The 105,222-nt window shown below is 41.8% G+C and overlaps 1 protein-coding gene across 2 annotated transcripts; it reads left to right on the forward strand.

Annotated features, from left to right (window-relative positions):
- Window positions 1-2,364: 2,364 nt before the first annotated feature.
- On the forward strand, window positions 2,365-98,597 carry MBP (myelin basic protein). Of its 2 annotated transcripts, XM_033154775.1 has the most exons (9): window positions 2,365-2,525; window positions 26,437-26,509; window positions 44,273-44,366; window positions 74,997-75,424; window positions 88,616-88,723; window positions 91,665-91,700; window positions 92,132-92,164; window positions 94,347-94,469; window positions 96,827-98,597. In XM_033154775.1, the coding sequence occupies exons 2-9, from the start codon at window positions 26,462-26,464 to the stop codon at window positions 96,881-96,883; spliced, it is 927 nt and encodes a 308-aa protein (XP_033010666.1). In that variant the 5' UTR covers window positions 2,365-2,525; window positions 26,437-26,461; the 3' UTR covers window positions 96,884-98,597. The 2 variants fall into 2 exon arrangements, with proteins under 2 accessions (XP_033010666.1, XP_033010665.1); XM_033154774.1 differs by lacking the exons at window positions 2,365-2,525; window positions 92,132-92,164 and having other exon boundaries at window positions 26,447-26,509.
- The last annotated feature ends 6,625 nt before the right edge of the window (window positions 98,598-105,222 follow it).

Raw genomic sequence — 105,222 nt, forward strand, 5'->3', positions numbered from 1 at the left:
CCTTTCCCGTGCAGTTTTGCTTTGTTTTGAAAGTGCAAAAGCAAAAGGAGAAGGGGAACTATTCCTGTGTGTTCAGTCTTTTGGATCAAGATATATACTAGTGAAGAACAGGGCACAGATGGCATTTTTGAGTCATTAAAATAGCAACATGCAGTTTTGCAAGCAACAGGAAGGATGCAGAGGAAATGACACTGGTGTGTGCGCCAGATGCATTGAGCAGAGATAGCTTCTGAGCCTCCTTCTTTGAAGAATTGCTAACACCAGCACAACAGACATTCTGCAATATACAGTGTTTGAGTATTAGGAAGAAATTCTGCATTCTGTATGTGCATGGATGAAATGGGGGGAAGAAAGTGGGGGAAGAGCACTGGAATAGGGGGCTTGGGGATATTGTAGAATCCATGGGTTGTGGTCAATAAAATTAAACTCTTGAGTAGACCCAATGAAATTAATAGATTTAAGTTAGTCATGTCCATCAATCTCAATAGGTCTACTTTGATCAGAATTTAGTTCGCTACAACCTAATGTGTCTTTTGGAGCAGGATTGGCCAATCGTTTGGGTGGAGTCTTTTAAGTCAGGAATGTGGAACCTGTGGCCATCCAGATGTTGGAGGACTACAACCTCCTCCACTCCTGCTTGCTGAGTCTGATGTGAACTGGATTCCATCAACCTCTGGAGGACCATAAATTCCATCAACCTCTGGAGGAGCATAAATTGCCCATCCCTGATTTCCCTCAGACCAGGAAGGAAGCCCAAGGAGCCCATGGATGGTTTGTCAGGGTCATTTTGAGTCCTGTGGACAAGGCTGCAAATGGAAAGGAAGGCAAAATGGGTCAGCAGTACAGTAGTAGTTCTAACTCCAGTTCTGCTATACTTCCTGGATACAACCATTTTCTGTCTGAAGATACAGGTTTGTTCCTCTGGTATCTTGCCAACCTTTTTTGCAGACCTTAACTGAACTGATTCACAAACTACAGGCTCAAACCCACGACCCTGAGATTAAGAGTCTCACGCTCTACCCACTGAGCAGGTCTTAGGTGAGGGCAGGTGAGCAAACAAGCAGAGGCAACTCTGTTTCTCAGTCCTTGCTACAGAGAGAAGAGACACCCACTGCCTCCTCTTGTTTCCCCCTTCATGTAGCACTATGGGAAGGGTTGGATTCCTTGGCTGAAATCTCTACCAAAATACAATCCAGGAGAAGCAGTTCAGCAGCAGAGATGTGTTTTGCATGCTAGTCTGATCCCCAGTGTCTCCAGGTAAGGCTGGGAGAAACCCTTGCCCCAAATCCTGGAAAGCCACTGTAGACAATAGGGAGAGGGAGAGGGGCTGCTCCTTCCATGACCGCCCTTCTCCCCTTGCAGATAGAGAGAGGTGAGAGAGTGGAGAGACAGCTGCTCACAACATAGAACCATAGAATTGTCGAGTTGGAAGGGATCCCGAGGGTTCTAGTCCAACCCCATGCACTCCCCCATGGGTCCAATCCTCTATACCACGGTGCCCAGAAAGGATCTTGAAGTAGGACCAGGCACTCCCTTGCTTCGCCTGCCCAACTTTTCCGCTCCAAACACCGGAAGCGGCAGAACTCAGCAGGAGGCACCATGGGGTGGGGTTGCAGGGACTTCCTGTGGGGAGGGGGTTCTCTCCACCCACCCACCCCCCAATCCTTCCCAGCCCCTGCTGCAGCGCAGGGGGAGGATTCAGCTTTGTTCCTTCTGTTCACCCGCTGCTTTCCCTTCCAAATAAACGTGTCAGTGTAACGTGTAGCTCGACTCCAAAGGGGGCGGGCGGGGGGAGTGCCCAACCTTTCCTCTGCCCCCGGGAAGGTCCGATCCAGCGCAGAGGGTGCCTTCTCCTCCTCCCACCCCCGCGCCCCTCCCCGCCGTGTTGACATTCGCGCGCCTCTCTCCGTCCTTCCTGGTTCGGGAGGCGGGCGCGAGAGCCCCACCCCTCGGCGCGCGTCCTTGCCTGGGCGAAGGTGCTTCTTGGACGGGAGGCTGCGGCGATCAAAGACCCCGGCGGCTGGCAGGAGGTGGAGGAGGAGTGGGAGGTTGACCCCGAACTCGTGGGAGTAGGCGAGACTGAAAAAGCGGTTGGGCAGCCACCCCAATCCGGCGCACGCGGGCGCCCCTTTGGAGCTGCCCACCTGAGCGCACGGGACAGGAGCGGAGATTTGATTCGCGCCAGGCCACGCTTGCTGCGGAGGGAGGAGAGCGGCGCCTTCCAGCCTTGTTTCGCTTCGTGACAGCGTCGACCGAGCTCGGGAGGGAGCAGATCCGAGGGGGATCTCCCCCACCCAGCCACCCCCTCGCCGCCCGCCCTCCTCCTGTCGTGGCAGCTGACGAGCCGACTCGCCCTGACCTGCGGGGTACCCCACGCCGCCACTCCAAGTCGCCTTCATCGCGTGGGTAGAGGAAGGGGGTCTCCTCTGTGTCTCCACGCCCGCCCGATCCCCCTATCCGGGGGGTGGATGCTGCAGACCCCCGGGAGCCTGCGAGGCCAGAGCGCGCGACAGAGGACACCTGGGGTGCGTTACTGGGGCGCGAGCTGCGCCTTCTTTTGTACTCTTCTGTGCGTTTGTGTGTGTCGCTGCGTGTGTGTGGGTTTGTGTGTGAGTGAGAGAGAAAAAGGGTGGCGCGGATGCTGCTTGACGATAGCCACAATCTGTCTCACGTCTGTCTGGCGGCGCTGCGCCCAAGACGCGGCGCGGATCAGCCCTATCGTGTTGTATGTGTGTGTTCGTTTGTGTGTCTCTGTGTTGTGATCGCCGGGGGCTGTAGTGGAATTGCTGGCTGGATCCCAGGCAGGGGAGTAGGCGGACTTGTTGTCCCTATCGATGTTGTGGCCTGAGAAATAAATAAATTCAGGTTGCCACCAGCCTTAAGGGGCGCAAGCTGGTGCCACAAGCCCAGCCCTTCCCTAATATTTCTCTCCACTAAGGTAGTCGACCAAAGCTTCCACAGCGGTAGCCGCCAGAGTCGGGGAGGGGACGACGCATTGTGCGCGCCCTTTGTGACACATCTGGCGTTATGGCATGCATTTCCCGCTCACCTGAGAAGAAGTGAGGAGGCCTCCCGCAACGGGCCTGGACTGTGGCTGATGAAATGGGAGAGTAAACCTGCATGTATTGCTCCACACTGCCTTGCCATGTTGCATAAGTGGGCGGGTTGTAGATATTTTTATGAATAAAAATTAATAAATAGTGCAACATGCCAGGGCATGAGCTGGAGAGGAAGTGTTGCAGGAAGGCTTTCAATCTAGATCTGTTCTAGACTTGATACACATTTCAAATCCCTCCCCTGGATTAGGTTCCGGGCACCTATGCCCCAAGTGAATGAAGGAGGAAGTGGTGACTGTGATCTTGTAATGATCCCACCCACAATGTCATTGGGCAGGTGTGGATACACAACCCATGTCTCAGATCACCTACAGAGGTTTTCAAAAGGACACACTGAGGGGTACTGCAGAATCATACTTATCAAAAAGCGCTTTTGGGGGCATGAAAAAGGTAAGGACTCTGCCTCTATTGATCCTAGAACAAAATGTTGTGTGTACACAGCCTAATATTACAGAGGGGATATAGACGAATGGTTGCAAGAGAAAGTGGGGTGAGCTGGAAGGCCCTGATCTCTTGTTGTTGCTGGTTATGCTGCTTTGAGAGTGTTGTATACTTAAGTGAGATGAAAATTTTCTAGCCAGTCTGTGTGATACTCTTCCCAAAACAATATAATAATTGTCGGAGAATAACAATTAGAAGAGACTGTGTTGCTTCAGGGACTACTCATAGGATAATGAACATGAAACTCTTGCCCTGAGGAGGTTCAGAAGAATTCAGAGTGTGCATACTCCTCAGTCAAGCTAAGTTGGTCCAATAGGAGAAGATAATCAACTGTGACATATAATCAAATGACAGAGGAGTGAGTTCACCTCATTTGGCAGTGGACCTTCTAGTTTATAAACTCCTTTGGAGTTTGTCCTGGTCATTGACTGAATGGGAGACATCTGGGAATCCTGTTGTAGGCTGCCTGGAATTCCAGGATGGAAGATGCCAAGCAGAGGCCTGCTGGATCAGACTAGAGGCCTGCCTATGCCATCATCGTGTTTCCCACAGTCACCTGCACAGGTGGGAAGTGCACAAGCAGGAGATAAACAATAGGCCTCTCCTGCTGCTGTTTCAGGACAATTTGTGGTATTCAGAGGTATGTTGCCTCAGATCCGTAAGGTAAAGTAAAGGTAAAGGGACCCCTGACCGTTAGGTCCAGTCACAAACGACTATGGAGTTGCAACGCTCATCTCGCTTTATTGGCCGAGGGAGCCGGCATACAGCTTCCAGGTCATGTGGCCAGCATGATTAAGCCACTTCTGGTGAACCAGAGCAGCACACGGAAACACTGTTTACCTTCCTGCCGGAGTGGTATCTATTTATCTACTTGCACTTTGACGTGCTTTTGAACGGCTAGGTTGGCAGGAGCAGGGATGGAGCAACGGGAGCTCACCCCGTCGTGGGGATTCGAACCACCGACCTTCTGATCAATAAGCCCTAGGCTCTGTGGTTTAACAGTTTGTGGTATTCAGAGGTATGTTGCCTCAGATCCTTAAGGTACTATACAAGTATATAGCCATCACGATTGGTAGACACGGGTAGGTTATGAATTTGTCTAATCCCTTTTAAAAACAGCACAAATTTGTGGCCTATACCACTTCTTGAGGTACCAAACTCCATAGTTCAATTATGTGCTGTGTAATTCCTTTTTTCTGGCCTGAACCTTCTATAGCAAAGTACTTTTATCTGTCTTGAATCTTCTACATCCAAGCTTCATTGGATGACATTGAGTTCAGGTGCTATGAGACTTATTCCACTGCTCCTGATCATTTCTACAACTTTTCCAGCTATATAGTATCTTTATTGAGATGTGGTAACCAAAACTGTACAACATATTCAGAGTGTAGTTTCATACTGATATGAAAACTTTGTGATATTGGTAGTTTTATTCCTGACCACTTTTCTAATGATCAGGGCTGTCAACCTTCCTTTTTTTTTGCATTGGGAAACGGCGCTGGAATAAGGGAATTTCCCACAAAAAAGGGAAAGTTGACAGCTATGCTAATGATACCTAACATAGGTAGGTGAACATTATTTCACAGTTGCCACACACTAGATCAATGTTTTAATTGAGCTTTCTGCTGTGATCCTGATATCTTTTTCCTGGTTCAGACCCAATCAGTGTGCATGTAAGGTTGGGATTGTAGACCCCCCCCCCCAAGTGAATTACTTTACACTTGCTTATATTAAACCACATTTGCCATTTTAATTCCCCTTCAGCCAGTCTGGAGAGATTCCTTTGGAGAGCATCACAATCAGTTTTTTGTTTCTCCCCACCCTGAACAATTAGGTGGCATCAGCTTTGCTAGCTCACAATTCACTCATAACTCTGGGTATCATAAAATCCTCCAGATTGTAACAATGTAGTAAATCAATGAACACCTGACTTCAAATCTGAACCCTTCCACCTCCAAAACACACTCACACACACACACACACACTTTTTAAGATAGTTGCAGTTGGAGCTGTGAGGTGATGGCTATGAGCTGCCCCTGAAGGACTTGCCATATCTTGGATATTTGTGTCATATGCTGTTGAAATATCCTTGCAGGTTATTCATTTGAACTTTTCAGGATATTCTTATCTCACACTTGAACTTGGTAACAATGCTATGATTGTTGCGTGTCCTTGTTGATCGTAGTTGTTAGAGAACATATCAGCCATACAAGCTTATTTTTGACACCGTGCTCCATACAGACAAGCTCATGTCTATGCAAAACATTTCATAACTTATTTGCTTGGCTTCCTCCCCCCCCCCACCCCTGACAATTGAGTGCTTGGAGGATATTCTTTAAAAGGTCCACAAACTGTCATTTTGTACTAAACATAGTATCTGATATGGTAACTGTAAGTTAAGTTGAAAAGAATGTGGCAACATTAAATACACAATTGTTAGCCTACTCATGATTTGAAAGCCTTCTGCATCATTTTTACCCCTCTTGCACTTACATATACAGAGAGATCATGTTAGCAATTGAAAATGACTTTATTCCAAGGCTGGAAACAGCTCTACTTTAAAACAAGTGCATTTCAGTTGTTTAATAGGTTTTTTTGGGGGGGGGGGTTGCTTTTTATAAGCTGCTTCAAGCACAGGGAGTAGCAGGATTTTGAGAGCATCTCATATTGGTCTGTTGTTGCAACCAGTGGCGAAGCTGCATGCCATGCTACCGGGGGTGGAGAGCAGCGGGAGTGTGACGCACGCCCGGGGGGGGGGGGACATGCCACCCACAGGGGGTGGTGCACATCCTGGGGGTGTGGCATGCCGTCCACGAGGGTGTGGCGCACATTCTGGGGGTGTGGCACGTCACCAGTGGGGGCATGGGGCCTGGCACGTGCGGGGATGCGCGGCGCATGTCCAGGGGGGCCACCGCGATGGCACCCTACCAGAATAGTGGTGCTGGGGATGGTCCGCTCCCTCCGCACTCCCGTTCCTCTGCCAGTGGTTGCAACAATGTAGTTTGAAAAGTTTTCAAAAACCAAAACACATATTGAAAAACATGAAAGTGCTCCAGTCACTTTGGTGTACGCTAAAGGTATGTGTTGTTGTTGTTGTTGTTGTTGTTGTTGTTGTTGTTTTAAAAATACCATAATATGCTACCTGGAAGACTTAACACAGTACCCTTATACAGTATTTCTGAAATTGAAATGCTGGTTCAAATTGCTGGTTGCTTGCTTGAAAATATTGCTTGCTATTTTACAACAAGATCCTTTAAAGCACCATTACCTCTGTATGATAGATTAAAGAAGACCTCACACACAATTATAGGTCAGACCTCAGCAAATGTTTGAAATTCATTATGGCCAAGCTGATAATTCCAGGTTTAACTCTTGTTTCACCAAGGGCACTATTCAGAAGAGAAAACTGGATTGCTTTTCAAAATCATAATGTAAGCAGACCAAAGGTTGTGACAGCCTTACCTAATTTGGAGCCACCCAGCTGTTTTAGATTACAGCTTCCATCATCTCTTACCATTGTCCTGGGAGGGCCAGTCTGGAAGATGAGGAAGGCTGGGGGTTTGAATAATCACACAGCTGAATAATCTGTACGGAGAATGCTAACATTGAATCATTGTAGCCTTGAAGGGTTGAGACATGTTTTGTATGTAGCTTCAATCCCTAGCATCTCCAGGTAAGGGTGGAAAACATCTCTCTGCCTGAAACCTTGGACATTTGTTGCCAATCCGTTTAAACCATATGAAGGCAACCAGCGTTAGAAACTCAGATATATAAGCTAACCACCTAATGCCACCTTAAACCAAGGTTACAATCACCACAACAGAATGTCTAGACGTCCTTTTTTGCAATGGGTTTATTATTATTATTATTATTATTGATATTAATTTCATTTCCATACCACTTTATATTTTAAAGAAAAAACCCTCACAGTGGTTTGCAACACATTAAAACATCAAATAAAACAATCCAAGATAAAACAAATGCAAGCTTAAAGGAAAATATTTCAGATCCTTCTCTAAGTGACATTTTGCCTTCCCCATATTTATTTATCTACTTAATTTATATAGCTGCTCCATAGCAGAGATACTTCAAGAAGCCAGTGTTGGACTAGGACCTGGTAGATGATGATTCAAATCCCCACTAAGTCATGAAACTCACTGGGTGGCCTTGGGCCAGTCACACCCTCTTAACCTACCTCACAGGGTTGTTGTAAGGATTAACTGAGGAGGAGGGTGAACCATGTGCTCCTTGGAGAAAAAAGTGGGATATAAGTAAGCCCTTCTGCTTACCTGCTTAAGAAAGCTGGAGAAGCCAGCCAGATGGCGATGTCGGTCACCAACCTGGTATCCAGAGATCTCAATGTCTTCGCAATTGGACCCATGACAGTGACAAAACACGCCTGGCGCCTGGCTAATTTCCATTGCCAATTCCGCTGCTATCAGGGCTGCCGGATTTTGTGGTACAGTTATGATGGGTGCCATCCTGCCCATGTAAATCACGTTCCTCCTCCAGCACACCAAACAGCTGTTTGGTGCACTGGGTGATTGCGGTTGTAAGGGGCAGAATTGCGCACATGGAGGCATAAGCTCCAGCTGCTGAATGTGGCCTTCGGGGACAAAAAGGTAACTTCTCCCTGGATTGTTCATATAATACTCCGCTACCTAGACCAACGGTCTGGCTCTATATAATGTGGCTTCCTTCCTGGTTTAAACATGCAGCATAACTCTTGAGCTAAAGCAGTCTTTTGTGTGGTTTGTGGTGATGTGGCTTGACACTAGAAGCAGATTTCATGAGGATTCAATTTCAAGCACTCTCCATGCTATTGGGTGTTCATTTAAAGCAGGTCTCAGGAATAACATATTCTAAAGTACTTCAGGCTGAAGTCTCTGGGGCCCAGCTGCACACTTTGTTCCTGCTCTCAGCTAGAGTGCAGGAAACTTTTGCTGAAATTACAATTTTGGCTGAGGTGAACCCCTTTGCTTCGCAATTTAAAACTCCAGATGGCGTATCTAGCAGTGGAAGAGGAATCCTTAAGTGGCTACAGGGATTCAGCTAGAAGAATAGTGTGACCTGCACCCCCCCTTACAAAGTCAGGGGGGGTTCGTAAGTGTGTATCATTGGCCCGCTTGATACTGTATCTGGCAGGAAGCCTTGGAGAAGTGCTGTGACTCACAGAACGTAATGGACTCATAAAGCATACTTGCCTCGACTGTAGGATGCCATACCCTCCAACATTCCTCATGAAAATAGTGACATTCCATTCTAAAAGCATGTTGACTGTCATTGCCAAGGTCACTTAGAAGGTGACTGCTCAAGTCCGAATAGAAAGCTAAAATGGCTTCGGGGTGGTGAATCATGATGACTGGCAGCAGTGCATGGTTTTGTTACTGGAGCCATGGCTTCTATGTTCTCAGTTTTAAAAAGAACATTTCTGCTGGCTGTCTTTAAAAGCACTTGGATGACACTTAGCTAAGTGGTGGAGACATCCCAGAAGAAAATGAGCAGCTATGGCCAGGTATAAGCTTCTTAATCACTGCTCTCTATACTACCCTCCTTGAGGCCACCCTTTCCTTGCACATTACCAAGTGCTGCTGAGGGTGACTGACAGCACTGCTACTTTGTCTGGTTTGGCAGCTTAAAGAGTGTTACACTTTGCTCTGTACGTGCGCATTCATATAATAATTGTATTTACAATGGAAAGGCACTGAGGTTATTTTTTAAAAAGAAATATTGTTTATTTATTTCCAAACATACAAATGTTGTGTGTGTGTGTGTGTGTGTGTGTGTGTGTGTGTAGCACATGAACCTTTCATGTTAAAAGATAAGGATGTGCCCTGCCCAACTGTTTATGCTCCATGATTTGATCACGCCATTAATCATGTGGGCGCAGAACACTTGAATGCCTGAGTACAGGTACATGCATATGTCACGGCTTGCAGTATAATTGCCTGAAGGGATGTTCCTGCATGCTTTATTCCTGTGATCACTTGTTGACTTGCACTGGTCCCCTGTCTTGCTTGGGTAGGGGGAAATAGTTCATTGTGCATACAGTCATAATTTTTTGAGAAACGTTTCTGACAAAGCCTGGCAAAATGTATTATTTTATATCCTGTGATACTATGGTGGACAGAGTGTGCTTTTGAGCATACCATTCCAGCACTATGCTGCCTTAATTTGTTTTCAGTCTTGTAATAAGCACAGTATTATAGATTAAGGTTTTTACAAAAATCAGTAAAGTTAAAGCTTTAGTAAAATGCGCGTGACTTTTGAGTTTGGGCACTTCCTTTCTTTGTGCTTGTTTTTATTTACTTGTTTAGAATTGAGGGGGGGAATGAATGAGGAAATGGTATTGGTGCACTAAAATGGTATGTTTGAGGTTTGAAGGAGTCCAGATGATGGCGATTGTAGGGGTTTTCAAATTACGCTCTCCCATGCATACCTTGGATTGCACCCACTAGTCCAGAACAAGTTTGGGATGGGGGTGATGGGGGAGAAGTGGGAAAGTGGCATGTGCCACTTAGCAGTATGTTAAATTCCGCCCACTATTCCCCACAGAATATTTCCTTTCAGAGAAAATATACCTCATAATTTATTTTGCTTTGGTTCCTTTGCTTTAGTATGCAAATGAATTTGTGAACCCTTAAGCTGCAAGGTTTCATCAAGTCTTGCACATGAAATGGTGAAAGAGAATAAATTCTGCTATACAGGTGTTGGCTATTGAGGTGCTAATATTCAAGTTCTTCTCAGTGGTAAGCTTCTTTCTTTGTGGGATAATATCCCGGGCCTTATTGCTTCAGAAGAAAACAATGCCTCAAGAGGAATTTAGAACCTGCTGGAGATGGTTAGTGAACATCTTAGTTCTTAATTTTTCTTTCTTTCTATACAAAGTAGTTGCTATTAGCTTGTCAAGGAGCCTGTTAATCCACCTTTGGGAATCCTGGCTAAGAGAATGGAGATAATGTCATGCTTTTATCCCATATTGATTTTTTGACATGAGAATGTGGCAAGGAAAATATCTTTGTGTCAGTCAGGACACGAGCCAACCTGTAACCTTGATTTCATGGTACAAAACGCTTTTCTTGTGTTGTGGAAGCAATTGTTTTTCAAACTCCTGGTTGAGTTAGAATTTTAGCATATGCCTTCTATCAATAGGAACTTTTTATTTATTAAATTTCTATGCCACCCTTCAGCCAAAGATCACAGGGCAATTTATAATATAAAAACACAAAAATAACAGTTTTAAAAGGCTGTAAATGGGCAGCTATGCAAACAGAATTGTCCCTTGTGTAAAATACCAGGTCGCATCACTTTGTAGGCAGTCTGTGGTGCACAGCAAGAAGGGAAAACATTTAAGGGTTAGAAGGAGTAACTAGAAAGCTGCATATGAAGATCCCAGGGTGGTTAGCAGTATAAAAAGACAAAATATTTATAGCTATAGTGTAGAGATTGGTAAAACGTGTCCTTTAACTTTACAGCATACATCCACCCATCCTCTAAACCCCTTTCTAGGATACTTATTCTGGGCAGCCAAATTCCTTCCCTCCTCCATTTTGTCCCTCTCAACCAACACCTCAAGATTTCATACTGCCTGTGAGCTCACGAGTGCTTGTTTGAGTTTTTAATCTATAAAAGTTTACACTCGCTTTAACCTTTATTTTTTGATACCTAGGAAGACACCTGATTATGCAGAAAACATGCCTTTCTTTTGTGTGGCCTTCTTTTGGTTCCTGACTGGTAGACACTCCAACATCCAAGTTTGCTGTGAGAGGGAATGATGTAGAAATGTCTTACTGTGCTTTTCTAAGAGACGCAGGGCGGCAGATTATTGCAAATTTTATTTATCCATCTAATGGCGAGATTCACGAAGAACCATGGCAGGGGTGCTCTGAAGCTCACAGATCTTCCTCTGGGCAACATGTGCATATCACACATTTAAGCAGATGTTGCGAAAGAAGACATGGAAGTCATTCACATCTTCCCCTTTCCCTTTATGATACTCCGTCTCTTGTGGATAATGCATTCTGAAGGAAAACCTGCACCATCTCAAATGCTCAAAGAGGGTTTCTTTCATCCTGTTGTGGAAAAGGTCTTTTGCTGATTATACTTCAAGTGACAACTTCAAGATTCAAGTGACAACATAATTGACTATTCCTAGCAGTATGTTTCCATGACAAATCAGTCAGTAGCTTCAAGTGACAGCAAACAAAACAAGCGTATAGAACAAAGACAGATAAAAAAGGAAGACAGGGCATCTCCCATCCTAGAAGAAGAAAACTACTCAGGCCAACTGCTTTAGAAGATGTATTGACTGTCAGGCCTCAAACAGCTTTCTAGTTCTAAAAGGGAGAACTGACAACTGGGATAATATTGAGGTTTATAAAAGATTAATCTGTTACCTCTCTCTGCATGTGCTTCCAAAGAAATGCAGTTGAAAACAAATAAGGAGCCGAGAGTTCAAAGCTGTATTTTAGTATCATAATGCAAAAGTGTAATGTTACTTGTTGCAAATTGTCTTCAAGCCTTTTGTCACTTCGTAGATTGTGGTGACTTATGATTATTGCAGATTTGTTCTAGAAGCACTATATACGATGCCTAGCAACTTCCACTGTGTGTGTGTTTTATAATAAGGTAGAATAGGATGTGATGCCCCAGTTTCTCAGTAAGTAGTCTGTTCTGCAGGCAGTATAAATTGTGACCAAGACTTTTTAAAAAAAAGCAAAAAAAAGCTGAAATGCTGCTCTCTCCTGACATTCATTACAGTTATTATTTGGGTCAGGTTCAACCCCTTCGTCGATCTCTTTGTTCTGCAGAGATGCGTTTCAGTGAAAAGGTCAGGCTATATTTAATAAAGATGACATGAAACAGTAGCAGGCGTAGTACAGATGTGAGGCTATTGGCAGAATGTACAATAGGCTCCAGTAGTTTTGCGATGTATTTTGCTCAACATAAGGATTGCATCTACTAGCTCTGTCTTTCCACAGCACCCGGTTCTTTTTTTCCCCCTTGTCCTTTTACATTGATCCATTTTCTGAGATGCCTTGTGCCGCACCATGCATAATATTTGCAGAGCTATGGAGTTTTCCACAGCAGTAGCATTTCTTTCTTTCATTCTTTCCTTCAAAAAAGCCAACTTCTGCATTCAGGATAAATTATGCTAATGTTACAGGGTGACATGGATTTCTTTATTTCCACAATTCTGCCGTCTTGGAGTTTCAAAGGATTTGCAATGTTTCCAAAAGGCCTGGTTTGTCTTGAGCAGGGGCAGGGGCAGTGGTGTAGCTAGCTGCTTGGGCACCCGGGGCAGCGCAGATGCCGTGCACCTGGGGGCAAAGCAAGCCAGGGCAGAGCACACTGCGCGGAACCTCCACAGAGTCCACAAGCCCCACGCTGCCATTTCAGGCAGCGTGGAGCATGCAGGTGCCCGAGCCAACATCACTTACCAAGAGAGACGTGTGGCTCGGGCACACTGCAGGCCAGGCCCGCGGTCACCCCTCTCAGAGATGACACCCAGGGCGGCCAGCACCCACCATACCCCCCTTCCTATGCCACTGGTCGGGGCTGCATTACACCGAGAGCAACCTTTGGGGGGCCATATGTCAGGGATGGGCAGCACCAGAGGCAAAAGTACTGGGGCAGTGGTTGTGACTCTTACTTTTCTATAGTAACCTGCATTCCAGACATGCATAAGTCAAAGCTATCTACACACACATCTATCCACTACCCAGACAAGCAAGGGGTGTTATCCCAGTTGGAAGACTGATCCCAGCCAAGCAAAGGCACTCGAAGGTGTAGAACAGGGCTTCCGTGCATGTTGGCAGTGTGATGTAAGAAGCCCCAAATCAAGTGAAAGGAGCCTGTGCTGTGGACCCTCCCAACACCAGCACCAACTCTTGGGAAACTAGATAAATAGTGATGTGAGGAGAAGTCACCATTTGGTTCTTCCAGGATGGTTCAGGTTTCTTATGTTTCATAGCAACGTGGGCAGGAGAAACTTTGCTGTGGCTCCACGAAGGATGAGACTTTCAGTGGCTGCTTGTCATGATGGCTCTGCTTACCTTCACTGTTGTAGGCAATATGCCTCTGAATAGCAGTTACTGGGATTCACAAGTGGGGAGAATGGTGCTGAATTTGCATAGACATCTGGTTGGGAACAGGATGCTTGATTAGTTGGGCCCTTGGCTTGACCCAGCAGGATTGTCTTATGTTCTTGTGATCTAGTAGGGTTCTTCTTATGTTCACATCAGCAGAAGAATGTAAGGACCTAGCCTAAGGGAATGTCATTAGAAGAAGAATTTCAGTGAGAATTCACTGTTTGTTTCTGTCATTTGATATAGTCCCATTTGGATTGTTGGTGTTTGTGCTATATTGTCTGACACAATGCTTTCTAGGATGCATTTGACTTTTGCAAACATATGTTCCTTTAGATCTCTGTCCCTCCTTCCCTTGTCAGGCTGGGAATTTTTACCATTTTGCAGCACAATCCTATACATGTATGTCCATTTGATCATAAATCCAGTTCAATAGGGATAATGTCCAGGTGAGTGGGAACAGAATTGCTGTATTCATTGATATACTTGGGCACAGAGCATGGGGTGAAGGCACATGGTGCAGTTGTTGTTGTTGTTCAGTCGTGTCCAACTCTTCGTGACCCCATGGACCAGAGCACGCCTATCCTTCACTGCCTCCCGCAGTTTGGCCAAACTCATGTTAGTAGCTTCGAGAACACTGTCCAACCATCTCATCCTCTGTCGTCCCCTTCTCCTTGTGCCCTCCATCTTTCCCAACATCAGGGTCTTTTCTAGGGAGTCTTCTCTTCTCATGGTGCAGTGGAACTTACTAAATCTAAGCTGGCCTCGATTTGGTCTGTGTCTTGATGGAAGACATGGAAATTCCACATATGCTACCTTGTGCTTAACAGGAGAAGGGTAGGATAGAAATGAAATAAATTCATGAGCCTAATTTCAGTTTGTGATTGTGGTGTGCTTGAGCTCCCTCCTCATAAGATTGAGTTACAGTGTAGGTGTTTAATTTAGTCTTTCCATTATAGGCTGGGTTTTGAAATCCATGAATGTGGTGAATGCAGTTTATCATCCTATCAACACTGCGAAGAGAACATGACCTGAATAGTGCATGTGATTTTATTTTCTCCAAGGTGTTGCCAGTGCAAAATTCCTCTCTGAGATAGGATAGAGTTGTTTGTAAATGTCTGTTGCGTTACTACAAACCATATTCTCTCTCTCTCTCTGTGTGTGTGTGTGTGTGTGTGTGTTTTCAGAGATATATTTTTCAGTGATGAAGTTGGGAGTATTATGTTATTTGGTTTTAATACACACATACGCAAGGATAGGGAACCTGTGGCCTTTCAGATATTGTTATATTCCTTCCGCCATCAGTTCCAACCAGCATTTCCAATAATCAGGGAAAATGGGACTTGTAGTCCAACAATATCTGAGGTGACCAAAGTTTCCCCATCTCTGATTTATGAAATGTTAATCATGTGAGTAGATAAAGGCCATATCAAGGTACAAAGTCTGAGCAGCATTTATCTTTTAATTTGAAAACAGAGCAGAGCATGGGTGTATTTGATATACCTGCGTAGTCTGAGAGGTGTTAATATAGTGACTTGTCTAAATTCCAAGCTGATAATTATGTTCTGCCTACTTAAAATGCTTCCTAAAAGAATCAGACGAAAATAATGTATTCATTTCCTGCTCAAGATGAGTAGTGAATCCCAGCGGATCCAAAGGGGCTGTATGATATTAATTGCTAAAAATATCTCTCTAATTGTTTGGGATCTTCAAGTAGGTATGCACAAATTTGGAGCAGAAAAATTGTAAGGCTTGGTTCCTTAGTATCCTGACCCTGATCTGTGGCCTGGGCAGGCTACAGTTCTGTGCTCACTCACCTGAGTTCAAATCCTACAGGCTTCAGAATGTCAGAGGAGCTCTGCTGGATCTGTCCAAAAGCCCATCTAGTCCAATACCCTTTTCCCACATAGTCAACCAGATGCCTATGGGATTTGCTTCTGTCCTGAGTAAACACGCTGAGGGTTGCCATGATGGTCAACAAAACTGAGAGAATGGTATAGTACAGTCTCTGGCCTTGAATAATGCCTTCATCGTTTAAAGTGATGGCGTTGTATTGGAGGAACTTAATATTCCCCAAATGCTTGAGGTCCAGTCCTGGGATATGCTGAACAAGGACTCCTTCATGGAAGAAAGAACTGGCAACTCAGGACCTCTGATAATCCATTTTACCAATGCCTGACCCCCACACCTTAACCTAGAATAAAGGTCGACCCCCTGAAGAGACAACAGAAAGTTGAAGAAGCACTGGGCTTCAGGGCAAACCGCCACACCTTTAAGAAATCCCCTCCTTATTGAGGATGGCGCGTCTTCAGAGTTTTTGTCCTGCTATGTCACACTCAGTATTGCCCCAGAAGTCACTGGAAGATGTTTGTTTCTTGGGAGCTGTCCACAGTTCTGCAGGCCCTTTGTGTTTTTATTCCCTGTCTTTGTGACCTTTCTTTCTTTCTTTCTTTCTTTCTTTCTTTCTTTCTTTCTTTCTGGAAAGCCGCTGCTAGCTTTTACTAAGGACTCTCTTGGGCTAGATAATTTTGTTCTCTTCAGGCCCCATCTGTATGATACATTTAAAGCAGTATCATACTATTCCATACAGCCATGGCTTCCTTCTCAGAACTACTATTCCCAGAGTTCACTGGGAAAAGGGATTGACTGTTAAAACACTCTGAGCAGTTCTGGGCAGGGAAATAGGGGTCTGGGCAGGGAAATAGGGGACGACAGAGGATGAGATGGTTGGACAGTGTTCTCGAAGCTACTAACATGAGTTTGGCCAAACTGTGGGAGGCAGTGAAGGATAGGCGTGCCTGGCGTGCTCTGGTCCATGGGGTCACGAAGAGTCGGACACGACTGAACGACTGAACAACAACAACAATATCTCTCATCATCATTAACAAACTACAGCTCCCAGGATTCGTTAGGGGAAGCAACAACTGTTTAAAGTGGTATGATACTACTTTAAATGAATAGTGAAAATGGGGCCTGAGTTTCTGTGTGGCTTCAGCTGTTTCTTGAAGGAATTGTCTATTTCCCCCATGGGAATTATCCAGCCCAAACTACATGCTACACCATTTTATCCTGGGACAGAGACATGTAGAAATATAAGCATCTCATTTTATTTTGTTTTGTTTTTTGCCTGCAGCAAACTGGGCTTGGCTCACTTGCTTGAGGCAGCTGCAGCTCTTTGCTCAGAAAACTCATTTTGTGGTGTATTTGTGGCACATTGTTGTGAGCTTTGTGTAGGTTGATTGAGCAAGCATGATAGGATTGCCTCTTGCTCACGTTCCTCTCTTATGATTCTAGGGCTTAGATTTCAGTAAGGGGAAAAGAAGATATTTCTAGGAAAGAAGAACGTACTTCTTCACACAGTTCACAGGTCAACTATGGAAGCTGTTCCTACAAGAGCTAGTGGTGGCCAGTGACTTGGGTGGCTTTAAAAGAAAATTGGACTAATTCATGGAGAAGAGGGCTATCAAAGCCTACAAGCCACAAAGGGTGCATTCTAACTACAGTGGTATCTCTGGTTAAGTACTTAATTTGTTCTCGAGGTCTGTTCTTAACCTGAAGCACCACTTTAGCTAATGGGGCCTCCCGCTGCCGCTGCGCTGCCACAGCACGATTTCTGTTCTTATCCTGAAGCAAAGTTCTTGACCTGAAGCGTTATTTCTGGGTTAGCGGAGTTCTTAACCTGAAGCGTCTGTAACCCGAGGTACCATTTGCTGGAGAGAGTGCTGTTGCACTCATGTCCTGCTTCCATGCTTCCCATAGTCACCTGGTTGGCCACTGGGGAAACAGGATGCTGGACTAGATGAGACATTGGCTTGCTCCAGCAGGCCTTGCAATTGGTCAATTGATTTCAACGTGCCTACATCTCTTTTTTTCAGGATCTTATGGACGTTCCTTTTGTCCTCTCAACAGCCCTGTGAGGTGGGTTACGCTGATGAAAAAGTGACCGAGAAACCTGTTTTTAATTAAAAATCGTATTCACAAAACCGAGCCCAGCTCACCCTGAAAAGATAAACAAATCTGCTTCTGAGGAGACAGCCCTTAATCCCACTCACTGTTCCTGAAATAGTCAGGACGAAAGCTGCACCAGCCTTCATAAATTACAGAAAGTGGCAAATGGACAGCAGGAGAGGCTGTGGCAGGAAATTGCAGGATCCAGATGGAGAACAATGTGGACTAGTTGTGCCAGCTGGCATACACGGAGTGATCCTCAAGAGCTCTGGCTTAACGTCAGCCTTGACATGTTGTGTTTAAAAAAACAACAACCCAGAATGCATAATCTTCACATGGCTGCTTTTTGTATTCTAGTTACAGATTGCATAAGGTCACACACTCCACTGAGCACATGTTTTTGTGTCAACACATGCCGTTTGGGTGAGGTGCAGATCTGCTGTCCTCGGGTACAGCAGTATTAGGCATCTTAAAGGCATGTTCCTCAGAATCATGGGGATAATAATGACCTATTTTCTTCAGCTCAATTGCTTGCTTAATTTGTTTTACTCATTTGCAGACTCCCTGCTGCTGGGAATCAAATATTTATCATTTGGTGCCCAGGAGCTGTTTTTAAGAAAACAAGCTTGGGTATAGGCCAATGGACTGTTTTGAAATATATATATATATATTCATTTTAAAGTTACTTTTTCTCTCTGCTGTTGCCAGTTCAGAGTAATATCCTGGTCCTAAATGTTTATGACGCCCTGTCTGCCTTTATTGTTTGAAAATAAACCCTTGCAGCTGGTACCACATTTTGCAGTATTTCCCAGTGTAAATTAGTAAATTTGTTGGAATAAATTAATATTTCCCTCCCCTCAAGTAAACTTGAAATTAAATAACAGAATTACAGCAGTCATGCTGAGAAAACACTTCAGCTCACTCAGAATCCCAGTAATCTTAACTATTCCCATGCATGCCGTCTTGAGAGTCAGGGTGAAACTTCATATTATTCTAAATGCAACCCCCAAAATAGTTCCCCTTCCATATTGGAAAACCCTGTTTCCTGATGCCACGGTGCAGAAATCTTCTGTGAAGGCAAACTGATTTTCAAAGGAGAAACTCAAATGGAAAATGAGCCCTAATGCATGTCTGAAGGAGCTGTCTTAGACTCCAACCAGCTATTTTTTAAAGCAAAAATATAAACTTGCAAAGAAGAGTGTGCAAAAGAAACATTACAACGACAATTTCTGTCTACAGCTATCACTGATACCTGGATCCCTGCTGTTCTTGCGAAAGTATTTAATAGAGATAACGTCTTAAAATTATGTACTCTTTCCAAATTATGTGCCCTTTCTCACTTTTCTAAAAATAACTGTGTACAGAACAGTTTGCAGAGCAGTTTTGTTCAAAATGAGGATGTGGCAATAGTTTTGTGGAATATTTCCCATTCCTTTTTCAAAATCAGTATTCATTCAAATGTGCACTGGAAGAATTGCATCCATTTTATTGTTCATAATATTCCCTGTCACTACAAACCTAACAAGAAATCAAGATCACACACAGAGAGAGAGGAAAGGAAAGGAAAGGACCTGAAGGCTATTTAATTGATTTTGGTTTCCCAGTCTTGTAGCTGCTCCCTGAATCAGGAGATTCATTGATGCTTTATAACAGCAGTAACAGCAGCTGGAAAAGTGATCTTGCACAGGCCAGTTCTAGATTAAAAAATGATCCAATCTCTTACTCTGTATGTGTCCTTGCATTACAATTCCTTGCAGGTGTAAAAGCTCTGCTGTCTACATGGATCTTCTCTGCTACAGAGAAGAGCTTTTTAAAATTATGGAGCTGTAAGCTTGACTGGAATAAATGAGGAAGCTCTCTTAAGAGGCAGCTCCAAGCATATGTGCCTAAGCTGCTGTTTCACCATGAACTTCAATATACTTAACCCATAATCTGCATCCTTCTCAAAGCACATATGGAGCTCTACACTGGGGTTATAATGGTTACTTAATATTTTGGAGACTGCATCCTTCCATGCTTCCAGATGCAACCTGTGTGCCAAGCCCTGACACCTGTTCCCACTGACTGTCCTTCAAAATAGAACTCTTCCCCATTCTCACATGCCTTTTATCAGGGATGTTATAGAGGCAGATTTCCTGCAATGGATTGGGGTTCAGCTCGATAACTATTGAAGCCCCTTCCAGCTGCAGCCTTCTGTCTTTCAGCAGCATTTAAGGCCTCTTTCTTCAGACGGGCTCTCTAGAGCCAAAACTAAATCCATTAAGTGTCAGCGGGCTTTATATATTAGACACCTATTTTATCTTTTGTCATTTGATCATTACCAGACTTCAGTCCTTTTGACAGCACTGGCTAAAAATTCGCAGCTACATAACAACAACAAAATATGTTTTCAGCTTCGCTTAATTAATACAGGAGACTCTTCACACTTTTCCTCAGAGGCTTTATATATTCACAGGTTAAATGCACATTTGAGAAAGATCTACATTTTGTATTTCAGAGGCTTCCATCAAAACATCTTGTTCCACATGATTTTAGCATCAGGCAGATGGAATGAAGTGGTTTGTCTGAATCACACTGTGAAAAAGGAAGTGCAACAAGGAGGTGTGACTTTGCATAGACACCAAGCAATTAAATGTTTTCATGCAATGCGGCAAACAGGAACTCGTGTGGTTAGTTCTACCGACACTTCTTTTCTTTTTTTTCTTTTTTGTAAAAGCCAATTAAAAATACCATTCCGTGTAATTATTATTCCATGAGAAATATCATATGCTGCCATGTAATAGCACTATGAGAAAACAACTTTTAAAAAAAACATTTTAATTGCCTACCAGCTCATAGATGAGTAACTAACAAAGATAGACTTGGCTAATTGATGAATGGACAGTGTTTATAACAAGTAATTAAAGACTAGATATTTTCCAAGACAAGATTGGAAAAAATTCAATAATGAAAGTGCATATTTGCATCCCCAAATATGGGGGTGGTTCTAGGCCAAATATGGTTCTAAGCTGGAATTGCATTATACCGTGCTAGCCCTATACTTGTCTGCTGAGACTTTGAGTTCCATTGAATCCAGTGAGACTTACTTCCAGCTAAGGGTGCACTGAATTGCAGCCTCAGTCATAAAGAGTAAACTAAGCACTTGAGAAGAGTTCTTCTGGATCAAACACACACAGGGCTGTCTTAAGCATTTGCGGCGCTGGGGTGCAAAGATCCTCCCCTCCACCCAGGTTGCCCTGTCCCAGGCGCGTGGGAGGGCAGAGCCTGCTGGCCGCCTCAGCATCTCACTGGCTCGGTCACCCCCAAACTCGTGGCACAGAGCCGCCCGCAGCAGAAGAACCCGCCGTGGCGCTCTGACCAATGGGCGGGCTCTTCCCCAGACTCAGCTATTGGGCCCCGGACTCCTGGCCTGGTGCCCCTGAGAGCCCGGCGCCCGGGTGCCCCACACCCCTAGCACCTATGGGTAAGACGGCCCTGCACACACACAAAACATTTATTTATTTATTATTGAATTTGTTAGTCATTTTATCATGCCTAGGGCAACCCAAAGCAATTTGCAACAAGCAGATTAAAAACAACAATAACCTCACATAGAAACATTTAAACCAAGAGGAAATGCATTAAAAATGCCCCACCCACTTATAATCTCTGAACCTGAATGTAGCCTATAGCCATCATGACTAGCAGCCATCAATGGTCTTATCATTCACATTCCCCCCCCCCCAACAACCATTTAAGATTAGATGGCCGTGGCCACACCCTACGGCAGCATGCTGTTAAATTCTGTTAACTACGCACTGCACGAAGAAGGACTTCCTTTTGTACATCAAAAATCTCAATGAATTTCAAGTTTCATAGTTCTTCCGAACAACAAAAATAATTGGATACAGTGAGAAGAGTAACTATATCAGTTCTTCAGATTAACGTTAGTATTGTGAAGGATGGCTTCAGAAATACTTCTTTTAATTACCCGGTAGTGCCGTGTTAAATTTGCAAGTACTTGGTGACAGTTAGGCCCAAATTGGGTTACTGCAGTTCAGTCTTGGTGGGATTTTACATCTGGTGTAAAAGCTCCAGAGCCTGCTTTGTGGAGCGTATTGCTCCAGTTTTGGGTAATCTGCGCTGGCTTCCAGTTCATTTCTGGATGGCCTATAAATCACTAAGGTTTCCTCTGCCTTTGCACTGCAACTTACCAGTAGTTAAATCTCTCCATTAAAAAAATATATATATTGTGAAGGTTTCTGTATCATAATTTTGTTCTGTTTACAGTGGGTGGGCATCACTGGGCTAATTAGTGTTTTCTTTGAAAGTACAGTATCCTTTAATTTTTATAAATTTAGTGCTATTTATTAAATAATTGTGTTTATACCTGGGCTTTCCTTCGAAGTGGCATACATGGGGTTGTCCTGTCAATCCTTGCAATAATTCTGCAATATAAGAATAGACTGGAGGGACCCGTCTAAGTCTATTCCATTTGCTTCATGGCTGAATGGGGCTTTGAAATCAAATCTTCCTTGTTGAAATCTGGCTCTCTTACAAACTCTGACTCCCAAATCCTAAGAGCTGAAGGGTGACAATTTATGTAGCAATCCTATGCATGTTTACTTAGAGGTAAGTTCCACTGAGTTCAGTTGGGCTTCTTCCCAGGTAAGCAGAGTACATTCCAGTCATACGTCATGTTGCGTCCACTTCAGGTTACGTGTTTCCGTGTTGCGTCCCACAGCAACCCAGAAGTACTGGAATGGGTTACTTTTGGCTTTTGCCACTTGCGCATGCACAGAAGTGCTAAATTGTGCCATGCACATGCGCAGATGCGGCACTTTGGTTTGCATCAGTTCCGTGTTATAGAAGGGCCTCCGGAATGGATCCCGTCCATAACACGAGGTTCCACTGTATTGGCTTCCTAACAACCCTGGGTGCAGCCATCACTTTTTAACAAGCCAGTACGGTAGCTTAGACTGAAGGACTGTGACTTTCCAGTTAGCTAAAGGAAAGAATGGTCATGCTGTAATAGGAATATTTAACTTTCTCAGTTTTGCTCTGTAATTTGTTCTGTAGATATCTTCAAAACTGTCTGGGAAACATGAGAGATGCTTCTCTAAAAGTATCGTGCAATCATACGAATTATTTGTGGTTTGGAAAGTGTTAGTAAAGACATCCATTTGAAGTGATGGCTGGAACATCTGCAAAGTGTGTGGAGAACACTTTGTTGGATTAACAATAACAAAAAAAACCTTAAATGCTAATGATATATGTTCACTAATTCAGTGCTGCATGCTCATGGAGACCCAGCCAGATGGGCGGGGTACAAATAATAAATTATTATTATTATTATTATTATTATTATTATTATTATTCATGCTGCAATGAAATAGTAAGTACATTTCATTTGTTCTTAATTGATTTCAGCATGGGCCTGCTTCAAAGGGCACACTGGAATAATTTGAGTTTTAGAGCTTCATAAAACTCTTTTCTCTGGTTGAAAGGTGTATATTTATCACATGGTGGCTACAACACCAAGTGGTGCCTTGCATGTCCATGTGTGAGTGGGCATTCAAGATCAAAAACCATTGATCATACTTTTGTATCGACTCATGTCACCTCAAACGCACTCCTTTTCAATGGAGTCATCTCACAGTCAGCTATGAGGCCTCAAAAGTGGCAAATTCATCTGATGTGAGGAGCATGCAGCTGTTTGAACCAACCTTTAGAGTTGTTGTCATCTGCAACAGAGTAACTCAGCTACTTCTTAGGAATATAAAATATATTGCGTACTTAAGCTAATGCTGCTTGTTATTATCTATGTGGTGGGTGCATTGTTTTTTGTTTTGTTTTTCATAAATGTTATGTTAGATGACATATTGATGTATTATAAGACACATATACCTTTTCCCCTTCCCTTATGGTGTTCCGGAAGTCCATTCCAAAACCAAGGTGCACTTTCCCATAGAAAGTAATGCAAAGCAGATTAACCAGTTCCAGACAAAAACACAAAATAAATAGCAAAAACAGACACTCAAAATGGAAGTGTGGCACTCAGATTGAAAGCAGTCAAAATGGAGCATGTTTGGCTTCCAATAAAAGTTCACAAACCGTAACACTTACTTCCGGGTTTGCAGTGTTTCAGTTCCAAGTTGTTTGAGTACCAAGGCGTTTGAGAACCAAGGTACCATTGTATATCACACACACACAAACACACACACAAACACATACACATATGGTGACATATTGTCAGGTGACAAGCGATTAATAATTTTAATAAATACTTTGGGGGAAAGATGTTTATTTCATGCTAGCTTCATGGTAGGGTCTGCCACCATTCCTGTGGCTACGGCTGTCTTGTGCAATGAATTGAGCACATCCAGGCTGGTCAAACTGGTTTCAAACAGGCCAAGCGAGAACATACTTCAGAAATATTTTCCTTGTCTCTTCTGTTTATACCTGTGTACAGCAACACTCATTCTTCTTCTGTAAACTGTCGGGAAAAACAGGCATATGTTGTTGTTGTTTAGTCGATTAGTCGTGTCCGACTCTTTGTGACCCCATGGACCAGAGCATGCCTGTACAGCAGGGCAAATGAGTGACACCACTAAAAAAAAAAATTCTTTCCTTTGGCGTCACACCAGGCCCCCTCAATTATTTGGAGAAGTGAGCACCTCTGCAGTTAATGTCATAAAGTGGAATATATTTATTGGGAATAGCCAGCCACAATGGCCGACCAATGTTCAGAAATGATGAGTGTTTGCAGTCCTACAGCATCTAAAGTGCACTATGTCAGCTACCTCTGATTTACATGATCTCAGTAACCATTAATACAGAGGCAGTATTAAGGAAGGCCAATATAATTATTCTCATATAAATCGATGTGCGTTTATATTATTTTTAATTGCATTTACATCCTACTTTTTTCTCCAAGGAGCTCAAGGTGGTTCTCCCCTTCCTCATTTAATCCCTACAGCAACCCTATGAGGTGGGTTAGGCTGAGAGGCAATGACTGGCCCATGGTCACCCAGTAAGATTCATGACTGAGTGGGGAATTGGACCCCGGTCTCCCAGGTCCTGGTCTGACACCACACTGGTTAAGGTAGTTTAGCTTGTTGAAGGCCAGTTGGTTACCTGAGATGTGAACCAGGGTCTCCCGGGCTCACACAGTTAACCACTAAGCTGTAGCAAAGCCTAAATGCTGTGGCTCATTAATATACGTAACTTACCCATAAATTGGTGGTGGTGGGAAAATCTCTTCTAGAAGTTGGCAAACAATATGAAATAAGGATCAATAAATAACAGTTAACTCCCACTCTTATAGCATAAAGGTAAAGGGACCCCTGACCATTAGGTCCAGTCGTGTCCGACTCTGGGGTTGCGGCGCTCATCTCGATTTACTGGCCGAGGGAGCCGGCATACAGCTTCCGAGCCAGCATGACTAAGCTGCTTCTGGAGAACCAGAGCATCACACGGAAACGTCGTTTACCTTCCCGCCAGAGCGGTACCCATTTATGTACTTGCACTTTGACGTTCTTTCAAACTGCTAGGTGGGCAGGAACTGGAACCGAGCAACGGGAGCTCACCCCGCTGCAGGGATTCAAACTGCTGACTTTCTGATCAGCAAGCCCTAGGCTCTGTGGTTTAACCCACAGCGCCACCCATGTTCCTCTCTTATAATATACAGAAGTGCTATTAAAATATCACTAATCTGAAAGAAGTTGTCTGTACAAGAATCACGTCCATTTTACTCATGTGATTTCAATGGATTCTCCCACTGGAAGAACAAAACATTGGGCTCTGCTTGCATTGTGTTTGCAGCCTGTTTTGTTCTCCCTGTCTTTCCAAGTGACATACCTTTCTATCCCTGCTTTCCTCTCACCCACTCTGAAAGACATGCCAACTGACTTTTTTTCTCTGGATTCTCTCTGGTTTCTGTTACACTTCAGAGAATCAGCATTCTTTTTTGGTCACTGTGGGGAGCAGAGCCTTTAAAAAATCTTACTGGAAGTAGTTAAATGTCAGCACAGCTGGCACGATTCTTCGTGCACGGCCAATTTGCTTTCAAGGTATTGATGTTTTAATAGTGCTTCTGTATACTATAAAGAATGGGAGTTAACTGCTATTGGTTGATCTTTATTTCTTCTTGCCTGCCAACTCCCAGAAGTGGTTTGTGGCTTATTACTGGGTAAATTATATTAATCAACCACACTTGCATTTAGCAGGCGGATTTTGAGGATCAATTGGATTTGGAGACCTCACTAATGCTTCTGGGTAATTTGTAGCTTGATAGCATGCACAGACTTAATATTTGATGTAAAACAATTCACTCCTACAGCTGTTTAGGATCAGGCTTCCGAGTGAGTCAGTGTGCCAACAGCTTAAAACAATCAAGAACTTTCTATGCATTGGGCTAAACCTGCCACACAGTGAACCTTGTAGTCCAGATATTGCCCCTACCATGCCTGATCATTGGTCATACTGGCTGAGGTTGGAATCATGGGAGTATGATTCTAACAACATTCTGCAGAATCACAGGTTGCATCACCATAAAAAGGAAGAAATGGATATCCACAAAATTGGCATAAACAAATTGTGGGCCCCACACAGGATTAGATACAGGGTTGCAGCCCCTCTGGTCAGTAGTGCAGAGTGCTCTACATATATTGTTGGACTACAATTCCCATCATCCCTGACTTGGCCATGCTGGTTCAGACTGATGGGAATTGGAGTTCAGCAACATCTGGAGGACACCACATTGTGTACCCCTTCCTTAGCGTACGTAGAGTTGAAGACACTATAGTTGACTGGCTGATTTTGGAATAACTTAACTTTTTTTTTTTTACTGTTTTTGTTTGTAGTTCTGGAATAAATTTGAGGAGCACCATGGGGAACCATGTTGGAAAACGGGAACAGAGTACTGAGAAGGCAAAGGTAAGAGAGAGTCTGATTTCAAGCATAGTGCTAACTGGATAACAAATCGAAATAATTTAGAGATAATTTCATTACATTTTCTGGAAGTTTTTATTGGTACTCAAGTGCATGGTTGATGAAAATTTTGGTAGGTACAGTTTTGTCCCCATCATTTCAGGGCAGCAACAGGATTTGGCTGTGTCTCATATAACAGCTATAAACTCAGAGTGTTCTTTGGATCAACATTTAGGAACGTTGCTCAGTATAAAGTATGTTTTTGTTTTTTTAATTTGACCTCTAAGCTGCATGATTTTATTTCTCATATATAAGAAGATCTCCCCAAATGGTTCATCCACTGAGGATTCAAAACTGAGCTTTTAATTTTTGTTTTTGTCTTTGCTCTTTTCCCAATAGAAGTCAACACACACACACACACACACACACACACACCTCAAAGCACATATATTCTTTTGGGAAACTTGGAAGGGTCTCCTATTTATCCATGCTAAGGAAAACAGCAAAAGGCGTGGAGGGAAGAATTCATGGCATATTTGATTTGGAGCTTTAAAAAAGTCCTTGGATAATTTTGCTGCTGAAGAAGGGTAGGTTCTGTGTGGTGATTAGATGCTGTTGGCTGTACCATTGATATTTAGGTTTGCAAATAAAAGTGATTCAGATATGCTGGTTTCATTTCTCTCTTGCCATTTCCTTTGAAAGATGAGCCAGTGTCTGGATTTGCTAGTGTTTCAACATATCCTAAAACACATCTTAACCAGCATGTATTGGTTTTTGTGTTTTTTTCAGAGTCAATTTTCAGAACCAAGTAATTACTTTATTGGGAAGGAAATACACAGAGCAGAGTGCTGAACATGTAGATGGAAACACAGAATTAATTCCTTCTAACATATAACGTGATTTTATTCAATTAACTTTACCATTCTGCAAACCTTTTCCTGGCTGTGCTTTTGAAGCATACCTACTATGCTTTTTTACTATGTTTTTATATGTACTGTAAGCTGCCCAGAGTGGTTGGGGAAACCCAGCCAGATAGGTGGGGTAATAATAATAATAATAATAATAATAATAATAATAATAATAATAATACTTTGACATAGGATTTCTCCTTCTTTTTAGCTGCATGTGGCAGTCAGGACAGCTTTCCAGTGAGATTTCACAAACAACCCCATCTATCTTAGCTGCAGCCTGCAGAGATCTGTCTGTCCGACTATCTGTCTTTCGCTCTGTGTTTTTAGTTACTATCTGTTGTCTTTGGTGCAATCACATTGTCACATCACTCGAAAGGGTTCTGACAGGTTCTTAGCAACAAGTGCTGAGCATCCACCTTCAGCCACCATATGTGAGAAAGAAGTAAAATCATCCTGAGCTGCAAGGGGGGGGAGGGGAGTTGGTTATGAAATTGTTGCAGCTGTATAATTTGAAATACTCCTATTATTACTTGGGGAGGTGGTTTAGTGAAGTTAAGGTGCATTGGGTTGTCTTCAGTCCAAAGACCCTTAAACTAATTGCATATGGCCTGCAGCATTTTCCAGCTCTCTGGACAATGTGGGCCCACTCCTGCTCTATGGACCACCCCTCGGGGAATTGCTTCCTCTTCCATTTTGTGGGGGGGGATGGGGTGGCACAGAAAGAGAAAGAGCTATGCAATTTCACAACCACGCAGCCTCAGCCAACTGTCAGTTGTGCATGCTCCCTTTCAACTTTACCTGTAGGTCAACAGCTGCTCGCAGGAAAATAATTCCCTTATACTGTACAGCATAGCCAGTGTTGATGTTTTGAATAAAACCTATGCGCTGAACACCTTCCCTCAATAAGCCAGCTCTGCCAATGAAAGAAGCAATGGACAAACTGAACTGTAAAAGGTAAAGGTAAAGGGACCCCTGACTGTTAGGTCCAGTCGCGGACAACTCTGGGGTTGCGGCGCTCATCTCACGTTACTGGCTGAGGGCCAGCATGACTAAGCCGCTTCTGGTGAACCAGAGCAGCACACAGAAATGCTGTTTACCTTCCTGCCGGAGCAGTACCTATTTCTCTACTTGCACTTTGACATGCTTTCAAACTGCTAGGTGGGCAGGAGCAGGGACCAAGCAATGGGAGCTCACCCCGTCGCGGGGATTTGAACCACCGACCTTCTGATCAGCAAGCCCTAGGCTCTGTGGTTTAACCCACAGCGCCACCCGCGAGAAACTGAACTGTAGCTTCCTTTAAAATAACCCAGTTGCATTTATGATTCCCTTCTTGTGTCATCAGCCTGCTTCTTTTCAGCCTTTCTTTACATTAATGCTTGAAACAGCTTAGAAAGTCTATTAAAACCATGAAGAGCAGGGGTACAATTACCTTAAAGAGGGGGAATGTTGACAAATAACTCCCCCCCCCTTTCTCTTTGCTTTTTGCAAAGCGCTCTTCAAATTGTCTTGTTTCTGAAGTACAAATGTTTAAGATACAGTGTGTTTTGCTGTTGGTAACTTTGTATCAGGCAGCATTCGATCATTGTACTTAGAATAATTAAGGCAGGAGCTGAAAGAGATGTTTTTGCAAGACAGGAAGTGGCAATGTTCTTGTGGCTTTGGTCTTCAGGGTGGAAGAGTAATGGGGAGAGCGGAAGCTTCATTTTCCCACATTCAGCAGACTTCAGTTTGTATCCAGGCTGATTATAAATTTAAAAACTGGCATGAACTGCCCTGCAGAAACCAAAGCATGGCTTATTGATAACCTTATTTTTCTTCAAATTATATTCCTCGCCCCACCATTTCTATCTGAAGGTAATTACACCCACTATATGCTTTTAAGCTTGTGCATAAAAAGACGGAGAGTTAGGGGTGGGTCAGGAGGTGAGCAGGTTTTCTGGTGATACTGAGTTGTTAAGGGTCATTTAAAAAAAAAAAAGGATTGTGAAGAACTCCAAGAGGACCATTCACTGAGTGAATGAGCGGTAAAATGGCAAATGCGATTCAATGTGAAATAAAATGGCTGATATCCTAATGCCATGACACAAATCTACGGTGCAACTGCATATTTATTTATTTTTTAATCATGTGAAGCACCCTGAGACTTGTGGGTATAGGGCAGTATACAAATAATAATAATAATAATAATAATAATAATAATAATAATAATAATAATAAGTACGTTTCTGGTTATCCCACATAAAAAGGGGATATTATGGAGTTGGGAAAGGTTCAAAAAAGGACAACCAAACTGATCAAGGGGATGGAGCAACTCCCTTATGAGGAAAGTTGTTTTATTTGGCACTTTTTAGATTAGAGAAAAGTAAGAGGTGGTATTATAGAGGTTTATAAAATGATGACTGGCATGGAGACAGTGGATAAAGACAAGTCGTCATCCCCCCTCTCTCATAACACTAGAACTTACGGACTTTCAATGAAGCTGAATGTTGGAGGATTTGCAAGGACTTTTTCGTGCAGCACATAGCTAACTGATGGGTTGTGCTCACAAAGGAGACGGTGGTGGCCACCAACCTGAATGGCTTCAAAAGAAGATTAGACAAATTTGTAAAGATAAAGGCTACCAGTGGCTACCAGACATGATGCCTATGTTCCACTGCCAGAGGCAGTATGCCTCTGAATGCCAGTTGCTGGGAAAGGCAGATGGGCAGGGTGCTGTTTCTCTTAGGTCCTGGCTTGGAGGGTTCCCATAGGCATCTGGTTTGCAACTGTGAGAAAAGGATGCTGGACAAGATGGGCCATTGGTGTGATCCAGCAGGACCTTCCTATGCCCCCATGTTTGTAAAGAATTTTTTTTTTAAAAAAAAATCTCCATTGATTCTGTTGCTGTGCCATAGCAGGGAAGATTATGATTGGCTTATTAACAACAGTTCACATATGATTCTCTTGAACAATGAGAATTTCAGTTATGAACATATTCATGCCCTCCCCAGAGAAGCAGCCACATGCTTAAGACCAAGGAAGTCCAGAAGAAGAGTTGGCATCAGCAGAAGGAGAAATTTAATTGTGTCCCCCTCCCCAAAGATTATTGAGCCTGGATAGGAGAGGGAGGAAAGAAGCAACATCGCTGATGAAAATAGGAGGAAAGTGAGAAGCAAGGGTTGTGGGGAGGGAGTCAAGATGTGTTCACTGAGTCTGAGATGGCATCAGTTATGGATTTTCATCCTTTTAAGTCTGTGGTGTATGGCCTTTTAGGCTGAAGAAGGTTGGCCATTCAGCTGGGTCTCAGTGGGTCTGCAATTTCGTATGACCCATTTCTAATGGCAATATTTCTTAGACCAAGAGAGTCTGTGTCTGCTTCTAATGCACCTATCCATTCCTGCAGAGACATCGGTTTAATACAAGTCAAATAGCATTTCTGCTTGTTTTATAGCAGCAAGTCATTCATCAAAGGAAGATTAAAGTACCTCTTGGGAGGAACATATCTGGAATAACCACTTCCCTGGAGAGCCTTAGTTACATGGAGGTACTCCACGTATTATTTTGATGATAAATAGACCTGACAAAAGATCTCTTAAGAATCTGTTCACAGATTTCTGGGTTGATAAAGCAATTTCAACTGGAAGCAGAATTCAGCTCATTAGTTATTAAGACTGACATGTTGTGATCATATTCCAGTAACACATGCAGAATCAGGATCTAGAAAGAACTGGAGAAAAGACCAAAGAGAAGAGCAATAGAAGCTAGTGGAGTCTAAAGCAAGGAGGGCGAGTCTGGGGTCTTCCAGATGCTGTTGAATTTCAACAGCCTGAGCCAACATGAACAATGGTCAGGGGTGATGGGAGATGATGGGGGGCCCCCACTAGGGCTATTCCTACTTTGTAGAGTCCCCATTCCAATTCTAATCTGACAATAGAGACCTGCTGACCTGCTTGGGAGTCCAGCCCTGACATCATGTGCTTGCTTGCTGGTGTCCATGTGCGATGGAAATGAAAAGCTGCTCCTCAGTCACCCAGCTGCTACATGTCAGGCTGCGAGATATAGGCTGGGAGCCAAGGGCACCGGTTTTCTATTTCCACCTGGCCTGGAGGAGAAAACAGGCTTAGCTGTGAGGTGTAATTGGGAAATATTCCACTTGTAAATTTGCTTAATTCCCGTGAAACAGATTTTCTATAAGTTCTTCTCATTCTTATTGTGTAATGACAAGACGCTGAGTATTAAACAGATCACTGACACTTTTATGTGTTTTCTTTGCCGTCCCATTGGCCAGAAGATCTAATGAGCCAAATCTGATGGATTATATTTGAGGAGGTAGGAAAGAAGTAAGTTGGGAAACTGCAAGCCAGGATTCCTGAGTAATGAAGTATAATACGGCTGAGTTTTCCACTGGCTTTGAAAGAATGAGCAAACTGAAATGAAACCATTGATTGAAGCAAAAGGTCTTTTTGCAGGTGAGCAAATTCCCTGTTCTGCTCTCCTCTTCACTTATGTGCACACCTATATATTTATTTTTATTTTTGTTGTGGGCATGCTATCCAGATAGCCTTCTCTGCTGCATCTACTTTTTTTTTATTGAGCTGGAGTGACCAGAATTCCTCTGAGTCTTCCTGATCAGAAACAGAGTATGCTCATGAGCTTCCCAAATACTTTTGGGTTGTCCATAGCTGAAAGCAGAGTCACATCTGGAAAGTGAATCTTAGGCGCCTCGTGGAATAGAAGGTCATCGGTAGGTGTAATTAGCCGAAGACAATTGCTATTTTGATAAGCCATGTCCACATTCTCTCATTTGATAAACATTGTATCTCACCAGTGGCAGAGATGTGATACAGATCCATTCTATCTGAAAATAAAATAATCAGGATAACTTAAATGGAGAGAGAACTCATAATTCACAGCAAATTCATTAATATAAGTCTCTCTCTCTCTCTCTCTCTCTCTCTGTGTGTGTGTGTGTGTGAGAGAGAGAGAGAGAGAGAGAGAGAGAGAATCACTTTTCATATATTTTCTTTTGCATATTTTCTGTGTTTCTGCCCCACAATAAATTGTGTAGGGTATCCTCAGTTATAATGTTCCAGATATTATTGCAAATTTACAACAATCCAAAAATATCACCCCTTCATTTTCAGCAAATTTATTCCCGCTTTTTCCAGTTACTTAAATCAGAGCTCTTATTAATTGTAGCAATTGATCGATCTCCTTCCTTCCTTCCTTCCTTCCTTCCTTCCTTTTTAAAAAAACAGTAACTGATGATCAAAATGCAATTTTTTTGCTAGCTAATCCCAAGAGGGTTATATGTCTAGCCAGATACATTTCCACAGTATATTTCCAACTTATTTCCTTTGCTCAATTAGAGATGGTGTCCTTATTTCCATAATTCTTTCCACTGTTGCGGTTTCACCTCTGTTGATTCCCCTCTTTGCCTGCCTTGTTAGAAGGAGAACTTAATATTGATGGTGCAGTTGTGTTTACTGTGCTGTCATCCACCATTTTACTTCAAGACAGCTTACTCCATAGGTTCTGTCACCAAATAATGCTCAGCTGAAAAAGGATTGAAATGTTTCTTATCCGTAGGGTATGTTCTGGAAATAAACTTGGGCTTCTCTCTGGTATTGCTGTTCTCATGTCAGTACATGTGCTTGTTACTGCTATCTGGAATTTGTTGTTTTCAAATATAATTTGAGTTTACTAGAAATAGCACATTAATATCCTAGAATGCTATAACACTAGAAATAGCACAATATCCTGGAATGCTATAACGGCCTTAAAAACGTGGCCTCCGTGATTGATGGATCATTTGTACGTCTACTACATTATGAGAGAAAGGGTAACTAGAACTGCAGGCTGTTTTTGGCATGTCTAGTTGCAGTTAAAATTGATACCTTCCTTTAACCACAAGATGTCATTAAACATCCCCTTTCATTTCCCAGGATAGTTTCTGGAGTTGCATTTCACCAAATGAGACATGTGAGATAAGTTTCTTTAAGTTTCAAACTGTAGTCTAGCTGTACAAAAGAACTTTTTTGGAAAAAACAACAACAACTGTATAGATATGACACACCATGTTTGGGTGAAAAATAATGGATTGTTTCTAGCAGAACAGGACTTTCTATTTGTAGATGAATCAGCTGTCACCTGGGAGTGAAAGGCAACAAGCCACTCCCTGCTATGGTATTTGGGTGAATCATTTCCTTGCAATTTCCACATCTTCGCTAGAAATCATAGATATTTATCTGAAGCTGCTCCAGAAATTTCATGTGATATGAAGCTCTCTTCTTGCTAGACTTTCTGAGGTCAGCCAAATATTGTGCAAATGCCACTGTTGTTGTAAATAAATAAAACCAAACACTAAAATGCAGCAGTTAATGTTTTTGATTTAGTATTTAGCTAGCCATATCTACCTGGTTTTAGTTTTTTCTTAAATCTAAGGGAAACCTATATAAACCATTAGCATTGTTGCATATGTCTATGATTTGCACGTCATGGCTTGTATCTAAGGAAATGCTGAGTAAACGTCCTGTCAGCACAAGGATTCCTGCTTGTGCAACACAGCTTCCCCTCTCTCCTCTCCCCATTTCCCCCTCAGTCTGTTCGGGGGGCTCCCCCCCCTACCCTCCAGAGCAGATTTGTGGCAAACTTGTAGGGGCACTACCAGGAGTCTTTGCATTGATGCAACACTTACTTAGTGCAGTATTGGATACAAGCCCATAAGCTTCTGTAATGTAACACACTTGCTGATCAGTTACTTGGATTTGATTACCGGTATAGTATTTTAAGGAAGATATTTACATTGTAAAGCAAGAATGAAGAAAGTGTAGCCATTCAGATAGTGCTGGATTCTCATCAGTCCTGGCCACCATGACCAATAGTCAGGAATTATGCTGTTTAATATCTGTTGGAAGCCATTGGGAGTAATCATTTGGAGATTTGGGGTGTGGTAGAAGAGTTTGGATTTGATATCCTGCTTTATCACTACCCGAAGGAATCTCAAAGTGGCTCACATTCTCCTTTCCCTTCCTCCCCCACAACAAACACTCTGTGAGGTGAGTGGGGCTGAGAGACTTCAGAGAAGTGTGACTAGCCCAAGGTCACCCAGCAACTGCATGTGGAGGAGTGGAGACGCGAACCCGGTTCCCCAGATTACGAGTCTACCGCTCTTAACCACTACACTCACATATCAGTATGCTGATAACATGTGGCTTTAATTCTCCGTTACACCAGCAGAGGCTCTGCCTGTACTCAACTGGGGCCTGGATGCAATGGTGGTCTGGATAAGGGCCATTAAACTGAAATTGAATAAGACAGACTGAGTGAAAAGCGGTTCCCAGAATTTACCTGTTCTGCATGGATTTGCACACCCTGTGCAAGAACAGCTGTATAGTTTAGAGGTGTTACTAGAGTCATCATTGTCTCTAGAGACAATGTTGTAAGGAGCACCTGTTACAAACTCCAGTTGGTACACCAACTATGCTTTTTCCTGGCCTGGCATAACTTGGCCACTGTGACTGACACATAGGTAATCTAATAGTTGGATTAATTTAATGAACTCCATTTGGGATTTCTCTTGAGATTGAACCAGAAACTAGTGGCCGGGGAGCGGGGACCTGGTTCTGCATATCTAACACCTGTGTGGAGGTTCCTGCACTGGTAGCTTCTGTCCCCGTTCAAGGTCTTGTTGTTAACATATAAACCCGTAAGAACTTTCCAGACCTGCTGCAAAGATCATTGGGGGAAATTTTATTAGTGGCATTACAACCTGCAGATTATTCCGTAGCAGTGACCTGGAAAGGGGCATTTTCGACTGCTGTGCCTATTCTTTGGGATATCTTCCCCGTTGCTGATAGGAGGTGGTATGGTGGGGTGGAGACAAGTGAATTGTTGCTGCTTACTGGGAGGGAGGGGGGAAAGGTGGCGGCGAGGTCAGCAAAGTGCAAATGTACCAAGCAGAGCCAATCTGTTCCCCTGCTATAGCTTCTGCACTGTGCTGCCCTCCCTGCCACCTCACCTCTCTAAACCTTGGTAAGTAACAGCAACTCACCTGCTGGGAGGTCAGGAAAAAGCCTCTGCCCCACCTTGCCATCCACTACTGCCCCCTGCTGTACAGGAAGCACCATCTGTTTACACATCATCTAAATACTTATATTTTTGCTCCGGCTTTCCCCAGTTATTTGTGTTGAAGCTTTGTATTTTCTGAAGCTGGTTTTAGTGTTACGGGTTTTATGTTGGTGGTTTTATATTGTATATTTTATAATAATGTTGTGCACTGCTTGGAGATTATTTAAATGATCAGTGGTTTTGAAATAATGTTAAATAGGATAATGGGTAGTGTCGTTCAGCAACAGCTGGTGAGCCACAGGTTCCCCATCCCTGCTGCAAAGAGAAAAGGATAGCATCAGGAAATTATGTTCATGTTGAGCAAACATTTCACTTCAGGGTGCATGCTGCTATTGCAATAGGAAAATATATTTTTTAATGTTAGGAAATCTTTCATCCATTATATAGCAATTGCAGTAATTTTGAAAAAAATATATTAGAAATTTCATTGACATGCTAACGTCTTCGTACTTGGAATAAGAAAGGTAGAGACACCGATCGCTTTTTTTCTTTGTTAGCACGGCAAAGAAGGGAAGCCTTCTTGTTTTCTTTTTTTTATTCTGAGATGATTGCGGAAAATAATGAGCTTATGACAGGGATGGAACTGACCTGTGGATAAAAGCTTAGTCCAAAATTGAGGTAAAGGGTTTGCTTTAGAATACCACCAGGCATGTGGTGGCGAGGTAGGATGATGATGAATTGCAGCATTATAAATGAGTTAACAGCCTAAAAAGAATTATATAGTGGCTTCAAGAAATAAATGTCCCCAGCGTTGTGAAATAATTTCCTTTAGGATATAATTGTAGATTAATTTGACAGAATCATCCCCCTTTTACCTGCCGGGTCACTCAAGGCGTGGTGATTACTAACATCCAGGTCTCAAATCCCTTATGTGAGTGCCTTGAAGTTGACCCTTGTGCCAGTGAAGCACCATAGCTCACCTGCAGCAGGTGAGATGGAGCAGGTGGGCGGTCCAGTGAAGAAAGGCAAACGCCTTCCTACTATGGAAGTTTTTCATTGAACCAGGAGCCATCCCCTAGAATTAGTCCAGCTTTGTCTCACACTACATTCACTGAAGGCCTTTGCTGGTTCCCCTAGTTCCCCCCCTTAAAGAAACTTAGCAGTCCATATGGTATTTGTAGTTCTATTAGTGCTGGTAGCTGAATGTTCCTCTTCAACCAGGCCTTGGGCTGATTAACACCCAATGCCCATGATTAACACACACCTGTTGTGGGGGGGGGGGGTTATTGGTTTGTTGTTAATTTTACTATGTATTTTGTGGTTTGTATATTGTAATTTTATGTTGTGAACCTCCCTGAGATCTGCCGAGTTTGCATAATATAATAAATAATAGTAGTAATAATAATTTCCTCTGGACAATCAAAAGCGCTTTACACCATTAGACAACTGCTGAAAAACACGTGTGTGTGTGTGTGTGTGTGTGTGTGTGTGCTTCTCAGTGTCTCCAGTTGCTAGCCTACCTTTCCTGCTTCCTTATTATTATTATTATTATTATTATTATTTGTGTTTGTTTGCTCTCTTATAGTACAGATACCTCATCAGCGCTCCATTGCATTAACTGTAGTGTACTTGTAATAGATGGCTTTAGGAGCTCACATTATAAATCTCTCCAGCTTCTGTTTCTCCCCAGGTACTTTTAACACAGAGTTTTTGCAGTGTCCGAGATATAATGTCCATTTCACATAACTTTCAGGTAGTTTATATCCTGTAGGCTTTTATGAGGCTGCCTATGTTGTTCTTCAGCGAGTTCCAAAAGAACATTGTGATTGCAATATTCACATTTGTGGCCTAGACTCCTTTGAGAGCCCAACAAAGACATACTCAGCCTAGTGTCAGTTGCCACTGTCATATTCATAGTGCATTCAGCACATTTCCAGAAAGTTTAGCTTGGCTGAAAGACTGGAGTATGGACAGAAGAAGACACCTCCCCAGCAATCTCAATCATTTTCAGACATTTCACTGCCATGCATGGCTGTGGTTAAGTGAAGAAGGGGACCTCAAGGCATCTCCATAGCCTGCCTCTCTGCCTGTTGGTCAAGTTGATGAACAGATGGCTACTAAATATTACTGGGCACATTTAAGCACAGGGATGAGCATCCTTTCCTGTCGTGATTTACAACAAGGGGGAATTTTTGAGAGTCAAAATCTTAAGTTTGTTCCTACTTTTATTCATTCTGGTTTTATATAGTGTTATTCCAATTTGTTTAATCCCATTCTATTTTAACATCTGTTAAATATACAGACACATTTCTAAAGGAGAATGTTGTGATCTCCCTGCAAAATTCAGAATTTCAGGTTTATGCAGTTGCAAATAATTTTATTTTGGTCTGAGTTAATTTCTACTGATGTTACCTGGTTCTGATTTCATATGGATACAAACTTTCCATCGTTAAATTCTTGTGGTTGCCAGATTACCAGATACAAACAAATCTCAATCTACTGTATCACAGTTGTACAATATCTGCAATCTCACCTGAATACAGAATTTATCAGTAAAGCTAAATGAATTGAAGAAGATGGGAATGTTATGTGCAGTGTTCAAAACTTCCATTGTTCTAGGCACATTTTGCGACAGGGAATTTCACTAGGGCGAGCAGTTTCTGAGCTCTGGGTGCAGTACTGCACCTAAGATTTCATATTAAAATTGCAGAGTGGAAGGAAAGGAGGAGGTTTTTCTGCCTCCACGCTTCCAGCTACTCTCTGAAGACTGGAAAAGAGACCCTTTTGAGAATATTAGGGGGAGGTGGGCAGGGGAAGGACTAGACCATGTGAAAAATGATCGTAATGTTTCAGCTGCAGTTATTCATTTTCAGCTTTGTATTCTTGCTATTAAAAAGTGTGCCTAGACATTCCATTGTTGTGCCCATAACCTATGTTTAAGGTGCCATTTAGCTCCTGGCTTTCATATCTCAGTTTCTAACACTGGTTACATGGCTGGTTGGTTTATTAGCATTGTTTAATTTCAAATCATTAATGCTTCCATGTCGTCCCGGAAACACTCTTCAATACCATCTGTGAACACAACACAGAGGAGGGTTGTTGTTGTTTTTTTCATTTTCTGCTGCTAAATTCTTAGGATTATAGGTTTTATTGCTCTGCAATCTGCAATAAACCCAGAGCAGATGTTTAGATCTTGCAGCATTTCAAACATTCTTGCTTCTGGAATGTACAGGTTTATAGCTTCAGGGTTATGATAGATAAGGGTTAGGATTAGGCATAAAAATCAGTGCTGAAATAAATCACGGTATGTCTTTCATTCAGGAAAGTGGCTTTTATTTATGACATTCCTGTATTATACATCCGCATCTTGGGATTCTCGGCTGTCTCTGCCTAATTGCTTAATGGCTGTACTAATGTCAAGTCAGAAGTGTGTAAACAGTGTAATGAATGAATTTGTCTCTTTCACTTCTCTTGGAAGCATCAGAGCAGCATATTTGTTCTTTCTCAGTCTCTCACCTAAATCATGGCCTTGTCCTGTTAAGTCTCGGACACCTTGCACCTTCAACTTGCCTGAATTCTGGGTTCGATCCTGACTTACTCATGTAAAAGCCTATGGGCTGTGTATGATAGGCAGAATGATCAAAACATTCATTCCAGTACCAGGTGGTAGTATCCCTCCACTCAGCCCTGCTTGGATCCAGCTGGCACAGCAAAGAGGCTTTTCTTCACCACCTGCCCTAGACAGTGTGAATGGCAGGGCTGTGTATGTGGCAATGGCTAAGATGCTCCATTAACTCTGGAGAGTGATGGTAATCCTGGCCTTGATGGTCTACTCTGTAGAAGGCAGCTTCCTGTAACCTGCTGGTGGCAGGGGCTTCGATTGCCTCCTGAGTTTGGATCCAACCCTCAATTCTACATTAAAACCCGGGAGGTTGGCCGCACTGCTCTTACAGCTATTTCCTATGTTTGGGAAATGAGGTGGAGCCGTTGAAAATCCTCGCGAACTCTTGTGCTACAAAATCAGAGATAACCATGAGGACAAGTGTTCTAAGATGACTTACTTAGAGCTATACAAACGGCAAGCAAGCACATGGAGAAAGCACAGAGACTGGGGTCTGGTTCTGTTTTGACAGGAGAATCATTGAATCGTAGAGTTGGAAGGAACCCCGAGGATCATGTAGTCCAACCTCTTACAATGGAGGAATATGCAACCATCCCATACAGGGACTGAACCTGCAACCTTGGCATTATCAGCACCCGCTCCAACCAGCTGAGCTATAGAAGAACAATTGAAATCTGGGGACCCCTCCCCACCTGATCTTATTCACTTTGTGCAGTTTGTGGCTCCATGTTGTCTTGCAAATCCCCTTTGCCACCTTAAATTTGCATTGCTCTCTCCCCTCTTCACTATTTTCCTCATTTAATTTCGTGTTCACCTCCTGGCATCTTTTTGTACATTTTGTTCATTTCTCTTCTCTTTGAAATAGTTATTTATTGTATATTCCCTTCCCTCTCCTCTACGCTCACATACCTTGCACTCCCCTAAATCTGCTCTGGGGGGTTTGGTGGGGTGCACAGTGTGAGGAGAGGGAAGGGAGGTTCTGCTTTGTGAGCAGAAGGTGTTCTGCGCACAAAATGGCTTCCTTGAATAAAACGCTTTGTAAGTGATAAGAGAAATCTAGCCTTCACAGAAGGTGTTATTATGTAATGCTACAGGTAGGTAGCCATGTTGGTTTTTTTTTATTTTGTTTTGACTATGTAATGTTAGAAAGCATTTTTTATATAAAGAGAGAGGAAGAGCAATAATTTATTTATTTTTGACATTCAAAATTAATCTCCCCCATTCTGCTTTGATAACAAATCATTCCAAAATGTTCCACTTCACAGGCATCTTTGTCCATTATCATCATCATTATTATTATTATTAAATTTGTATACCGCCCGATTCCCGTAGATCTTGGGGCAGTTTACAACGTAGAATTACAATATAAAAAACACAAAAATACATAAGAAAACAAAGACAACCCAATAACCCCACCACCACGACCACACATTTAAAAGGGCATCAGATGTAAATTAGCCCAAGGCCTGAATTTAATAAGATCAAAATCCTGCAGATACTGAAGCAAGCACAAGAGAGCACTAGAACATTTGAGAAGCACTGTGGAAGGCGACAAGTTATTGTCAGAAATTTCCCATAGCACAAGAATGCACAAAGCACCACTGAGACAGAAATAACTCAAAGAAGCTTTGGTTCATTCGGAGAACAATGGCTTATATTCTGGGTATATGTGGAAGAGACTTGACACGTGAACGTAAGTAAGGCTGCCACAAAACGGCCACATCCAGTAATGTTTTAGCCGTCATTTGTGTTTTAAAGCAAATGAGTGCGATACACAACCTAATTCCGTAAAACAGACTATGTTCACACAAACGCCAACTTTAACAAATCCACAACACCTTAGAACATGTGTGTTGTTATTACAGACCCACCCATAGTGACCCTTCCCCAGGGAGCAAGGCCTTACCCAAGAAAGATGACCAAACTGGACAAGGCAGTGTTCTGGGATTAAAAAATTGGCCACAACTTTCTTCGGCCAACTGCGGTCCTGAGGTCAGGTGCAGCTGGCTTTTGTCAGCCAAGGTGGACCGGACTGTAGCCTGCTCCATTCCACCTGTACTCCACCCTTGAAGTAAGCATTACCTGCTTAGTTCATGCAGCAACAAAGCATAGACATAGGCATTGAAGCTGCAATCCAGTGCACATTAATCTGGGTGTAAATTCTGTTCAACTCAATGAGCTTACTTCTGAGAAGTCATTGACAGGACTGCACTCTACATCATAGTTGGTAGCCTTCATAAAATAGTTGATTTAAGAGAGTTTATATATATGTGGATAGGCTCCCGTTTTCATTTGTATTAGAATAAAAGCAATTAATATAAACCTCATAAATATAATATTTGTGTAATTAAAACACACCCAAACAGGTCATGAATCTCTCCAGCCAGCTGAGAGACTATAAAGGGAAGATGCTCTCTCCACTCTTTTCATTAAATTGTGAGCAATGGATTGCAGGACATCTTAGGACACTGGGAAAGAAAAAATAGACAGCTAGATTAGAGTTAGGTTTTTACATCCTAATCTGTAGTAGAAAATTCTCACAACATCTGGTACCCGCTAGCAAACAAGCCAAAGTCAGCATTCTGGTTTTGAGATATAAAGCCCCACAATACTTGCGACCTAAATACTTCATGGCTCTCCTGTTCCCATCTATACTTGTTCAGACGTTATTATCTGTAAGGGGTGCCCTCTGAACTGTGCTTCACCTGCCAGGCCACTTGCCTTTGTATGGTTTGTGAAGATTCTGTATGCTGAATGAGAGCATCCGAACCTGGAGGGGAAATCCCTGTGTAGCTGTGTCCATGAATTCTGTTCATTCTCTATCCAGTACATCTAACCAGCCTAGCAGGGCCTCATTCAGCTTGGTGGGCCATAGGAACATAGGAAGCTGCCTCATGCCAAGTCAGACCATTAGCTCAGTCTTGTCTGCAGCGACTGTTGAGGGTTTCAGATGCCGTGGATTAACCTGAGACCTACATGCAAAGCTGATGCCCTACCGGTGAGCTGCGGCCATTCCCAAAATCAAAATTTGGTGGGTTAGACTGCAGGCATGGCAAGGCCAAGTCAGAATTCCAACTAGGTTCTTGCAGTTTCATGGCCAATGCGCTGCTTCCTATTCTATGCGGGCTCTTGGTGTCCTCCAATGCTCCTGGATAGCTCAGTTGGTTAAAGCATGGTGCCGATAACGCCAAGGTTGTAGGTGCGATCCCCATTTGGGACAGCAACATATTCCTGCATTGTAGAGGGTAGGACTAGATCAGGGGTCTGCAACCTTTAAGACAAAAAGAGCCACCTGGACCTGTTTCCGAAGAAAAAAAAAAACCTGGGAGCCGCAAAACCATTGTGACATTTAAAACAAATATAACACTGCATTTTATTTTTGAAAATCCGATTTAAATTTAAAAAAATCCGATTTAAATAAAAAAAATCTGATTTAAATTTTAAAAAATCCATTTTTTAAAAAAATATCATTCATTTTTATCCACCCTGGGGACCACTACCAGGTCACAGCCTGATCCAAGGTGGGTTGCAACAGCATACAAATATTTGATTTGTTGTTGTTGTTTTTTTTAAAAAAAAATGAGTCCTCAACTGCACACTTGTGTTAAATGTTTGTCCCATGTCTAATTGAAGACTGCTGGCTTTTACAATAATCTTAGTGTCTTTTACCCTTAATATTCCAGACCAGAGGCTATGCTCACCTCTTCCAACCTCCTCTCTTGCTAAATAAAGCACAGAATTGCACCAGAGAAGCCTGTGATGTTTGTGCTGACTTGCATACAGGTGGCTGTAGTAGTTCATAGTGTTCAAACCTTTTTAGGGGAGTTCCCTGCCCCCTTAATGACAATGGCGATAGATTTTGCACATGAACACCGATCCAAGTTAGGACTCCTCTCTTTCACGCCAACAGGTGCTTTGTCAAGGCTCCCCTAACACACACTCAGGACAGAGGAAAAACTGCAACCTTTTGGGGCGTCCCGGCCTTGCTCCGGGGCGGAGAGAGACACGCGCCCGCGAGAGCGCGGTTCTGCAAGCGGAACCAGGAGTGAAGGAGGCAGCGGCAGGGAAACAGGCGCCGCTTCCTCGACCATTTTTAAAAAGAGGGCTTCCCCCCTCGCCCTCGCCCGCCACCCTCCGCCCCTGGCCCAGCCCGCAGCTGCCTACCTCGTCGTCGCCTCGACGCAGCAGCCAGGAGCAGCTCCACGCCAGCAGCAGCAGCCACACCTCCGGAGGGAAACTGCTGCTGTCTGCTGCTGCGCCTGCGCTGGCAGAAACGAGGCACGATGCATGAGCAGAGTAGCACAGCAGCAGCGCCCTCAGCCTCTGGAGGGCGGGCTGCTGGCCAGATGGAGGGTGGCCGCTGCCGCTGGCCAGCTGGAGAAGTGGACGGGCGTATCCGCCCCGGAGCCCCGGAGCCACGGCAAAGGTGTAAAAGAGCCGCATGCAGCTCCGGAGCCACGGGTTGCTGACCCCTGGACTAGATGATCCTCATAGTCCCTTCCAACTCTACAGTTCTAAGATACTTTGCTTCCAAAATCACAGTGTAAGGCCAAGCTTTTTTTTTTTGTAAAATCATATACCTTCAAAGAACCAAGCCCAGTCCTTTCGGCAGCTGATTAATTGCAGCCCATTGCCAAATGCCAGTCCAGGAGCACCTCTTGATTAATGCCAATATTCCAAATTATGGAGGAACCAAGCACAAATCATGGCTCGTCGATGGCATGGACACACTCCCAGGTCGCACCTGATCTGCCATTCAGGTTGGCAGACGCGGGGTTAAACGGCACAGCAGGATGCAGTGCACTCCCCATACACTGCTGGGCAACATTGTCAGAGGGCAGCGAGCAGCGACCACCATTGACTCATGACGAAAGCCGAAAACTGACATCAGTAAATGTCTTTCTGTCAGTTTCATAAAATCAGGGCTTAAAATTGAGCCAGGAGTCAGCCTCTGGACATGTTTTTGGCTCCCCAGCGCATGTGAAGAGTTGTTATAAACAGGGTCTATGCACCTGTACAGAGTCTATTTTGTCACTCCTAGGATTAGAGGTCAGACTTCAAAGCAGCATGAGCCTGGGTCCTGGTGTGTTTCTCTGTAGAAATTAAGAACTGCTTATTTGCTGATGAACAATCATTTCTTACTGCTGCTACTTTGCTGACTCTTGTAATATACATTTTTTTTTCCAGAACCCTGAAGGTAAAGTGGAGGAAGCTGAAAACAAAGCGAGCCCCAAAGCAGACCGGCTCACCCAGCAACCCTCTGAGGACAATGAAGTTTTTGGTATGTGACCTAAGTATTAGCATAGCTGTCAACCCTCCCTGCTGTTTCCCAATGCTATAATAAGGGAATTTCCCGCAAAAAAGGGAAAGGTTGGCAGCTATGAGTATTAGAGCCATTGTTCCCAAACCCTTTTACCCACTTAAAAATTGCTGAGAGTTTTGGTGTATCGCTTAGGGCCCCATCCACCTCCTTTAGCAACTGTAGTGTGTTGCACTAGATTGCTTCTTTTATTCCTGATATTTCGTATTGTAGAAGGTAGCACTAGATGCCGTTTTAAAAGAAGCAAAGTTTCTGTGAAGTTGGCAGGTGTATGTATGTCATCATTTGATCACCAGCACACTGGCTAGGGATGAGGCAAGCGGGACCTTTGCAAAGGAAGAAATGAAAGGGACAGAAGGGGGAGACACTGTTCTAAATGTTCAACATGCTAATTGCGACTTACAATCCATTCTTACGCATGCTTACCCAGGTGGACTACAACATCCATCGCCCCAATTGTTAGCCCTCCTGGAGCCTAACAGTATCTGGAAGGTTTCACAGCTTGATTTTGAGTATTTACATCTTCATAATATCTTATGTTGTGGCAGAAGAAGTTTGCATAGATGACAAGAGCAATTAAATTAGAAGAGGTGGAGATAGCATTTGGAGCAAGGGGTGTGCATTTGTTCTGGCCATGTTAGGAGCAACACTAGGAAATGAAACTTCGAAAGAATTATCCAGTGGTATATAATAATGTACTGTGAAATAAAACATATGCATAAGTACTGGAGAGAAGTGGAGGGAACAATTGCAATGCATGGGAGTTATGCTCAATGGTAAAGGAAGAAGAAGAAGAAGAAGAAGAAGAAGAAGAAGAAGAAGAAGAAGAAGAAGAAGAAGAAGAGTTTGGATTTGATACCCCGCTTTATCACTACCCTAAGGAGTCTCAAAGCAGCTAACAATCTCTTTTCCCTTCCTCCCCCACAACAAACACTCTGTGAGGTGAGTGAGGCTGAGAGACTTCAGAGAGAAGTGTGACTAGCCCAAGGTCACCCAGCAGCTGCATGTGGAGGAGTGGGGAAGTGAACCTGGTTCACCAGATTACAAATCCACTGCTCTTAACCACTACACCACACTGGCTGGGAATAGGAAGTTATGATGCACTTTAACAGCATATTCTTATGTTACAACAGTGGCTACTGTTAAACAGAATTCATCCGTTTAAAAGCTCTGTGGATATGTCATTTAAAAAAAATATGTTGGCACTTGCTTCTAGAATAATAAGGAAAAACTAAAGTTATACCAAACAAGTGCAATAACTGCCTGGGGGGAAAGAGAAAGAGATTGAATATGTAGGAGGAGAAAGCGAAATACTGGAATCGTTAATAGGGCTTAATAACTTACTGCTTCTTATATTTTGCTTCTTAAGAGGTAGGTTTTTGCAGGGAACAGTGGGTTGCATTGAACTAACCTTTATTCAGAGTAAAGTAATCAGAATTAATGGCCATGACTAACTTAGATCCATTTATTTCAGTGGGTCAGCTGAGTAAAAGTTAGTTGAATGCAGCCTCATAACTTATTCTCATAATGAAAACAACCTTTAGAATAACGACTCAGAATAAAATAAAAAAATGCAATAGACATGGCAATGGCAATTATAGCTTATATCTGGGCTGCTTTTTGATGCGGTTCATTTATATAACACATTCATTGCCATTCTCCGGCAGCGGTGAACAAGATAAGGAAAGCAAGCACGAATGGAAGCAAATGGACACACAGCAACTTACCTGATTAATTCTTTCATTGGCCGACGCTGTTTAGCTGCCATACAGTGGGTGAAGGCTGTGAGGTTATTGAAGTTCACAGTGATCTGCTGGGCAGCTCCATCCATCAGCTGTAAGCGCAATTGTTCCTTGAGAACAAGTCTTCGCATTAATGCCAAATGGTGACAAACCAACACAAAGCTCATTCTGGTTAAGAGAGTGCCGAGAGGTTGTTGCAAGGCGGTGTCATGATCACAGCACAATCCTCCCCTGTTTTTATTCATTTTAAGGTGAGGATTTTAGTAGTGCTCTTATTGACTGGCCAACTCCCAGTGCTTAGTGATCATCGTACAGAACCTAAGCAACGCTAATTGACAGGCTCTAACCCTATAAAGAAATATTAATTTCTATAGCATTTGTCAAATGCAAGTGTGATCAAAAGTAATATCTGTTTAGTGAAGTTAATGGATTACTGTCAAATACATATAAAGAGCTTTTTTTCTGACCACATTGTACGTATTCTGAAAAGGAAGTGAAAATAATTTCTGACAGTAATGTTCTAGGTAGGGAGAGAGAGAGACAATCGAAGTCTAATCATTTGTTAAATGCAGCTGGGGGGACTATTGTTATGACGACGATGATTCATTTCCTTTCTAGACCACTTTCTGTTTTTAAGATAAAAATCTCAAAGTGGTTTACAACATACATTAAAACGTCAGATGAAGCAACCCAGAGTGAAACATTACAGAAGAAAGCCAAATATACATTCAAAGCAATGTAATTGTCTAAATTATTAACTAAAATATTTAGTTTATATTTAGTATTAAACTAAATATTATCTTAAAGACTTCAAAATAAAATCCTACTAAGGTGATTGTACATTTAACACAGCAAAGTTAATTTAAAAAATGATCTTAGCATTTCTAAAGGAAGTCAAATATAAAATGCACATTTAAAGCGATACAATTAGCAAGAAAGTAAAATAACCCCAAGCCATGCAATCAATACTTTTTAATATATATTTTATGAATATTTTTCAAATAAAATACTGACCCTTTTAAGTGTTCTGAAAGGGGGGGGGGACGATTTTAAAAACCTGGAAAAATCAAGATGGGAAAGGGGGAATGGGGCACACTGAGGAGGTGTTGGAGGCTGCATAGAATGAGATTGGGAGCAGAATGCAGGTTATCCCCCTGTGCTCTAAAATATGTAACAAAAACAATAGACAATCTCAGCTTTACAGGAACCCCAACCTATCTGGCCTTAAACTCCTTCCATCCTTCTCTCCACCTCTCTTGCACATGCACAACATGTCATCTTTTTTGTTAAGTTCCTTCCAGGTTCGGCCAACTCCACCCAAGCTTTATTTTGATCAAATTAATTCCAACTTGTAAGCATCCGTTCAAGGCATTATTTCTTAACGTAAAGGCAATGAACTCTATGTACCAGCCAACACTTTATTCTTGTTAGCTTCAAGCATAAACATGATACTTCTCATAGATTCGGAGCAATGGCATCTCTCGCGTCAGGCCAGAATTTAACCATCCCAGTTAGGCCTCTAGTATTATTATTATTATTACTACTACTGCTGCTGCTGCTGCTGCTTCTGCTGATGCAATATTACCTGCCCTTCAGCCTAAAGGTTACAGCTATTAAAACACAACATTAATATAAAAAACCAATATTACACAATATCAAAAACAATTGAAAGCAATATTACAAAAATAAGGTGGGTTCTTAAAACACACATCTCAAGTGTCAAAAGGCAGGGTAAGGAGGTGAAGCTAAGTTAGCACCACCACTTCTGTGCTTGTGAGAACAGGTTTATAGTATTACTTTTTATGATCTGATTATTTAGTTCTTTAAAAAAACGCAAATAAAAATAAAAGTTTCTAACAAAGGAGTAGATTTGGGGTGCATTCATTCCCCCCCCCCAGGTGCAGATTGTACTTTTATTTTACTTCAATGCATTATACAGGGGGCTACCTTCGAAGGCAGCTTGGAAACTATATCTAGTGCAGAATTTGGCAGCCTGATTGTTAACTGGAAGTAGGAAATCTGAGCATATAACCCCAATGGCTGACTGCATTGATTGCTGATTAGTTTCCTGGCTCAATTCAAAATGCTGGTCTTGGCCTATAAAGCCTTCTGTGACTCAGGACCCCAATACCTCAGGGAAGGGACTCCCTCTCCCCACGTGAACCTACCTACACCCTGCTTCAATCATTGGGGGGGGGCCTTATTTGTGTGCCCCCTCCGAGGGAGCTTCTGTGAGTGGCAACACAAAAATGGGCCTTTTCAGTGGTGGCTCCCAATTGCGGAATGATCTCTTTGGAGAGATGTGCCTGGTTACATCTTTAACAACTTTAAGGTGCCAATCCTGTTCATCCAGGCATTTGGCCTTTAATTGGAGTCAGGTGATATGATGATACCCTAGCTTATATTGGTGTTCCTCTTTTAGCAGGATGAGGCAGGATTTATCCTTTTTCCTGTTGGTGCAAGAGGGGCACATTTAGTCATTCAAGTTCTTTTATCATTCTGTTGTATTTTACATTTCTCTATTATGTATGTTTTTTATAATTGTAAGCCGCTTTCAGACATTCTTGTAGTAAGCAATGAACGAACGCAATAAAAATAGAAATAATAGTCAGTGCTTGTGTGTGTGTGTGGTGGTACTCACTGCTACAGAGCAGTATCACCTGTTTTTTTCTGCCCATGGCACCCATTGTGTGTTTACACCCACTTTATTAGTAGCAGCTTAGGTCCTGGGTACCTCAGAGATCACCTGAACGCTTATATCCCACTGAAGTCATCTGCCGGAGCGTCATTGGTCATTCCCTGAATTGGTGAGGCTAATTTGACAATGGCAAGAAAATGAGCCTTTGGTGTCACCGGCCCAGTTTTATGGTATAATACTCTGCTAAGACAGTTTTTATGTTAGTTGCTTTCCTCACAAATGTGATCCCAAGTGACTTACAGAAATGTAAGTATATCTACTAAAACTGATTACAGTGGTGCCCCGCTAGATGAAAATAATTCGTCCTGCGAAAATTTTCGTCTAGCGGGTTTATCGTCTAGCGAAGCGGCAATGACAGCCGCGCTTTCGCTAAACGAAAAAAAAAAGACGAACATTTTTCATCTTGCGAAGCAGCCCCATTGACTTTTTGGTCTTGCGGGGCAGCTTCAGCTAGACGAATGCCGTTCGTCTAGCGAGTTTTTCGTCTAGCGAGGCATTCGTCTAGCGGGGCACCACTGTATAACAAACACAACCAATGAAAGCCTAAAAACACATCCTATGCAGATAGAAAAAGAAACAGGTGATATAGGTCCCACCCCACTAAAAGAAGCCAATAATGTAAAGCTTTTTAAGGATTTTTTAAAATCTAGTATAAGAGAACCTGCTTTTGTTTTATTTTATATTCACGTGGAGTGTCTCTTCAAAGACTGACAAGGAGGTCCAGAGCAGAAATTAGTGTCTGGCATTTTGGGGTGGTTTTTTTTTTAAAAAAATTGAAATTGAAACAGGGAAAAGAGAAGTGAAAAGAACTAGTATTTTCCATCTCCATACAGTGACACTCGTGCAGAAACATCCTGGTGGCGACAAGACGGCAGTTCCTTGTGGGTATCGCAGCGGATCCTTGATAATGCTCTCCTTTATTTCAGCAGCATTCAGAGGACGATCGCTCTCTAGTGCCTTCCCTATGCTCCTCTCATCGCTTTTTATGGCTCCAGTGAAACGCCTGATTTATCAGGGTGTTCTGAATGCACAGCTCAGCAGGGGCTTTATAAAGACCCTCTATTGTAGCAGCGCTTAAGAACCGGTCCCCTCCCAAACTGGTTCAGTCTCTGCTACCAGCACGCCGAGCCACTTGGTGCTTTTCTGTGGGCTTGAGCCTCATTCTTCCACTGCACATTACAGCAATGGCAGCCTGTGCATAAAGAAGCCATTTGAAGCACAGATTGCTTTTTAAGATTACAAATCAAGGAAAGGGCAACTCATTCGCTAGCAAGTGTGAATTAAGAAATGTATCGTGACTTGCGGTCCCTCGTCTACTTCGTGAATCAGGGCGATTCACAGGATTAAAATCGCAACATAAAAACATGACATACGAAATCAAAATAAAAACAAACCAAATAAATTCCCCCCAGGCACATTTTAAAAGGGCATCGGGTGTCAATCAGCCAAAGGCCTGGTTAAAGAGGAACATTTTTGCCTGGTTTAAAGGTGTATAATGAAGGCACCAGGTCAACCTCCCTGGAGAGAGCATTCCACAAACGGGGAGCCACTGCAGAAAAGGCCCTTTCTTGTATAATAACTGATCTTATTTCTGAATAAGATTCAGAAACTGCTTAGAATGGGGGCAGCTTACCAAACACAGGAGGATGCAAAAGCAAACCTTGCTCCATCAGTTGAATAATTTGTAACCTTCAGAACCCTGTGACATTGTCCTTCCATGGGCAAAACATTTAGGAGAAGATGAGCTGTAGCTTAGTGCTAGAGCAAATACTTGGCATGCCATAGTTCCCCATTATGATCCCTGCTATCTTTTGGCAGAGCTGGGAAAGACTTCTGCATGAAACCCTGGAACGCCAGTGCAAGTCATTATCAGCAGTAGGTGGTTCAATGGTTTGACTTGGTCTCAGGCAGCTTCCTGTGTTCCTGCGCAAATGTAGAAGTTCTTGTGTGGGGAGCGGGACCTCGGCCCGCACAGGAAGCATGGCATGCCATGTAAGACTGGCCATAGTCAGTCAGGCTTACCAGTAAGGATGCACAAATCCATCTACTTTGACTTCTCTCTCATTTTTCTAGTCTTAAGAAGTAGCAGATTGTGATTAAGAAAAAAAGTTTCCATGAAAATTCATCAGGCACATTTCACCTGGTATACAAATTTCTGCATGCAATCTTGCCTTGTGCCTGTTTTTTCACAAGCAATCCCTAACGTAAAGAATTGTTGTATGTACTTTTCACATTTAGCATACCCTTTCCTCTAAAAAAAATTTGGAGAACAGCATTGCAAAGTTCAAAGAAGTGCAAAGTTCAAAGGATTCTCATTTTCCGAAACAAATATGAGAGCCAAAACTCATGTGATTCATCCAGGATCCCTCCCCCCACTGGGGGAATCAGCTGCATTACTTAGGCCTATGGGGTGTTACAAGCAAAAATCATCTCCAAGAACTTGCCGAGGTGGAACTGGCACCCAGGCTCTCAGCTGCCTCTGTGAACAATATCTTAACAAGCTATAAAAGTAAACTAAATACTTCTGTGTCCTAAGCTGCTAAAAAAGGCAGCTCAACAAATGGTCAGTAATGTAAAATTACACAAGACTCTCTTACTAGCAATTATAGCAATGAAAACAATTACTGCAAAAGAAACACGCTGATTCTGTACAAATGCTCCTTAAGCAATTGAAGGCCAAAGCCTAGCAGTTTTCTCTCTGTGTGTCTTTGAATCCCTTTCTGAGCAAAGGCTCTTTGATTGACAGGCTCATATCCAAGCGCTCCGGGCAGTTTGAGATTCATAATATTTTTGCATTGCTTAGATGATTTTAAAGCAATTATTTTTTTATGAGAGGGCAATAGGTGGCTTGAAGTTGGAACAACAAAATAGTCTGCCTTTAGGGTAAAAGCATACTTATGAGATACTAAGGCAAAGCTAGACATGATGGCAGAATACCTATGGTTTTGTCCTTTGCCACAGCTTTTGTAATTCCAGACCACAGCTGGAAGCATCCACTCCCTCTTTGAAATGAAACCATAGTTTGTCATTGGAGTTTCGCTTTTCTTCCTTCCTGCATTCCCCTCTGTGCTGGATAACTGGTTGGCACATTTCAGTGTATCTAATTTAGCGACTGCATGTGCATAGAGTTGAATCAGGGTCATTTTTCTTCTGTTATTAATGCAGTTATATTTCTGATACTTTTCCGCGCGCACAATCTGTTGATGAAATTCGGAACTTTGAGAAGTGCTGGTGACCACCAGCTTAAATAGTGTTAATAGGGAGGGGGAGACATTCATGGTGGTCAGGTCAGGTAATGTCCATTTGCCATGATTGCTAAATGGGTGCCCCATTTACAGAAACATGCCCTGGACCTTTTGGTATTCCTAGAGCAGTGTGGAAGGGTTAGTGATTCCTACACTGTGCAGTGTGAACTCTCAGTGCGCTCCATGAGCTCCCGCAGTGCAGGAAGTAATGGCAGAGAGTCCCAGAAGTAACACAGACTTCCCTTTGTATTTTTTGTGATGGGGCTGGAGAGGCGCTGCTATTGATCTGTGACAAAATCCTTTTTTCCACTTTCTCTGCCTTCTAGGCAAGCCCCATTCAATGAAGTAACACAGCACTATCTTAATTAGTTCAATTTGTATGCTGCATGTATTCTGCCATTCCTCTGGATCTGATTCAGTACCAGGCAGTCATGAAAAATGCTTTATTGCAAACATGACATTGGAGGCGGCACAGGATGTTAATCAAACGAACACTCATTTCTGACAAGAAAAAAAGAAACGGATAGGTGCATGGTCCTCTTTATTCATTTTTGGCTGTATAGTTTTTATGCCTTGTCTTGCTGCCATGCATAAAAAATTGGAGGTGGAAAGCACCCTCTTAGCATAATAATAGTATATGCATTATGGGATGTGATAAGCAGCATTTTCCAATTTAGGTGACCTTTGCTTCCAAAGAATATGAGAAGTGAGGTGTTCTCCATCTTTCAGCACATTTGAACATTATGAAATTAAATTACATTATATACCGTGATAAAATGAACAGTTCCTTTTGCCCTAGAACCCAAGTGCATATAAGAGGCATCCATAATCATTTGCCTGTATAGTGTATGTGGTCCTTTCAAATACGCATCAGCGGCAATAATGCAGAATGTGAAATTTCTCTACAGCCTTCAGCTTGTAATTTCAGATGGAGCAACAGATCTGAAACAAACCAATCTCTCGTGTCAATTAGCTGTCTTAACTCTTGGTCCAAATCATGAATTCTGTTTCTTGGCTTCTAGCAGATAGCTTCAAAGACCCTCACTGTTTCAGAATCATCCACAGCAATAGCCAAAACCATTTGCCAAGTATGCAAAAAGCCAACCATCGTGTGAGTTGCTGACACTTCAGCGCACACGACAAAATAAGTGCATTGGAAGAAGCAGGCCGGTTTGCACCTTTGCATCTCAGTATAACCTCTGCACTGTGTCATAGTCGTAATGACACAGAATATCCCTTTGACCCAGCTAACACTCTAGCAGTGAACTCAGCCCCATTTGGAAATGGGCAGCAGATCCATATTCCCAAGGGAAAACTCAATTGTCAGCCTTCTGCTAAAGCGTGGCTCACACCTATGTGAACATCCCTTGATTGAATTCTCACTACTTAATGACTTCACAGCTGAAAATGTGCTTTGGCTCCACTGAATAGCATTATGTTTGAAGCCATGTGCAAGATCAGCTTGTGATATTTCATCTATAATTACTCAGCCATACATGCAAGTCACAAAAGAGATGAAACCAGTGCTTGGAATACTACCACCTTCTATCTCACCCTTCTTTAAAGCTTCAGAAATTCAGGATCTATACAATGTACTTTTCTGTGTATAAGACTAGGTTTTTTCCCATTAAAAATAATGCTTAAAAGTGGGGGTCACCTTATACATGTGTAGTGCATAGGGTGGATTGGTTGCTGCCATGGCTGTCAGCGGCTATTGTGTTTGTTATTGGTTGCTACGTCAATGGGTGTTGTTGATTGGCCGATGCTGTGGCAATTGAGTGGGCGGTTTGCAGCTTCTGCCTTTGAGGGGACAGATGAGAGGCTGCTTTTGCAGCATGTGCTCAACAACTGGACAATCCTCCCCCCAAAAGCTCTACAACTTTGTGCCATCTTCCCCAATTTTCTTAAATTTGAGTCCCCAAAAATAGGGGGCATCTTATACATGGGAGCGTGTTATACATGGAAAAGTATAGTATGCTCTTTGGTAGCTTTCTCCTGCCAGAATCTCAGGAATATTGGATAAATCATGACTCAGCACACTCTAAATTTACCAATCCATGTACACTCATTGGGGCAAGGTATTTGTGCATGTACCTTGCACTAAGTAGTATAGGCAACTGTATATCTGATTTCTACCATCTCCGCCACTCCTTTTTTGCATGGAGAATTATTGCATAGATGGAGAGTGTGTATGTAGAGATTAACTAATTTGTTGCAGTGTGAGCTTTCATCAACAAGAGTTCCCTTCAACAGATGCATGAAGTGTTATCCTCAACTAACAACAAAGATACTTGTAGCACTTTGAAGATGAAAAAATAGGTTGCACATAAGATTCCATGAACTTGAGTCCACTTCATCAAGTGTATTAAGTGGAACTGAGAATAACACTTCATACATCTGGAGACGTGGATTCCAGTCAATGAACGTTTATTCCATAATAAATGTGTTAGTCTTTAACTAAGGTGCTACAAGGCTCTTATGACCGGACCAAGGAATGAAGAGGAGAGACCCGAGTGGTCTTATGGGGAACAGTGAGACCTTCACGCCCCATCTCCTTTCTGGGCCCCGCAACTCCTGTCAAGCAAGTCTCAATAACATTCAAAACCCAGGCTAAGGCTCTCATAGACCAGAGCAACTGCCCTTCGGAAATGTCCAAGCTGCTGGGTACAAATTCTGGTCTGGGCAAACTGCTTGAAGATGATGTTTCATTTTGTTTGCAGAAAAGTGTAGTTCTTCCTTTGGGCAGCCCATTACAAGCTGTTGTTAACAGCTCGCAGTTCTGTGCTTTGGTATCACGAGTCCAGATTAGTAATTGGACAGAAAATGGCAAATTACCCTGCTCTCCTACACCACCTGCTCGGTATTATATTCTCACTTCCTATATATTGGCAGCTGTGCTGGCAGACAGCTCCATTTCAGGCTGGATTTGCCCCAAGGGTTGGCATAGGTTGATAGGTTTTATATAAATGCCTGATAATGGCTTGGATTGACAGTAAAACCACTTCCTATTAATTCTTTCTAGCTTCTTCTAGTTTGGGCAGTGCTTAGAAGCTAGAAGATATCATTTCTCTCTTGGAAATAAATCAGTGTCCTCTTAAGAATACAAATGATACATCAGTGTCATGAATGCAGAATTGTTATTTTTCCTATTGTCACTTCTTTGTTTTTTAAAAAATGAAAAACAAGTGCCTATATTGATAAATGTGCCGTGGGTGCCAGCATAAAATGGCTGCCATGGGCAGCAAAAAGAGAGAGGTGCCACTACTTCGCATCAGTGAGTACTGTAAAAAAAAAAACACCATTATTATTATTTGTTGTTGTCCTCAGGTTACTGTAGTATCTGACTGTCCTTTGTTTGAATGTGTGAATTATATGTGCAAAGGCAGGCTTTGGCAGGTAGAGCGGATGAGACCAATAGTGGGTGCAGTGCTCAATAATGTAGTTTCTGCACATGCTTTAGAGGGGAGAGAAGGGCAGATGGGGCTCATCAACCTGGCAAGGGAGGTGCAGAACTCTGATCTGAAACCTCTGCTGCCCTGTGGGATATCTTAGGGAGAAGAAAAGGCTAGGGAGTAAACCCAACACAAATATGGACTGGAGTCCTTAAGACAGTTGGGTGGCACCTTTTGCACCTCCTCCTGGCAACTCCTGCAGCCAAGCTGGTGCCAAACATCTTGCTGTGCTTTCCTTTGAACCACATCAGGAAAGCCGAGAGCTGGACCTTGTCATCTGGGCAGCCCAGGACCTTCCATACACTCTGCCCAGGCTTGTGCCCTGGTGTGGTCATTTAAGTGCTGCTGACGCAGCAGTTTGATGTCGCCCCCAGAGGGACTCCATTGTATCTCAAGGCAGATTGATGCCAACAACATATAGCTGGGAGGAGGAACCTGCCACCCACCTGATGTCATTGGGTTGCAGCTTCCATCATCCTTGACCATTGTTTCATGCCAGCAGGGGCTGATGGGAGTTGGAGTAAAAAGAACATACCTGGAGGGCTATAGGATCCCCATCTTTGTCCTGTACAGAAGTGCCTAGTACCTCAGCTGTGTGCGAACCAAGCAGTCAGTGTGGTTGGCTTTGAAAATGTTGGCCACTGATGGAAACAAGGGAATGGGATCATGCAATCATCAATCCACTTTTTCTTCTCTTACAAAAAAAAAGACATTTGTGAAATATCTAGGAGGTTATGCAGTATTTTCGTTGTGTGTAAAGTCTTTTGAGCAATTTCCTGCATTTTGTGTGGCACTCGGGGCAGAGCTGGTTTGAGCAACTTCTGTTTCATGCCTTTTCTGCTCTCATTGGCCTCCTTGACAGGAGGTCATCCATAGCTCAGACCAAAAGAGTCAGTAAGCACCTGCTGTCCAGTCTCCCAATCTCCCTCGCAGACCAACTTTCAGAATACCAGGTGTTAATGTTCACCAGTACCACCCCCCCCCAAAAGGGCTATAAATAATCAGAACTCCAATATTTTATGGCTAGAGGAACAATGGAATGGAAGACGCGATACCACAGTCACAGAACATTGTATTGGTGTAGATGGGGGAAAGTATAATCACTGTCAGAAAACAAAACAGTGGGAAATCTGTTACAATTTCACTTTTTTTTAAAAAGGAACAAACTGAAACTATAGCACTGTAAAAGACAACAGAAATGGTAGCTAGATAATACAGGAAAGGGGTTTGATCCAATTTTTGTTGAGTGCTTTGTTATGCCAGGAGATGTTGATGTTGATAACGATTTGTTAGATTTTTACCCCACATCTTCTTCCAAGGGAGCCAACAGTGGAGATGGGAAGCCCTGGGTGGTAGATATTAATTGTGTATCTGTAACTGAGTTTGGAGGGTATGGAAGAGACTTTGTTGATACGTAATTCATTAAACGTTTGATGCTCCGTACATAATTAATGTCAGCTCACATATTTGGCATTCTGTGAAATATATGTTATAGTATATGCCAGTAAAGAGGATGAAAATCATTTTATAAGATACCACCATAAATGAAGCTAACATTGTTAATAGTTAAGGTGAGATACCTCCAAAATTTGAAGCATGGGAAGCCACTAAACAAAATTAAAATAATAATTTGGTTGATTTGGAACTTTTCTTTTTTTATTGATAATTGGATAAATAATTTGGAATGTAATTTGGAATGTTTCATGTGATTCTGTTGTATTGGAAACCTTAACAAATATGATTTGGGGGGGGGGGTGTTTTTAACAGATGATGCAGAAGTTTACATTAGCCATTCCAAATCCATTTGCTACTAAAATTGAAATGATGTGTTACGACATAAAAAATGGTTGAGTCTGATGACACTTAACACCAGCCAATAGTATTGCTAACATTTTATAGCTTGCCTTTCTTCTAGGAGCCATAAGATCAGTTTCACAGCACTTTTCTATAGTTGAAATGTTGTCTAGAGTGGGGAGTGTGTTCTTTTCCAACATTACTATTTGAGTTTATGACCTTTAGCTAGCATACCTTTTATTATTACAAATTATGTAAAATTGCCACAAGCAATATTCCAGAGACTTGCAGACTTGCAGATCCCATAAATTAAAGTTTATGGTCTACAGACATGATGCATTGTTTCTACTTGGCTACTTTCTTTGAATTTAATTCAAAGTAGCTTTCGTTTAACACATTAAAACAGTGAGATTTTGATTTTTTTTTTTAAATTACCACAGCAATAAAAAATGTTTATTTTGTAACTGCAGGAACTAAACACCAAGCAAAACAGTGCAAAACAAACACCATAAAGGAAATTAAGGACACTGCATTAGTTGCTCCTAAAGGCCTTTCTGGAAAGCCAGGTTTTAACTTAGCGTCTCATGAACAAAACTTGTGAGATTTTGACAGCCTTCTTGGAGAGGGCATGTCATGATGCTGGTGCCACAGGTGAGAAGACTGTGCTGCTAATAGACACTCACCAAACGTCAGGTGAGCCTCAGGTATTGAGTGGAACGCATGGGTAATTAAACAGTCATTTCGCAGGCCCATGATGGTTTAAAGAACCTGGAAATGAATAGGCCGCTAGTAGAGATTATACAAGATCAGAGTAATATGAACCAATTAGCCAATTTTAGATGACACCCATGCCATACATCTGAAGCTCCATGATACTTCTTTAAACAGTCATGGTTCCCCCAAAAGAATTCTGGGAGCTGTAGTTCATTAAGGGTGCTAAGAGGTATTAGGAGACTCCCAGAGCTACCTTTACAAAAGTGGTTTAACAATCCATCTCTGAGAATTATAGCAAAATGGACATCCTGTCCTTCTTTATACCTGAAGAGGACAAACAAGTGTTCCATATAACTCCCATTGCCCTACATACCTTGGCCTGGAATCTTGACACCTGAGATATCTTACCTGGCAACTAATGAGACTGAACCTGGAGTTTCCTGCAGGCAAAGCATACACTTGACCACTGAGCTAACAGCCCTGCAGTGTGACTGTTACAGGGGATGGAGAGGGCAACCATAGCAGTTCTCTTGGTATCTTGTATTCTTCGTCATCCCTCAGAAGAACCTACCTACCATTGCCAAGTGGTCCAGGTTGGTTCTGAGTCACTTGGAATTATATGAGTGGAAGAAAAACTCACCAGCACTCAGTAGAGTTCAGAAAGTGTTTTCCGAGCCCTGGAACATTGGGAGCTGCCTCTTTATTACCATTCCTATAGCTTTGTTCCTGGAAAACCCACATCTTTCTTTCTGTGTGCCTTTTTTGTACGATGCTATACTGAAGAATACTATACATATTTGAAAAGCTAACTACTTTTTTTTTGCAAAAAGGTTTTGTGTTTTTTTTAATAGCAGTAACTCCCACTAACTGGTACAAAGCTCGGTACTGTGCAAGCAGTTTCTCACTCCAGAATGCTCTGACTGAAAAGCTGATATTGTGTTAAGCTCCATCGATCACTGCTGCTTTTCTATACCGTGAGCCACCATTGTTCTTGGTGCTGCATTGAGTCACATCTAGGGCAAAGAATGCACTTGCAGGGGGAGGGGATGGAGAGAAGAGAAATTGGGGGGGGAATAACTTTCAAACTAAAGATAATTCTATTATTAGTAGTAGTAGTAGTAGTAGTAGTAGCAGCAGCAGCAGTATACTGCCCTTCATCCATAGATCTCAGGGCAGTTCACAGCATACAATTACAATACACAAAACACAAAATACTTAATAAAAATAAGAACAAAAACAAACCAGAAATCCCACAACACATTTAAAAGGGCATCAGATGTCAATCAGCCAAAGGCCTGGTTGAAGACGAACCTTTTCGCCTGACACCTAAAGGTGTATAATGAAGGTGCCAAACAAACCACCCCACAAGTAGAGAGCCACTGCAGAAAAAGGCCCATTCTTGTGTTGCCACCCTCCAGACCTCTCACGGAAGTGGCACATGAAGAAGGGCCTCTGAAGGTGATCTCAGGTTCCAGGCAGGTTCATACCCTCCAACGTTTCTCAAATGAAAATAGGGACGTCCTATTCCATAATGATAATTTTACTATTTATACCCCACACATCTCACTGGGTTGCCCCAGCCACTCTGGGCAGCTTCCAACATATATAAAAACATAATAAAACATTAAACATTAAAAAGAAAACCACTTCCCGATACAGGATTACCTTCAGACGGCTCGGGGGTTGGATAATGCCATACCCTCCAACATTTCTCCAATGGAAATAGAACAGCCTAAGGAAAAGTGGGACATTCTGGGATCAAATCAGAAAATGGGACAACTTCTCTAAATCAGGGACATCCCTGGAAATTAGGGGCACTTGGGGAGTCTGTAGGTTCATGTGGAGAGAGGTGGACCTTGAGGTGTTTCTGACCTGAGTCATTTAAGGCTTTATAGGCCAAAACCAGCTCTTTGAATTGGGCCTGGAAGCTAATTGGCAGCCAGTGCAGTTGGGCCAGGATCAGTGTAATATGATGAGACCATCTTGCTCTGGGGAGCAACCTGGCCACCAGATTCTGCACCAGTTGAAGTTTCCAAATTGTCTTCAGAAGCAGCCCTACATAAAGCATGTTGCAGTAATCTAATCTAGAGGTTACCAGACCATAGACAGCAGTAGTTAGGCTGTCCCTGTCTACAGGTAGATATGGGTGTAGCTGGGCCACAAGCCAAAGCTGATGGAAGTCACTCTGCACCACTGAAGCCACCTGAGCCTCAAGTGATAGCAAAGGATCCAGAAGTACCCTCAAGCTGCATATTGGAAAATCCTATACCAGCTAAGGAATATCTAGAGGTTCAACGAGCTTACCGTAAATGGTATTTATTGTTTATAGAGAGAACTTGAAGGACACTTTATGATGGTGAAATCAATGTGAACTAACTTGACCCAATTGAGTCTGACTCCAACCCACTGTGTTTGGAGCCTGGAGACCTAAGTTCACATTCCAGCTCAGTACACAGTTGGTTCTGAACCTAGAACCATGGGGATGTCAAATTCATAGCCTGGCCCTAAGCAATTGTCCATGAAGATAACTCTCAGAGGGAGCTTAGTGCTTATTATCAGATGCACAGAAAATACAAAGATAGATTTTGCTTAACTGAGCTTCGATTCTGCAGATGAGATTAGGTTTTTGCAAAGCACATTCGCGAAACAACAAAAAAAGCTTTTGGACTTGGGGGAATTAATCAGTACACAATATGATCAAAATATAGGTCAAGTGGCACTGTGGGTGAGCCAGGATCACTGTAGCTCTGTGATAGAGAACATATAGATTCAATCCCTGGCATTTCCAGTTAAGAAAGTCCCCTGTCCCAAACCCAGGACAGCTATTGGCAGTCGGTGAGTAGACAATACTGAAAAAGATGTATCAGCCATTTGACTCTGTATCAGTTAACTTTCTATGTTCATTGGATCGGGTGCTCTGATGTTCAGGAAGGACATGGAAAAGGAGAAACAGGGGGCTTAGGAAATGAAGTGTCTTGGTCCTTACAATGTCGCAAGCAAAAGAAAGCAGAGAGGCCAATGATAGAAGTATTGGATGAGGGATCGCCTAAGATCAGAAAAGGTCAATGGGTGGTTTCTGTGAATGGAAGGAAAACTTGGAAAGGGAATGGGCAGAGAGGAGAGGCTCTTGCAGCCATTAGCCATAAAGATAAGGAAAGCTGAAGATCACGGATACTTGTCTGAAAGTTTAAACTGTGGGAAGGTTTAAATTATCAGCATTGGGATCATTGCATTTTCTAAACGGAGAGGACTGTTAGTAATTTGATCCCTTTTTAAATGTTAACTTTTCTGGCAAAAGCAAACTGTGCCCCCCCCTGCCTGTGTGGGCCTACTTGATTATGCAGTGTGCAAACAAAGGCATTTTGAAAAGCTCGCAGAGGCTCAGTGCAAATCTTCTTGCTCTTCCCCCTACACAATAGTCAATAGGACCCAGAAGGGACTATGCGCTATGGTGCTGTGCTCCTTGCAGTCCTGCCTAAAGGGGTATTTGGGGACATGCTGGAGTGCATAATAGGATCTCTGCAAGGGCCTTCCAGAGCAGATTTCATCCCAGTCAGTTTGATCCTTAGCACAAACTAATTTTACTCAGGCTAGAAGTCACAGTTAAGGAAATTTGCCATAATGCATGTAAGAAGCTTGCTGTTAGAAACAAAAAACCTCTTTCTTCTGATGTGACTTAACGCAGAACACATATTTGCATGCCCTTGTTGAAGAGGAACATTTTCCTTTGAACTCTAGTTTTCTAAATTTCCCCACCACTATCAATCCTCCAGCTATAGATACTATTGGGTGTGCTTTGGAGTAAATGATGTATTTATGGGTTTGGTCCAACACTCTTGACTGGTTTCCCATATGAACTGAGCATGTGCCCAGAAATATACTCCAGAATCTTCTTTGTTTCATGGGGGTTCCATGGAAGATTTTCAGGGTGCATTAAACAGCCAAGTGTTCCTTGAAAGCACAAAGTCTGAAAACAATTAATCTATATAGAAACGACTGGCCTTAAGAAATTCACCTCTCCTTCTACTCTAGTCATCAAAATGATATAGAAAATGAGGTGAAATGTGTTTCTTCAGTGTTCATGTAAAAATGTAAAATGTCTTTAGAATGAAGTTTTACAAAACTGCATTTTGAATCATGGATTATCTATGATTGGTGCATTTGATTATGTAATTTGGTTTCTATCTTATCATTTCCTAATGATTTGGGGCATATCCAATAAGACTAGAATCATCCCATCGCTGTGAAATCCTGGTTGCATGACAGGCTGAACATTTTTTAAATGCACACTTTTCCAGAGACTGTTCATGCTCAACTTTGATGACCCTCTAGGGAAAGAGTGTTCCACAGTTGTGGGCAATCACTAAAAAAGCCAGCCTCTCTGTGTGTTTTGCAGAGTTCCATAAATTATACATAATCTGCAAAAGTTCCCTTTTCCATATTTTTGGGGACCACAGAACTCAAATCCATGGAAATGATTAACACTGTGTGGTTTGCTGAATTGTGAGGTGTTTTGTTAAATGCTCCCTCATATTTAGCCTAATGGAAGCAGTCTCGCATTTGACTTTGCTGTTGCCGGTAGCTATCAGAAAAGGTATGGTCACACGCCACCCAGTCCCTGAGCAGTGTGAGATTCTAAGGGTACCAGCATCTGTGTTTCTTTTTGGGCACAGTGGAGTCTGCGGTGTCTTTATGATATATGGTTTATTTTCACATATATGTAACCTGAACCTATGATGGAGGGGTTCACAGCATTACTCCCCAAGAGGTTTCTGATCCTTTCTGGACTGCAGTCCTGCACCTGCAGCCTAACAGCAAAAAGCCATTTCTCTCTGACCCGTAACTTCCTCCTGTCAGCTTTCATCACATTGTTCCTCCCAAGTTTTCATGGACTCTGCTTTTTCTAACACCAGCCAAAGCCCCACTCCTTTAACATGCTCATGGGTCATTATCCCCAGGCCATTACCTCAAAGGAAAACAGTCTGACTCCATTACTTTTTACACTTGTCTTATACTTGTTGATTCCACAGGATTAGGGATGTATGGCACACAGCTTAGCACACACAGTCTGACTTAATGAGCTTTCTCACATGGTAATTTCAGAGAACTAACAGTCTCTAACACACATCTTAAGACAAATACAGTAGGTCTGACATCCCATTTTAACATACTAAAGGTAAAGGTAAAGGGGCCCCGTGACCATTAGGTCCAGTCGTGTCCAACTCTGGGGTTACGGCGCTCATCTCGTGTTACTGGCCGAGGGAGCCGGCGTACAGCTTCCAGGTCATGTGGCCAGCATGACTAAGCCGCTTCTGGAGAACCAGAGCAGCGCACGGAAATACCGTTTACCTTCCCGCCAGAGCGGAACCTATTTATCTACTGTACTTGTACTTTGGCATGCTTTTGAACTGCTAGGTGGGCAGGAGGAGGGACCAAGCAACGGGAGCTCACCCTGTCATGGGGATTCAAACCGCTGACCTTCTGATCAGCAAGCCCTAGGCTCTGTGGTTTAACCCACAGTAACGATACCGCAGCGCCGTGGAGCCTCGGTTGGCCTCGGATAGCCGGTCCGCCCGCCTCGTGCACGGCGGCCCAGTGCGGAGAGCTGTCCGCCCAGGGAGCGGAGTGCAGCCAGAAGGGAGCCGCCTCTCGCCCTTGGTGCACTGCAAGTTCGTGAGGAACCCGGTGCTAAATCATTTTAAAATACTAGTTCTAATTAAATCCCAACATATACCAAACACAGGCATTTAGCACCCTTTTACAGTATGTTAAAGTGAATGGCTTTTAAACTTTTCATTTGTATTCCTTTAGAACCTATTTTCTGAAACAGTGGCACAGTTCAGATGTCAAATTCTTGGGCTGATAAGTCATGGTTCATTGACCCACAGATGAACCATGTTCCTGCATCTCTGCCTTCTCACTAAGTCCTTTATCTTTTCCCTTAACACACTTTGATTCAGTGCTTCTGTAGGGATGCGGGTGGCGCTGTGGTCTAAACCACTGAGCCTCGTGGGCTTGCCAATCAGAAGGTCAGCAGTTCAAATCCCCATGATGGGGTGAGCTCCCATTGCTCTGTCCCAGCTCCTGCCAACATAGCAGTTCGAAAGCATGCCTGTGCAAGTAGATAAATGGGTACCACTGTGGGGGAAGGTAAACGGCATTTCCATGCGCTCTGGTTTCCATCACGGTGTCCCATTGCACCAGAAGTGGTTTAGTCATGCTGGCCACATGACCCGGAAAACTGTCTTTGGACAAACGCTGGCTCCCTTGGCCTGAAAGTGAGATGAGCGCCGCAACCCCATAGTCGCCTTTGACTGGACTTAACCGTCCAGGGGTCCTTTACCTTTACTTTACCTTTTTAGTGCTTCTGCCTAGGATCAGATCCTGGTTTCATAACCTAGTCTGCAAGCAGTAATTGAACTGCAGTTTTCTGGTCAGGATGTCATAGGAAACTATTATTTAATCTGCTGGGACAGCAGTACCAAAGCTAGGCATATTTCCAAATCAGCCCCACTCTAAAATGTTGCCTCTGTCAGTCTTCACTCCTGCTATACTTCCGGATCAGAGGATAGAATTTGTTGTTGTTGTTCAGTCGTTCAGTCGTGTCCGACTCTTTGTGACCCCATGGACCAGAGCACGCCAGGCACGCCTATCCTTCACTGCCTCCCGCAGTTTGGCCAAACTCATGTTAGTAGCTTCGAGAACACTGTCCAACCATCTCATCCTCTGTCGTCCCCTTCTCCTTGTGCCCTCCATCTTTCCCAACATCAGGGTCTTTTCTAGGGAGTCTTCTCTTCTCATGAGGTGGCCAAAGTACTGGAGCCTCAACTTCAGGATCTGTCCTTCTAGTGAGTACTCAGGGCTGATTTCTTTGAGAATGGATATGTTTGATCTATTGGTTTGATCTGGTCCACGGGGTCACGAAGAGTCGGACACGACTGAACGACTGAACAACAACAACAGGTTTGATCTTCTTGCAGTCCATGGGACTCTCAAGAGTCTCCTCCAGCACCATAATTCAAAAGCATCAATTCTACGGCGATCAGCCTTCTTTATGGTCCAGCTCTCACTTCCGTACATTACTACTGGGAAAACCATAGCTTTAACTATACGGACCTTTGTCGGCAAGGTGATGTCTTTGCTTTTTAAGATGCTGTCTAGGTTTGTCATTGCTTTTCTCCCAAGAAGCAGGCGTCTTCTAATTTCGTGACTGCTGTCACCATCTGCAGTGATAATGGAACCCAAGAAAGTGAAATCTCTCACTGCCTCCATTTCTTCCCCTTCTATTTGCCAGGAGGTGATGGGACCAGTGGCCATGATCTTAGTTTTTTTGATGTTGAGCTTCAGACCATATTTTGCACTCTCTTCTTTCACCCTCATTAAAAGGTTCTTTAATTCTTCCTCACTTTCTGCCATCAAGGTAGTATCATCAGCATATCTGAGGTTGTTGATATTTTTTCCGGCAATCTTAATTCCGGTTGGGGATTCATCCAGTCCAGCCTTTCGCATGATGAATTCTGCATATAAGTTAAATAAGCAGGGAGACAATATACAGCCTTGTCGTACTCCTTTCCCAATTTTGAACCAATCAGTTGTTCCATATCCAGTTCTAACTGTAGCTTCTTGTCCCACATAGAGATTTCTCAGGAGACAAATGAGGTGATCCGGCACTCCCATTTCTTTAAGAACTTGCCATAGTTTGCTGTGGTCGACACAGTCAAATGCTTTTGCATAGTCAATGAAGCAGAAGTAGACGTTTTTCTGGAACTCTCTGGCTTTCTCCATAATCCAGCGCATGTTTGCAATTTGGTCTCTGGTTCCTCTGCCCCTTCGAAATCCAGCTTGCACTTCTGGGAGTTCTCGGTCCAAATACTGCTTAAGCCTGCCTTGTAGAATTTTAAGCATAACCTTGCTAGCGTGTGAAATGAGTGCAATTGTGCGGTAGTTGAAGCATTCTTTGGCACTGCCCTTCTTTGGGATTGGGATGTAGACTGATCTTCTCCAATCCTCTGGCCACTGCTGAGTTTTCCAAACTTGCTGGCATATTGAGTGTAGCACCTTAACAGCATCCTCTTTTAAAATTTTAAATAGTTCAGCTGGAATGTCATCACTTCCACTGGCCTTGTTGTTAGCAAGGCTTTCTAAGGCCCATTTGACTTCACTCTCCAGGATGTCTGGCTCAAGGTCAGCAACCACATTACCTGGGGTGTATGAGACCTCCATATCTTTTTGGTATAATTCCTCTGTGTATTCTTGCCACCTCTTCTTGATGTCTTCTGCTTCTGTTAGGTCCTTTCCACTTTTGTCCTTAATTGTGGTAATCTTTGTACGAAATGTTCCTTTCATATCTCCAATTTTCTTGAACAAATCTCTGGTTTTTCCCATTCTGTTATTTTCCTCTATTTCTTTGCATTGCTCGTTTAGAAAGGCCCTCTTGTCTCTCCTTGCTATTCTTTGGAAATCTGCATTCAATTTCCTGTATCTTTCACGATCTCCCTCGCATTTTGCTTGTCTTCTCTCCCCCGCTATTTGTAAGGCCTCATTGGACAGCCACTTTGCTTTCTTGCATTTCTTTTTCATTGGGATGGTTTTCGTTGCTGTCTCCTGTATAATGTTACGAGCCTCCATCCACAGTTCTTCAGGTACTCTATCCACCAAATCTAAATCCTTGAACCTGTTCTTCACTTCAACTGTGTATTCATAAGGAATTTGATTTAGATTGAATCTTACTGGCCCAGTGGTTTTTCCTACTTTCTTCAGTTTAAGCTGGAATTTTGCTATAAGAAGCTGATGATCTGAGCCATAGTCAGCTCCAGGTCTTGTTTTTGCTGAGTGTATAGAGCTTCTCCATCTTACTTCCTAACATATTTGAAGCATAGAAGGAGAGTGGGAAGAGGAACCTAACAATGTAATGGCCAAAACTTCAATGGCTGCTTTGATCTTGTTGGTAACAACTCCCAGAGTATGAAGACACATTAATATACAGCTAAGGTTAAAAAAGAAAGAAATGTGACACTTTTGATGACAGGAATGGATTTTCTACATGGAAATGTTTTTACATTTCAAAATTAATTAACTGCACCAAACAACTCTCTTCTCCACAGCTTTTTTTTTTTTTTTTTTTTTTTTGCACACAGTGGCTGTTTCAATCTAATATTGAAGAATTGGGGTTTCTTTTAGAGAGCAACAAAACATTTTGAAATAGAATGGAACAAAACAGCCCTTAATCTCAAAAACTCCATCACCATCACCAATATGATCACGGCGGCAATTGTTATTACAATTTTGCCTTTTCTGGAAACCATTCAAAGACAATACTTTTGACAATATGCATTGCCACAATGAAACATATGAAAGCTGCAGTCATAAAAATCCATAAGAACTTTTAATTAAATGTTAAAAGATCCCAGCCGATCTACAGGGAGAAAGTACTTTTGGAGGCAGTGCCAAAAAGTTCCTATCTCTTTTTTACTACAAATGCCTGGGTACTTGAATCAGAGAAAAGATGCACAAAACAATGTGTTTGCCACTCCAGAGCTATGGTTTTCACAGATAAAAACCATAAAACCCATCAAATAAAGCAAATAAAGGTTTGTTTGTTTACTTACATCTAATAATGTATTTAGGTTAGGTATCAACAACTGATCTACTGAATCACAGCTGGAATGTGCCTGCAATAGTAAAACAGCATGGATGCTCTTGCCTATGTTGGGCGAGGTGCTCAGTAGTTGAATTGGTGGTGGCCAAACAAGAGGAAATAAAAGAAGTAAATCCATTGTTGGCTTCACATGTCACATGACCAGGAATGGGGAACCTGTGGCCCACCAGATGTTTTTGGACTACATCTCCCGTCATCCCTGATCATTCGTCAGGCTGGCTAGAAGTGATTAGAGATACGTATGGGAGAACAGCATATGAAAAAAATAAGGTTAGGCCACTTAGAGCCCTGGAATCCATGATCCTCACTTGAGGTCAGCAAATGGGAAAATGTTGTTGTTGTTGTTGTTGTTGTTGTTATTCCCATCTGACTGGGTTGCCAAAACCACCCTGGGCGGCTCCCAAGAAAATATTAAAAACACAGTGAAACATCAATCGTTAAAAACTTCCCTGAACATGTCTTCTAAAAGTCAAATAGACTTGCCACTTGCCATCACTTCAATTAGCATTGAAAATAGCATGACATTTGAGATCTGTTGCTAAGATAAGTCTTTCTTTTCTTTTTCTTTTTTTCTTTAAGCTTATTACAGGAAAATAGCATGCCCACTGCATATCTCAAGCACATAATTTCTCTATAAACTTGCTCGTTATTATACTGTGGACATCCGTCTAAAAGAGGTTGATTTACTCTCTGCAAGCCACTTTTGTTCCACGTAAGGCTGCCAACCCAAAGTTGCATGTCAAGACCCTCAAGCCAACCTCCATTAGAACAACTAAATTCACACAGACACAGATTTTAGTTTAAGGTTATTGAGCAAATTTTGGCCACAACTTTATTGATTACACAAAATGTGAGTGGTATTGGCTTAGGCATTGGCACAGACTATATATGACTCCTGCCTCCTTTGCAGGAAGTCTGTAAGAGCAAACCACCCAAAGGGGAGCTGCTTCGGGGGAATCCACCTGCATCTCCCCCGGTGTTCCCAGTGGCCTGGCATGGCCCTAGCTCCTCAAACGGACTTTGGATGACATCCAGGCCCCGGATTCCTTTAGCGGAATACCCTTGGACAATGGAGGGGCAGGCGATGGCCGACTTCCACTCCCCCATTGAACAATAAGCCAATGCCTAACCACCAAACCTTACAAAGTTGTGACAATTGCTAAGAGGTAGGCGGAAACCAAGTTGCCAGTGCCAATTTTGCCAAATGGAAAAATTCCAACCCGGTCCCCGTCCCAAAACGGGCAACCAACCGAAGTCAAAAGGAAGGCCAGAGTTCACCTAAATTAAAGGGAGGGTGGGTGGGTGTTCGGCAGCGCGAAGCAGGTGCTTGGCTCACGTCGCACTGCCGCTTTTATACTCTCCCCCCCACACACACACACGATTACCCCGCTCAAATTGATTGGGTAATTAGCCCTGGGTAATCGTGGCGCCACCCTGGCATGAGGGTAATGGCTCCACCCACGCCGGGGTGGGGGGACTGGGTTGAGGGCCTGCCCACAACCAGGACCATCTATTAAGATGATCCCATTTATCATAGGTGTTCATTAGTAGATTTATGACATGGAGAACAGCTAAGCATTCTTTCTTGAAGCAACTCTTAACATTCTGTGGAATGAATGCTTATATATCTTCATTTGAACAATTCACTTTCAGTAAAATAGGAGGCAAACTTCCACGGGGGGGGGAGACCCAGGGGGAGGGGGAATATTACATTTTCATCATGCCACATTTTGTACTCTCTGTTGTGTGAGATGCTTATAGCTAAACAAAAACTATGTTCTAGACACACAAAGGATGGTTTCTGCTTGAAATGTGTGGGTGCCTTGACAGAATTTATTTGTTGAGAAAGCTTTGAGGTTTTATTTTATTTCTTGGGTCTCTGCGGGGTTGTCTGGATGTATGCCACATGCTTTTCATAGATTCCAAATTTCTGCCATAGCAAATCCCACTGGCTGCAACCACAGGCTTTTGTTTCCTGCTCCTTCTCCCCCATGACCCTCAGTAATCTGAATCTATGCCAGACGTACTTGGAAAACAAGGAGGATGTGCTGCAAACTAGGCCCACACTACCAAATTCCGCTTGAGAGCCATTGTTCTACTTCATCTTGACAAATCAGCTTGTGCCCCAGTGTGTGAAAATACATAGCGGTCTGAAAGTTACTTCAAGTTTTACTATCAACTCATTTAAAAATATATAATATTTTAAATATAAAATAAATAGGTGTTAAGTTCACAGACTACATTCCAGAAAAAGTGTGTATTATTTAATTACATTTTTATGTTTATTTGGTAAAGGTGCTTATGCATTCCAGGAAGTCACAAAGCATGTCAAAACTTGCTTATGCTGTATTAACATGAAGGTGATTTTATTTAATTTATTTTTCAGTTTATATCCCACCCTTCCTCACAAAGATGCCCAGGGTGGCAAATCTGGACTCTCATTTTTCCAAACTAGTGATGGAGCAAATTCCTTCATTTGGGTTCCAAGTTTGGAAAATCAGTTGGTTTACCAAGCACAATTCCATTTCAAGCCACATCTGACCCTATCTCATCTCCAACTACGAGACCTCATCTTTTCCCCAGAACTTTCCCCATGAGCCTATGAATCCTCACTCAACCAACTACCACCTGCCTCCCTCCAGACCCCTTCCTCACCACTCATCCACTTACCTGCTCTATTTGGGATGGGGAAAGGAGGTAGGGGTTCTCTCTGGCCTGCCCCTTCCTGGTGCCAGGCACAGAAGCTCTGGTAAATAGGAGCTTCCAAGTGCTCCTGGCATCTAGCTATGGCCATAGCAGCATCCCATGAGTCAGAGGAAAAGTGGGACCTTTCTCCATGCCACTGCCGGAGAACCAGGAAAGGCAATTAAGTGGGTGGGTGGGCGTTTGGAAGCTGGTTGGGTGAAAAGTAGGGAGTGACTGACTTTTCCATCTCAGATTAAAAGTTGAGATTGAGGAAATTGGAGATGGTGTTTGAGGTAAACTTCATGAGCCACCAATTCCTGAGCTAAGAGTTTTGGCAACTTCATCGATATTGTGTTCCGTATAGCTAATGCAAACATACACTGACTTCACTTACTTCACAACCATACAAAGGTTGGGTACAGTATCAACCTTGCATTTTTCCATCTGTTGCATCTTCAGCCTGTCTTCATGTGAATTTTCAGGTTTTATTGTCATGGACAGCAGCTCTTACAAGACATTCCCCCCCCCCCCCCCACTTGGCAAGGCCAATCTGCACCGTGTGGTTCTACACCACTTTTAGAACACTCTGGCAAGAGACACTTCACAGGATATTTCAGCACATCTTCAGGTTTCATGAAGTGAAAATTTGTTCTGCATAACCAAAGATACTTTGCATTGTACATAGAAGCCCCTGAAATTCTATGACATTCCACAAGTATTCTCAATGACTTTGAAGTGTTTTGTTTTTTTGGCTTTTAGTACCCGTTGAATAGAATCATACTTCATCTTTGAGCCACAGAGAACAAAGCGTACTGATCTAAAATTCCAAATCCCACAGGTTTCACAGATAAAATTGCATTAACCATTTCTTCAGAGGAATTCATTCAAAGCATGATAAAAATTATCTCGAACTTTTGCACTGAAGTGTATTTAACATAGGAGATTGGAAGAGCCTTAATAACAGAAGGAAAGTAAGAGGTAACAGTTAAGAGCAGCTACTCACAGTGTACCTATGAATCAAACTGTGTGTAATTAACTTGAACAGGGGATATGAACGGAATCGTTTTCTTATTCTGAAATAATGAGTTGGACAAAGCACACTCAGATGCAGTGATCAGGAATACTTCAAAGGCCAAGAATTGGAGACAAAAGCCGTGGCTCATTGCATTTTAATATCTGACAAGTTTAATACATATGGTTTCAGTTCTGAAATTATTCTAGCAATGTTGGATGGAACAGAAAAAAACTTAAACTACATTTAGAAAATGGTGCATCAATCATATTTGTGAGGGTTTTTTAATTATCAAGCATGGCATTAGGATGTCCGAAAATTATGTCCCATGCCCCTTCCAACAGAATAATAGGCAATAAATAAACCTATGGTATCTAATGTATGGACAACAGCAGAAAATACTCATATGTATTTGCATGGGTTAGCGCACACACACACACACACACACACACCTTACTCAGGTATTATACCTTGTTAAATGATTCTTGTATTCTGCATACCAGCAACCTGTGGCCTAAACAGAAGCTGTGTATAGGGACTGCACTTTTATTAAGACATTTGCTTTTAAACATGATGCTGACACAGTAAGTGTTTTTTGGGGTGCCCAGAATCTTACCTAGACTGGAACCAAGTTTGTCCCCATTCTACTACATTATTGTGGTGGCCAAGTATTGGCAGGCCTGAGGCCTTGTGTTGCCAACCTCTCATCAATCAGGCCAGTCAAAATCTATTCCTTTTTAGTTTATCATTTTATCTTTGCTACTCTGCAAGTGCAGGTAAGTACACCTATAGTTGTGCTGTACCTTTTAAAACAGTGACACTCCACTGTAGGGAACAGGAGAATAAAAGCTCTCAATACATATTTTCCTTACTAAAGAAAGGCATAAGATGTTCTAGCTAGTATTGAGAGAAGCTCCTTTTGTGGCACAAACGCTTTCCTTTGTTGGCCAGAAATAAATGCATTCACTGACACAAAGCACAACTGTTGTAAAAATATTAGCATGCAGATGCTCTGGTGTTTTGTTAATGCATTTAATTAAAAACAATAGCTTCATTGTTCTGTCTGTTCCCCACCACCACCCTGGAATGAATGTGTATTATGGCATAGAATCTTGCCAGTGTTGATGAATAAAATTCCTTATACTGTGTTGGTTGCTCACAGGGTCTTTATGCAGGAATTAATATCTGATTTAATTCCAATCTCAAAAAGTCTTGGGATAGCAACATTTTCACAGAATTGCAAGGGATTGACATCTTTACATCTCCACAGTCAGCAACAAAGTTGCTAAAGTCCAGTCAAGCAACAGAAATGTTGCTACTAAACACAGCCCTTTTCCGTTTTTAATTACATTCATTGGTTTCTTTGGAAACTGTTGTCTCTGTCACTGAGGCCAAGCAGGTATGACTGAGCTCAGACCCTGCTGACAGTCCAAGCGAGTTGGGGGGGGGGGGGGACATGCTTTCAAATGCAAAAGTACTCCAATTCCCCCCTCCCTTAAAGAAAATAAAAAGTTGATTGCAATTTTTTTAAAAAAACAAACAAACTGCAGTTTCAGGAAGAGGAACAGCGCATGCATATGTGTCAGTGGCAACAAAATATGAATGCGAGGGTTGCGACAGGGATTACCAGAAGTGATGAGATGCTGTGGGAATCTCTGACAGTCTGCTAGCAGTAAGGCATAATCCCCAACAGAAAACGTGACGGAGAGATCAGAAAGCTGTTCTGTTTGCTTCATCCAGCCCAGCTTTCCTCTCAGTTCCTCCACCTTCTGCCTGTTTCTTCTGCATCAGTTTTAAAACACTGCCTGCCACTGTGGCTCTCTATCTCTGCTCTAGTTCCTCCAGAGCACATGGCCCAGCCTTGGAAAATTCTTCCTGGCACTGAGCACCTGTCACTAACAGTAGCAATGTTCTGAGACTGGCAGAGGACCTTGAAATTCTCTATACTTTTTGGGCTCATAAGAAGAACCTGGCTGGATCCAGACAAAGGCCTGTCTAGTGCAGCATTCAACCAGATGCTTAGGGGAAGTTTTCAAGTAGGACATGAGCGCAACAGCCCTCTCCCACTGCTGTCCTCTGATCCTGGATCCTCTGGTTGTAGTAGTGATTTATTGAATCCCCTTTCAAAATGGTTCAAGTTGGTGGCCATCACTGCATCTTATGGGAACATAAACCATGCACTGCGGGAAGGAGTGTAGTGTACTATTTGTCATGAATCACCCACCATTCATTTTCGTTGGATGACCCTGGGTTCTGGTATTGTGGAATTCCCCTTTTTTTCCCTAAACAAAAAGCCCCAAACTTTTTAACTTCCTCATTGTTATGCTTGCTCTTTTCTGCACATGAGTGGTGATGTGATTGCTTGTGCAAACCGGGTGTCAATTCCAGATAGGTCATATGAGGACTGAGTACCACTTTTTGTACATGTGTGAAGAGTCGTTTCCACACACACACACACACACACACAAAATCTGTGGGTCTCCTGAGCCTGCTGATAACATCTATCATATGTGTGAATAACGTCATGTTGGCTACATAGGTCTGGCACTTGGAAAATTGAGAATCATTGTTAGCATTTACAATGATGGTAGTGAAAATTTATTTTATATTTATGCCAGAGTAGATTTGCTAATAAGACTCACACCCAAATGAAATCTGTCCATGTAATTATTTCGCATCATTGCACCTGGCATCAGCAGAAACAGTAAGTTAGGCTGGATAGTGAAGATACACATTTGCTCATTTAAAATGTCCTTCATCAGAAGACTCTAGGGCCTGTACAAATGTTTGAATAACCAGATATAAATACAATTTTAAAGCAACAGGTAAGTATAATAAATGACAAAAAGCAAAACTAAAAATAAAAAATCTCCTCACCTGGAAAAAAAACTGCAACCTAAAATGCCAGAGCAAATAGCAGACTTGCAGTGTCAGTACCAGTGAGGGTATTCCAAAGTCATGGTGCCACCACAGAAAAGGCCCTGTGTGAACACTTAGCATATCTCTGCTAAAGAGGGTACTTGAAGCAGGATCTCTCAAGAGGATCTTAAGACCTGGGCAGCCTAGTATTTGGATCCATTTGGGACTTTAAAGCACCAGCACCATAAATAGGACTCAGAAATGACTAGTCAGCCAGTGTAGATTTTCCCAGATAGTTTTGTAGGATTATCATGGTCTAGAACCTAACAGAGCTGTTTAGAGGATACATTTACACTTATGCTTGTATAGCCTAAATGTTAGGTTATCAGTCATTACAAATTCGTTCTGATGCTCTCCTGCAAAAACATGCATAGCAAAAGGGTGTCCTGTGTTGTTAACAACTAAAGACCTTTGCCTTTCTTCCAAATACAGGTTTCAGTAAATAAAATAGGCATGCACCAGCCTGACAACACTTCCTTCCCGCTATATTAATTCTGATAAAAATTAATATATCTGTACTGGAGCTGGTAGAACGCAGTTCTCTTGCAACTGCACATAATCTATGGACTTTGTGTGAAGCAGCAAACCCAAGGCAAGGGGAAGAAAGCTGCATTGTTCCGGCTTTCTGTTTTTCACAGGCCTGCATTCATATCTCATCCTTGTTGTTTGCAGGAGAGGCAGATGTGAACCAGAACAATGGGACCTCCTCTAAGAGCACAGCGGTGACAGACTCCAAGGGCGCAGCAGACCCAAAGAATGCCTGGAAGGAGGCCAACCCAGCTGACACGACTGGTCGTCCCCATTTGGTCCGCCTCTTTTCCCGAGATGCCCCAGGGAGAGAAGACAACACCTTCAAAGACCGGCCCTCTGAATCAGATGAGCTACAGACCATTCAGGAGGACAGTGCAGCAGCTTCTGAGAACTCGGATTTGATGGCTTCACAGAAACGCTCCTCTTTCCGGCATGGATCCAAACTTGCAACTGCAAGTACAATAGACCATGCTAGACATGGATCCCCCAGAAGATACAGGGAACCGGGTCTACTTGACTCACTGGGCAGATTCTTTGGAGGTGACAAACATTATCCCCGGAGGGGCAAGGTGAGCTCAGAGGAAAGGAGAACAGAATAGCTGCAATAAAGTCAAGAATTGTAAAAGGATGGGTGGGAGGAAACTCAAGAGAATGCAATAACCTCCATAGAGCAACAGTTGACTTAGCCTTCAGAATTGTGTTTATCCATTTCTAATGTGATAATTGGCTGCTATGACAATTTTAGAAATAATGCATTAGAGAATGTTACTACAAACAATCCCCTTTTAAATTGACCTGAACTTCTAATTACCCCTAATCCTCTACTAATCTAATGCTGGGATTATTTTACATCTGGATGTGATGCTCTGAGGCTCCCTTGGGGAGATTTGTTGTTAATTGGTTGTAAGTAGTACCTTCCGTGTATATGGTGGGAAAAGGCTTGGTGTTCTTTTGAATTTTTTTCCTCCCCATCAGTGATATTTACCTTGCAATGTTTCTCAAAATCTGACTGGAAAGGAGTCACAGAAAGACAATTGTTTACAGCAACTCTGTGATAGCTTTATAGACACTGACTTTAGTTTAACGTCTGTTGGCTTCATGTCTGTTTATGACTCTTGATGGCATTTGTAACCCCAGGCTGTGTTGTGAGACTAACACGAAGCTTTGTGAAACCAGGGGACAGCTCGCAAACCCTAATGCCTTTTGTTTCTTTTCTGATGAGAGAAACAAAACAGAACGCGGGAATTGTGACAAGATCGGACCACATCTGTATTAACTTGTGCTTTTTCATGGGTGAATGTTTGAAGGTTCGCAGTGCAAATCTGTGCATGTCTAGGCAAAATGTATAGAAGTGCTGCCTTAATAAAGGAAAATACTTTTCAGCTAGTTTGGGGGATGTCAGTAGCAAATGCACTGCCAATGCACACATATAATTGTGTACTGTTCAACAGATGAGAATTGGAATGAAGCAGGAGAATGGTACACACATTTGAATCGGGGAAACCAGTTCCTTCACTGCTGTTAATGTATCAATGCAGTGTTTGCTAAACCATTTGGCTACTGGCTGTTATATTTTGTATTTTTATAGGTAACATTTTTGATCTGGCAAATACTTTTGAAGAGTTAAAAACTTCTCTGAGTGTAAGGGGCAGAAGGTCAGTGGTAGAGCTTTGCATTTACCTTTAGAAGGTCTCTGGTTCAATCCTCAGCATCTCTAAGGTATGGCTAGGAAAGACCTCTGCAGAGCTGGTGCCAACCACCTTATGTAGACAGTATTGAGCCAGAGAAACCATTGACCTGACTGGGTATAAGGTAGCTTCAGCTGCTGCAAGAGAGAAGTCATTAAGTGCTGATGTGCTTTTTCTCTTCCATCCACCCTGAGGCAAAGTTCACACTTGATTTTGCTCTGCCTATAATGAAATGTATCTTTTTACATTCTCAAGCACTTGCCCCCTGACTCTAGTTTTTTCCCCCTTTCGTTTCAGAATATTTTAATAAAACTTTTTAAATAAAAAAAACCATTGCAGTGCACCTAGTTCTTAAATGCTTTAGCAGTGATCAGAGACCATGAGACAGATCAAAAAAGTCATGAGCATCTTGGTTGGTAGTAGTCACTGATACTGGTAGTTGGGCTAGTAGTTGGTCCAATAGGTGAGACATTCCATACTCCCTTTTTAAATTAAAGTATTGATTTGCTTCACTCTCCAGTCCTGGGCAAGTCACTTAACATAAAGTTGGCAGCAATTGTAAAAATAGCCAAGCAAGTAGAGTTGGCTTCAGTTCAGTTTAGATCGATTTCTAAGGAAGTTTGCATCATAACAGTATTGCCCTTGCTGACCAACTAGCTCAAATCTGGCTCAAACTGAAATTGAAATGTTGTGATGTCACAAAACTGACAGGTATAGCATGAAGACACTATTTCCCATAGCTAAGGAGATCACTAGGAGATGAACCAGCACCTACAATAAGCAGTCACTACATGTTCTGAAATGTAAGTGATTCAAAAGTATTCATTTCAAGCATTTGGTGATAAGTGATTTACATCTGGTTCAGATTGTGGATATTTCTGTATTTAGTTATCATTGTGAAATCTATTTGTCTGTTAGGAGTGGAGTTGCATATAGATAGACATTCTCATGTGAAAAATCATCTTTTGTACTGTTGATCCTAGCACACTGCTGTAGATTTTCACTGCCACAATTGGTACATTTAAATCTGCATAACTCATAGTCCAGTGCCTATGGAACAAAAATGAAAGGTTATGAATTATTCCAAATACTATTTAGCTGCAACAGAACAACTGCTTTTTAAATGTTGACTTGCATATATCTTGGCCAGTCAGTGAAGAACTGGCTGTGCCATTTTGTGACAACATTGTGCTCTCCGAAATAACAATGCTGGTAATGAACAATATCTCCTGGGAATTCATTCCAGGAGACTTTCAATGCTGGAAGTTAACTCAGCAAGTGCCACAAATATTTGTTAATACTAGCCGTGCCTGTGTGTTTTTAAGGGAAGCATAAAGTTATTAGTGTCATTCAATCGTCTTGAATAGTATGGGTTTCAGATAAGAATTGTTACTTCATTATTATGTCAAAGTTGCTGGAAATGTAGGTACTGTATATGTTTTCCCCCCCTGTATTTAAAAACATAATGATTGCTAATTATTGTGTGTAATAGTAAAACAAACACTGATGCACTTTGAAAGTGTCCAGAGAAGGGGTTTTTTTTAAAAAAAAAAAAAAAGCTGAGGCAGACACAAAAACTAAACCCTGTAAATATATTTCATCACACACTCAAAGGTATCTTTGCCGGAGACAGGAATTATCATCAACTGAATGTAGCTGCAGATAATCCTGCTTTTGAGTGTGCACCAAGCCCAAATGGTAAACATGCAACAGTGTAGAACTTAGTTACATGGAAAGGGTTATAAAGATGCAGGGTAATGAGATAATGGAAGAGGTCTTTTTCCAGACTTAGAGAATATACTCCCTAGGGTAAGGATTCCCAAAGCTCCAACTAATTATGTAATAGGAGCTGGGGTAATGGTCAGGGAGTTGTTCCAGCCTTCTTTCCCCATCCTTTAGTGCTGGTTCGTATATCTGATCTGCCCACACTCGTGTCGGAATGCAGCAAACACAAACATCTTTTTGTCAAGAAAAAGCACTGACATTCAGGCAGAGAGCATGGTGAATTCCTTGTGGAGGCATATTCTTTTCTTATTAACATCCATGGGTGAAGAATACATGCATGAATAACGCTCCCCTTTGTTTAAAGAGAGGAGGAGGAAGGGAAAATAGAAGAATGCCTGTCTTGTTTTCGCCTCCCCTGCCTACCCTCTCAAAAGACAGGTTCTCCATTGCTCTGGTATTTGTGATACATCAGGAAAGGGTGGGAGAAAAATAAAATGTACCAATATGAATGTATGGATATATTGTACCTCCTTTGAGGTAGAAAACATGCCACCTGTGTTCCCATGGTTAGTACCTATGTGCCATCTATCTATCTGTAAGTGCAGTTTGGTGGGTTCATGTGCAATGCACACATACATATGCAGAAATGAATTGTGAAAAGAGCTTTATAAAATTATTCTCATTTAAAATTAGGCAAAACTTGACACTTGACTTCAAGTGAGTCTCTCTGGTGGTACTTCTCTTGGTACAAGCCAAGTAGTTGCAGCATTAAAAACAAACTTGCAGTCACAGCCCTGTTGTATAACCCAATTAGTACAGCCTTTTATGACGTAGCAAATAACTACTGGACAAATTGTGGACTTCTTAAGGGTGTTTTCCAGCACAGTTATATGGAAGCTAATTAAAAGCCTGTCTGTTTTCAAACATAACAATCTGTACTCTGAAATATTACAGTTTTCAGAATTGCAAAACCCAATATATATTAGGGGGGAAATCCATTAGATCTAGTGCCGAAGTAGATTTACCAGCCAGTTAAGTGAGTATTTTCCAGGTTTAGGGTCATAATTAGTACACATTGTGGTAGAACATGCTTAAATACCCACTCAACAGATGCATCAGGCAGTTATGCCTAAGTTGTATCTAGTTTGTTCCAATTCCCTCATCAGACTGAGAATGTTTTTTAATTTGTAATTACATCTTCAAGCTATTGCATATTATTTCCAGCTATAGCGCCTATTCTTCCCTTCACGGTTCCTACTTTCTGATGTTTCCTTACCAAGTATTAACTAGCCATAAATAATTCTTTGATCAGTTTTAACCCTTGATCTAACACAGGTGATGGTCCTAAATATTTCCACTGGTATAGCCAAGGTAGAGATTGTCAGTGTGATGCTTCTGCAACACTGAATCCAGGGAGCCTGATTTGGGGTTGTTGAACTGGCACAGCTGTCAATCTGGTTGTCAATACAGCCCTCTGAAGGACATATTATAATCTACTGCATAAAACCTTGCAATCAAGCTGTAGATAACATTCACCACACTATAAAGCAATGACTTGAGCATACACTTCCTTGGAAAGAATCTCCACTGAAGGCAACCTCCAATGGTGGAGAGATATAAGGCATCAGACACAAGAAAAATGGGCAATAATAAGGTCTACAGAACTGGGAGTGATTCAATTAAAAAAAACCCACAACAAACCACAACACAAGCACTGGTCTGGAGAAACCCTGCTCAAGCTGCAGATTCATTTGTATTTATTTTGCATCAAGTTTCTGAAAGGAATACCTTCAGCACCTTCTATGAACATAGCACCATCTAGGTCAGGATTAGTCAATGAGATGCCTTCAAAATGTTGTTGGACTCCAACTCCCATCAGTTGGCTAATGGCCAGGGGTCATAGGAAATGGAGTTCAACAACATTTAGAGGAACATTTAGAGGGTAGCTCATTGGCTACTCCTGATATAAGCAATATCTTCACAATGACTTTATAGAGCCAGGAGTCACTGATATGCCAGTGTCTAAACAGACAAATATATTTCATCTTCTTTCCCCTGCTGCTCAAAAGCAACCACTAGTAAAGTTAACACCTGGATTACAGGTGTTCTATAACCCAGGAGGGACTTTTTGTTTGTTTTTGTTTGTTTTGTTTAGCTTTGCTTCTAATGCTGCATCCCAGCATATAAAACCAAGAGATGGGTCTCGAGCTTCTGAGACCAGTTGAAATAGTTGATCATTAAAGAAAATGGTGAAATAGTGTAAGGTGTCTGCTTTGTATAAAATTGAGCAGGAATCAAAACAGCAAAAAAGTATGTTTATTTAAAGAATCATAGGTTTCTCCTAATTTGAATGAAAACATGCCTGAATGTTACAGGCATTAATCGATTTCATCTTTCTAAGCTGAAATATGTAGATGCCTTATGTTCAAGAACAGGACCCCACTACAGCAAGCCACTATTAACTAGGAAGTCTCTAATAAACCATAGTTCACCATTTCACCAGAACTGGGAAACTATGGTTACCAATTTTGGAACAATCTAAAATCTTAAATCATGGTTTAATTAAGAGATTTCCAGGCTTTATCATGACTTGCATGGTGATGCAATGGGGTTCCGTGCGTGAGTAAAAGGCTCAAGTTCATACATATCTCAACTTGATAAACTGAGATGTGATAGTCAGAACCACACCATGCTCTTAATATGTACAAAATGTTTTGCATATGAAACCTATGGGGAAAATTAGCCACATCAATAATAACTTGTATTTTTCACACTTAATTAAGAGTATTTCAATGTGTCTATCTAGTAGTCTGAAGGAAATTATGTATTGTGATTTTTTTTTCTTTTTACAAGTCTTTGTTGTGTCTAGGAAAATCATGTCATACCTACTGTTTTGTACAACTGTTGTATAAATTGTAGCATTGTAAAATATATAATTGATGGTACTAGCTTCCTAGAGTCTGTATCACGACATGATTTTGTTTCAATATTTGACCTTTGTCTGCGCTTGAACATTGGTAATGCATTTATTAAATAGCTTTCATACTGTTAAGTGGTGCACTAATTATTTAAGCTTAAACATTAACATCTGAACCTAACCATCTTTACACACTGTATTGTGACTTGAATTGTTTATCAAAGTGCTTGAAGAATACAGAGGTTTAAAGCTGAAGTGAATAAAATATTGGTGGGGCAGGTAAGCCCTGCCCTGCATAATCGGTCAGAAGACAGCACATGCACACCATTTGAATGGCAATGCCTATCAACTGGGGGGGGGGGGCTCAAGTATTTTATTGGGGAAGCCAAAGGGACCTCAGCCACTGGGAGTTGGCTCCTATGCTCTCTAGCAAGAACAATCAGCCCGTCCCTTTGGAAGAGGTAGAAAGCAAGAAAGGATATCAGAAGGAGAGAGAGAAGGGGGCAACAGAAAAGAGAGTAAAGGAGAGGTCCCACTCACTTTTGTCTTTGGTCTTGCTCACTGCTAGCTTATACCCAACACGTATCCAGGGGAATGCCCTTGATAGAAAAAAAATGCACACCCCTGCTCTACGCTAAAGTGAACTCTAACCAAATTTTAGCATCTTTAATTTCATTGGGAGAGTTAAGGATGCCTGCAATTTTCCCACTGCGTGGACCATGGATCAGCACATAGGAAGCATAGGCAAGAGGATTAACTCTTTAGTCTGCAGCTGCCAAAATGTTCTCTGGGAAGCTTTTCTTTGTCTTTGTGCAAGAGAAATAATAAGCTTCCAATAAGCAAGGAGTATTTTTTTTCACAAAGATTCTCTTTTTGAGTTGCCATTTGGGCATTCAAACATTGAATAGCATTCAAATTGATAAAGGAAGAAGATGTAGAACTCACTCCAGGGAACTATTAAGTATATGCACCAAATGGACAGACTGCGCAGAGCAGGATTTTTTTTTACCACTAGATCATACAATTCTGCTTACTCTCTAATAAGGAGAGTTGTTGCTCTGTTGGTTAAAAAAAAGGAAGAAGACAAAGATACATAAGGTCATGTTTTCATTAAGCCATGCTGTTAATTAAGCTATGATGTAAATCAGGCTTCACTTTGTTGTATACAAACACATTTTGAATCAGCTCTCTCAGTTTCTTTGATTTTTATATGTCTATAAACAACCATTGCAACATGCTAAATAAGTGACTAATCGAAGTCCAATACTGCAGACATTTCTCCAGGCCAAAGTGGGATGAAGAAAAACACTGAAAGAAATTTTTTTACTTCCACATTTGGATCACAGTAACCGAGGCTGTGTTGATATATCTGCTAGTTAGAGGGAACATTTCGGCTTAGAAAGTAGCACTAATGATGGTATGGCTGCTGTTAATTATTAAACTCTATGATGGCATGATTTTCTTCTGCTCTGCCCTGAATGCTAATTCCCGACACCTAAACTGAAGCTGTGTTTTAAAAGATTCTAAGGTCAACATCTGAGTAAATTTACCTGGAAGATTGTCAGAATTAATCTTGGCTGTCTAAAACACAGGTTGCTTTTTTTTAGCAATGCATTTAATATTTGTTTGTGCAAACAGAGCTGCTTGGAAGGATGAATTTTAAAACTGAGTTTTGGTCTGCACTGAAAGCTCATAAGCAAATGAGCTGGAAAGCAAACCTTACTTCTTTTAAACCACACATTTTAGACAGAACTTGAAAATAAGTAGAAAACATCAATGCATGTTTTTAAATGTTTTCTGTTGCTGCAAGAGGTGGCGACAGTCAATGACCTACCTTATCTGTAACTTGGCTCCATGCCACACTGGTAACATTTAGATAAAACATTGATATGTGATGGACATATTATGTGGCTGCCAAATCCTGCTTGGCTGACCACTCAAAGTCCCTGTAAATTGCCAATGGTCCATGGGGAGATGTGCTACTAATGTAGCCGTTTCCCACATTTTGAACCCATCCCACATGCATGGCATCATGGCTGGAGTGTTGGACTTGGACCTAGGAGAGCAGGGTTCAATTCCCCACTCAGCCATGAAGCTCATTGGGTGACCTTGGGCCAGTCACCATCTCTTAGCCTAAGCTACCTCACAAGTAGCTGTGAGAATGACATAGGGGAGCTGGGAACCATGGACACCACCTTGAAATCCTTGCAAGATAAAGGTGGTATCTAAATTTAATAAATAAATAAAATTCCTTACTGAACTGGACTCATAAAAAACTTAGCATGATAGGTCGTTTGTTGTTGAGTTTTCAGAACCTTTCACTTAGTATATTTACTTCATGCTGTGTAACAGAAGTACCTGGAAATTTTAAAATCCCAATTCCTATTGTCCTTCTTATTCCCCCCCCCCTTATGCTTACTGCATTTATGTATGTTAATCACAATCACAACACCATTAATAATAGATAGGAAAAGGAAAACACATTGAAATGGCTTCTTCTGCAAGATGTACATTTGTTTAGGATCTTAGGGCTTGCTGAACTACTTAAACAAGTGACTCTAACTGAAGTATTTGGGGTTTCAGCTTCCTGTACCACATTAACAACATTCTGAAGGACTAAAAGCTGTTGTGAAAGTGCTTCTGCTAGGAGTCCACATATGCACATTTGCCATTCAACTACTAATGGGCATAGCTGTCTGCCTGAATATGTAGTGTGTGTGTGTGTGTGTGTGTGTGTGTGTGTGTGTGTGTCTGTGTGTCGGCTACCTGACACCACCTCTAAATAACTATTGTGAAGCCCATACCAAACTTTTTTCTCACAGTACTCAAACAAGTGTGGGAGTACAATTTTCTTGTTTTGCAAGAAATCAAAAACTTCTCTCTTGCCTAGATCATTCTAAATTAGTACTATTTATATAGTTTATAAATGGTGTTTCACAGAGTCAATGGGCTGGATTCCCCCTGCATGCAAGGCCATGTATTTAGCAATATGATATGAATCTAACCTTGTGATTAGAGTCCCATCAAGGAACCACTAGGCAGAAAAGAGATCCTGTCCAATTAACATTGCAATTATTGTTTCAACTACTGAATCTAAAGACTTTTCCAGTTAGTATGCACATCCAATTCATGCCACCCATCTGCAGATTGCCACACGAGATGACTGTATGTTTATGTATGTCAGTCTCAATCGAACACTGTTAATAATAGGTATGGAAATCACCTGCAAAAAGGTGTTGAAATTTCCCCTTCTGTTAGATGTACATTTATTGTAACTAGGAAACGCCATCTGCTGGTTCAAAATCCATCAACAATGCCTTAAAATGAAAGAAGCAAATGCAAATTGTTTCTGTTTCCCATGTTAATTGCCTTTCAGATGCCTATATTAAGTTAAGGGCAGAGGAAGATTTTACATATGTAGGGTCTGATACCCACATAGATGTATAGTATAGAATTGCTATATCATGTTTATATAGCAATTGTCACTGACCAACAGACAAAAAGGTCATAACCCATAACTGATTTCATGTAGGCAAAATTATTGTTCTAGAACAGTGATTTGAAAATATAAAGCAGCAATGAAACAATATACTCATATTGTTTTTGATTTGTTGGGTTTTTTTTACACAGAGCTATTTTTTGCAAGCTTCCTGAAATTGTAGCTTCTCCTATCAGGATGTTGCTGATTTTCCTCATTTTTACTATCAGTAGACTTTATTATTATTATTATTATTATTATTATTATTACTAACAACAACAACAACAACAACTCTGAACTGTGGAGATAACAGTAGCAAAGAAAGTGAGGTATGAGACAGTACACTTTTAGAAGGAAAAGGCAGGGTATGAAAAGCTGCACCCACTGAAATCCCCTCCTCTATACAACCATTACAAGGCTTCCCCACAATCTGTAGGCCTTCCATGTGATGAAAAACATAGTGTTAGATTGTAGCTCCTTCTGAGTTGTAGCAGGAGTGGTAAATGTTGCTATGTATGTGCCAGGGAACAGAATCAAGCCATTGAAATGAAGGCGAGCCATGTTGTGCCTTGTAACATGTCTACCTGACAGAGAAGTTCTGTTTCACATTGGCAGTGGAGAAAATGTTGCAGGTTTCTGGTGTCAGGAGACACTCCACAAGATAGCAGCAGCCTGTTGCTGCATTTCAAGTTCATGCATCAGTTCCCAGAAGAAATTGGCAGGTAGGCCTCTGGCACTGCCAGATGGATGGGGTGAAAGTAAAAAAGGAAAGGATAAAACAATGTGGTATGACACTTGCTTTCTTCCCCAGTCTGGTAGTTCCTTCACTGACATTTTATAAGAGCTCCCAATTGTGGAGTCACCCCACCACTCAATTCCTCTTAAATATTAGCTTTCATTCACCTGTGACAGCCTGGTTGCCTTGGTAATTCTTGTTGCTTAGTAACAAGAACTAGGGCAGGGGATTGCCCTATTGTCTCTCATATATTTCTAAAGAAATTGTTTTCCACTGGATTATTTTTAAAAAAATAATCTTTTTTGTATCATTAAAAATAGAGAGTAGTATTCAATGCTAGACTTACTCAGAGGAGACTCATTAAAGTTAATAAACATAACTGGCTTAGGCTCCCTACTTTCAACATGTCTGCTCTGAGGTCTTAATTGACTACAACCACAGGCACACATTCCACTTGTCATTGGCTTGTGATATTGTAAACATGGTGCATCCTCGACTTGTGAGCAGCCTGTAACCACTGTGTGAAAGGATCCTCGAGTCGATGACCCTTCAGTCTGATTGCGAGGCTCTTCTTCCATTCCTAAGCATGCAGCTAGTTGCCTACTGGGTTTGTTTTGATGTCTGAACCTGATCATAAAACACATTCTGTTTAAAACTTTATGCTAAAAGCTATGATGATATTAAGGGTGATTCAGATTCGGTGTGGTGGCTTAGGAAAAACAACTTCCATACTTAACAGGTCCTTTAGTCTCTCAGCCCACAAGATGAGTGCCATTGAGAACAGAGCATCACTGGCAGGAAATTTCTGTGCTTAATGTGGCTCAGGCAGGAGAGGTGGGGGAAGAGTGGCTGTGGCATCTTCAGTTAACTAAAACAGTGTTTTTCAACCACTGTTCCGCGGCACACTAGTGTGCCGCGAGATGTTGCCTGGTGTGCCGTGGGTTAAGACAGGAAAAGATGTGGAAATTTAACTGATTTCAATGAAATATTAAGTTGTGCTCCTTTTGGCTTTGTGACCTATCCCAAAGCTCCACAGAGAGCAAATTACTAAGCTAAACAGATACAGAAAAATACAAATGTCATGTGGGTTCTCAGACTACTTTGTGAACAGTCTTATAGTGTACAGCCTTGTGAAATATATGTCCTCCTCCTGACTTGTTAGAAATGATTAGCAACAGAAGTGAGAATGAAATATTCAGATACTATACACACCATCTGATTTAGACTACCATGCTGCTGTAAGAAGGTAAGTGCATGCACATTTTGCTATTAGCAGACATAGTGCATAACATTGACATTCCAGAATGTATATCTTTTCATATATAAAATGTAGTGCTTATTGAACCTTATTTTACCTAGTATCTCAGGGCTGCATCTCACGGTACTTTTGAAAGACATGAGAGCACTATCAGGACTTCCGTGGGTGTAGGACGATGGGAGCTCTCAAGTTACACAGAATTCACCATGAGGAGGAATGGAAAGGTAGCTAATTCTAAGATATTTAGAGGGCAAAATTGGTTACAAATGCAAGGAATGCAATCCAAAAAGTGCTAAGCTCACTTTGACAGATTTAACTACCCCTAACTCAACAGCAATAGTTGCTCTTTTTGCATTACAAGGTCTTAATGACACCTGAGATGCATCTGTTTTCTTGCTGAACATTTTTCATGCATCTTGCTTTTTTTAAAAAAAAAAAAATGCTTCCTTGATAAGCTCCTTCAACAAGATTTGTAACCCATTTTCTGTTTATATAAATATATATTTATGTTTATATAAAATTATAATTATGTTTTTTTAAAAAAATATTCAGCATGACTTGGTTAACATCACCTTTAATTTCATATTTTATTTGCTTTGGGTTTTTTTTAAATAAGAACATTAAATACCTAAAGAAGATTTCTGTGTAAGTTGAAAGCTTGCATCCAGATCTGTAGCACTGGCTGATCCAATAAAGTATATTACTTCGTTTGCTCTTTGTTTTTTCTTCTGTTGCTCCAACACTGCTACTAATGGCTGCAATCTTAAATGCACTGATTAGTACACATCATCAAATTTAATGTTACTTGATTCTAATAGTTAGGATTGTGCTGTAAGACTCTTGGTGGATGCAGATGACCATTTACCACACACTGGCAACTTGTCATTAAAGTATGCAGGAAGCTTCTATTATATAGCATCTGGTCATATTGGAGGGTGATTTTTTAAAACTGGACTTAGCACATGCACAGCTGAACACTGCTGACCTGCTAGTCATATGGAGGAATGCACCCTGCATTAAGTTTACATGAGTCACCACATGCTAATTGGTTTTCTGAATCTGTGCTTAGTTCAGAGGGAGAGAATAGCCTAATGATCACGCACAAACATTTCCGTTTCAAAAGCACATGAATTACTGACCAGCTAGGAATTGCAATAACCAAGGACCTTTGTGCAACATCTCCTTTTTATTCAAACACATGCCAAGAGCCCAGTACCATAATTTCATTACAGGCCACATGAGGTATACATGCAGAAAGTTCCAGTTCTCCATGTGTACATGCAGAAAGCACCACTACTAGGACTTTCACCTAAAGGGATCTCTTAAGTAGTAAGTTCTGGAGATCATCTACCCAAAACTCTGAAAGGCCACTGTTGGTCAGAGCAATGTAGACAGACCTGCACTAGATGGAAAAGCTCTGTGACTTAGCTTCACATGTTGATATGAATTAATAGCTGTTACTTCCCATGCATGGCTTTTAAAGGGCTGGGAAGTCAAAGCAGGAGTGAAAATGATAGGATAAATGCTCTTCCACAAGGGATTCGCTGGTCTCTGTAAATGTTTTGTATTTCATTAGGCACCATCATGAAGTGTTCCACTGCTGTGGAATTAAAGAGTAACAACAACCACATGGTATTTTCTTACCTTGAAAAAGAGAGTAGATAAACTCATGGAGGGTAAGGCCTGGATACCTAAATGAATATTCAAGCACAGTTGCTGGGGAACAAGTAGAAAGTTCCAGCTTCCATGTCCTCCTTCAGGGTTCCCTGGAAGTATTCTGCTGGACCCTGTTGGTAGAGTGCTTTTCTCATGTTCTTCTGTACCTAATGTGTGTTTCCATCTTCATCATCTCTCCTTTGAATTCTAAGATTCTTAATGTTTGATCATTCCCCAATGGGCGCTCAAATTCCTTTCAGATTGCTTGCTGGTCTACAAGCATAACCTGTCCTTTGTTTCAGGATTATCACCACGCTGCCAGAATTGGCCATGTAAGTTCCCTGCCTCATCCAAGATCTCATGGCCGGTATGTGGATGAGAACCCAGTAGTCCACTTCTTCAGGAACATTGTAAGTTTCCATTTCACTTTGGTAATTCTTTCACCAAACAAAACTGCTTACTTTACTTTTTAAAACATACACACCAGCTAGCTAGTGTCCCGAAGATAGTTTCTCTGCTAAAAGGGAGTGCAGACAAAATTATATCTAGTGTGCCAGGTAAGGGGATGGACACTGGAAGTCATTCTCCTGATCCACAGCTCTGTATGCATTTCTATGGGCTCACAGATTTCCTTCACCTAGAGCCTGTCAGTATTTTGCTGCCTGAGGCACAGGACAAGGGGGTGGCCCCCCTCCCAATTCTACGAACAGAAGTCAGTCAGATTGGCAACTGAATCAACACCAGAAACAGGACAACATCACTGTAGCATCTGGTGGCAGCAAGCTAGCTTGAAGGACACAGGGCAAGCCATGTGACAGCTCTCTGGCATTTTGACACCACACCCCAGCATATGTCACTTGAGGCAACTGCCTCAGCCTGCCTAATGGTAGAGCCAGCCTTACCGGCCATACTCTGTAGACTCAAGGGAATATGTGGCAGTAGCACCTTCTCCTGAACTAAAGATGAACAGCTGGTCCTTTTTGAAGGGGAGAGACCATTTATGAGAATTGGCTGTTCCTGCAGCAAATCACTGTATTGGAGCAAGTCACATGCCCAAACAAACTGTGTGCAGATCCAGCTTATTACCAGTTTGAGGGCTATTAAAAGGCAAAAGACAGTCTTCCAAGGCAGAGGAGGGTTTTCCTCAGTTTTGACACTGGAATTTTTCCATTCTAACATCGAAATCTTTGGAAAAATCCAATAATCCAGGCTTGCTCCCTTCTTTCAAATAGAAACGAAAATGGATAGAAATATTCTATGTCAGTGCTAATACCAATGCGACAATTTTACTGACATGAATATTTAGAGAAATTACCTCAAACTTGAGTTGTGGCTCACTTCTTGTGGAGCCTTCAGAGCCATGGATCTGGGACACAAATCCTGCATAAACCACTGAGCTATAACAAATATATGGATTTTTACCAGAGACTAATAAACACTGAGGAGCAGTAACTTCCTTGCTTCTCAGGTGGTATTTAATGTATGGTGGTTTTGTTATGAAGAGGTTTCCCCCACCTTTCCCCTTCATGTCTAGAACATTTTCATCTAGTTGCAAATCCCTCAGACTCACTCTTATAAGCCTAGCCCAGGAGCTACATAAGCAGAGGGCTTATCTGAAAGTTTTATTTTAATAATAAGCTAATTCCCACTCTGAGCCTCTGAAAAAGGGGGATAGAAATTCAAATCAAGGAAGAGGTTGTAGGAGCAAACATACATTGCATATTTGAATCCTAACCCCACTTACCTGGGAGCAAGCCACACTGAATTCAATAGGACTTACTTCTGAATAGGATGGCAGGATATGTCAGATTTGGTTCTCTCTCATTTTTTTAATATTAAATTCAATTCTCTGCATTTCTGTAGCAAACTGCAAACTAAAATCATCATGAAACTTCACCAATATTTTAGTGCCAATTTCTCCTAATAAACACAGTTTTTGTGTGCCGTTTTGACTAATGTACACATTTTTGCAAGAATTTTTTTCTAACTCAATGCATTATAAATGAATTTGTGTACACACTTTCCGTTACTATGTGCATCTTTGTAAATGTTGGTTTGTTAGAGAACTATATTGCAAAGTTATGGTAAGTGCAAACTTTATAGGATGGCTGTGTTTGTCGTATTGTTTTGTAAAGTGTGGATTTGATGGATTTGCCTTTAAATGCAAATTATATAGTCTGTGCATGCAATAGTTGAGCAGCACAACTAACAAGTATACACAGAAATTTGTTCAATGTAACATGTGAACAAGCCTCTTCTTTTTAACAACCACATGTTGTGCATACAGGAGGCCCAACATAGGAGCGCCTCATCACAGTAGGGACCCCATGGCATGTCAACACCAACACAACCAAGTCTCTATCCCATTAAGCATGTACACAGGCTTGCACATTGGTGACTCTATGCAGACAGCAATGTTCAACACGTGATTCCTTTTGACAGAGAGAGAGAGAGAGAGAGAGAGAGAGAGAGAGAGAGAGAGAGAGAGACCTTGCTTTGGAGCAGAGCTGAAGGTGTGGCACTTCTCAAGATCGCACTACACACAAGTAACAAATGCATAAAGTGTATTGAAAGTGTCCTACGTGGCTTGTTACACTACACATTACTGAGAGACAGAAAAATGTAAGGCTGTTGCTTTCTGCAGTAGCTACACAGCTCCCAAAATATCCAGTTCCTTCCTAAGAATCTAATAAATCTGGGTGCAAAGCTGAGGTCCACCATGAATTCATTGGTTGGACCAGAATGAGAATAACAGAAACTAGCTTTGCAATGTTGCTGGAATTAAGAATGAGGCTTGTAATTAAAGTGGCAGGTCAAGAGTGTTGTCTAATGAAGGTTGTGCAACTGGTCCTCTTTCTCATTGCTCATTTACATTCCGAGGAATCTTAACAGGGTTTGTGGGTTTGAAGAACAAGAGTCAATTCTTATCAAACAACACAGGAGTCTTTCTCAAATATCTTCACATAATGAGCAGCCAAGAAGCATTTTTAGCACAGCATCAAGCAGACAAGGTGCTAAGAGTGAACTTAACCCATTTGCTGGCAAAAACAGAAAAACCTATGCACAAGAAGGCATCAGTAGGCTTGAGGAGTTGCACTATATATATTTTAAAAATATATATTTAAAAAAATATTTAAAAAATGAGGCAGGAACAGCCCAATGAAAAGTGTGCATGCTCAGAGGTCACAGAATGCTTGCTGACTATTGGTGGTGGGGCAGGGGGAGGCGAGAATGGAAAGCCCAGTAGGAGAGGACCTAAAGTGGAATATCTTGAAGCAGACCTGAAAACTCGATTGTGTAGCATTTTGTTGTAGGCCCTACTTTTCCTCTTACTTTTGTGTTGTTTTTCAGGTGTCACCCAGGTCAACTCCTCCCCTGCATGCAAAGGTATGTGTGAAAAAATGTAACATTGATTCACATTATGGGCCATCAGCTTGTGGCAAGCCAAAGACTAAGAGTCATGTCTCCTGACAGAGTATGACTTACCATATTTTTCTGTGTATAAGACAATGCTTTTTGCTATAAAAAAGGTAAAAATTTGTGTGTTGTCTTATATATGGATAGTGAATGCAGTGGAGATGTGCAATTAATGACAGCAGCAAGCGAGAGATTGGCAGCGGTGATTGGGCGGGGTGATTGGTGGCTGTGGCAAGGCCTGCTGGCAAACCACAACCCAAGTATAGCTTGACCCTCATCCATTTTGATCCTCATTAATAGAGAAACCCTCCTTCACTGATTATACTTCTCTTGTGCACCTTCAGTGTCTTTTTGCCCCATGGTGGTCACCATGTCACTGTTTCTGTTTCTTGTATGCGCAGGGGAGAGGATCATCCTTTTCCAGATTTAGCTGGGTAGGTGATGAACATGCTTTCATGTGCAGCCATTTTGCTTTGCCCAAAAAGTGCAAATAGCATCTGTTTTGTTTTGTTTTTCTGTTTTGGCTTCCTAGCTCCAGCAGAATCTTCATGTTCATGTTTTTTTACTGTGGCTTGTTTGCTTCGCTCCTCCTGGCTCCCAAGCAGTTCCTTTATGCCCATGGTTTCGTTGCTTGCTTTTATCCAGAAGCCTGTCAAGCTTGCAATACAATTTAAATTATTTTTGCCTGAGCACGGAGCCAAACTGCACTGCATGGCAAACCTCTTTCCTTTAAGGCAATTTAAAGGTTCTACGGATCTTTGTGTGTCTGTGGAGTGCCAGTGGGGAGGTAAAAAGAAAAGATAGCTTGAAATAATGAATTGGACACACAACTCCATTTTTGTTTGGGATCATGAATATAGTCAAAAACAGATGCAGGGTATATATTTTGCATCCCATTATTTGATGGGAGTTACATCATTTATTGGCACTTGTAGAATCATAAAGTTGCAATGGACCCAAGGGTTATCTAGTCCAACCCCCTGCAATGCAGGAATCTCAGCTACAGCATCCATGACAGATGGCCATCCAACTTATGTTTTAAAATCTCCAAGGAAGGAGAGTCCACCACCTCTCGTGGGAGTTTGTTCCAGTTCCCCAGCAGTTATATTTTCAAAAAGAAAATGATGAGGAAGACATGATAACGTTCGTTCTTCACTGTAGGCAAAATTATATTCATTACCACTATGCAAAACACCACTAGATTAGATTAACTATTAGACAGAGGAGTGGGAATGCTTTGTATGTTAAGAGTGTGTAGTGTTTGTGTGTTAAGGGTGTGTGATTGCATGCTGGAATGCAACCTCCAACAGTTTTCCAACAATGGTCATGCCGTCCTTGGGCTGAACTGTACCAGCCCTGTAATGCAAAATAGCGTTGCCAAATACCAAAGAGCTTATTCTACTAAAAAGCCTGTTATCCTGAAAAGTGAATGTTCTTTAGCAGGAAGACCTCTTCATATAGTTCTCTCCCCCACCCATCTGTTGTAAACTCATTTTGTTCCTTTAGACACCTGAGTTCAGAACAAAAGGTTTTACTCTTAGAATTCATTAGAAGCCACAATTAGCAAATGCTACTAGAACTAGTTACATTTTTGCTTTAAAATTACAAAATTATGTTATGCCAGGTTGCTTAGAAATGTTTCCATCATCCACTGGACATTTTGCTAGGCCAAAAAAGGTCATTACCAGCTGCTGTAAACTTTTAGTGAAATGTTTGAATGGCCTAAGCTTTTATTAGGAGGCAGCAGGAAAGGTCTGGCCACCTCAGGAAGTGGCCAAGCATGTGGATGCACTGTGTTAGTATTTAAACTGGTTGCTGTGTACAAGACTAATTAGAACAGTTTACCCTTTTCAAAAAAGACATGACGGACTTGACTTGCATTGCAGTGTGTTTGCTGAGACACCTTTCCCAACTTTGGAAGGGATGTTGCATACCAACCCTGGCAGGGGAAGGTTTTTAAATTAAAGTACTGCTTTGCGGTTGCTGAGCAGAATGCTAGTTGAAAATTCCTCCTTGAACTACCAGACAGCTGTGCAATTACTTTAACAACCTTTCCTCATTTTTAACAATGCTTTTCAAAAAAAAATGGACACCAGTGATGTGTAAGTACTTCCTTCACCCTACCCCCACCCCATTAATATTCGGGGAGCAGCTTTTTAAAGGGGCTAAATGCATGAAAGATGAAACACATTTATTTTCATAGTACCTCCTTCCACCTTTACTTGATGGCAGCTGTTATCACTTGACAGCCTGGCTGTGTTAAGCAGTTTACAGCAGTTACCACATTATTAGTCATTAGGGATTATTATCACCTCTGGCAATTCCCAAATAATGTGCGCCAAAGAATGCAGTAAGATTCATTTAAATGGTAGCCAACATGTAAAAGGTATCGGATTTGCCTTTTACTCTCTTCTAAATATCTATTTCATTGCTAGCAATTGAGGTATTTTATTTCATCATTGGTTATTTCAGGGAGAGCCCTATCCTACCTGTCTCTTATCCTTTCATGCACTTGGCTAATGTAATAGCCTTCTGCTCCCAGTCTTCCTAAGCTATTGTAATATATGTCAATGACAAAACAAAGTACTGTATCTGCAAATTTCCTTTTCTTTGCAGGGTGGCGAAACTCACAGGCCTGGATATGGAAGTGGAAGATTCTATGAGCATAAATATGCTCACAAGGGACACAAGGGATACCACTATGATGGCCAGGGCACACTGTCTAGACTCTTTAGACTGGTAAAGTAAAATATAATATATATACATATTTTTAAAAGAGTAGGTGCAAACTGTGAGAGGAAGGGGAAAACTAGGAACAGCTGATTATTGCATTCATTGGATATTTAGTTTCACCATAGATTTATCACAGCAAGTGTCCTGGAAATCAGCAACACTGCTTGTGAAAAAGAAGAATGGTATAACTGGAGAGAGTAGTAGTCCCTGACACTGTAGTCTGGTGTATCTTGATCCAGTTCATCTAGTGTGATGCTTCAAGCTGCATTGTTGCACTGCGAAAGCTTTTCAAGGTTCATTAGCACACAAGACAGTTGGATTTTCACCTGAAACATAGAGCATGCCCTATCAGGACAGAACAGGTTGCTTACCTGTAAATGTAATTCTCTGGTTGAGGCTCTGTGCAACATCAGAGACCCTATGGAGAATTTAAGGTATATTGCATGATAATGAAGCAAAGAGACAAGAAGAGGAAGGATGAACACAATGTTTTATACCTCTAAATGTAAGCAGAAATTATTCTAAGGTTACAAGAAATGAGGGGGAAATGTGTTTGTTGCAAGGAAAGTCATTTAATATTCATTGAGTTAAAGTGAACCAATACCAGTAGTTATAGTAACAAGTTAATGACTTTTTTTCCAATTGACCAGCACATCTGGCTATTTTGTGCATCTGTATTTGTTTTGAATAAAATAATTGTCATGGCCAAAGTTACACTAATTTGGGTGGGTGGGTGGGGTGGGGGGAATGAATACCTACTTAGCATTTCCAGAAATTCAATATTTCAATTTGAGACGTGTCATGTGGAAGTATGTTCCACCAAAATAAACCAATCCCACTTTAAAGTGTGTTGGCAGAACTGCCCATCCTTATTCCTATTTATTACCATCCACTGTCTTATGTCCTTTTCTATGTTTCCAGAATTAGCTATTATTGGTGAAATTTTCTTTTCATGCAACTTCATGTTCTGTGCAGATATATACAGTATTTATAAATCCCAAGTTTTAATTTGTAAGCCATTGGACCTGACAATAAGGTCTATAAGCCATTAGAGTTGACCATTCTCTCCTAATAGACATTGTGATTTCACCCCATGTTTCCATAAGCAGGAATTTTCCCTCATTTTAACCATCTGCAAAAATGGAAGTTTGTTATCCAATATGTAATAATTTGCTGTAAAATGGTCCTCATTATTTATATGTTATCCAATATTTCTTTAAAATGTGGCTTCTTAAAACAGATCTAATTAAAGGCAGATTTCTGTGGGAAGTAATGGATTTAAAATGTCTGCAATAAAACAGAAATAAGTGCTTAATAGGGCATAATTAATTGCCAATTAAATATAATTACAATGCTCCAACTATTTTGATTGATGAAACTAAGCAATGATGTGGCTCAGTTGCAATTACAAACGATCAGGGAAATATTGCTGGCTTTATCATCAAAAAGTAATAATAGAATCACCATTAGAAAGCACTAAAAACCATCTAGCGAAATCCTATGAGGAATGACAAAAATGTGTTGGGAAAACAGTGAGAGGAGGTCTAACAGTAGACCTGGGTTACTCTGAAGAAAGTATCCTTATTACTAGAGATTCTGAAGTCCAACAACCTGGTACCTGGAGGATCCTAAAGAGGTTCATGGAGGTTTTAACTATCTCACTATAAATCCCTGGTCTTCTGCCTTGTGTTTGTTGATTTAGTAGAACCTTCAGAAAAATGAAAGTGGGGTTCTTTGGATCTGCTAACCTTAAATATCCCAGATCAAAACAAAATGAATGGCACAGTCAAATTTGTTTTGCAGGCTTCCTTAGCAAGGATGGAGCCAGGTGGTTCTGTCTGAGGAGAGCATGCCACAAGCTGGAAGGACAGAGCTCAATGAGACTGCCAGGCCGATGTAGCTTTGTTTAGTTTCAGTGGCCTTGGTTTCTCTGACCTATCCAGCAACACTGATAACAACCAATTATTTAGAAATAATTAATATTTAGTGACTAGAGCCCATTGATCGAGGAATTTGTTACAGAAGATAGTATCAAGTTTTGCTACCTGAAATTTAATTAGAATGAACTCATCATACTTTAAAATTTGATTGTAAAAATAGAATTCCCTAAAGGCAAACTATATTTGAAATTGCAACACTTTTAAAGATCAAAGTAGTAAAGAAACATTGAACAAAATCAAATAAGCATATGTACCCTCCATTTCAGCAGCTATGCATGAGAGATTTCCCTGTGTTTGGTGGAACCAATCTGTACTAATTTGTGCCAGAGTCTGGATGGAATTGCATATAGCACTCTTATACTGTAGATCTGAGCAGTCAGTTCATTTTAATCCAATTCTTTGTTGTTGTTTTTCTTTCCAAAGGGAGGATCTGGTTCCCGACCTGGCTCCCGGTCTGGCTCTCCCATTGCTAGGCGCTGAAGCTCTCAGATGTTACCAAAGGGCTACACTCTCTGCTTTATAACATAGATGCCTTGAAGGTTTAATAACAAACTGCAGAATTCCCTAGATAGAAACACAATCTATTTGTTAGTGTCACTGAGTTGTGCATGCAGTAGAAGTACACCAAAAAAATTATTGGCAAATGCTGACCAAGAACAAATGCAAAACGAAACAAACTCCCAAATTTTCAAAGTAGCTTTTACTTGCTGTCAACAGCATTACTTTAGGGAAAGTAACAGTCCCCCCCCCATATTATTCATCCATCTTCAAGGTGTTTCCAAAGAATATAGGGCTTTAATTTTTTAAGCACATACAACATTAAGTCCCTTTCAGATTTCTTTTTCACTAAACTTTAAGTAACAACATACTACACAATTGTCTACTTTAACCCTGCCATTAACGGACTTTTGAGATCTCTGCTGTAAACAAAGAAAACAATAATAAAAATGTGCAGAAGTTGTAAGGACTGTTTATCCAATTATTATTTTTTAATTATTTGGTTTTGATTTATTATGATTTCATTTTTTCAGTACCCCCTTTCTCTCACAGTTTGTATTTGATTTTTTTTCCTAACTGGATTAGGCAGTCACGGAAAGGTATATTCAACTGGGAGTTCAAGGTATGTTGCAATGTGGGAGAAGGCAGTTGTTACTGTTTCAATGAGATTGAGCTATGGCCATAGGGAATGATGCACCTTCTAGTGCATGACCAATTGCTCGTCATCACACCCAACACATTAGAAATTAAGAGTGGCTGGGAGAGAGAAAAGAGGATCTCAAACTTGAATTAGACTAGTTACAACAGAAAATGAGGGATCATTCCAACATTAGGAAAAGGAAAACATAGAGTTTGGACATGTGAATGTCCCTGCAGCTCTACACAGGCACTTGCTGCAACTAAGTCTGTTTGCAGCTACAATAAAAAAAGAGTCTAATTTCTAAATAACAGAAAGCCCTTTGGTGAGGAAGCTTCAGATAGTATCTGCACATCTAAAGTTAGTGTTCCTAGCTGTCGTGTTAGTGCAGCAGAGTTAAACATACAGTGCACCAGAGCAAACTACACTGTTAGATTGTAGGTATTAAAACTAATGAGCTAGAAATAGGTGCTAATTGTTGACAAAAATACTAAGGAATAAACATGTGGGAAATGGGTCTACCCATCTACATGAAGAAAAATGCTCTTCTGAATTGCACTGTTTTATAATATTCAACTTATTCTGTCTCTAAATGACCTTCCTGTACTCATGAAATGTTTTATTTGAGCTTATATGTTGTAGACACTATATTAAAGACTAAGTTGGCACCTGCCTTTAGCTAATGAACATCAGGAGTTACCAACGTTAATGCCAACTGACATATAGTGGATGTTGTTGTTGTTCTTGTTGTTAGCGATAGGTCACTCTAATCTACCATAGGTTTCAAGCAACATTCTTAATATGCAGCAATGAAAGATGAGAGGGTAGAAACACACAGAAACAAACAAAACAGAATACCAAAATTGTTAAGCACACGCAAACACATTGCATCTTCTTTCAAAATGTTGTTGGCTATGTGTATTTTTCTATGTGTAGCCTCATCCAGTTGTGTATTCCACAACATAATAGTGAGTTTCACTTAAGTGTATTGTTCTTAAATGTGTATGAATACAACTCCTGGAAAAAAAACACCAATATTGAAATAAAATACTCAACTTTTAATGAAATTTGGAGGATTTAATTTTTTAAGCGTTTAGGACTTTAAGGTCAATCACACAAGCCAATAAACTAGACAGACGAACTGCTTCAAAGCCACACACAAGCATACACTATGTCTGATTGTGATGCTTGATCTTTTAGAACATTCTGCCAAGTGTCTGAAGGGAAATGAAAGATCCACATTTCACCAAATGATTTTCTTCCTGTCTTTGCTTCCAGTGGATTTTTATTTATTGTTGTTTTGTGTATCTCTTCGAAAGAAAATTTTAAACCCTGCACACAATTCTTTCAAAGTAAAGATATTTTAAATGCAAAGCATGTAGAGTCAAGTAATATGTTTAGGACTGGATTGTACATTCCGTACACTCCGTTAAGTCGAAGCCATCAAAAGAAATATGGTAAACGTTTCTCGGTATATGTCAGTATAAGCCACTTGTATCGTCATTTCCTTCCAGAGTCTGGGGCTTTAAACAAAGTGCTCAAACGCAGACAAAAGAAAAAAGAAAAAGACCCCAAAAAAGTCCTGCCTCCCTCTGAAAAGTCCAGGACTACAATTCAAAAAAATGTCAAGAGGAAATCGGTGATCAGTTCTTGCCTTCTATTCACAAATGATCTCCTACAGCTCCTGAAGCCCACTTCGCCTGCAACATGGTCTAGTTCTCACTTATGTGATAAAACCAGTGTGAATTATAACACTGCAGACTGCAGGTGGAGGCTTACATAATTGAATGCCATTCCGCAGGGAAAAAAACACAATTCATATGGGGGAAAAGAAGTTAGGGAGAATTGCTCTTTTCTTGCCTTCTCCCTGACCTGCTCATTTTTCATTATTCTCACTATTCAGTTAAATAAGCTACCAAGAAACTTTTTTCTTTATTTACCGGTATATCCCACCTTTTTTCCAAGGAGCTCAAGGTGGTCACAAGGTTCTCCCCAACCTATTTTTCATCACAACCATCCACTGAGGTAGAATAGGCTGAGTGACTGAGTGACTGGCCCAAGGTCACCCAGTGAACACTTCATGACTGAGTGGAGATTTGAACACTGGTCTCCAGCGTTCTTACCAATACACCACACAACACTCATAAAATGTATGCCTGAATGAAAACTAGGTGACCAACACATTGGTTTTCACTTGCTTACTCGGTCTCTGATTGGTTTAATCTGATTTTTCTCTTCACAGGTTAATTGTGTACACTCTTGGTCATCTCAACACTTCCTGCTTCTCACAAACTTTCTGTCACACATTCACACAATGAAATTGTGCACAGGGCTGGGGCATGAACCTAGGCCCCTTAACCATGCTTAGAGAGCATACCTGTGCAGAAACTAATACAATGTGAGATGCTTAATGCCTCTCAGAATGTCCTCTCATTGGGCAACAACTTTGAATGCTATCAAGCTGGAATCCATATGGACCAATTGGTATAGGTGCTGTAATCTAAGGAACTTGACACATATACTCCCCATATTATTCTTCATGTCTGCTCACAGTAGTACATTATACTATTTATAGACACTATGTCTTTCTTAAAGGGTATTTAATCCTACAAGCACACATCTTTCCTATGGACTATAAGTGCCATCCTTCTCATGGTGTGAATTCAATTAAAAGGCATTCAAGTGTGGAAACATGATAACAGTGCACAAAGAAATCAAGATAACATCCTTTCTTTCACTGAAGTGGTACAAAATGAGATAAATAGTGGCTAAGATCCTTGGGAGAAGAATTGGGCATGTTGAAGTGAGTGTATAGCCACCAAAAGCAGGCCTTTAATGGGTGTAAAAGATATCAACCAGACATCACTATGTGGTACTGCTGCTCTGGAAATTGGCAGAGTTAACTCCAGAGATGAATAAGGATTTACTGTGAAATGTGTTGAATTCTGCAGCAAAAGAATGTAACAGACCTGTGGGACCAGGGCCAAGGCCCATCTAGTCCATCATCTTGTTCTCACAGATCGATTCTTCTTCAAAATTAACAACAACAAAAAAACTCCTCTTTTTTGGTGTGTGTGTGTGGGGGGGGGGGTGTTTCAATATTATTTAAAGTCCTAGAGGCTCCTACAACTAAAATAAAACTTAGAGTTCACTTGAGCATTAAATTTGTTTCTGAGATGTTCAAAACTACGAGAAGTGTAAATCTATGCCATTCACTGAAGAATGCTTAGGAAGTAGCCTATTTTATTCTGAGGTGGAAGAAAAGCATTGGCGGCCCAAACTCGAACAATTAAACACCAACAAAGCAAAATAATGTATTAAAACAAAACCTGAAACAAAACCAGGATCTGGCATTGTCCTGAACTCAGGTCCCAATCTGTGTCACCAAGCATCATACACCAGTCCTTCTAACCCCACTGAAAATTATCTATGAGTACTATGCCTTTTCTCAAGTGGATGGAAAAATTCTATATTCACAAAATAAGTTATTTTTGTTGTTACATCCCACACTTACTCCTACAAGGATGGCTGGCTGGCTATCATAATAAAAAACAAGAATTAATTTTTTTTTTTAAAAAAAATATCTTGTAACAATTGAAACATGGCGGCAAATTTTAAAAAAACTTCAATTGTATGCCTAGCAAAATGAAGGCATTCTTCATTTATGCTGTAATGTTATGTACATGGGGAACAACCAGATTTCACTAAGGAGGGAGGTTCCATATTTGGGGGGGCTGCCATCAAGAAGGCCCAGCCCTGTGCCTCCGCCCCACATGCCATGTTCTTTGACTGCACCAAAAAAGCTTTCTAGTTGTCAAGAAACCTACCCGAATGGTGCAAGAGGTGGCACAGGAGATTGCAAATTGAGGCTGCCCTTTGTATGAGTGGGAAGGTACTTCCTCTCATGCAAGAAGTCTTTTATATCCCAGGCATCACTGTCCAAATCCAGATCAGAAAAGGGAAAAGATTTCGTGACCTCCCCCCCTTTTTTTTTTTTGAAGAGAATTATCAGGAAGCGGTTTTATTACTTTAAAAGCAAGAGACCACTAGGACACCTCTCTTATTTCTGCCTTGACATTTTTAGAGCTTTGTGGGGGCAGAGGGGAAATATTAAAGTCCTTATAAGACTGACAGAAAAACTCCACAAGCAAACCTCCACAGAGACTTTAAAAGCTGTTTATTGGGGGAGGGGGGTTCATACAAAGAATCTTCAGGGTGGAATATAAAGTTTCTTTACTGACTTAACTGGAGTTTTCCCAGCAGTCTGCATTTTCAGAGAAGACCTTCAGCAGATGAAGTACCATTAGAAGTTTAGGAGCAGATGCTATCCTCTCAAGAGGAAACATGCAGAGGTTACTCAGAGATGAAGAAGAGAGTTAGCTGAAAAACACGCATACTCATAGCTGTAAAATGTTCTTTACTATTTATTGAGCTCAACAGTATGCGAAGAAGCAATTTCAACTGCTCTCTTGGTAGTAATGAAGTTTGGGGCTCAAGTGTGCTTCAAATCATATAACTGAGGAAGGAGCACTGTCGTTTTTCAGCATACTATCCTTATAAAGATTGACAATCCTAGTCATCATAAAACCCAGAGGATTTGTCTTAATCAGGATGGAGTTTGGCATGGAGAACTTCCTGGAAAGAAGCGTAATGTGAAAGCTCCCAAATGAATAAGTTACGGTAAATAGCACCAATGTGGATGTCTCTGTAGTTGTGAACGTTAGTTCTGCCCGCCCAAAACTTGCCTTCTGAAAAAAGCAAGATTATTGCATATTTCTTTCTTTCCTTCCTTCCCCATTTTAATGAACCATTCAACAAATAGCAAGCTATTCTGCACACGACTGGAAGCTTCCTAATGGGAGCCTATGTCCTAAAAGAAAAATGGTGGATGAAGCAGGCTGAAAGCAGTAGAAGCCAGAAAGTGGGGACAACTCTTTCCACCATTCTCTGAGAGTCTGACTCTCTCCCCTGTTGTGTGTGCACCTTTTCGAACTTGTAGGTCTCTCGTTACATACTGCTTTTGTAAGTATGTGTGTGTGTTTTATTGAAACATTTTCATGGATAGCAAAGGCACACTCTGTTTTCAGTTCATAAAGGCCTTTCTACAGGTCTGTTTTGAAATGGTTTCTATAATCCTAACATTTCAAACTGAAATGCTCCTTTAGAATGAAGTGTTTGTAGTAGTCCGTACTCAATGCCTATTGCTTAATTTCTCAGTCTCCTCAAATCTGTTTCCCTTGCACTACCACAAGCTCCAACAGTCACCACTGAGCCTGTACCATCACAAGGACTTTATGCACATTTAGCAGGAACTCTGCAAAACATGTGCATAATAACTTGGCTGTGAGCCCATGGGCCCTGACTGACTTCAGCTACAAATATACCGGTAGTTGTTTTCAACAGCCCACTGAAGAGGGACCTAAACTGATGTATTAATGTAGAGAAGCAAGCTGCTTTTGAGATGTCACTTCTGGCCTCATTTTCATTTAGCAGAAACTCAGATCGGCAAATATGGTATAGCACTGAGGCAGAACACAAGGAATTATGAGTTTGAGCAGACTCATATGCTCATGGACAAAATTGTGTTCGGTGTGACTAAGAAAACTTACCGGTAATTGCTAAGGGGATCTGAACTGAGATTACAAAATGCAATTGCCTTTTGAAGCACTTCCAAGGTTGCACAAATTGAGCTCATGGTTGGGTTATCGGATGCAGGCCCCAACACAGCAGAGGCTGTTCAGCAGCCTCAGCTTTTATATATTCTGTAAGCTTCCCAGAGTGGTTAGGGAAACCCAGCCAGATGGGCAGAATATAAATAATAAACATTTTTATTATTAATTAGGGTTTCTTTCCCTGCTGCGTAGCATCAAAATGGGACAATTGTGTCTCCATCCCACCCCGTTTCTAATCTTTAGGCCTTTATGCAAAGGAAGGGGATGAATGGTATTTGTTTTCCCTGGTTTTCAGCAAGATGGTTGCTTCAAGATGGCAGTATGGATACTTCACAATCCTCTGCAGCGGGTTCACCTGTTAAGCATTCTGAATTTAGAGAGGAGGAACAGAACACAGATATTCCCAGGGTTTAGGAATCTTGTACTCTTCAGCTAAGAGTATTCAAAGTTTGCTGGAATGGTGAGAGAAGAAGCTTCTCTGATCTGGGCAAGACAGGAAAGGAACTAGGGTGGAGCCTGCACTACTGGCCAGTCTTCAAATCTAGGTCACAGGATCCTGCCTTTCCTGGGTAGGAGGTGGACAAAACCCATGTCTGGATCCCTCCCTCCCACTGAGCTGATAAAGTAGTGAACTGTAAATTCTGGTAAGACATAGCTTACTTGGATCCATTCCAAATCTAGTTTCTAGTGTGGCATTGAAATAAAATGGTTTGGTCATCCTGGTAAAGTATTTATCCTAGAGAAAGGACAGGAGATTACTATTCCATCCCATAGCCTTTGGGATGCCTCAGGATGCCATCTTGCGTCACATGTTATTTAGCATTTATGTAAAAACCATTCTGAGAAGTTCCTTTCGGACTAAAGTGCCATCAGTATGTCATTCTTTTGCATATTTTTAATTCCAGCTCCCAACAGCTGTTTGGAACCACTTTGGGGTTGGATGAAGCCAACAAGTTGAAACCTAATCTAGATAATCTACTGTAGGTAGCAAACTCTGCAAATCTGATTGTCAATGCAAGTTTTTGTGGATGGGGTTGCACTTCCCATGAAATACCAAATAGATAGCCTGGGAAGTCTCCTAGGCACAGCACTGTCGATGGAAGCACACATGATCTCAGTGGCTACAAATGCCTTGAAATGGGTTAGCTTGATTCACCAGCTGTGACCCTTTCTAAAGAGAAGTAATCTTACCAGTGTTGTACATGCCCCAATTACAGCTTGGTTACACCCACCAGGGGCTATTGTCGCTGCTCATCTACCCCCTACTCATAAAAACAAAAGGAAAGCCCTTCTAGCCCAGCATTCTGCTTCCACAGTGGCTAAAAGTTGCCTTGGGGAAACCAGCAAGCAGGATTAGAGCACAAACACTCTCTCCCCTCCTGCGGTTTCCCCTTGCCAAGCCTCTCTCTTTACACCCCACTCAAAGCCCCAACCCCCACTAGTCCTTCAAGGACCCCCCCCATATCCTAACTCCTTCATTGGCCCCCCATACCCTCACAGCTCCTCTGTGTTCTTCCATCCTTGCTTTATTCAAAACTCTGTTGTTTAAAACAGGCTTCCTCTACCTCAGCCCTCCAGATGTTTTTGGCCTACAAATCCCATGATCCTTAGCTAGCAGGACCAGTGGTCAGGGATGATGGGAATTGTCGTCTCAAAACATCTGGAGGGCCGAGACTGAGGAAGCCTGGTTTAAAATGTGCCTTCTTTTGCTCCCCTCCCCAATGGCCTAACTTTATGCAAACCTAGGATTGTGACAAGGCCCCAAAATCGTCCAATGGTGGCTACACTCTGCTATCATGGCTGTGTGATGACCTTACATTTTTATGTAATGTAGGAAGATATAGATACATGATTTGAAAATATTCTGAATGACAGAAGTAACATTACTGTTTACACACAGATTCTACTGTGAAAGACATGATTTAACAGAAGGGGACGGAACACTAAGGACATATCAGTGGTACCTTGGTAGTCGAATAGCTTGGCTCCTGAACAAATCGACTCCCGATCGC

Source organism: Lacerta agilis, chromosome 7, assembly GCF_009819535.1.
Source record: "Lacerta agilis isolate rLacAgi1 chromosome 7, rLacAgi1.pri, whole genome shotgun sequence".
In the NCBI taxonomy this organism is placed as follows: Eukaryota; Metazoa; Chordata; class Lepidosauria; order Squamata; family Lacertidae; genus Lacerta; species Lacerta agilis.

Bases quoted from the DNA above. Each gene is read 5' to 3' on its own strand.
- MBP (XM_033154775.1), top strand. From the start codon at position 26,462: ATGGGGAACCATGTTGGAAAACGGGAACAGAGTACTGAGAAGGCAAAG. The intron at 88,724-91,664 runs GTAAGTTTCCAT...GTTGTTTTTCAG, and splicing joins TCCACTTCTTCAGGAACATT to GTGTCACCCAGGTCAACTCC. The intron at 92,165-94,346 runs GTAGGTGATGAA...TTTTCTTTGCAG, and splicing joins CCTTTTCCAGATTTAGCTGG to GGTGGCGAAACTCACAGGCC.